General features: G+C 32.5%; 6 protein-coding genes across 8 annotated transcripts; 3 read left to right on the forward strand and 3 right to left on the reverse strand.

Annotated features, from left to right (window-relative positions):
- Positions 1-2,722: 2,722 nt before the first annotated feature.
- LOC126739340 (DNA polymerase alpha subunit B) lies at positions 2,723-42,859 on the reverse strand. The gene is made up of 10 exons (XM_050444983.1): positions 42,691-42,859; positions 42,434-42,635; positions 42,283-42,346; positions 30,977-31,074; positions 30,388-30,649; positions 30,042-30,318; positions 3,545-3,759; positions 3,277-3,494; positions 3,029-3,221; positions 2,723-2,969 (listed from the first exon to the last, which is right to left on the reverse strand). The coding sequence occupies exons 1-10, from the start codon at positions 42,764-42,766 to the stop codon at positions 2,829-2,831; spliced, it is 1,746 nt and encodes a 581-aa protein (XP_050300940.1). The 5' UTR covers positions 42,767-42,859; the 3' UTR covers positions 2,723-2,828.
- LOC126739346 (uncharacterized) lies at positions 8,830-18,198 on the forward strand. Its single transcript, XM_050444993.1, has 3 exons — positions 8,830-9,297; positions 15,132-15,431; positions 17,606-18,198. Exons 1-3 carry the CDS (start codon positions 9,141-9,143, stop codon positions 18,163-18,165), a joined length of 1,017 nt encoding a protein of 338 aa, XP_050300950.1. The 5' UTR covers positions 8,830-9,140; the 3' UTR covers positions 18,166-18,198.
- An 18,307-nt stretch (positions 42,860-61,166) lies between the features above and the next one.
- On the forward strand, positions 61,167-75,220 carry LOC126739345 (3'-5' ssDNA/RNA exonuclease TatD). The gene is made up of 5 exons (XM_050444992.1): positions 61,167-61,434; positions 61,497-61,595; positions 68,325-68,485; positions 68,539-68,722; positions 74,646-75,220. The coding sequence occupies exons 1-5, from the start codon at positions 61,167-61,169 to the stop codon at positions 74,966-74,968; spliced, it is 1,035 nt and encodes a 344-aa protein (XP_050300949.1). The 3' UTR covers positions 74,969-75,220.
- A 4,031-nt stretch (positions 75,221-79,251) lies between these two features.
- Positions 79,252-85,782, forward strand: LOC126739339 (polyubiquitin-C). 2 transcript variants are annotated; one of them, XM_050444981.1, is made up of 2 exons: positions 79,252-79,416; positions 83,873-85,782. In XM_050444981.1, exon 2 carries the CDS (start codon positions 83,874-83,876, stop codon positions 85,701-85,703), a length of 1,830 nt encoding a protein of 609 aa, XP_050300938.1. In that variant the 5' UTR covers positions 79,252-79,416; position 83,873; the 3' UTR covers positions 85,704-85,782. The 2 variants fall into 2 exon arrangements, with proteins under 2 accessions (XP_050300938.1, XP_050300939.1); XM_050444982.1 differs by lacking the exon at positions 79,252-79,416 and adding an exon at positions 79,439-79,596.
- A 1,551-nt stretch (positions 85,783-87,333) lies between these two features.
- LOC126739338 (protein VAC14 homolog) lies at positions 87,334-109,084 on the reverse strand. 2 transcript variants are annotated; one of them, XM_050444980.1, is made up of 14 exons: positions 108,889-109,084; positions 108,685-108,835; positions 104,603-104,833; positions 104,214-104,555; positions 100,375-100,498; positions 96,421-96,522; positions 92,533-92,672; positions 92,337-92,475; positions 92,160-92,262; positions 91,935-92,109; positions 88,147-88,265; positions 87,946-88,025; positions 87,742-87,889; positions 87,334-87,581 (listed from the first exon to the last, which is right to left on the reverse strand). In XM_050444980.1, exons 1-14 carry the CDS (start codon positions 108,987-108,989, stop codon positions 87,422-87,424), a joined length of 2,115 nt encoding a protein of 704 aa, XP_050300937.1. In that variant the 5' UTR covers positions 108,990-109,084; the 3' UTR covers positions 87,334-87,421. The 2 variants fall into 2 exon arrangements, with proteins under 2 accessions (XP_050300937.1, XP_050300936.1); XM_050444979.1 differs by having other exon boundaries at positions 96,421-96,528.
- A 2,914-nt stretch (positions 109,085-111,998) lies between these two features.
- On the reverse strand, positions 111,999-121,188 carry LOC126739341 (uncharacterized). Its single transcript, XM_050444984.1, has 6 exons — positions 121,018-121,188; positions 120,027-120,297; positions 118,631-119,164; positions 118,446-118,577; positions 113,030-113,273; positions 111,999-112,944 (listed from the first exon to the last, which is right to left on the reverse strand). The coding sequence occupies exons 3-6, from the start codon at positions 118,875-118,877 to the stop codon at positions 112,137-112,139; spliced, it is 1,431 nt and encodes a 476-aa protein (XP_050300941.1). The 5' UTR covers positions 118,878-119,164; positions 120,027-120,297; positions 121,018-121,188; the 3' UTR covers positions 111,999-112,136.
- Positions 121,189-144,179: the final 22,991 nt, after the last annotated feature.

Here is a 144,179-nt window from a genome sequence, read left to right on the forward strand (position 1 = left end):
CAGAATCCGATATTGAATAGTCAGGATCTAATTGATCTTCGGCCAAGGATTCGGAATCTGTTATACCTGCTTCTATAATATCATGGTTCTTTTTCGTATTATCTTCGGCTAGGGATACGAAATCTGTTGTACTTGATTCTCGAGTATCTCGGTTCTTTTCTGTATCTTGGGTCAAGGATTCGGAATTTGGTGTACCTAATTCTAGAGTGTCTTGTTTCTTTTCTGTATAATTTACTTCCGACTTAAGCCAAGAATCTGGTTCGTCGATCAAAGAAAGTAGTGTGATATCGTCATTTTCTATAGCAAAAGGACAGTCTATTTGATGTGATGTAAGAGTCGAGTTATCGTATGAATGAACAATCCATTATATTTATTTCCACATCAGGTACAGTACTGTAGTATAACTGGCAGTGACAGATGTTTCCAAATTCAAAACATGATTCAGCGGAATATCCATATTCTCTTCACCAGCAGATAAAACACTGTCGACATCGACAGCGTTAACTAAATTATCTTCTAAGGCAACATCATCATTGAGTTCCGTAAAGATATTTTGAGCCAGTTGTACTATTAGCCTACTGCGATCGGAACAACGATCCATCTGTAATAAAAACAAAACTCCCGAACATTTATGCAACTCAATAGTGGGTACACAGTATTGGTATTCAAAAACAATAAAAACAATAACAAAAAAAAAAATATTTTAATTCTTTTTAAGAATTTATAGTTTTTTTAAACTTCAGAGTCATTCCAAAGTTGATGATTTTTTTTTAACTGGAATCACCCTGTATGAACTAACTGACTATTAAATTTATATTTAGGGAATATCATCTAAACCGGAGAACTATAGTTATAACTTTAAAAATGTAATTATAATCCAAATAATAATGCCCTTAAGGATTTACTTACAGAAAACCTGTTATGATCAAGAAAAATAAATATTATGAAAAGATTATAAGATTGGAAAAACTGCTAACTCCATAATATTCGTAATAGGCTATTTTTATAAGTTATATTAATTATAATAACAAATAAACTATATTATAACATAAATGGTACTTACCTTTGGCCAGTCAATGCTTTGGAATTACTATTATTATTTATTATTATTATTAATATTATTTGGAACTACTATTATTTTTCTATAAAATTCGTATAAACAACGGAGGCACGTGTGCGAGTGGCAACAGGTATATTTATTGTGTAGTTTAACGCATGACAGCGGGGATAGCAGATTTTCAACGGCGAAAAAATTAAACATTAAGGAAGCAGTTTTTGGTTTGGCCGATTACTCGGGTTTAGAGTAAAAAGTTGATGTAGCCTTTTTTCGTATAGGTGTAAAACGGAATTACGCTTTAAAATGTATAAAAATCAGTATTTGGCCTAAAAATGGAGTTAGCAGGTTAACGCACTTAGCCGACGATATGCAAAAAATAAAACCCAACTGTATGATTTTATGTCAAAATAAATATACTATTTAATCACATGGAAAATAAAAATACAATATTTAAAGTATGTATGTATCTGTTTGTATCCTAAAGACTACATTAAATAAGTCATTAGTTTAGTAATTATTTATTGCCTGTCCTCTCTTGTCAGAATTTCGAAGTAAAGCAAAGAGTAGGTATGATAAATTTTAAATTTACTAAAAATAATTAACATACCTATAGTAACAAGAAATAACAAAAAATTTCTATAGAATCATTCAAAAAACGAGTTAAAAAAAGCGAAAGGTCCGAATTGAAATGCATCTTTCTCTATGACAAAAACTATAATACTGTTTTTTTCATAAGTATTGTTTTTTATTAAATAAAATAATATTTGTAATAGTATTGTAGTTTTTATCCTATTATAACACTAAACTTATACAGCGACTCAAAATTACTTAAAGAAAACGACATTGCACATCTAGTAAATAATTAAAATTACAACAAATTAAGCAATCTAATATTAGCAGATTTCTACTCAGTACTAGCACCAAAGCAGAAATCTAATCTGAGATTGCTCAATTTATTTTAATTCTAATTGTTTACTAGATGTCGTGCAATGTACCATTCGAGAATTATTTGTTATTGTTTATATTTTGTGAATGTGTTAAGTATATTTCTGTAAGTTTTTTACAATTTTAATTTGTATTTTTTTAAATCATCTGTCACAAAAAATATTCGTAAATGTTTTTCAAATGTTTGTAATATATTTTGGAGCCTGATGATGGTAAAAACAGTTGCCGAAATGCATCACTCCTGAAATTTGGATTAGCATTTTATTTGTGGAGAAAAGACTTTCCCTACTAACTTTTCTAGATTATGTCCGAGTTTAATGAAAACCACAAAAAGATGCAGACTGTTATACTATAAGTTATAGACTGTAACGTGTAGTTAAACACTACCTCTACAGCAGTATTATAAAAGACGGTTAAAAAAAAGCAAATTTATTAAAAGAACATTATATGACTAGTCATAGCAAAGTATGAACAAAATACTTACATTAAAATTTGCAATACAAAAACAACAAAGTGGAGATTTTATTCTCCAGTGTGTTGCTTGAAAAATCCAAAAATTCCTGAACCAAATAAAATGCATGCCCAATCAGGAATTCTTTAGATTCAATTAAAAATTTGTTGGATTTGTACTCTTCTTTCAATATGCATTTTATTCTGTTCACACACTTTACTTCTATATATGAATGGTTAAATCAGAATTACAAAATCAAACAGTGCAAATTAACGTAGATGTTTTTATATTAGCAATATACATTTTATGCATATACAATAATAGGAAACAAAATATGAATCTAAAAAATAAATTAATAATACATAAGAAAACGACTTAAATCTTTAAAATTTGACAAGCGCTCCTCTCACAAACGCTCCGACTATTTCCTGGGGTTATTTCCAACCTTGCGAAAGTACCGCCCCCATTACCTTTTACCAACCTTTCCGGGTTTATTATCAAACATTCATCCACATCCTAAAAATATCCACAGTTACTAATAAATTCCAAATAATTGTGTCTATAAAAATTCTTACTTTAACAAAATGTCTTAGCGCAGAAGGCAACACTAGCACATGGGGTTTGTCCGACAAAAGCCCATATCTCTCCATAAGACTGTAGTCCTTATAAACGCCTTTGCCTGGTGGATCCAAAGGATAAAACGACTGTTGTTTTAAAATATGACTCGCCAAACGAGGCATACGAAGATCAGCTGAGTTTGTTTTATTCCTAAAAGTAAAACCTTTAAACAATTGAATCATTATTTTGCCTGTAATAGACTCACACATAGAGTTCAGAACAACCCATATCAAAAAGGACATCTACAGATGTGGCTCCCAGGACTAAACCGTTAATATTAACCATACATGGATCAGGCATAAAGGTAATGTTCGGATATTGTTGCCCCACGTCGTAAGGGGGCGTCGGATACACTGGAAAGTGATGAGGATCCTTTTGCGAGGAGACTATTATAATTTGAGTCTCGGTTATTTCTTTAGAGATCTGTTTAAAAATTAATCAGCATCATGAACTTTATTTGGAAATGTACCTACCGTATCGACTAGATCAATGAATAAGCTATCGACAGACTGCCTGAGTTCTCCTTGTAAAATGCCAGGGTGAGTTTTGTCGGAAAACGGTCCAATGAGCAGTAAAACGTGAGGATTCGTTTCTTTGACGTATTTAAGTAGGTCGTGTAACGGTTCGAAGTTGAGGTTACTGTTTAAAGTGAAGGGGCCACAGGCTATAACCATTTCGAGGGGAGGACCTACAATATAATTAAGAAAATATTTAAATTATTATAATGGTATTTGTGGACACAATTAAAATATATAACTAAATGACAAATATTATAATGACAAGTGCCATAGGTGAAATATAGAGCACAATAACATTTACATGCCAGAACTATCGAGGCTAAAACTGGTAATAAATAGTAGTTAATATACTGAAGAATGAAAAAAAAATATTCCTCGCAGAAGATAGGAAATATCTTCCTATCAAATATTAAGTTTTGTCTTAGTTAATCAAGATACCGTCTATGAAATTGTTTTTGCTTCTTTTTAGCTCTAGAGAGTCTACTGTTATAGTATATATTTTTAGCTCTCTTAATAAGTTTCCTGTAAATACTACGATATTTATTATATATTATATAAATAAGGGACCTGGTCCTGATGGCGTTCCTTCTATTCTTATGAAACAATGATGTGCTTTTTATATATGTCTCTTTTAATAGTGGATTTTTTCCAAAGTTTTGGAAATCAGATTTCATTACACCCACTTTAAGTCAGGGGACAGGTCGCAAGTAACCAATTAGAGACCCATAAGCATTTAAAGTTGTATCGCTAAAGTGTTTGAGAGTCTGTGATTTTCTGTCAACCAGTCTAAGTGGCTGTTTTATGGACCAACACTTTGGATTTCTTCTGTAACGTTCAACTGAACTTACTTACCTTTACTGATTTCTGCTAAAATCATACAAGGAAGAAGGTTGCCACGTACACACTCTTTATTCAGACTTCTTGAAAGCATTTGATCGAGTTAACCATGTAGTCTTAATTAACAAGTTGAAGATATATATAATAATAATAAGTCTTTTATTTGCCACTGTTTACATGATACTATTTAACGGATTTATTTAACATCTTTAATTATATCTATTTGTAAAAATGACAAAAATGAGATTAAAAAACAATTTTAAAAAGATACAGATTTAACCCCTGTGTAAAGTAAATTCCAAACTCAAAAAGAAAAAAACAAAATAATAAGTTTAAATTATCCATAAATATACACATTTACAAAATAATACGATATTATCTATATTACTCATAACACAATCCTATACTATTCCACACACACGCTATACCCATATGTATATTGACATTACTAGCATAATAAATAACTAAATAACAATACAATAACGCTCAGTGCCAAATGGATGCGATAAAAATTTAACAGGAAATCATTCATCTATTCTCAATCTATTCTCGTGAAAATTTCTTATAAAAAAACTTAAATCCGCCTAATGATAATTTTTTGAATCTTTCAGGAATTTGGTTATGGTTGGTTGGTTTGTGGTTTTAATGGCTTCTGCTTCGAGGCAATCTGCCAACACGATTTGGAGATTCGGGAAAACTGTCGGGTATGTACCCTGTTCCCCGAATCGATACTTTCACAATTTTTAATACTGAAATGCACGGTGACGCCTCTCCTACGATGCATCCGACATCATCCGGCCTGGCTACCGGCATGAATAGGTTCAGCTACCACTGGCAAAGGGCAAGGGCAGGAAAGGGTCTAGGAAGGGTTCCTAAGGATAGGAAAGGAAAGAACGACCACGTGTTGACTGGGTGCAGGATGACGCGGAAGTGGGCTTGATACTTTCACTAAATTTACCTCTTAAAGGCACGTTATATCCAACGGCAAGGGGTAGGAAAGGGTTTAGGAAAGGAGTCCGAAGCATAGGAGAGGAATAGAACGACCACGTGTTGACTGGGTGAAGGATGACGCGGAAGTGAGGAATTTGGTTATATACGATATATATGTTAAATGAAAAAGATTGTTCGTAAAAAGATGTTGTGTGCAGCGGCGGAGAGATTAATCCTCTATGCCTTAAATTTAAGGAATGAACATCCGTTCGGAATTGAATTTTGTTTCTCAGATACGACGGACAATTAGAATGAATTACCGAATAAAATAAACTTGCAGCATCTAACTTCCTTCGAAATTCCATAGAGAGCCATTTAGTTGCACGCAGTTTGTTCGCGGCGACCAATACCGTATATAAATCGTAAACAAGATTTTTGAACCCGTTGTATTCTGTCTTTATCTGTTTGATCCAAGCATGGCCCATACACTACGTCAGCAAAATTAAAATGACTCAGCACTAGTGCATCACATAAGTTTTTTTTTGTGATATTGAAAGTAAGTGCCTAGATGGAAACAACCTTTTTAAATTTGCATAGCCTAATTGAATACATTTACTTTTATGCTGTTTGTATCGAAGGTTGGTGTCAATATAAAGCTCCAAATTACGAGAACAATCAGAATGCGGATGTTGTTCCGCAGAAACCATTAAAATTAGATCTCCTTTAAGTGCTCTCCGATCCTTATCAAAAATTTAAAAGTTTGATTTTGATGCATTTATTAATAAATTGTGTTTAATAGAAATACTAATCAATCGTTCCAGATCGTTATTAATTTTGCTGGTAGCACTTTGTTTTTGCTCAGGAAAAAATGGAAAATATAGTTGTGTATCATCTGCATACAAATGAGCTTTGCAATGTTTTAGGCAACTAGTAAGGTTACAAGTATAAATGCAAAACAAAATTGGCCCCAGGATAGAGCCTTGTGGTACCCCGCACACGGTTTGTTAAATAATTTTTAATAAGAGAAAGTGCATTATTGTCAAACCCCACATAGCTCAAAATCGCATAAAGCAGTTTGTGATTAATTCGATCAAATGCCTTGCTATAGTCTAATAGCACTAGTGCAGTAGATTTTCCACGATCAGTGGCTTCAATTATATCATCTGTAATTTTCAGAAGTGCTGTTGTACAGCCAAACCCCGATCTAAACCCTGACTGATATTCTGGTAAGATTTTGTGGAAATCAAGATACTTCCTTATCTGAGCATTCATTATCTTCTCCATAACCTTGGTTGGCTTATATTGTTTTCTTCATACAAATCTTCTTATATTTGCAGATGATCTGAAGTTGTATATGAGGGTTGCGACTGATAACGCAATCATTTGTTGTGTGAACAGTCGGATTTGGACCACTTGGTTCAATGGTGTGATCCAACTATTATGGAGCTGAACGTCAAGAAGTGCCATTTTCAACGATATCAAGTTTCTACGATATATTTCATTTAAGAAAAATAGAGTTGATTGATTTGATTATAATTTTTTTTAACATTTTTAATTTATCTTCACTTGATGACGTACAGGGCTGTTCTTTATATTTAGACAGCGCCTAGCTCGTCGTTCGTTATTATACCGAATGGAATAAAATTTTAAATATAAAAGTTGTAGAGTTTACCTTAAATCGCCAGAAAATGTGCTAAAATTTTATACAAGAGGTATTGCAAAGTTATAATAAAAAATACAAAATTTGTATTTTTTAAATGAACACCTTGTATATTTGTGTATTAAATGAAAGACCTTTTTCTTCTGATTCCAAAATTATGCGATATGTTAACGTTTGGTTTAGCTTTTTTAGCTCCAAATATTTACATTTTAGAAAAAAAAGTATTGTTTTAATTAAATCCTCGTTACTATGACGTTAATCGTCAATAATAAAGTAAATAAAGTTATTTGCTAGGCTATCACTGTTAATATTTTTAATATGGGTTATATGGAAGAAGAAAAGGTTCACCACATTTATCTCGAAATGAGAATTATTGATAGGTCCACCTTTTATTACACTGAAAGGAGTATGAGAAACCGCAAAAATCTACAGAGAAAAAAACGCACCGTTTTAGCTAACACGGATGAAGAACTACAAATTTTATTATCTTTCCAAGAGAAAAAGTAGATATATATTTAAGAATCTTATCACGTCTATAATTTATGCTTTGCTTTTTTAAGAAAAATCTAATTTATCAACCGTAGATGCTAGTAGATAATTTGAATGTTCTAGAGAAAAGATTCAAGGAGTGCTACATAAATATGGATATCATCCTTACAAAATGCTGCCAGTACAAAAATTAACAGATAATCATAAATTAAGAACACTAGTTTATTGCAGTAATATTTTAGATATGAAAAACTGAGATAAATATATATTTAACAAGATATCACCAGGAAATCCTTACACTTATATCGAAATAAAAAGCCACTTCAGGATATCATCATTAAATGTATGGTGATGTGGTATCCTTAGAGACCGAATAATTGGACCCATTATATTAGGTTTGTTATAGATCAAATTTTTTTTAAATAATATACCATTAGTATATGGGATCAAGATTGGAAGTTATGGTTAGATTAACAGCCATCAAATAGCCCTGATCTAACTCCATTAAACAATTTTCTATGGGGATATCTAAAAAATTAAGTTTGTAAAGAAAGACTTGAAAATTTCAAGGATTTAAGGGCAGGAAGTCTTTAAGGGAAAGAATTCAAAGAAGTATAAACTGCAGAACATCCTGTGATTATTTTGAATGATCTGTTGAAATTATATAAGATTATAGAAACTGTATTGAGAATATTGGCGACCTCATGCAACATTTGTAAATTTTTGAAGGAAAAAAAAACGCTTTGCAGCAATTAAAACCTTTTTTCTAAAAAATTTTAATATTTCAAAAAAAGTAAACCAGATCTGTTTATTTATTTTTTTAAGCATTTAAGCAGATTTGTTGATAGCTCTGGGAGTTAAATCGGTTGAGTGATGACAGCTGGTGTTTACACGGTAGTTTAAAGCGGTTTAAAAACGGATCATCCACTTATTTAAATCGATTTAAGCTAAACCGGTTTACGATCGCCAAAGCGGTTTACGGGTGTTTATATAAATGCGAATTATATTAAACCGATTTCCATTAAACCATTTTAAGGTGCTCGTATAAATTTGGTAATAGTTAGGAAATCAGTAAAGATTTTTATCAAATTAAGTTTTATTGGCAAAAATATGTTTTTTTTTAATGTATTTAAAAAAAAATATTTGTTTATATGACATTCCATATTTTGAAAATTAGTAAATAACTATATAAATCAAATCCTATTATAGGCACTGCATATCACAAGCAATATAAAAATATAACATTTCCTTATCGGCCGTCGCCAGTTAGGTAGGTATATCCGCTTAATTACTTTATTAAACGAATAATCCAAAAGCAATTTGCCGTAATTAGCGTCGAGTACGTTCGTTTCCAATTAATTCTCTACGTAATTACCGAAGCCAAACAACTAAATAAAGAAGACGACATCACCCGGAACGTGAGCAAGAGAGATACGAACACAGCGAAGGCCATTTTCCACAAAATTCAATTAAATTTAATCAGTTCTGTTCGTCGGGACCCGCACCACGAACGTCCGAATCGATATTTAGTTCAGTTTTCAGGCGAGAGTACACTTTTGTAATGTTAATTTTTTTAGGCAGTAATTATATTTGTTCTAATTAGTGATAAAATTAATAATAACATTAAAAAAAAAAATGGAAGGCGAGGATACGAATCACACGTTTCAACGGAGATTGGTGGAGGTTGTGCGTGAAACGCCGCAAATCTGGGATCGCAGTTGCCCGCTGTTTCGGATCAAACAGGCGAAGGAGAAGGCATGGGCTGAAATCGCCGACCGAATGGCCATTTCAGGTAGAAAAGAAGATCGTGTTTTATTCTAAATTTCATGATATTATAATGTTAGGATTTACCGGGTTTTTTTATTTTATTAAAATTCATAAGCATTACAAAAGCATTAGGTATATTAAAAAAAAAACACTATAGAGAAATGAATTGAAAAACCTACATATGTAAACATTTACAGGGTGTTTCAGAATAAGAGACTAATCCTCGAATTTATTTTCAAAAAGAAAAATTCAAATTAACTTATGTCCTAAACTTTTGCGCGACAGGGTATTAATTCAGGTCAAATTTTATATTATTTTAATAAAATAATTTAAGAATAAATTTTTTTTTTCATTATAATTTCAAAACCTTCTTAAATATTTTTAGGATATTTAGTATGCGTCCTTTTATCATATCATAGTCATTTCTTGATGTAGATTTTTTTTTTTAATTTGAATTATACCCCCTATAATAACTCCCTATGCAAAAAATATGAACATTTTTTTCCGATTTTTTTTGCTATTTTTTATATATAAAAAATGCTTTTCCGCCCTAATTTTTATTAAGAGCCTTCATTTTTGTCATATTTTAAGGTTTGCAAACAAAACCCTTTTTTAAGTGAGATCATTTGTATATGAAGGGTCTTAAAAGTTTTAGGGAAAATATGGGAGGAATATGGACATTTCTCTCATTCATTTCTGGTCTATTTCAATAATTTGAATGATTTACAAGATTTACTATTTCTCTTTCTAAAGCTTTGTATTATTGTAGAAGAATTGATGAGTCACCAAATAAATCAAAAGAATCATGACATATTGTTAACGAGTTACCTAAGTCCTAGTTTATCAAGATTCCAATGTAGACACACTGAACTCTTACTACGGTAACATTGGTTCTGAACTAACCAAGAATGTTTTCAGTAGATATATAGCTTAGGATTATATGAGACATGTAAATGTGGAGGAGACATTTTTATTTAATCCTACTAATATTTTGGAGGTCAAAAATGTTATGAGAAAAATTAAAAATAAAACATCGGCAGGTTGTGATCATGTTTTTTAAGGATACTTTCGCACTCAGGTATTTGTGGATTCATTAAATGAATCTTTCACTTCAAATACATTTCCCGATTTCCTTAAACAAGCAATTATTGTTTCGGTTCATAAAAGGGGAGACTGCGGCAGTTCTTCTAATTTTTGACTAATAACTCTCCTCCCTACCATATCTAAGATTGTTATATCTTTTTTGGAGATATTTAACAGATTGGGTTTCAAGAGGCCAAGAGCACCGACGATACTATTTTTGATCTTCTTCAATTTCTTTACAGCACACTTAATTTCAGTGAAATTGCCGCAGCAGTGTTCTGTGACATATCCAAGGCTTTTCACTGTGTGGATCACAGAATACTGTTGAGGAAGATGGCGAGAATGGAAATAAAATGATGCTTTTCGAGTATGATTAGACACATTACGAAAGATAAACACTATTTCCAGTCGATCAAAACGCTATTTAGAAAATGAAACGATCATATAGAAAATAGAAGGAAATATCGAATTCCCATTTATACATCTTTATCTCGATCTGAAAAGTAAAAGAGAATGGGAATAAAATTATTAAATGAGTTTTTCGGGCATAATTAGACACATTAGAAAAAAATACACTCAGTGGCGTAGCTTCGTTTAGTGGCGCCGGGCATCAGAGCCCAGTCGCGCTCATGCCATTTCTGAAGAGGGGGAGGGGGACAAAAAAAATAAAAACTCGATAATTTTTTAACAAAATATTATATTAATATAAACCTTTCTGCCGTCTACCCATTATGAAAACTCTTTTTTTCGACATTTGCTTTCTGCAAAGAGATCTATTAAAAACTCAAGATTCAAACCTTGAGCTCTTTCATTTTCGATGCTCAAAAGAGCCAAGTTACTAAGTCTCGATTGCGACATAGTACTTAATTATAATAATTTTTTATTATTTTTAATTTCGAAAAAGATCTCTCTGCAGAAGCAGTAGTCACTGGAATTGTTAAAAATAATAAAAACGCTGCATATAAATTTTTAAAACTAGCCGTGGCAGTATGATGATCACATATGAAAAGTTTGGCGATATCTTTCACATTACTACATTTAACAATTTCAGTTCGAAAAGTAGACCTAAAGTTGTGTTTCGACCCCAATTTCATATTGTAAATCATCATTATATTGTTCAAATAACAATACCGCCCTTTTCCTAAGTTCATCATCACTTCACTCAATAAGAAATTTTGGGAATAGAAAGTTAAATTTTGAAGAAACAATGTGAAAACCTGATAATCGATTTTTTAACTGGTTGATTACAATATCTAGAGTAGCATTATATACTGAGATTTTAAACTTCTTTTCGGCATCGGACAACCTATAATCACTCAGAAGTTCATCAAAATACTTTTTAACTTTTTTTGCTCGTTTTTCTAAAAACTCAGTGTTTACGCCCCAGCTATCTGCTAAAATTATTGCTTCACTTTTAAGTTCATCAAAATTTTCTCTACAGTTTATCAATTCTGTATAGGCACTTTCTAAATAAGCTGTAGCCTCCATCATATCACAATCTTTGGATTGTAAGTATTGTGAGGCAATATTTAGACTGCAATATTTTCGAAAATAGCACAATAAGTAAAATAAAATCAAATTTTTCGATATTTTTTTAGACCTGCTGCTTCGCTTCTTTCACTCGGTTTACCTCTTAAAATTATATCTGTCAAAGCATGCAAAACTTCTTTGTAATTAGCCCTTAAGGCAACCAAAGCATCGTACCTCGAAGCCCAACGAGTAGGAGCTAGTTTTTTTAATGTGATGCTTCTAACAGGAGACTGTTTTAACAAGTCCCACCTTTTTACACTGCTTGAAAAAAATACATACAAAGCACCCACATGATCGAAGAAATTAGAAACTTCGGATACTCCGTTAACAGCATCATTGATAACCAAATTTAAATTATGGGCTGCGCAATGCACATAGTGAGCATTTTTTTCCATATCAATTATTTTCGCTTGCAAACCATTGTAGCATCCACTCATGACACTAACGCCATCATACCCCTGACCACGACATTTGAAAATCTCGATATTTTTCTTCGTAAACACATCGTTCACAAACTGTAATAATCCTGTGGCAGTATGATCAGTAACAGCAAAAAATCCTGTAAAAATCTCCTTAATCTGAATATCATTTGGCATTTGACTGTTTTCGTCCTTGATAATTTTAACAATGCGAAATATTAGAATAAGTTGGTCAATTTTGGTAATGTCTTGTGTTGTGTCCAGAATAATTGAAAAAAAGGAGCATCTCTGATTTCAATAAATAACTCAGTTTCTAGTTGTCCCGCCACTAGATTGATAAGCTCATTCTGTACCGTAGGACTTAAATATCTAATTGATCCACTTGGTTTCTCTAGTAATTGTTGTAGAAAACTTGCCCATGTTTGTTTTGTCATTCATGTTTGGTCCCTTCAGTTGAAGGGACAAAACATGAAGTTGAGTCCCTTCAACTTCATGTTTTGAAACCCGGTGTTTTCTAAATGGGAGATTGCGTATTGCCAGAGTTAATGTGACATCTATAATTCGTCGTAAAACTTGCCTCCAAAAATTGGCTTTCTTTCGGAGAATGTCTTCCATCTGAGAATCTATACATTTATTTGCCTTCCAGGCATCATAGATAACACATGATTCGATATGAAAATTGGCATTTTCATGCTTATTAATTTTTCTTAACATGCCCCAATTGGATATTCCTTGTACCCAGTTAATTTTGAAATATGGTTTTGATCTATCACCAAATAACCAACAAGGTTCACAGTAACAAACGTTTTGTTCCAAGGAATAGCACAACCACTGCCTAGGCACTTCCAACCCACTTTTTAATTTCGAGAAATAATAAGTTGCCGAAAAACACCTACCCCCGTCATTTCGAGGAAAAGATTCAGTTGGTTTACAAGATCCGTATTTAATAAGAAATTTTTTAATGAAACTTGGGGGCTGACCTATGCCATAGTTTTTTGAATAATATGCAATATCGGTAGGATATTTTTTTCCCAAAACATTTTTTAACACATTATTTACACTACTGTCTTCGGGAATAGTTTCTAGAAGTTCTAAGTAAAGGAGTTGTGCTCTGTTATTTTCTTGTGGAACATTGGTAGAGGTTGATGTAAAGCCAAATGAAGGTCCAAGTTGGTCCAAGACACTCCAAAGCAGCACAAGCCGCACAAGCGCAAAAAATATCCCTTAGTAAGCCCCTGACCTTAATATAAAATTTTTTGATTTTCTAAATTATAATCCTACAATAATAACTGACTATATTAGAATTTAGAATGCTATCAAAGTCAGTCTTGTACCGTTGTAATATAAAAAAAAACATCAATTTGACTCTTATGCATTGTTGTAAATAGCACCTTATTAACTTCCAAAGTCAAGGCGGCCGTATAATATAGATACTTGATGACGGCCGCGGCCGCTGCCTGTTCAAGTTACAGAATATTATGCCCATGCAAGGAAGCCGAAAATACAGAAAAAAAATTATGACAGTCTTATTAAAGCTGATTAAGCATTCCTCTTAGTTTAAAGCATTGGTACTACTTACCTTGAGGAAAAATGCCGCCAAAAAGTTCACCACCATACTCTTTAAACTTGAATCTCAAATAATACATCAAAATTTACGCATTAATTATGAAAATAACATATACTTAAACAATGCACGATGCACGCGATAAATGTTATTGCGGATTGCCCACAAGTTTTCGTTCCTTATTCCCTTATTTTAGCGTATTAAGTTTGGGTACACTAATTCCAGAAGATCCAGACTCTATTTATAAAATAAAATGTTGATATAGAAAATAGGTGGAAAAATCGAATTCTCATTTATATATCTTTATCACAATCTGAAAATGAGAAGGGGATAGGATTAAAATGATGTTTTTTTAATGATTTTTGTCACTATCAATAAGGAGCCGATTTGAACTCCACAGTGTTAAAGGTTTTTGGGGTGTCATCAGGTTGATATGCTCTTAAAATAAATTCTAACAATTTAGATGTTTACACTGCAAAAATGCTTATCATCCCTTTGTGGACTCACATCTTCGCTATGGGATTTGTTTCTGGGGATCATGTGCCCACTATCTCTTTAATGCAGTATTTATTCTCCAAAAAAGTAGATTAAAGCCCTTTGTGGAGTGAGGTGTCGTGTATCTTGTCGGCATCTTTTTGTGCAAAATAGAAGCTTGATCCTTTGTTGCTTATATATGCTTAAAACAATAACTATGATCTTCAAAAAGCACAAGCAGGAAATTTTAGGAGGCAGTTCGTTTGGAACTCGTTTTACCTACATACACCCTTTGGTTACCCATTCCACATTCAGAGCAAGTGAGAAGTTGCAAAACTTAACTCGAATATTAAATTTAAAAATCATTTAAAAAAATTGTTAGTTACTAAGGGATATAATACATGTTTTGACCTGATTAGCAAATATGTATGTGTGATTTGAAAAAAAAATTATTGTAATTCCATTTTGCTTTCCGATTATAATCGTCAGAAAGGTCCTAAGTTTAACTGACTTAGATTTAATAAGACTTTTCGTCTTGATTTTCGCCAACCTTCGAGATGTCCTACTATTAAGTCATTTAATAAAAAATATTATGAGACACTGCTACCATATTGATTTTGGCAAAAATAAAGGCTTATTTGGGATATTTCATTGAAAGGGGAGTGTTTCGCTCTATGGAATGGGGTAATCTTATCGTAAAATAATCGACTTGAATAACAAAAATGTTAAGTCGGATCATTAAACAATACATCAGTTAATTTAGTGCAATTAAAAAAAACTCTATTCTAGTAAATACCTGCAAAGACACGTTCAAATCCCTACGAGAAAAATACCTGCGGGAACGCGACAAAGCCCAACAGAACCAATATTGTCGGTGGGAGCTCCTGGAGGACCTTAAGTTCCTCGATCCTCACATTGTCACTAGGAGTTCCACCGGCCCCACCTCTTTTACCAACGGAGATTTTAGCGAAGACGAACAATCACTTAACTCAGAAAATGATCCTTTAGAGTTTGACCGACAATTAATTCGGATGGTGAAAAAAGCGAACGCCATTTGGGACAGGAATTCAAACATATATCCCAACAGAGGTAAGTCATTATATTTATTTATTATGTATTACGAGTTACTTTTTATAATAATTTACTTAATTCTATCAACTTTTGTGCTCACCCATGACAGTGGTTTTTTTTAAAATGGTCTGTCCAATCTACTTATTTACACATTTAAAGTACCTAATTATAATATAATTAAAATTATTAAATATAAGAAATAACCATCGTCAGTTTATTCCTAGCCTTTTACCTTGGGTGATAATAACACCCAAATAAATTAAATTAAATTAACTATTCCTAAGCCATTTATTTTTTTCAAATTTAATTTTAATACAGGATTGTGATTTAATAACAGATTAATTCAATAAAAGGGGATTTTTTTTTTGGAAAAAAAATTCAATCACGGCGATTTTACTTTTGAATCGCTCATATTTTGACATCAATTGTAAATATACAGGGTGGCACAAAAGTTGACAAAAAAATTGTTTTATTTAAATAGAAACTCCTGTATATTCCTGCATTTTCAGATTCTCCGGTAAATTCTTTACATGTTCTATGAATAATGCCTTATAATTAATTACGTTTAAATAATAATCATTACCGACGATTGCAACATTAATTAATAAATTACCTCCACATTCTTAACATTTATTTTATCAAATGCTAGAAGTGGCCGTCATTAACAGCTCTACAGCACCTCAGACGATCGATGAATTCTTGCTATACATTAGCAACTGTGCCTGGAGAAATATTCCATATTACATTACAAATGTAACCTTTAAAGGTGTCAAGCGTGTGTAGCCTACACTTGATTGTTGATAAAACCCCAAAGACCTAGGTAGCCACTCTATTGATGCACGTCTGCCTATATACCAGTTTAGAAGAACATTAGCTAGGAACGTTCTGACTATCGCAGCCTATTGGCGAGGCGCCTCATCCATCCATGTTATTATTATTATGCTTGGTTATGGTTTTAACATCCATTCATGTTAAAACCCTAACACTTGGTTTGGCCTATCTGGGTTATTTTCATTAGGATACAGTGTTTCAAATGATGAAATCAAGTCGTCTACTAAAAAGTCATGCTAACGGTGTTCCGTCAAAGTCCTTTAATAAAGTATAGTCCTATTACTCTGTTATAAATAATCCCTGCCCATACATTCACCTCTTAATCATTCTGAGAATAACTTTCCCTACTGCACTATCACCATTGCTTGAACATTATGCCTAGTTACTTGATCATTCAAACAAAAAATTTTCTCGTATGAAAAAAACGTCTGTCGTGGTCTGGCAAAACTCGATTCTGCCATCTGGATCACCTTGAAGTAATTCAATTTTATAAGGGTGCAATTTTTCCTTTTTTAGTAATTATTGTTTTTTTAACAGTTTTTTATTTGTTACAGTTGCTGTATGAAGCGTATTATCCAAAGCGAGCTAAATAATTGAAAGGTTCGGATTTCGGTGTAATGAAACCAGGAAATCCACTTTTTTCTTTTCTATTCACAATTCTACTGATTGTAGACTTACAAGTTCGCTTTTCGGATATTTATTGTTGAAGATTATTAGAATTTCCTAGTGTGTCATAATTTTCTCACCACAGCCAAGGATAATAACATTAATACTTCGATTCTCTGAGTCTGAGTTAAAGGCATTGTAAATATTTTAGTTTCATGAGCAGTGCGTGGTAGCGGAATTCAGTCATGCAGATACTCCGGTTTCCCAGTTTCGAGTATCCTATAAACAGAAACTCATGCAGCATGTGTTTTATCATTTCTGATTTTTTTATATAAACTTGTTCTAGAATCGGAGTATACTACATGTCTGGAATCAAATAATTATAAATTTAAGAAGGTAATTTATTTTTTAAGTTTAAAGGTTGACAGTTTTTTAGGTGATAGTAAACTCCTTTTAATTTATTGTTGATGTGCGTTTCGAACTTTACAGTTTCATCGATAATTATGTCTAGGTTTTTAGCTTCTGATTTTAAAAGAATTGATTCTTTATTTAAGATAATTCACATATTATTTAGCAGGTGCTCGCTTGCTTTTTTACTTTGGCTTCAAGAATTACCTCGGATTTCGTTTCATTAATGTTAAGATTATTTCATTGGCACCATTAAATAATATTCATGTACCATTTGTTTTTACTGTATCCTAGATTAATAATGGATAAATAACTAACTATAACTAATTTCGTTTTTTACTTAACAGGTTCTAAGACTCAACTTTGGGGAAACATCAGTGCTGTCTTACATAAAGACCCGAATTCGTGCATGTTAAGGTGGAAAGCGCTCAGGGAAAAATATATAAGGCAAAAAGCAAAGTTTCACGAAGGCGAAGGTAAATGGGAGCTTTTAGACGATCTCTCCTTCCTAGACAGGGTGATACAGTACCGAAGAAAACAGAGCGAGCTGTATCCCCAGCTACCAGGCAGCTCGAACAGCTACAGCTACATACATTGCAACTTAGACGAGGATAATGACCACAGTTACACGGATACTTCCAACGATTTTATAGCGATGGTTAAAGAGGAATCGACTACTGTGCAACAAATGGCTGATAGTTCTTATGGCAGCAAAAGATCGAGGGCGGTTTCTACAGAAAGTTACGGGGAGGAAAAACGAGTTAGGATGGAGGGACCGGCGAATGCACAAGGGGCGAAAACGCCCGAACAACTTTTTGGTGATTTGGTGGCCAGTTTGTTGATGAAGAAGCCGGAGAGTGAGCGAAATATGTATATGATACAAGTGATGACAGTATTGTCCAAATAGTGTTTAAAAGAAATAAATATAAGGTTATTTTAACAGTTTGTTTATTTTTAGCAAATAATCAATAAAAGTAGTAACGGAAACAATTGAAGTTACTTGCGAATAACTTACACAATAATTACGGCAATTTTATTAAAAAATAATGTACATAAATAATCATTTTATCAGTAAATACAATTATCAAAGATTAATTTTTGTCTCGTTATTAATATAATTTATCAGTTAGATATTGAGATCTACAAACCGTAAAAATAGAAGGGCGGTTGAATTGGGAGTATGTCTGCAATTTAATACTTGCATAAAATTCAACAAAAGTACCAGTGATGAGTTTTTCAGTGTTAAGTTGATTAAAGACTTGTTTTGTGTGTTGGGATATCCTTTACTCTATCTAATAAATACCTCTTTAGAAACTGGTAGAGTCCCAGATGATCTGAAGACAAGTGTTATGATTCCCATCCCTAAAGTGTCAAAACCAACCATCCCAGAAGAATTTCGACCCATTAATTTACTCCCTGTTGTAGATAAGATCATCGAAACAATTGTGTGTCAGCAACTTAGGTACTACTTTGAGGAAAACAACTTACTCTATGTTGGACAATCCGGATTTAGAAATAACCATTCATGCGAGTCGGCCCTACAGTATATTTGTGCGAAGTGGAGAAAAGAAATAAACGATGAAAATGTTGTGCTTAGTGTTTTTATTGACTTAAAACGGGCATTTGAGACTATAGATCGGGATATCCTCTTTAAGAAATTAAAGTTATATGGAGTTAAGAGTATTGTTTTAAAATGGATTAAGGATTTTCTAAGTAACAGGTGTATGAGAACTAAAGTAGGTGATAGATTTTCAAATAAGGTTCCAAGTAAACTGGGTGTGCCACAGGGCAGTGTTCTTGGGCCCTTATTATTTATAATTTACGTAAATGATATAAACACAGTTCTGCGAAATTCATTTATTAACTTGTTTGCGGATGATACTGTAGTATGCGTGGTAGGTAGGAACTTCAAAAATATTACCAGAATAATGAACTCTGAGATGCATATTTTGTATGATTGGTTGTGCAAAAATAAATTAAAATTAAATATAAGGAAAACAAAGTGTATTGTGTTGGGGTCAAAGACAAATTGTAATAAATTTTATGAATCAGGCTGTACAGTAAATATAAACGGAGATCAAGTAGATTTTGTTTCGGAAATTAAATACTTAGGAATAATTATTGATCCACAGTTGAATTTTTCATTGCACATAGATTATGTTTGTAGAAAATTAGGTAAAAAAATTTCATTCTTATCTCGTATTTCAAGTTCTCTGTCATTATGGTCTAAAAAGTTAATATTTAACACTATTATATTGCCTCATTTTAATTATTGTTCTGCTTTACTCATATCCTGTACACAAGAAAACATAAATAGGCTTCAATTACAACTAAATAAAGCTATGAGGGTTATTTTGAACTGTAGTAAATATACACCAATTGAATATATGCTTTCTACATTAAATTGGTTATCGGTAGAAAAAAATATTAAAAAGGCAAATTTAACATTAATTTTTAAAATCGAACATGGTCTTTTACCAAACTATTTATCAACGTTTTTGGAAAAAAGAGAAAATTTCTATCAATACAACATTCGGTCAAAGCAGAACTATAATATTCAACATGTTAAAACCACTGCTTTACAAAAATCACTGTTTTTTGAGGGAATTCGAATGTTTAATAACCTACCAGTAGAGATTAAAGAAGCAACATCACTGAAAATGTTTAATAGAAAGGTGTTTAATTTCTTAAAGAATCAATTATAATTTAATTTTAAGGAATTTATTATATTACACACAAGTATATTAAATGTTTGTTATAGTATTATGTACTAGCCAGGTGCTAAATAAAGGATTATTATTATTATTATTATTATTATTATAAAATAAAGTGAAAAGTGTCTTCTGTAGGGTACTTTTTGTCCATATATAGGATTGATTTATTATTGATGATTTTATTATATTTTATTTTATTTACACCACTCCACAAAAAAAAATTCAATTATTGACTAGGCAAAAAAAAACAACACTACACAAACTACATTCTAAATAAAAACAAATGAATACATTATCAATAATAATAGTTACCTACAATAACTGTCTATTAAATTACTATCTGCGCATTGGGGATAATTTCCAAATATTAGTTTTATGTCTAGATAGGTAAAAAGTATCAGAATTTCTAGATGATAAATAACTCAGGTGAATCAATTTTATCAATTAAAAGTTTACATAAAAATCAATCAGCAGAGTTTCTTCTTTTTTCAAAGCTATGAAAAAAGTCTACAAGTAAGTGCCTAATGACAAAAGACAGCATTTGGTAACTGAATTATAATGACGAAGACCAGAATTCTGACTTTTTTTGTCTCAGAATAAGATTTTAGCCACTAAATAGTTTGGATTCCAAAAACCCAAAGGTTCTTTCGGTTCTCGGATGATGTTTATGCATCTTGGAATGCTGAGATGACGACGGTTGCAGTGTTTTGTGATCATGAGATATTGTTGTCTATAAGCTTGATAGATACGGGTTTAGAGGTGTTGCTTTGCAGTTGCTCAGGTCTTATCTGATTCATCGCACTCAGAGAGTTGCATTGGGTGGATCTCTGTCTCGATGGAGAGAGAACACTTAAATCTGGTGTCCCCACAAGGATCAGTATTTTGGTCCTATTTTACATCAATGACTTAAACTCTCTGCAACTTTGGGGCCAGTTGGTTTTATTCACAGATGATACGACAGTTTCTTGGCATCATACGGAGAATCTACACGCATTAGAAATCTGAACGTTCAGGATTTTGAAATGATTAGAGAATGATGTGCCTCAAACAGATGTTTGATTTTGTGCATTGTTTTTAGTTTAATTTTTTTTAGTTTTTAAGGGTTTAGTTGGTCAAGGAAATTCTTTTTTTTTCCTTTAATTGCCAACGTTTCGGCCTATATTAGTTACTTCTTCAGGGCAAACAGAAAAATCAAAGATCTTTGTTAAATTGAGACAAATGGAACATAACAGTTTCAAATGATTGCGTTTAGTTCATTTGTTATTGAGGATATATACCTGTTGGTTGTGCTAAAAAATCTCACGTTATGGGTTTTAAGTGGGAAGTGAGGAATCATATATTTGATGAGCAGACACCTCTATGGAATAAAGAGAGTTTCAGGTTCTTGAGTATTACCATTGATGGTCAATTGAAATTTAAGGATCATATTTTGTATCTAGCATCCAAGTTTTCCTCTGGCTGCTTTGCTCTCATGGTTGTTAAACATAAGTTTAGGAAAGATGTTCTATTGAATAAAATGTTTTTATTATAAAAGAGGGCAGTTAGGTATCTCTGTTCCTCTGACTTAAGAGCTTCATGTAGACCTATGTTTATTTCAGAGACTCTTAACATCGGCGCTGGTTCATAAGTGTGTTAAGTATCCTCGAAAAATCCCACATCTTACCCGTTAGTTGAATGACTTTCTCCTCGCCATACCCACTACTTCACTTACCAGGCATTCATTGATTTATTTGAGCCGAAAAATCAAATTTATAAAATAAGCAGAGAGAGTACAAAAGGCGCCTCTTCCTCATCCCAATTCTCTTAATTTATAGGACACATCTTCGTCATATTCCAAATATCAGACATAAACAAGATTTTTGCATCCTTTGAATTCTTTCTACAGCTACAGAGTCCAGGAAGGAACTATAAACTACATCCGCAAAATTAAAATTTGACAATATAAGAGTCTCACATAAAAGAGCTTTTGTTTTTGAAGTAAGTGAATATCGCTGTGCCTAAGTTGAAGCTGAGTTGTGCCTGTGCTGAAGTTTAGAAAATGCTCTTCTGAAACACAGACTTGCATATTGTTTAAATTTCAATTAATAATCCAAAATAAGCCCTATATAAGTTTCTAACAGAATTTTTAAAAGCAATATTTTTATTTCTCAACAGTGGGTTGTTTGCGGTTATTTTCAAGGCAGAATAATATCGCAAAGCTTTTAGTGGGATTCCACTTAAGCAGATGATTATTTGACGCAGTGAGTAAGTTACTAAGATCGTTTTCTATTTCATTTTTGACATTATGAATCTGATTTATGAAAAAGGCTTTATATATCTCGGGTATCATCAGCGTAAATTTGAATCAGATCAGAATAGGAAAGGAAAATTAGACAGTAGAAATTAAAAGAAGAATTGCACTAACGTGGGCTGCATTTGGCAGGACGAGATACATACTTAAAAAAAAATAAAGATGCACCAAAAAACTCAGTATGTTAGAAAGCCATAGAAATAGCGATGGCGGGCCTCACTCTAAGAAACAAAATAACAAATAAAGAAAGAGGAAGAACGAAGGTGACAGATGTGCAAGAATGGTTAAATTTAAATGGCGTTGGACAAATAGTGACACGGGTAGATGGACATCAGGACTAACAAGATGGAAATCGAGACAAATAATAAAACTGCGGGTAGAAACTGGTTAGAGATAGCACAGGACAGAAAGACCTGGAAAGAAGTTGGAGAGGCCAATGTTCAGGAGTAGGCAATCAATTTTTGAGAATTATTCCCCTTGGTCGCATAGTAGGAAACTTCGATTTGATTAATTTGCCTCTCGGATGTAAAGCTGTACAATTAACGAGGACAAAGTTACCGGGCGAAAAAAACAACACCAAAATAATAATAAAATTATAAAAATCGTTAAATAGTTTTTCAGTGATTTTTTTGTAAATTTAAAGATACCCGATTGCGGTGAAATTGGTTTAAAATATATTTTGGCTGTATGGATTTTGTAAAATTCCAAATGCAAGATTGACTGCTATCTTAAGTAGAATACCATTCATTCTCTAGATGTTTTATTAAAATCATAGAATATATTTTTCTTTTGTAATATTTAAAAAAAAGACCTTATTTATGTGGGCACTAATTCTTTTGCATGTAATTGTGGTACAATAATATAATAGTGATATATGTTATTTATTTTCAAATATCATACTGTATATTAATTTGTTATACAATGAATTATTATTATTGTTAAATATTTATGCAATACTATTGCATACGTATGCACGACAATTATGTAGAACACTATTTTTAAAATAACTACTAATATACCAGATATTATCGAAGAGAGTAATATACAATGGTGTAAGCGCATTTGGCATTCTTATTTATAATTCCTAAATCGAACCTTCACATGGCGACCCTGCCAGTGCCAAACACCATTTTTTAGTGCATTTTTCAGTAAGAGTGGTAATTGTTCTATATGTACATAGTGCAAAAAGAAAAATGTTTATAGTACAACCGTGGTAAAAGTATGGGAGCTAGTTGCTGTAAAGTGTGCTAATGTACAGTACAATACAGTACAGTAAGTGTGCTAATATAACACACATTGTGAGTCAATATGGGTACTACTAACACCAAGCATGCTGAAGTTACGGACACAGGTGTTGTAAACTCCAATTTTATAGTGGAAGAACAAGCTATAAATGTCTCTATGGATATCCGTATTCTGCTGTATATAATCACTGTGGCTGTTGTAACCTTGGTGTTACTAAAAATTAGGAAGGCTTACTGCAGAAACATGAAAAGAGACTTGTCAAGAAGTCTTATGCTGAAAGCTCCAGTTGGTGATCTCTAAGTAAGACTATTACCGTTGATTGAATATTTGGGAAGATACGCAATCCTGTGTTAAAAAGTGTACCCGGTCGACTATCGGATTGCCGTTCAGTTTCGTGCACCGTGTGGTGCTGCCGCAAAGCGTCAAATCTAGGAACGATTTATTTTAGCTGCGTGGACCTGGCTTTTGGCTTCTTTGAGTCAGGTTTTCAACGACGATGGAATCTGCGGTTACGCGGCCGTGTTGGATATTTTTTTAAGATATGGGATGATGCTGCCAACTATGTTTTTATTATTTTTTTTTGAACATACAACACAGTGTCATTTATGTAGTGGTCAAGTGATAAGTGATATACTTAAGGGTGGAGGCATATTGAAATTTCTTAAAAGTTAAATTTTATAAACAAATAATTACTTACCAAAATATGTTTTTGAGACAAAAATTAATACAAAAATATATATAAAAAGCTATTTTTACAAAATTACCAAAAAAATTTAATACAAGTTATAATTCCAACAAACATTATGTTTCCTTCATTTTGTGTTCAAGAGGGTCAAGCTTTTAAATAAAAAGCCCGTTGCACTTAATTAACTAAAAACTAATATACAAAAAATATGTGGAACAAATTTTAAGATATAAGTAGGTTTCACGTAAATATTATAAAGAATAATTTCAATAATTCATAAGACTTAATACCGATGGTAATATAACTTGTTGATCAATAATTTTTTGTAAAAAGTAACCCATTTTGTCATGTGATTCAAAATCTGAAAAATTGTGCAGCCTAGTGAGATCTGTAAAGTAAGGGGTTGTGAGTGAGGATGTTAATAGAAATAGAAAATAGGCCACATTTTAAGTTTTAAGCGACACAGGAAAATTCTCAATTACCAGTTGTTACAACTATACTTAAAACTATAAAAAGATACCTAGTAACAAAAAAAAACATTTTGTTTAAAGACCCCGCATCACGGTTATACAGGACGTCAATAGAGGTGGTCAATTAGAGGAAAGTTGAGCAATATAGTGTCCTTTTATAATAAAATCTAAATACTTCCTAAATTTTGCAAAAAACTGAAATTTGGCAAAATCATTTTATTTTTTTTCCGGCGTTATTTCAAAATATATGACAAAAGTATTTATTAAATGAATAAATTATTGTGACCACTTTTTCTCGCCTATACGATGACACCTTTAAATTTAAAATACGACGTTCTGTCTTTAAAGAGCCATCATCAACTTTGTTTTTCTTTGTCGGCGCTATATTGACCATTTGCAGTTTAACGACGCGGGAATCTTTGGGCGCCCGGCCGTTTTGTTATTTTTTTAAGACAAGGGCGATGATGATAACAGCGCTTTTATTTATTTTGTTATTGCCGATATTTAAATGCGCTGTGATCTCGCATAAATAACTAGATAAATGTGGTGGTCAAGTAATGTATTGGAAGGTGCTATCTCTTACAACTTAAATTTTATTAACAAATAATAAATTACTTACCAAAATCCTTTTTTGAGACAAAAATAAATAAATAAAAACAAAAGAAAATTTCAATAAGCTTTTATTTATTAATTAAAAAATTATCAAAAATATTAAATAAAGGTGATGATATAGGTAGGTTTCACGTAAATATAAAGAGTAAATTAAATAATTAAAGATTTAATATCTATATACGATACTATAGTTTTTTAGAGTGAATAATTTATTGCAAAAAGTAGCCCGTAATGTGATTTTTGACAATACGGGTTTGTGAAACCAGCCAATATCTCAAAAACTGTGTAGGGTAGTGAGATCTGTGAAGTACACTTTTTTTGGACAAAAATATTGAAAAATAGATTCCTTTAACTGAAATTAATATAAAAATAAAATCGCAAAATTTAAAAGGTTTTGAATAAGGGTGTAACAACACTATAAAATATAGAAAATAGGCCACATTTTAATTTGCAATACAGGCAAACACTTAATTACTAATTCTTAAAACTAGAAAAAGTTAATAAGAAAAAAAAACAAATATTTTGTTTAACAGTATGAAGGGTCTCATCGCGATTATACAGGATGTCCAAAATAAGGATGAGCAGTAAATGGTTTAATTAGGCGAAAGTTGCGCAATATAAATGCAATGATTGAATAAATGCAATCTAAAAATTGGAAAAATGCCAAATACTTCCTAATATTCAGGAAAAAGGTGAAATTTGGCAAAATGGTTTTTTTATTTTTTTCTGGCGTTATTTGAAAATATAAAATAAAATCATTTATACATTGTTGTAAACACTTTCTCTCATTTACAAGTTAACATCTTTAACTTTTAAATACGACGTTCCTTCTTTAGAGAGTCATAATCAACTTTGTTTCTTCTTGTCGACGCCATGTTGGCCACTTGCAGTTTTGAATAACCCTTTTAATTACTTTATCAACGAGGTAATTTCTAGCTAGTAGTTGGAATCATCCCTATTAAATATTATATACCTCTCTCTCTTTTAAATACAATTTCGAATTTCAAAAAATTCAAAACATACTTTATTCATAAATACATGGTACCTACTTGTTGACATGGTACTTTTATGATATAAAATAGGCACATTAATCGACATATTACTAACACATAATTTAAAAACAATACACAATAGTGGGTTCAACATACTAGTATAAACACAAAATGTATTTTCAATTTCAAAGCAAGACGACTTAAAATTTTTTTAGAGTAACATCACAAATTCTAACCTTTACATCTTTACTAAAAACTAATTATATACTATTGGCCTATTCCTAACTATCTTCAAAAAATTCTAATGCTATAAAAATATTTGCTTTTAAGAAGTTTCGTTAAGGACTTTTTAAAGCGAGGAGACTTTTATGACATTTGGAAAATGATTAAAAATTTTTATGCTCAAGTAAATAAGAGAATTCTTAGTTCACTTTTCGGGATGGGCATTGGAATATTGTATTTTTTTCTGATATTATAATGTTTTAAGGAGCCATTATTTTGAAGATACAATTTATATTTTTTGTATATTAGTCAAGCAGACTCAACAATAAACAAGCAACATAAGGAAAGTATCTTTAAATAGGGGTCTGCATGTCCTATGGAGATTTATGACACATATATTTAATGGCTTCTTTTTTAAAAACAAACATCGAGTCAAAAAGCCGTTTACTAATGCAACTCCAAAATGTTATTCCATACTGTAGGTATTTTTGTATGAAAGTAAGTTCCAACTTTCGACAAAAAAAATATCAATCTCAGTTCATTTAAAACCATTTTAACAGCATAACATCGTCTAGCCAGTTTTTGCCTCCTGACATATCTCCATAAAACTTAGGTTTATGATCGATAACAATTCCAAGAAATCTGTTAAAATTATTCACTTCCAATTCTTTGTTGTGAATCATGAACTGCTCTGAGCATAAAAACTTAACAATTTAGTCTTATCTATGTTTAAAGACATCAAATTAGCATCAAACCACTGTTTAATCATTAATAAATCTTTAGAAATTGTTCTAGGTTAATGTGCTTTTATTATTGTCCATAAGATAGTGGTGTGATCTGCAAAAATAGTGAAGAATCCTCTTATCTGGAGCGACCCCAGGTCATTTATATACAATAGAAATAAAATAGGACCGAGAAACGAACCCTGCTTACTACACAAAGTTCAGACAAACTGCCATTTGGCCAAACAAACTTTTTTCTGTCTAACAAAACAAAATTTTAACCATTCTAGAGCAACTCCCCTAAACCCATATCTAGAAAGCTTACCGAGCAATATTCCATGGTTGACACAGTCAAAGTGTTTAGAGAAGTCGCAGAATACCGCTGCAGCAAAGTGACCTTCTTCAAGCTCAAATATAATCTCTCCAGGAATGAAAACATTACTCGACATTCATTTAATATGTTATTTTTTTTAATTAGGAAAGCTACCATTCGTACTATAACCAGTTTCTCAATAACTTTAAAGGCTTTTTAGGCTTTATTTTTATCTTTTTCATGAATGAATTTCATCATGAAAACAATTATTGAAAATACTTAAAACACTAAAGACCATAAACATAATATATTGATTTAAAATTTTCTTAAAGTAAAAAAAAGAAAAAGAGAAAATGGCTCTCATAGACATGAAGAGACAGTATTTTTAAGAGTTCGGATTGATTTTTGTAGATAAAATAAATAATTTTCTGTGAGGTTTATAATTAGATTTTTTTAAAGATTTTCTAATAAGATTTTGAGATTCTTATATTAGGTTGTTATAAATCAAAGTCTTAATTAATATACGCACACTGATTAATTTTGCCTAAAGAAGCCATCGTCTCACAAACTAAACACATTTACATATATCTATCTATTTGTGATTATGATATCCAAGAAAAATTTTTAACAACTACCAAATTGCAATACGGCAAACACGAACCTGTGCAAAAACTCTCCCACACGACTCGGATGATCGGCCGATTACTAATGAGAAGCGACGGACGAAATTATTTTCGCGCATACTGGAGAGAATCGCCATCTATTTTTCACGCATATTTGCGGTCACGTTTTAGCCCATAAGGTTGCGTATCTTCCCAAATATTCAATCAACGCTATTACATAGTGGTTTGTGTTTGTAAGTCCGTGTTAGTGAAAGAAGAAACAATGTGTTGGTGTAGAAAAACATTTTAGTAAAACCTGAAAGCAGTGACATTAAGGACGAGCGATTAAACGCCACCTGTTTATTGGAAGATGGAAGAAGGAGATGTAATGGAGATTTTGTATCCGTCGCAGGACATGAACCACACAAATGTTATATTATAGTTGGTATGTAATTTTATTTATTTGTGTATATTTAGAATAAGATTTTTTTGGCTATTTAGCAGTTTTAAAATATTTTTCGGGGTAAAACTATTTTTTTATTAGTTCATAAAGTAATCGAAAGTTATAATATTATAATATATTAAATAATATATTATAAAGTTACATATTACATATATATAGCTGAATAATAATTTTTATGTTGGATTTTTGTTTACATTTTTCATGTACTACTATTATGTTAGATTTTTTTTACCGTAATTTAGGCTAAATTTAGTTATTTTTATGTCATCAGCTTGGGAAGAACTTTATACCAAGTTATCAAATTTAAAAATATTAATTACTAACGAATCAAAAAGAGTCTTAAAGAAAAAAAAAACCTAAATCAGAGGAAATTAAAAAAGAAGTTAGTGATAATTTACTTAAATACTATAATACCTTTGTGCAACTTGTATTACATGATTACAAAAATTTAAGTCAAAAATTTTAGTATTTTGCTATTAAAAAACTTTTTTCCGTCTCAAGAGATAAAGTAGTCAGGGTATATCAAGTATTAAATGTTTCGTATAAAATACCTACATCGTGCACTGAACTAATTGATCCAAACGTGATTGAGGAGGATATTATTGACAGTGAAAACTCTTCAGAGGGTTCAGACGAAGAAAATACAAACACTGAAATTAAAATTGAAACTGGCAAAATGGCGATGACTAAAATGGATTTTTTTAATTTCACCAGCAGGGTTTTGTGCAATGATTTTGATGGCTCAGCGGATAAACTTCGATCTTTTATTGACGCACTAACTTTAATCCAAGAAAATTGCGAAGGGCACGAAGCAAATGCCGTGGCTCTTATTAAAACTAAATTAGTTGGTAAAGCAAGAGACCTTATTGGGGATAATGATACCATACCAATTATAATTCAAAAACTAACAAGCATTATTAAGGGTGAAAGTTCGCAGTTAGTTTCGGCAAAATTATTAGCTCTTAAACAAGGATCCAGCGATACATCAAAATATGCATCCGACATAGAAGCTTTAGCAACAAGCTTAAAAAGAGCGTACATAAATGAAGGTGTACCAGTAAATGTAGCAGAGGGTTATACAACTAATATTGCAGTTAAAGTCCTAAAATCGAATGCGACCTCAGAAAGATCCAGGTTGATAATGGAAGCAGGCACATTCAACACAACTCAAGACGCCTTGACAAAGTTTGTTAGCGTCGAAACTGAATCAAAAAATTCTACAGTCCTTTTTACACAAAATCGATTCAACAATAGAGGAAATCCAAATATATATATTATTTTATACGTAAATTGAAAATTTTACTAGAATTCACCTAAATATTTAAAGCTTTTTTTTGTACTTATGTTGTTCGTGCTCTGGACGCAATATAATTTAATGTAAGCGAATGTGAAAGTAATACAATAATTAATTTATCAAGTATGCATTGTTAAAGGTGATGATAAGATTACTTACCGCTAACAAGGGGCGGTTCTTCCAATAGCGCTAAATCAGTCTTTGCATGCAACTCGTTTACTTCTAGGGTGGCTAGCTCAGGGGTCGTGTTCCTTAATCTTCCGTAAGCAACCACCACCTGCCCAGGGAAAACCGAGAATTCCAACAATTTTGACAAGTCTAGAGCTACCGTTTGCCCGCGGAATTTCCACGTTTGTCCAAGAAGGACACTGTTTGCGTCCAAACGCTTGAATGATAGGGATATGATGCGGCCGTAAAGCATTATTTCGTCGGTGTTCTGGAAATATCCTGATTATTTCCATTTTATCCTAACTAAAGTAATAACAATGAGTTAAACCGGTCTTACCGAATTTTGTGTAGACCTATAAGGATGCCGTGAGTTGATAATGGCCTGCGCTAAATCTTCCACCATATTATCCATGCATCCCACACGTTTTCCAATATATTCCAGCATGAATTTCTGATCGGATTTCATGCCATCATCGTATACCGGTTTAGCAGATATTTCCAAATCGGATTCGCGTTTGAACTTTGCATTTTTGGAGCCGTAGTAGAACCGGACCGATAAGGCCTCATCACGTTTTTTGTATGTATCTAAACCAACAGATCTGAAATAAGACACTTTTTATATACTTTTGGTACTCTACATCATCACCTACATATTAAATGCCAGGTAATCTAGTTTATTAAAAATAATAATCATTTTGGAGACAAGTAAAAATGATTATAATTTCTATATAATGCATGTCTAACTCTTTTACAATTTATCCTATCACAGAGTTTGGCTGCTAGATAAGTATAGAAATCATAAGCTATCCTTGAATAAATTGAGACAAAAGAAAATAAATAAAATATAAAAGGTTGATGCAATAAATTACTTTCCTAAATTTGATAGTTTTAGTTCACAATATCTCTACGAAATATCTAGTACTTACGGACTAGATATTTGACTAGAAATATCAGTCACTTGGTCCACTTGAAGTTTTTTGGGTCGAACAGGAGTGTTAATTCTGGATAATGGTGGTGCATGAGCCTAAAAGAGATAGTAAAATTTTAGAAAAGTATTATTAACGAAAGACAACTTTAAATAAGCTTACGCTTATTCAGTTGAAAAAAATTATAGGTTTACATAGTTTTAGTTATTTTAATGCAATCTATAAGGCAAATTTAAATGCCAAAATTTGTCATAATTCCATCCCAATCCCCTGCCTTAAGTACTACTGAATATTTTATTGAGCCCTCTTAAATAAACATATTCAAATGCATTGTGTAAGAAATATGCCGAATAAGGATCACGTCTCGCATCACGTGCGTATAGCCTGGCTTGGTACCGTCGTCATCGTGGTCCAGGTCAACGGTATATTATGAAAGGGAATATCGATTGGCTTTGACTATTGAAAGTTTAAGTCGATCCCGGCGACTTTTATATTTTGTTTGCTTTTGTTCATTTTATTTTTAAATCTTAAATTGTAATTAAAATAGTTATTTTTTTTTTTATTAAAGTTGGGTTTTATTTTTCTATATTTCTGACATCAGAAGTGGGATTATACGCTTGCGCGCCGTGTTAGTTTATTTAAAAACTAAAAAAAAAAAAAACTTTGTGTGTGAAAATGCCGCGTTACGAGGAAGACTATGAGCGCCGCGAATATCGAGAACGCGAATCTCGGCGTGACGAAAGAGTCCTAGTACGCATCTTCGTCGAGGCTCAAGCCGCTCTTCTAGTAGAGCAGGCGTTGGGTCGAGGGTGGAAGACGATAAGGTGGTTCGCGGAAGGCGTTCTCGAAGAGACGGTCAGCCTCAGCAGCATGATAGACATCACCGCTCTAGGAGCAGCCCTAGAAGGTACTCCTCATCTGGAACTTCATCGAGTGCTTTGGCTGAAAGCATCTCGAAAATGGGTGAGACCGTAGTGGCTGGAATTGACAGGTTGTTGGTAAGCCGAAGAGGTGGAGTACCAAGATTTTATCAGTTGAAGAGGAATCGCTGGACAGCTATCCGAGCGGAAATGTTAAGACTCGCCGAGAATCATCAGGCTGAGCAAAAACGCCGATTTGACTCCAAGAGGATTCCTGGACATCAGTATGTGGAGGGTGATTTAGTGCTGTTGTGACTTACAGCGTCTCCAAATACTGGGACCATCAGGAAACTCTTGCCCAAGTGGCGAGGACCTTACAGGATCAGCAAAGTCCTGGAGCACGATCGATATGAAGTGACCGACATACCTGGAGCTGTACGATCACGCATTCCGGATAAGGGCGTGGCAGGGTTGGAAAATATGAAACCCTGGATAAGATTCGGTATTGAATCTTAGAGTAGGTATTGGCGCGGTTGCAGAGCTCTGTGGGGGAGCCATCTGCAGGTGTAATTATTGTAATTCCTGGTACTTTTGGCTCCCCGGTTCAGGTGGGCCAAAGGCAGGTGGTTAAAATTCCTGGTTACTTTTGGTCTTCCCTAGTGCGCCTTTAACATACTAGCGCTAGTATTCTTTTGTTATTATTAGATTTAAGTACTTAACGTTTTAATATTTGGTATTGGCCTTTGTTTTACCCCATTTATTTTTTTTTAAATACCTAACCCTGTGTATGCATACACCGTGTTTCCCAAATTTAAAGTTTTCTTAGGTATTAGGATTCACGGGATGTTCGACTCCATGACTGCTAAGCTGTTGATTTTCTCAGTTTGTTTTTATAAAATTTTGTTTTATTTTAATGCTTATACGTAATTCTTTTCCTTAGCAAAGTCGACTTGGATCGAAATGAATTTTAGGCGTGAGGACACGCTATAGTCAGAAAAGGCCGTGTAAGAAATATGCCGAATAAGGACCACGTCTCGGATCACGTGCATATAGCCTGGCTTGGTACCGTCGTCATCGTGGTCCAGGTCAACGGTATATTATGAAAGGGAATATCGATCTCAGCATAATTTGGGAAAAGGAAATACAGGCGGGCATTGAAGGGAAAGACAGATTGGCTTTGACTATTGAAAGTTTAAGTTGATCCCGGTGACTTTTATATTTTGTTTGCTTTTGTTCATTTTATTTTTAAATCTTAAATTGTAATTAAAATAGTTATTTTTTTTTTAAAGTTGGGTTTTATTTTTTTATATTTCTGACAATTGGCATATAAAAAAAACATAAAATATCGATATAAAAAATCGTCAATTTTTGATATCAATAAATCAGAGTGGTTGCAAAACAAAAATTTCTCCAAAAACTCTTTTCCTAAAAATATGGAGTATCGATATGTTGGGTTTCCTGCTACATAAGACAATCCGTTATATGAATGTTTTTCACAAAATTTTGAATGAAGTGTAAAATATAGCGATAAAATTTCGTCGACGACGCAGAAAACTTCTCCATCCTTGTTTGCCCGAGAATATTCATGCTGGTGCCTATCAGTCACGTCAATGCACCACGCCCAAGCAGATTTTTATCAACGTTTTTAATGATCATGTGTCAACTTGTGAATCAGCAAATTTTGTTTCAATTTAGTATTAAGTTACCTAAACTGGAGACGTACTGTGTTTATTTGAGAAATATTTAAAGAACGATTCAAAAATATTAAAACACAAAGATATGTTACAATTTTGCATACCATCGGAAAATGCATAGAAAATATAGCATTCCATCTAAAAAAACTTTGGTACTCTACCACTGTTGTGATGCCTCCGGGACTTTTTTAACACATGTTATAGGGTATTTATGCAAAAGAACTCACAAGACTAAAACTTTTCTTTAGAAGTAAACTTAATCAACAGAGCTAATTCTCTTATTTCAGAGAATTAGCTTATAATAAAACTAAATTTTAATTAAGTCAATTTTTTTTATTTTAGTTTATATTAAATTTATTAAAACTTTTTTATTTATATGCCATAAGACATCAAGTCTAGGGTACTAGGGAGCAGGGTGATTGTCTAACTTGTCTTGATCCCATTTTTGTCAGGTCAAAATTCACCTCCGAAGCTGTTGTTTTAAGAGGAGGGTACTCAGACCATTTCCCTACTTTGTTAAATATTCCTCTGTTAAGTAGTAATAATATTGGTTCTAGACTAATGAAACATTTGGATAAGTCTCAACTTAGTCTAAAACTTAATTCAGAAGACTGGCAGGATGTTTTGAGTGAAAAAAACCCAAATGTTTGGGCATTAAATTTTATTAGTAAAATAACTAACCATATTAAATTATGTAGTTCTGAGAAGTATGTCAAATGCAAGCACAGAATTTTAAAACCTTAGGTAACAAGGGGTATTTTGAATTCAATAAGACGGGATTATTTAAAGAAATGTTTATCATTAAATCATCTAAATATTGATTATAAAACCCAATTAATAGATTATCGAAAAATGCTTACTAAAGTGTTAAATGTTGCTACAGCTTCTTATTTTAAATGCCTCTTTTCCTCTCACTCAGGGGATCCTAAGTTGACCTGGCAGACTATCAAAAAATGTACAAATGAAGACTTTTCTGGTGGCAGCAATGACATTAAACATGTTAAAAGTAAAGCTGGCCATTCTCTTACTACTGATCCATTAATTGCTGAGGAACTTAACAAATTCTTTAGTTCTGTGGGGTCTAACTTGGCTAGCAAAATAAATAATTCTAATGACTACAAGTTTCCTAGTATAAAGGCCAACAATAACTTCTTTTTAAACCCTATTCTGCCTAGTGATCTTATAAAAATTATTAATTCATTAAAGTACAAAACATCTAGCACTGCTGATAATATTTCTAATGAAATAATTAAACTAAATTATAAAACTCTCTTAAAACCTTTGACTTATTTAATAAACCAAATTTTTTCATCTGGCATTTATTCTGATATTGTTAAAAAAACAATTATTATCCCCCTTTTCCAGGCTGGTAGTAGGGAAGAACTGTCTAATTATAGACCAATTGCTCTTACTAGTTCAGTTAGTAAATTAATTGAAAAATGCCTAAAATTACGACTTACTCAATTTATAAATAAGTATCATTTGTTATCTAATGAGCAGTATGGCTTTAGGGAAAATTGCAGTACAGAGGATGCACTTATAAAGGTAACCAACCACATTGTCTCTGGTTTAAACTCGGGTATGAAATGCATGACCATTTTTATTGATTTAGCCAAAGCCTTTGACACTGTGTCTCACCATATTTTGCTGAAACGTCTAGGTGATCTAGGTATAATTGGATTACCATATTAATTATTAAAATCGTTTTTAGAAAATAGGCAACAGCAGGTAAAAATTAATGAAACAGTGAGTTCTGGACGTGCGGTGGAGTATGGTGTGCCACAGGATACTGTGCTTGGGCCTCGTTTGTTTACACTGTACATCAATGGTCTTTTTTCAGTTATCCCAAAAGATAGTGTGGTATGTTTTGCTGATGACACCTGCTTAATAATTGAAGATAGCAGTTGGGAGGGAGTCAAAAATAAAGCTGAGTCATTAATATGAAGGGTAAAAAATTGGTTTGATTTCAGTCTGCTAACTTTGAATACCGACAAAACAAAGTTTATGTGTTATGCCAAAATTAATTCTACCAGGTTACACTACATTAAAAATTCATAACTTTGATTGCCAAAATTACAATTTTTGCCAGTGTAACACTAAAATTGATTGTGTCAATAGTGTAAAATATTTGGGAGTATTTTTTGACAACTTACTAAAATGCAATCTACATATTGATTACATAATTGGTAAAATACGTAAGTTGTTGTATAAGTTTTACATATTAAGGCATTCTTTGTTAAAAAAGACAATCTTGTCATTGTATATAACTCTAGCGGAGTCTGTACTTGGTTATGGTATAAGTGTATGGGGTTCTTCTTATAGGTCTGTTCTTGATCCTCTTGTTGTTGCTCAAAAGGCATTGCTGAAAGTTTGTTTATTTAAAAATAATTTGTACCCATCAACTGATTTGTTAAGTGAGGCAGGAGTTTTTCAGCTGCATCACATTTATGTAAATTCAGTTACAAGACTTCTTTGTATATAATAAAATAACTAAAAGTAGACCAGTATTGCCTTTGGCAATCAGGTTTCAAAGTAAAAATCCTCTATCCTTTCCTAAAATAAATTTTACTTTTACTAAAAGATCGTTAATTTATACAGCTCCAAAAATTTACAATATGATGCCTCTTGATTTGAGAAATAAACCTTATGCCAGGATCAAGTATAGAATAAAAACTTGGATCATTCATATTAATATTGAGCAAAATGTTTGGTTAATGTTAATTGTTGCTAGCTTGTAATCACTATACTATTCACATAATATTAGATTTTATTTTGTCTGAACTTGATATATCTATATATTTTGAATAGGAACACCCACAAACTTAGTAGTTAATTGTGTTTCCAACTGTATTCTTGATTACTTTGTATTATCGTTTTTTCGAAATAAACCTTATATTATTATTATTATTATTAAGCTGTTAAGAATGGTAATTCAGTGTCTTTAACCAAAGCTGGTGAACATGGGAGTGCCACAGGTTTACATTCCGAGCCCGATATTGTTTTTTAATATATCTTGAGGATTTGCTAAGATTAGATATTAATGGAAATTTGCAATTTTCGTTAATATCTAATCTGCTATTATCTGATGATAATAGCATCACTTGGAGTCACAAGGATAAAAGCATCTTAAAACATAAAAATCATGATTTAAATTGATCAAAATCTGATGTGATGCAAATTTCTTATGCTTTAATGTTGAAAAGACCAAGATTCTTAATTTTATGTTTTCGTTTGACGATTTTTACATAGGTCAGCAGTCTATTGCCCGTGGTTTGAACACAAAGTTTTTAGGAATATACATAGATAATAAACTAAAGTTTACAAGTCACATTCTAAATTTTAATTAAAAGATTGCTATGGGTCGATACGCTGTAACGCAAACCTACTGGGATTTGGATACATCTATCGCAAAAACGACTTACTATATGAACTGGTGGAATCACATCTTCGCTATGGAATAGGTTTTTGGGGCAACTGCAGTCAGTTTCTGTTTGGATCTGCATTTTTCATTCAAAAAAGATACTTGTGTGGTGCTTATTTAAGAGAAAAGAAAATTCTTACTTTGATTTGCTTATTTATTTAAGAGACAGTATCTTTAATACATAAAAAATATAAGGCACCATAACCATATTCCCTCTACCTATTCCAAGATCAAGCTTCAAAAAAGATTCAATAATTTTCAAAAGCATAAAAATATATAATAAGCTACCTGTGGAATTGAAAAACATTCCAAGAAATCAACATTTCAGAAAGTTAGTGAGTGATTGGTTGTCTAAAAAAATTATACCTTTTATACGTTTATTATACCTTATCGTATCAATATTTTAATCATTGGAGATTAAATTAAATTAGTACTTTTTAAATGTTGCTAGTTGTAGTGTATGTTTGTGTCAGCAAATTTTTTGTGTTTTTATTTGTCCAATATTATGTCATATAAAATTTTTGTATATTATATTTTAATTATGTTCTGCTCTCTATTGTTTTAATTATTACCTTATATAATATGTATAAAATGTTTGACAAAGTCAAAATCTACTTTATTTACTAAGTTTACGAACTTGTGCTAAAAGCTTCATAATCCCAGAATTAACAATACTAGTAGTTATTTGGTTAAACTTAAAACAGAATCCATTTTTATCATACATAGGAGCATATTTCATAGCATCAAAGAAAAAAAAGAAGAAAAGGCAAGAACTAACATAAGACAAGAATAAAAAATCTGATCAACCGATACATAATTAATTTTAAATATTAAAGTGAGTCGTTAAAATACTCTTCAATGCTGTAGTAAGCTTTGGTAGCATTAATTTCTTCACAACTTTTTAAGGTCTGTAACAGTCCTAATCAAAAGAGAAACATGCTTAAATGTTTTACGACTAATAAACGTAAGAGAGTTTCTTGTAAGTGAGGTGGTAGGGATTCGAAGAGATTAGTTGTTTACTTGTCAAGTATTATGACTAGTGCAGGATAGTGTACTAATGGACTTATGTATGAGTGTAGCAATATAAGGAGTGGGAAAACTGTTAACATTTTTCCAGATACAAAAAGAGGCTTACAAGAGACTCTCAGACCAACACCACACAGATACTTTAATGCTTTTTTCTGAATAGTAAAAATGATGTTAAGGAGTCTCTTGGAGCACAAACCAAAATGGCAACCCATACCAGATTCAAGAGTCTATTAAGGCAAAATAAACTGAACGAGCAAACATCCCTCCTAGCGCTCATATTTGGCAACCATGACTTCAAAAGAACCAGAAGAAAGTCTTATCAATATTGAATACAAGCTGATTGCAGATGCACCATTTTTTTATTTTATGAAGGTCTACTATAAGAGACCTAGCTACTTTTTGATCTTTGTTATGCCACAGAATTGTAGTATCATCGGCAAACTGAGCCAGTTGTCCATGCAGTGGTAGAGAGTCATTAACGTATGATAGAAATAAAATAGGATCTGACACTGACTCTTAAGGTATACCACAGTCTCTTAAGGTGTGCAAGAAAATCTAGATGCAACCACCCTCTGGGTGCGACCATTTTCCAACCATTTCAGAGCCACCCCTCTAAACCTGTAAAAATCAATCTTTGACAACAGTATTCCATGATCCACACATTCGGAAGCCTTGGACGGATCACAGATATAGATACACACCCTCCAAGAATCTGAAAATGGCATCCTGCATACTCTTGGATCACTGAAACCCAGTGGCGTATCCAGGCCAATTGCCCCCTTTGCCCCCCCCAGAAAAGCTAGGGAGAAAAAACATAAAAAACATATATTGAGTTCTGCTAATAACGCAACATATTTAAGTAGTACAATACAAAACGAAATAATAAATGCATGTAATACAAATATTTTACAAAAAATAATAGCAGAAGTAAAATCTGCAAAATATTATGCAATCTTGGCAGATGCGACAACTGATATTGCCAAAATAGAGCAGTTTGTTCTTTGTGTTCGGTACGTATGCGATAATTTATCTATTAAAGAGTCCTTTCTTCAATTTATTCCGGTAACTTCAACCACTGGGCATAATTTAACAAAAACAATTATCGAAAATTTGACAAACTGGGGTTTAGATTTAAATAATCTTAAAGGCCAGGGTTACGATGGGGCAGCGGCAATGAGTGATCAGTTTTCGTGGGGTACAGGCTATTATAAGAAAGGAATATCCTACAGCTTTATATGTTCATTGCGTTTCACACTCCCTTAACCTTGCTATATCTGATGCATGTTCTGTCCAGGCTGTACGAAATTGCATGGGTGTTATTGAAAATGCTTACAATTTTTTTAATACTCCCAAACGTCAAAATATTTTAACTAAAAAAGTAAATGAAATGCCGGATAATGAGAGATCAAGACGAGACAGATTAAAACAACTTTGTGCTACTAGATGGGTTCAAAGACAAGATTCAGTAAGCGTAATGAGAGAGCTTTTAAATTCTGTGGTATTGGCTTTAGAAGAAATAGCTGAGTGGCCGGACAAAGAAACGTCTACTTGTAGCAAGTTGTTACTAAACACCTTAAGTACATCAGAATTTCTCATTACTCTTAATAATTAAACAAGTTTTTGCATTTACCACTCCGTTATCAAAGTTGCTGCAATCAGTTAATATTGATTTAGGCAAAGCAATATTACTGGCTGAAGATTGCTTAAAAGAGCTTAAAGATTTACGTCATAAAGCAGATAATAGTTTTGCAACTATTTTTGCAGAGGCAAAAAAAAATATAAACAATTTATTTGGTTTAGAAATAACAAAACCACACAGACAAAAAAATAGGGCAAATTTTGAAACTAACACAACTGAAGAATATTTCAGAATATCAATATTTATTCAGTTTTTAGATTGCGTCTTATTACAATTAGAAGAGAGATTTGTTAAACATAAAGATATATTACAATCATTTAACTGTCTGATTCCATCAGTAAATAAGAAACTTGATAATCAACTTCAAAGTCTTAAGTATTTGGTAAATTTTTATAAAAATGATTTAGAAAATTGTTCATTTACTATGGTGTCTGCTGAACTCAAACTTTGGTATAGAAAATTTGAAGCCTGTGCACCAGAAAAATATCCGAGCTCTCGATGCCCTAGTAATGTGTAATTAGGATATATTTTCCAATATATTTATACTGTTAAAGATTTTTTGTACTTTACCTGTAAGCACAGCAACCCCTGAAAGAAAACTTTCTACACTTAAATTGTTAAAAACTTACTTACGAAATACAATAAGTGAAGACAGATTAAATGGTTTAACTCTTCTGTATGTATATCCAGAAATCTCAGTTAGTGCCGAGGAAGTACTTAACGAAATGCAGCTTAAATCGAGGAAACTTGATATTGTTATTTAGTTTTATTTAGCTTTTTTTGGTATTTTATATAGATACCTAATTGAGTTTTGATCTTGCTTAGTTTTTTTAGGAGTCAATTTGTTTTTGTTACTTTAGAATAATTTTTTGTTTGCCTTGTGTCTGTTTTACTATCCATATATTATATTAATATCTTTTATTTTTCTTTATTTTTGGAGCTTTTAAATTAATAAAAGCATTTCAAAAACATGGTAATTATTTCTCCCTTCCTGATGAATAATACCATATCTCCGATAATAGGCCAAAAAAATTAAGTAACATACACATAGATACATATGTAAGTATATTGTATATTAAATGGTGACAAACCATGTTGGCCCCCCCAGGAATGAATCCTGGATACGCCACTGCTGAAACCCATACTAATTAGAGGGCAGCACATTGTATTTTGGTCAACAATTAAAAACTAGGTTCAAATCAAATCAAATCTTTTATTTCCATCATCATCATAACAATGTATAGGAATTGTCAATAAAAAACTACAATGCTAATAAAAATAGTATAAAATTACAGAAAGATGTGAAAGGAAACAAATTTAGTCAATAAATCTACAGTTAAAGAACTCTGTCAAAGAGTAAAAAGGACATGGTCCTAAGAGCTTTCTCAAAAGTTGGAAAAGTCTTAGCTCTCTTTATTCTACATGGGAGATGATTAAAAATGTTGAGATATGTAATTTCCGGACCACCCTGTAGCAGACTAAAAGGGATGTATAGTTTAGCTGCATTTTAAGTTTTATAAAAATTAAAATCTCCAGATCTCATGTGGTTGGAAATATTTATGTACTTGAAGATTTGTTAAACCGTAGCTTTGTCCATTTTATTTTTTTGTAAATAAATCATATTTTGATTTCAATTTGATTTGACTAATGTATATAAACAACTTATTTGCTTAGAAAATAGATATTTATATTGACAAAAAATAGGTATAAAATTTTACAAAAAAATATGTTTTTTTAATGATTATTTGAGTTGTTGATATTTCAAACCCTTATAGACGAGTATGGATCTAGTCACGATAGATAAAAATAACGTGCACCAAACCCAAAATCGCCGACAGAGCGTTCGAACTGTAATTCCCTTCTTCTTGGCAACAATTTATCCTTGTCCTTGGGGGCAACTCCAATTTAATCTTCTTGAAGAGGTGCAAGGAACGGTCTTTAATGAGTGTGGATCTAGTCACGGTTACTTAAAAAGACGTGCAATAGACCCTCACCCATTCAAAAACGTCCTTTTTTTTCGTTAAAAAAAACACTAATCAATAAGGAGAGAGGAAAACAACAAAAGTGAAAACAAATAAAAGTTACATAAACAACGAGGACGCGCTCTAAATGTTTAATTAAAAATAATTAATTGAAGCATCACTTTTCAATTTTTACACATACACACACAAAGGTTGTTTACACCGCTTTGTTCAAATTTAACTGACGCGGGCGGAAAAGCGAAAGTTAAAACCGCATTACGCACTAGTCGACTAAAACGAGGAAGCAACAAGTGGAAAAATCGATTTTGGTGAAAATCTCCCGCACAACGGAAAACCGTTTATCAAAATCAAACAAGGGACAAACGCTGCCCGATTTGTCAAGAGTCCGAGATTCAACAACAATGGCCGAAGGATCGCGTGGGTAGCCTTGAAAAGTTCTCAGAAAACTTCAAAGTCGTTCGCTCGAACCGCTTGGCAACGTCGCGCATCTCTCTCGCCCAGGCATATTAGAACAAAGACAGAAATAAGAACGTATCGCGGTGCTAACTTGGGGCAATCAAGTGTGAAGATTGAGAGAAAAAAATGGTGGTAAACTTTTGGTCAAGGAAGGAGAATAAATTGGATTTTGTTCGTTTTTTTTTTTATGTTGTTTCGGGTAACTGAAGAAGATTGAAGACTTACCTTAGGCGTGTTTGGGACATTATCTTCGGATGGACGGGCAGATAACTGTGACGGAGAACTTGATCTAAAGCATAAGTGTTAGGGAATAATATTGTTTTGTTTTATAATAAATATTATTATTAGGGTTCTAGACACAATGAGCAAAGGATACAATTCCATAGGTTCATTCGCATCCATGCAAACGTCACTTTGCACATTATCATGGTTTTGATTGTTTACTAGTTCTTTTCTTTCTAACCTCTCCAAGTATTCTATTGTGGGGGCTGCTCCTTTTAAATTTGACGTGGTGAAAGCGAACCATTGTTCCACGAAAGCCTCCTCATCGATATTATATTTTTCGCATAATTCTACGCCTTTTATGACCAATTTAAACACTATTTTGTCTTATACAAATTCGCTTTTACTTACATTTCATTAGAATTGCTTCGCTAGGGTTTATGTTGAACATCTCGAACTGCTCGAGAATATTTTCTTTTGTTACCATTTTTCGAAAGACCAAGCAACAACAAAACAACCAAAAAACTACACTTTACACTTAAAAAAAAAACAATCAGCAGTTAATAAACTTTTTGACAAGACAAACTAAAAATGGCGCGAAATTATGACATTGACGGCTTTGCGAAATATTATCCAGTAGCAACAGTAGCAATCACGAACTTAATAAATATATTTGAACTGCTAATCACAGAACACAAATATATAGCCAATTCAATTCAATGAAAAGTAAATGACTACTACTAGGTGGCCGCTAGAGCTGAGACATCGCAATGAGACGCCATTAAAAAAAAGCACCCAATTCCCGTCACCATCTCCGACTGTCCCATTCGGATATTTAAATACAGGGTGTCCATTTATAAACTGACACATTTTAACTCCTTATAAGTCGAGAACGAAAAATGACAACAATGTGCGGTTATCACAGAACTTCATCAATATTTTTAAAGTTTTTTTTGACAGTGTTGCCAAGTTTCAAAATTTACCTGAAATAGAAGGAAAAAATTGATGATTTTCAAAGGCCGGTTTCTCAAAAATTTTAAATGTAACACCCTGTACTTTTTAATTTCACATGAAAGCCTGTTAAATCCCCTTTCCGATAATGAATAAATTGTCTTAAATTCATTATTTTTTTTTACAGAGCCAATTTTAGTAAATGACACCTTTTTGAAAATGTTCCTAGAATACGTCATATTCGGTGATTGATGAACATTTTCTGGTAATTGCCTATGTATCGCTTTTGTATGATCATAATTAAATAATTTGCGCTATTGCCATGTCTATAAAAAGTATTTATTCTATGTATTAAATTACAAATATTTACAACAATTTTAACAACAAATAATTGAAGAAATGAATCTTAATTTATAACTAATAAATTAGCTGATGAATATGACCCCCATTTTGCTCGGAACACAAATGTAGACGGAGAAATAAGTTGCCGAAGGCGCTTTGTAGCATTCGCGGTGTAATTTGGTTGAAAACGTTTGCTATGTTGTTGCGCAGTTCATCCAAATTCCTTGGGGTTGGATTGTAGCAACGGTCTTTTACATATCCCCATATATACAAAATTCTGGAATGGTTAGATCGGGAGAATAAGGTGCCCACTCGATTGGACCTGCTCGCCTTGCGAGCCTGGAGAAGTGTGGTGGTGCACCGTCTTGCTGGAAGTAGACCGTGTCTAAAATTGCATCCTGCTGAAGTTGAGGATAAAAAAATGTTTCCAACATATCGGTGTAATTGTTTCCATTCACTGTTGCTTCTTAAAAAAAAATGGCACATAAATTTTAAATTTCGATGCTGCACACCAAACGTTCAGCTTAGGAGAATCTCTTTCAAATTCGTTATACACTCGAGGATTTTCATTTCCCCAAATTCGGCAGTTATGCTTATTTACTCGACCACTGATGTGAAATGTTGCCTCATCAGACATTATTAAATTGGTATCCGGCTCATTTCTAAAAAGATCTAGTAGTGTTTTGCACATTAAATATCTTTTTTCAAGGGCGCGATTTTCTATTCTTTGGAAAGTTTGAATTTTGTAGGGTTTAAACTTAATTATAAAAAAAATAATGAATTTAAGACAATTTATACATTTTCGGAGAGGGGATTTAACAGGCTTTAATGTGAAATTAAAAAGTACAGGGTGTTACATTTAAAATTTTTGAGAAATCAGCCTTTGAAAATCATCATTTTTTTCCTCCTATTTCAGGTAAATTTTGAAACTTGGCAACACTGTGAAAAAAAACTTTAAAAATATTGATGAAGTTCTGTGAAAACCGCACATTGATGTCATTTTTCGTTCTCGACTTATAAGCAGTTAAAATGTGTCAGTTTATAAATGGACACCCTGTATTATGTGAATGGCGGGCAACCAACAAAAGAGTTGTTGGCTGCTAGAAGCAACGGTTTCTGGCAACAAGAATAATTAATGGAATAATAATTTAATTAAAATAAAAAATAGCGTTTCTGCAATAATAATAATTATTGATTCTTTAAATAAATTAAATATAAATAAAGGATGCAAACAAGAAAATTGAATTATTAATGTTATACATATAATTACCCTAATGTAAGTATCAAAAAAATGCAGTTTGGTTGAACGATCTAATGGAATGGAAATTTAAAAAAAAAGAAAAGTTTTTAATTCTATTTCCCTGCATAATTGAATTTTTTTATTTGACTATATCTTGCTTATTATTTTTTATAAAATAAATTTTTACATTAAATTGTGCTTATTAATAAGAATGAAAGTAGAAAATGAAGTAATGTAGGAGCAGTGTCATTTCCTCACTGTGGATGCTTTTGCTGGATCAAACTTCATCCACTTAAGGAAATTATGCACTTTGCTCCCTTTTGTTATACAAATAACTATTATTTTTTTTAAGTTCTTCATATGTGGACATATCAAAAGGAAAAGCCCAACTTAAACAATAGGGTATTGTATATTTAGAAAAAATAAATGGAAAACAAAATTTATAAAATATTGTAGTATTGTACATTAATTTTAATCTTAAATATATAAATGTTATTAATCTTTTTGAAATAAATACCTATTTTTTTAAATAACTTTTATATCTTGAGTTTAGTTGTGGGATGGGATCGAAGGAATAAAAACAAACGTCACTTTATGTACTGGCCAACGTTTCGCAATAATTTTATTGCTTCATCAGGGCCCTAAGGTAACAAAGACACAATAAAAAAGGATTATTATATATAAACAAAATTTAACTTTTTGGGGTTATGTTAATACCACCAAAAAAGAAAAAAAATAGAAAAACAAAAAAAAAAAAAAAACAACAAAATCTTAGATTTGAATTAAAAAAAAAACACACAAAAAAAAAAAAAAAAAAAATGATAAAATTGCTTACATAACAGTGTGATTATGCTTGTCATAAAAAAATCATGTTTACAGGACACACAGGTAACATAGAATATATAAAATATTGTTTTTTTAACAAAAACGGTTTAAAATGATGGGTTGTATCACAGACAGTTGCTTTAAAATTGATTCTACGGTGTACAATAATAATTTAGCATCTAGCCAGAAAAACCGGGTATGCGAGAACACAATAGACGCATTCTTTTTAGTGATAAGAACCAAAACAGTCCCAAAAGTTTACATTTTGATTTGATCTATTAGATTAAAATAAGAAGAACTTAGATTGTCTATATCCGTTCTTTTATTTACCGCATTATTATGTTTTTTTATGTTTATCATTTCGGCTAGAAGTCTCTTTTTAAAAAGCTGCTGTTGGCCCATAATTGTAGTCTTGCCAAAATTAAAATTGTGTCCTGTATTCATTTTGTGCTCAGCTAAAGCAGTAGGGTTTTTTTTAAGGGCTAAATTCCTACAATCATACTCATGTTCGTATAGGCGCTGCTTCAAATATCTACCCGTCTGACCAATGTAACACACATCACACCCAGAGCAAGGTATTTTATAAATAATGTTAGAATGTAAATCAAAGGCGTCTTTAGTTTTAAGCTTCGTAAAGAAATGTTTTCTTACCGAGTTTTCACTTCTTTCTGAGATTTTAATAACATCAGATTTTGATTGTATGGTCTTTTTAATTTTATGAGAAAGTGTGTTAATGTAAGGAATCTTGAAATAAGCCAATTGATTATTTTCATTGTTTTGTGTAATATTTTGAGTAATGTTCTCGGTGTCGTTAATTATTTTTTTAATAATTGATAGGGGGTAGTTGTTTTTCTTTAAAATTGTCTGAACATAATGAAGGTTTTTTTTATGATATTCTGGACTAGAAAGTCTCAAGCACCGATGTTTTAGGTTTTTTATTACATTTATTTTGTGTGTCATAGGATGTTCTGAAAAATAATTTAAAATGCGTTCTGAAAAAGTTGGTTTTTGATACCAATCTGTTTTTATGGTACCATCTGTGGATCTTATGACTTTAACATCCAAAAATGGAAGACTACAGTTAATTTCTTGTTCGATAGTGAATTGTAAACGTGGATGGAAACTATTGAAGACTGATAGAATTTCGTTTTCTTTTTTATTTGGAATTGCCGTGATTATGTCATCAACGTACCTACAGAAAAAAGGTACATTAAAAGATAGTTCAGAAATACACTGATCTTGTAGTTGTGCCATTACAATGTCTGAGCATATTGGGGACATGCAGTTTCCCATTCCTAGGCCAAAAATTTGGGTATAGAAATTTTCACCATGTTGGAAATAATTATTCTCAATACAAAAATTAAAAAGAAAAACAACTGTTTCAAGGTCTAGCGATGTATTAGGCCGGATAAGATGCCACTTTTGGGTGATTATATCAGTTACTAGGTCCACCGGTATATTAGTAATATTAGTAAATAAAATTTATTGAATAACTTTTATACCTAGGTAGAGAGGTAATTTTGGTAAGTGAAAACACAATGGATTTAATTAGTTATACTGTTATATAAATGTATCATATATTAAAAGTTTTATTTTATAAATGCTGCAAAGACATGTATATGACTGATTTGAAAAGAAACTTATTATTTTATGCTAAAATACTAATTTACAATTCGCAGTTTCAATTAATACTCATAAGAAGAAACTGCAAGAAACTTAATGAGATAGGTAATGTTTTTTTCAAATATTTGCCTAAAACTTACATAAAAAATTATAATACACATATACATACATATATACTTAAACCTATAAAAATATATCTACTATTATATTAAAAAAATACTGATAAATAGAAAAAAATATACAATTTATTATTTTTATTTACTGCTCCTTCTTCTTCTTTGATGGAAAATAAACTTGTTTGTCCATTTTTCATTTACTTGTATTTGTCTTATTTATCTGTTCCATCATTGATCATCTCATGCACCTAGACATTTCCAGGTATATGTTAATATATCTTATATAATTTTATAAAAAGATAACTTACTTATCATAAGTTTCATCATTTAAAGATCTTAAAAAGTTTGATACACATTCAATTTCTCTTGTTGATTGCTTATTCAATCGTTGTACTGCTACTTATTGATTTTCAGCCGTCTTCTCATTAACAAAAGTTTCAATTTCTAGACTATGGCTAGCTTCAATATTATTGGAAGAACATTCCCCAAGGAGTTCACCTAAAACAGAATCGCTTCCCTTCCTTTGCTCACACACCATAATGAACAATTGAAATTGCTACAAATTACCTCTGAAATCGCTTCGATTGCAACAATATACTTGTTTAATCTTGTCTTCAATTTTCCTTTTGCGAACAAGTGCATAGTTTGTGCTTATTTTAATATGCTCTCTTAACCATTCCTCAAATCTTTCTTCGCTGGAAAAATGGAAAGTTGGGGACTCTATTTTGATATCATGACTTACCTGTAAATGAGCTTCAAGTCTTTGATAAGTCTCACAAGAATACTTAGTCTCTTTGCATAAGGGACAAGAAATGTGTGACTTTGGGTTATCTGGGAGCTGCTGCTTATGAATAACTTTATTATGTTTGTTCTTAGCTGAAATGGAAGAAAACATTTTACTGCATAAGTGGCACAAATTTTTGTTGATAGTTTGGTCCTGATTCTGATGGTTTTGAGTAGGGCCGTTTATCTTTACAGCTAAAATCGCTGAATTGGAATTAATACAGCTTTTCAGGTATTATTTTAAAACACTATAAGCAACAATATGGTCAATATTTCACAAAGAAACAAATTCAGTATAATCGCAATAATTGATCAAATTAGTTGGAGCTTTTTTACGAAAGTAAAAAAAAAAAACTTTTATTACCATTCAAAATTATTAAACGTTATTACAGAATATACAAAACAAAATTATATACAAATAATTCAAAATTACAACAATTTGTTTGGTAATCGGAGTGCAACGCGATTTTTATAAAAAAAATTCGATACACATGCAAGTACATAGATTACTTGTACATGTGCTGTACAACCCGTGAGTTACGTGACCAGTAGCCCTTACCAAGCATGTTAACCGGACCTTAGCTAGTAACTTTTATGCTTATGTAGCCAACGCCTTTTTAAACTTATAAATATACCTTAAACTAATTTTGTAAACACTTCTCTTTCTTGTATCAACCTTTGTACATTAAAAAGTCGTCCTGTATATTAAAGTTGTTTTTTTAAAAGAAACCAGTCTTGATCAACCACAAAACTGGCGCAGTCGGTAGGATTTTTCCGAGAAACTGGCTAACCTTTTCCAAGTTTCTTTCGCGACGCGATTTACGGAAAAAACGAACAGTTTTTACAAAAAAGTACGGTCGTCTGATCTATCGTAGATCACCGGTCAATTGGGACAAGATACCTGTACAAGCTGTAGAAACTAAGCGATCGAGGCAGTTTCCTCAAGAAGAAGCAACAAATACAGTATCCTGGGAGTCAAAACCTATAGGAGCCCTAGACGTAAGCTAGATTAAGAAGAAACCTCAGAAAATGCAAATCGTCATGATAATGTGAGTAATATTGTTTATTTTCCAATTGAATTATCTATTTCTTTTGAGTGATTTATATTTGTATTTTTTTTGTCGATATATTGAGAATTTTCAAACATATATTAAAAAAAAAATATATATATTTTAATTTTTAATTTTAAGCAAAATATTTTAAGTTTAAATTGAAATTATTTAAATAAAAAAAAAATGGCACAAGCAAATAATGCAGCAGCAGCCGCTGTTGAACCAGCCATTAACTATCAATTATTTAAATTATATCTTGATGCAATTCCGAATTATGAAGGTAATCCCTACACACTTGCTATCTTTATTGGTAATTGCGAAAGCCTAATTCAAAATTTTGCCCGTAGAAATGATGATCAGTTTAATAATTTCATTCTCAGAGCAATTTTAGGAAAACTTAGTGGAAGAGCTTTAATGATGATAGGTTCTAGAGTAGAAATTAGAGATTGGCAACAAGTAAAAGATTCTTTAAACCTTTGTTTTGGAGATCAGCGCGACATAGATTGCCTAGTCCAAGATTTAATTGCTTTAAGACCAACTAAAAACGAGAGTCCATATAATTTTGGTATGAAATGCCAAGATACACGTAGTCTTGTTATTTCTAAATTAAATACTCTTACTATACCTAATGCAGAAAAAATAATTAGACAACGTAGTTACGATGATTTAGCCCTTAAAACTTTTATTAAAGGTTTACCTCCTTCTATACAAACTACTATTCGATTAAGAACACCTGACACTTTAGAGCAAGCTATGGCATTCGTCATAGAAGAAGAAAACTTTTTGTATAGCTCTAATAGATCAAATTCTCTAAATACACAAGGACAAAATACACTTACACCAAGACACACACCCATGAGAAATAATATGTATTCCCAACAAAACTTTCAAAGACCAATGTTACAACCCATAAGATATAATAATTTCCCTCCTATAAGACAACCTTATCAATCAAATTATAACCCCCATCAAAATTTTCAACCACAAAATCATTTCCATAGAGAAAACCAATCCCGACAATTCAGGTTATATCCCAACAATAATAATCAATTTTCACAACGACCACAAACTAATAATTTTGGTCCTTTCAATCATTCCAATCAACAAAACCGACAATACTTCTTGCAAAGACCTCAACAATTTCAAAATAATAATCAACCTCAAAGAGATAAACCAGAACCGATGGATACATCATCTGGCAATACACATTTAAAACCTAATCCAAATAAAAGACCTAGATACGAACTATATCACCAACATATTATTAATAACATGCAATTTGAAAACCCCTATAGAAATAATGATTATTATTCTGATAATAATTATATGTATTCCAACCCACAATTACCATATGATAACGAAGAATTTGAATCTTACTATGATTATACTGAACCCCCAAATTATTCATACCCTGTATATGATAATCCTTATCCAAATATGCCTTATGCTGTGACGGAACAAAATAAAAATTTTGATACATTCCCAACAGACACTGACTCAGCAAATGTCAATGAACCCGTTATTTTACCCAGTAACCCAAATCAAAACGATTTAGACGATAAAGAAAATTTTTGCAACAATGTCTCTCACCCGAACCTGACCTAATAATAAATTTAAATGCAATCAAAGCAAATCTCCCGTATATTTTTATACCACAGATTAATGCAAATTTTTTAATTGACACAGGCAGCACAAAATCTTTAATAGACCCAGAAATAGCTCACAAATTTTATCGAAAATTTATATATAAAGAAAACTTTCATATTCAAACAGCACATAATATAACCTACCACAATGAAGTAGCCGAAATACCCATTTTTAAAATTTTCAATTTAAAAGAATATCACAAATTCTTTTTGTTTAAATTTAGCGAAAAATTCGATGGTTTAATAGGCATTGATTTATTAAAACAATTAAATGCTAATATTAACATGAACACTAAAGAATTAGAGACACCATATTCAACAATAAAAATTATTTTTGAACCTGAAAATTCCGACCAACTAACTGAAAAAAGTGATAATAAAATAAATAGTTATTCGATAACTATTGAACCCAGAGTACAAAAGATCATAAAAATTCCTGTAACACAAAGAAATGGTATAGGAATATTAAACTATTTTTCTTTTCAACAAGGTTTAGAAATGCCAAAAGCCTTAGTCAATATAAAAGATAATTTTGCTATAACCTCTCTAATAAATTCAAATGAAATTCCAATAAAAATAAATATTCAAGAACCTTTTGAAACAGAACCATTAAATTTAATTGACGTAAATTTTATTGAAAAAATGGAAGTAGATTTTAACCCAACTCTTGAACATGATAACTATCTAAAAGAAAATTTAAAGAACCTTAGATTAGACCATTGTAATAAAGAAGAGAAAGACGCATTAAGAAAATTGTGTTTCGAATATAGAGATATTTTCTATTGTGATAAAATCCCTCTTAGTTTTACAAACGAAATAAGACATCAGATACAACTTACCGAGGAATCCCCGATATTTACAAAATCTTATAGATTACCTGAAGTCCATAGACAGGAAGTAAAAGATCAAATTAATAACATGTTAAAACAAGGTATTATCCAAGATAGTAACTCACCCTGGTCCAGCCCCATTTGGGTCGTGCCAAAAAAAATGGATGCCTCAAAAAAGAAAAAATGGAGACTTGTAATTGATTTTAGGAAACTAAATGAAAAAACAATCGACAATAAATACCCTCTACCCAACATAACTGACATTTTAGATAAGCTAGGTAAAGCTAACTATTTCACTACCCTTGATCTTGCGAGTGGATTCCACCAAATCGAAGTCGATAATTCAGATATCCCTAAGACAGCCTTTAGTACCGAAAGTGGACATTACGAGTTTAAACGCATGCCCTTTGGTTTAAAAAACGCCCCGGCAACCTTTCAACGCGTAATGGATAACATACTTCGAGGCCTTCAGCATGAAATATGTTTAGTCTATTTAGACGACATTATTATTTTTTCCACCTCTCTAGAAGAACACATTTCAAGACTAAAATCAATTTTTGATCGTTTAAGAAAAAGTAACTTTAAACTTCAATTAGATAAATCCGAATTTCTTCATACCACAGTTCAATACTTAGGCCATATTATCACACCCCAAGGAGTAAAACCAAACCCCGACAAAATCTCTGCCATTAAAAGATTTCCAATTCCCCAGTCACCGAAAGATATCAAAAGTTTTTTAGGTTTACTTGGATATTATCGTAGATTTATCCGAGATTTTGCTAAAATAGTCAAGCCAATGACTAAATGTCTTAAAAAGGATGGTAAAGTCATTCATGATAAAGAATTTATTGATTGTTTTAATACCTGCAAGCAAATTTTAACTAATGATCCCATATTAATGTACCCCGATTTTTCCAAACCGTTTATTCTGACCACTGATGCTAGCGATTATGCTTTAGGAGCTATTCTTTCACAAGGTACTATTCCACACGATAAACCTATAGCTTATGCATCCAGAACACTTAATGAAACCGAATGTCGTTATTCTACTATAGAGAAAGAACTCTTAGCCATTGTTTGGTCTTGTAAACACTTCAGACCCTATCTCTTTGGTAGAAAATTTACAATTTATACAGATCATCGTCCTTTGACCTATCTTTTCAGTCTTAAAGAACCAAATTCAAAACTTGTTCGATGGAGATTAAAACTCGAGGAATTTGACTATAATATAGTTTATAAAAAAGGAAAATTTAATACAAACGCCGATTGTCTTTCTAGGATTAATTTAAACGCCTTAGAAACAGCATCTATCGAAAATAATCCAGGTGACATAGATCAAGAAATATTAGATACTATTCGAAATGTTTCCCAAAACTTACAAACCTTACAAAACTATCAAAATCCTTTAATAGAATCGCAACAACAAACAAATCCTCCGAAACGTAATGAAAATATTAACATCCGAAAGAAAATAAACATAATATCTGACATCCAATTAAAACCACCAGACATAATAAACAAACCCGGAACTTCACACTCGTCTACTCAGCATTCTACCGCTAACTTTACGACAAATGACGGAATTAAAATATACGATGAAATTATTAATAATAAAGTGAATCAAATTATCGTTATGCCTAATATTTACCCTCAAATACACATATCTCGTGATACTTATGAAAACCATAAAATAACAACAATAAAAATTCCTCCTACGGATAATGAAAAAATAATTTTTGATTTCTTAAAAGAAAATACTGACACGAAAAATGTATATTGTATTTATTTTCATACAGACCAATTATACATAGATTTTTGTAACGTTTATCTTAAATATTTTTCTGAAAAAGGTCCCAAGATAATTAGATGTACAAAACGTGTTAATACCATTAAAAACTTAGAGGAACAAATCATGTTAATTAAAAACCATCATGAAGGTAAAACTAACCATCGCGGTATTAACGAAACCCTTGAATATCTTAAGAGGAACTATTATTGGAAAAATATGAAAACATCTGTAAGTACATATATTAATTCTTGTGAAATATGTCAACGCTCAAAATACGCCCGAAAAACACCGTACGTACCATTAATGCTGACGCAAACAGCTTCGCGACCATTTAAAATTGTACATATAGACACATTTACTTTTAATAATAAAAATTATCTAACTATTATAGATGCATTTACGAAATTTGCCCAAGCTTTATGTATAGATGGAAAATCAGCCATTCATATTGCTGATGCTTTAATAAAGTATTTTACATGCTTTGGCGTTCCACAACAAATAATATCCGATAATGGAACTGAATTTAATAATGACACAGTAAAGGAATTATTAAAATTACACAAAATAAATGTGCACTTCACAACACCAAATCATCATGAGTCTAACGGTATTGTAGAAAGACTTCACTCTACGATTATCGAACACTTAAGAATATTACTAGAACTTTTTCCTAATGAACAAAAAAATATAATGGACTATGCTATAATAGGATATAATAGTTCCATTCATAGTGCCACCAATTATACTCCATTTGAATTAACTTTTGGTCATTCCCTATCAAGAAACCCTAATGAAATATTTTTGCCCCATACTTTTTATAGTGATTACACAGAAACCCATAAAAACATAATGTCCCACGTTTATAACGAAGTTTCAGAAAAACTGCATTCCGGAAAAGAAAATATAATAGCTAAACATAATATATACGGTAATAATAACGAAATTTTTAAATTAGGACAAACAGTATTTAAAAAGAATCCCAAAGGTAGAAATAAAAAAGACAACAAATTTTTAGGTCCCTATAAAATTACTAGAATTTTAGATAAAAATTGTGTTGAAATATCTACTAATAATAAAAATGAAACGATTCATATAAAAGAACTTAAAAAGCCCCCTGTTGTTACAGATCAACCCTCTGCAGCATCGCAGCAGGAATAAAAACACCAATCATCCACAATCTAAATTCCAATCCTGGTATACTCCCTTTAAAATTGGGTAATGCTCAAAACAAAATAGACTCATGGACTTTTATACAAATATACGACATTAATAACATAACTAAACAATTTAAGTCATTACAAGTTTACTACACACTCATAAAAGAAGTAATTACGAATAATACTCACGAACATAACTTAGGAACAGAATTTTATAACACTTACCACATTGTAGAAATTCTATTAAATAAAATACAATCTCAAATTTTTCAAATAAATCCACATTTTAATAGAAAGTCAAAAAGAGGATTAATAGATGGTCTTGGATCAATTATAAAATCAATAACAGGCAATTTAGATCAAAATGACACTGAACGTTTTAATCAAGCCATTGAAGCTCTAAGAAATAATCAACAAAATATCAAAACTCTTGTAAAAGATCAAATAACTCTTTTTGAAAAATCAATACTAAACTTTCAAAATACTACAAAAACATTAGAACGAAATCAAATAATATTAGGTGATCAAATAAAAGAATTACAACGTTTTATTTTAGAAACTCATAATGAAAACCTAATAACTTATCATTTTCTACATTCTCAAACCATTATATCTCAATTAATATCTTCTCTTCAAATAATATATGATATTCTAGAAAGAATTGAAGTAGGAATAACCTTCTCCAAAATAAATACCTTTCACAATGCAATTATTGATCCAAAAACATTACTGAATGAAATTAGAAGTGTAGAACAACATCTAGTCAATAAAAAATTCCCTTTTCCGAGCATTGTAGAGAATATTTTAATTTACGAAAAAATCATAGATATCAAAAGCTACACAAAAGAAAATCAAGTTACGTTTATTTTAGAAATTCCAATTGTCGAAGAGAATAAATACAATTATTATCACTTATATTCCCTTCCTACTCCTCTATCAAATACCTTTAAAACAATTATTCCGAGTTCCAAATACCTTCTTTTAAATGAGCAAAATTACGTACTTGTCAATGACGCTTGCAAAGAGGTCTACAACCAAGAATACTTATGCCTGGACCTCCATACAACAAAAAATGACAACCTAGCTCCATGCGAAGTAAAGCTGTTACAATATGATAAAAACACCTCCAGTTGCAGCCAGATTCCCATGAAGATTCAAGATATAGACATTCGCAGAATTGAACTAAATAAATACATTGTAGTAGTGCCAAGTGCAGTTGTTGCTATCCAGAATTGTGACGGAAATAAAGACAATATACCTTTAAATGGCACCTATCTAATCGAACTAAACAGTGATTGTGAAATCAATATTAAAAATACTATTTTACACCGCTTTAAATATGCAAAACCTAGTTTTAAAAACATAGAATTACCTAATTTAAGTTTTAATATTTCTGAAAATGCTGACTCTGAAATAAACTTTCAAGATTTAAAACTAGAAAATATAAATAGTAATGAAATAAAAACAGTTTTAAATACCCTTAAAATACAAAAGCAAAAACTTAATGAATTTTCGGAAATTCCAGCTGTACGAATAAATAGTGTTAGTTTTTATACTATATTACTTTATATTATTATAATAATTTTAGCAATTTATGTATTATATAAAACATGCTGGATGAAGAGAAAATTCTTGAAGACAACCCCGGAAGAAACGGTCCAGAACATTAAACTAACCGATTTTCCAGGAGAACTCTGACTACCCCATAGTTCTCCAACTCAGAGGGGAGGAGTTACGTGACCAGTAGCCCTTACCAAGCATGTTAACCGGACCTTAGCTAGTAACTTTCATGCTTATGTAGCCAACGCCTTTTTAAACTTATAAATATACCTTAAACTAATTTTGTAAACACTTCTCTTTCTTGTATCAACCTTTGTACATTAAAAAGTCGTCCTGTATATTAAAGTTGTTTTTTTAAAAGAAACCAGTCTTGATCAACCACAAAACTCGTGTTCCTAAATAAACTATTTTCTAAAAAACGTAATATTATGTATTTACAATAAGGTCCATACCAAAATCAAAAGGGACAATATGTGCATTTTACAATGAACTAGCGAGTGGCTATGAAGCTGGGCAAAAAGAAAAACAAAAAAATCCAAAGACGAGCGAGAACGGTATAGGGGCGAGCACGGAGGGTAGATAACGAGTGAGAATTCAATTTTAATGTAAATATTTGCAATTAGCAAAATCAGGTGTGCAGAACATTAATTAAAACAAAAATACCATTTTATAAAATACGGTCACATTAGGTTACCATAATTTGCGTGTTTAAGAGATATTTTTTAAAGTTTATAATAAATTTTTTAGGCGAACATTCCTTTATATAAATAGGTAGTTCATTCCATATCCGAATGCCCATATATAAAAAAGATTTTTTAAAGGTTGCTGTTCTATGTAAAGGAATTCTAAGCAAATGGGGATTTCTTGTATTATAAGGAATATCTTGATTAAAAAATAAATTTCTTAAATTTGCAGGCTGTCCGGTTTTCATTATTTTATAAATTAAATTAAACATATGGACTTTCCTTCTATTGCTCATATTCAGAATTAAATTAGAATTTAAATATGGAGTTATGCGGTTTCTAGAGGTAATATTAAATGAATATCTCATGCAACTATTCTGAAGTTTTTGTATTTTGTTCGATAAGTATTTAGTTAAAGAAACGCCGTATACAATATCCCCATAGTCAAGTAATGAAAGAACTAGTGTATCACACAGCCAATATTTTATTTTTGAAGGCAACATTTTCTTATACTGATAAAGGCCCTTTAATCTGATGTAGGCGGCTTGAAGTTTGACTTTAATATGGGAAGTAAAGTTAAGATTTGAATCAATAACTACACCTAAATTACGTTTTTCAGTTACAACTGGAACAGACTCGCCATTAACAACAAATTTAAATCTGTTTGAAACCTCTTGCAGCTGACTCTAGAACAACCAATAAACGCAAAAAAAAGCGGGAACATTCGTGTCGTTATTCTTGTCATTCACGTCAAACGACCGAATTTTTCTCCGAACATACACGATTACCGGCGGGAATCGGGTGCTTTTTAGTGGCGTCTATCGCAATGGGACATCGTCGCGTCGTGACATCAAAAGGTAACATCGATGGTTTAAAAATATCGATGTTTTCCTAACATCATGTTTTGTACCCGAAACGGGTACAAACGGGATGTTACGGGGTGTACCCTAAAAATCTGAAATTTTGGAGGTCGATATGTCGGCTTTTATGGACACTATTGGGAAAATTCCAATTCGTCGTCAAAAAATTACTCATTCCCTTAGTTCTGCTCCGATCTTCTTATAACCCGGTGTTTTTGTGATGTACGTGATGGGAACAAGCCGCTGACTTAGTTAGTTTAATTTCGAAAAAATTCGATACAGGGGGAATACCCGAAAATTTAAAAAACCCAAACTTTGAAGGCGGATATCTCGTCTTCTATAGGCATAAAATTTTAACAGTTTTGTTTTGGTTTTGTCCTTCTGAATCCAACGCGACCATCCGCCACATCCTCGCATTGATAGTAGCCGAGATATTTTTTTTTATTTTTTTATTTTGGATGCCTATTTTTGGGCTCAAAACCGATGTCAAAAAATTATTCATTTTCTTAGTTGTGCTTGGATCCGCTTATAATCCTGTGTTTTCATGATGGGAATAAGCAACACCCACTCAAAGACAGTATGTTGTAGAGTTTGTAGAGGTGTTATTGGAATAAGCCGTTGGTACAGTTAGTTCGCTTTCGAAAAAAATCAATTTTTCTGAAAAAATTCGATACGGAGCAGTGCTACCCGAAAAATGTAAAAAACGTAAGCTTTAGAGGTCTTAGTTTTGTCCTTCTAAATCCAATGAGACAATCCGCAAACTTGTAGCTGTCATATTAGCCGAGGTATCACATAATTTTAATTTTCTGATACCTGGAATTTTTAAAGTGCTCTTATTTATTTAGTTTTACTCGAGTCCGTTAATCGTTAATCCCTATTTTTAAGATCCCATAAATTTGCGTATCCCCTATATATTTGAATTAAGCCAAGTTACTTGTCTTCAGTCCACATGACAAGAAAATTTATTTATTTATTTATTTAAGTACAAGGCTCTCCTACAGATAGACTAAGCAATCCAATAACAGGAAAGCACAAAGTGTCTTATGAATTTAAATACAAGTAAGCGCTTTGCCAAACATTACATTTTCACCAAACCTAACAAATACACCAGGCAATATAAACCTAACTAACTTATTTAATAGTATCTCTTATAAACAATAAAGAATCATATATACATATGAATAATGACAATAGGGAAAAAAAGGACAATATTTATCGTTCTTTGCGAAATTAGGTAGAATTTTTAAGTATCGCTTAAATGAAGCCATACTGGAGAAAAATATATCATTATTCAAATTAGTTTCTTGAAAATTATTAAAACTACGGGCGCATCTGAACAATGGAGAGTTAGACAAATAGTTTGAAGAATATCTTGAGATGCTAAAGGTCGATCTATTACGCAAAATATAAGGATTAACGTTGATATGTAAATTTTCCAGACAGAAAGGGCAGTCTATTAAATTATTAATAATTTAATAAATCAATATTAAATCAAAATTGTTTCTACGACTTTCTAAGGGCTTCATACCATAAAATTTTAGGTTATCATAGTAAGTAAAAAAATGTCTCTGTCTATTAAAGCGAAAATTTACTATATTTACAAACTTGAATTGAACTCTTTCAATTTGGTCAATATATTTGTGATACATCGGATTCCAAGCCACTGTCGCATATTCTATAGTAGGTTTAACGAACGCATTATATAATAATATTAATGATGATTAATTACTAAAACCCTTTGTAATTCGAGTTATAAAACCTAGATTTTTTAGAGCTTTCTGAACAACGTTTTCTATATGAACGTCGAAGAGCAGTCTGGAATCCAACGTCACACCTAAATCCTTAATAAACTCCACATACTTCAGGATAGTGCCCCCGAGATAGACATCACATTTGTTTTGTGTCTGAGATAGTTTTCTGCTAAAAAGTATAGAATGACATTTTTCTGGATTAATAAATAATTTATTTAAGATACAGTACCTTTCAAAATTTGCAAGATCAGATTGCAGGGCACGAAAATCTGATACCTTCTTAATTGATGTAAAGATTTTTAGGTCATCTGCATATGCAAGATATCTACAGGTAGAGAAATATTGACCAATGTCATTTAAAAAAATTGAGAACAAAATCGGTCCCAAATGAGAACCTTGCGGTACTCCTGAAGTTACGGTTGTACAAGAAGACTTTACTCCATTTACGACAACGTACTGAGAGCGATTTGTTAGATAACTTTTAATGAGTTTGAGCAGGGCCCCGTGCACACCGAAATTCTCCAACTTCACGAAAAGTGTAGGATGATGTACCTTATCAAAAGCCTTGGAAAAGTCGGTGTACACGGCACAAGTTTCCAGACCACTATCCATACTTTCGTTTATACTCTGAATAAATGGTATTAAGTTGGTTATAACCGATCTTTTTTGGAAAAAGCCATGTTGGTTAACATCAATAGCTTCTTTGATCTTAAAGAATAATTGTTTTAACAGCAAAGATTCAAAAAGTTTACCAAAGTGACTAAGTAGGGAAATAGGCCTGTAATTCCGTACATAAGTTTTTTCTCCAGATTTAAATACTGGCACAATTTGAGCTGTTTTCCAAATATTAGGGAAAATGCCGCTGGATAAACATTGAATATACAAAATATGCAAAGGCTCGCACAAGCTAGGACAAGACTTCAAAAAAAAATGAAGGAAAACCGTCTGGGCCAGGTCCCTTTTTAGGATGCATAGATATAAGTGCGGATTTAATGTCATTTATATCAATATTGTTAACTACAAAACATTCTTGACATTGACTAGGCTCAATTAAAGTTGGTGTATCAGAAGGTTCAAATACTCCACTAAAATTCTTAAAAAAGAGTTCACTAATGTCAACACAATTCGAAGCTTCCTGATCATTAAATTTCATTTTTATTGGTAAGCTTTTAGTGTTTTTTTTGTTGTGAAAAAATGACCAGAAGTATTTAACGTCTTTGACAATGTTTATTTCTGTTTTATAAATATAATCTTTGTAATCACTGCGTATATTAATCTTTACTGTTTTGCGTAAATTTGAAAAGTTGTCGTAATCAGATTGTCTTCGGTACAGTTTCCACATTTTATGTGCCTTTTGTTAATTTTTAATTAGATTGATTGAAAATATTAATAATACTAAAAATTGTTTATTTATATGGTTCTGATTCCTTCTCCCTCGAGCCTGCTACAGAAGTTTAGAATACTAATTTTCAATCAATAGTCTTGTTTTTTATCGACAGCAGATTTCAAATAAAGATAATATGTTGACCACAATCTCATAATCCAGGTATTTTGAACATGATCTGTGCTCATTATTATAAGATATATACCAAGCTCTAATAACGGCAACCCCGCGGGATCTTGTGTTGTCTACAAACCTATTATTTTGTTGGCAGACAGACATTGACAGCATTGACAGCATGACATTGACAAATAGAGGTTATATTTTGGGGTCAACAATTTTTCATAAAGATTTTAATAATTTAATTAAAAAAATCCACATATCACTAAATTTTAGTCACTACATGGCTTCTGAGGCTGTAAGGAACTTGTCCGAAGACATATCACAAAACGCCAGCATGGAAAAATGCTACGAAAACTACATTTTAATAGATGTGGGGGCCAACCTTACTAACAAAAAGTACGGCAGAGATTTGGATACTGTGGTGCAAAGGGCCAAAGATTCAGGTAAGTCAAAGATTCCGTTATTGAGAAACTCGTTTTCTACGTTGGAATTAAATTACTTGCAGGGGTCCAAAAGATAATGGTAACTGGAACGTCTGTCAAAGCCAGCAAAGAAGCCTTAAGGTTGACTAGAATATTTCCAGAGACCCTCTATTCCACAGCAGGTAAAAAAATAATAAAGCTAAGCTTTTTATTTACAAGTATGCAAGGGGTTCTCCACTCTATCAATTTTTTAATGAATTAAGTCCTCTAAGATAATGTATTAAAATTTATTTTACAGAATCCATTTACAAAAGTGTTACATAGCATACCCATACAAACATATATATTCAGATACAAAACTATCTATACATCAGTGAAAGGTGTAGATGAGTTAATTAATTAAAGCCCCTATGAAATAATACTCTTTAGCTGCCCCTTAAAAGATGTAATCCTAGAGTCAAAAAAGCTTATCTGTCCTAACAGACCATTAGCACTTCGAGCCATTCGTGTAATTGGCTCATTAATACCATAATTGGTATGGTGGAATGGAACTGAAAATATTTCTGATTGTCTATTCAATCTGGAAGGCACCCTAAGTTTAAAAAGAGACAATAACTCGGGACAACCTATAGTAGCATTTAAAACCTTATGCATAAAACATAAGTCGAGTAATGTTCTTCGTGACTCTAATGTGGGTAAGTTCAGGTTATCCCTGACCCACTGATAGTAATACTCCTGTCTCCTGTAACCTCATCTAAAAGCAGCCACCCATAAAAATTTATTTTGAGTTTTTTCAATCTGCTCAATGTAGCAGTTATATGACGGGGACCACACAATTGAGCCATACTCCAAGATGGGCCTAACAAGAGAGCAATAAAGTAATCTAAAAGTAAACAAAGACAAATCCTTTGTAGACCGTTGGATAAAACCCAGCATTTTCATTGCCCTACCAGTCACCTGATTGATGTGACTTTTAAAAGACAACCTGGAGTCAATAAATATTCCTAAGTCAGAAACCTCTGTTTTGACACCAATTGCTACATTATTTATTTTATAAAGAAAAGCAATAGGGTTTCCTTGCTTAGAAAAAGTAATCTTATGGCACTTATTGATATTAAGGGACCTTCTATTCAAGTGGCACCAATCAAAGAACAAATTAAGGTCTTTTTGCAGGAGCACAGCATCGGAAAGGGATGTGATAGGCCTAAATAGCTTCACAACATCAGCAAACATTAGCACACGATAATTTTCAAGTTTCCAAACTAAATCTGCCTTTTATAAATCCACATTGCTCAGGATTAAATAAAGATTTAAAACTCCAGGCAATCCTATGACTGACCAGGCAGTCAAGCAGCTTTGGCAACTCAGATTGGTTACACACAGCCCGATAATTGGAAATTTCATTTCTACTACCAGATTTAAAAATTGGTTTTAGAAAACTTCTCTTTCAGAGAGTGGGATAAGAACCAGTACCTAGAGATTTGTTAAAAATGAACAGTATTGGTTTCGTAAGAACACAAACACATTTCTTTAGGAAGAATGCCAGAATCTCATCTGGTCCAGCGCAGAGCTTATTCTTATAGGAAGTAATAATCTCATAAACATCCTGCATTGACAGAGTTAAATTGCTCAGACAAATTGATTTATCAAAATCAAAAGATGGTATGTCATTGACTTGCTCATCCAAATAGATGGATGAAAAGTATTCTGCAAACATATCTGCAGTATCCGAGATATTCATACTAATCCTGTTATTGTATGTCATTCTGGACGGAAGGCTAAAACCAGTTCTTTTATTTCGAATATATGACCAGAAGTACCTCGGATCGCTAGCGAGATTCATTTCCACCTTATTAATATATTGTTGATAGCACAACTCTCTTAAGTACTCACATTGATGTCTCAAAAATACAAATTCATCATATTCCTGCTGTTGACCACTAATTTTAAACTTTTTGTGAATTTGTTTCTTTCTTATGATCAAACTGCAAAGCTCTGAAGAAAACCAACAAGGAAAAGAAGAACTTTTGTACCTCTTTCGAGGAATAAACCTTTCCATTGAGGAGTAGATCACATTATAGAAAATGGAAACTATGACATCAATAGATGTCTCTCCCAAAAACACTTACTATTATATAATTACTACTTACTATTTTTAAATTACTAATTACTATTATATTCTTAAACTAATTTATCAATTTAATTAATTTTTTCTCCAAACTATGTTTTGACAGACTATATAATAACTTTATTACCAACAAAATGATATTACAATCACAAAACAGTGTCGAATACAGTGTACCATTTTGGTGCTTGAAAAAAACATATTAGATAGTTTTTGCGGGTAGAAAGGATGGACACGCATTTTGTGTGAGATGGAGTTTTCAGGGTAATGGAGGATAATTATTTCATGTGGCGAACAGAAAACCAACAAAATAAATTAATAATTTAAAAATTTGTGAGGTTGCAGGACATTTTGTGGTGGCACACTTTGACATTGGCTTGGTAAAAACCAGTTTTTGTGAATTATAACTATATTATTCTGGGGCTATCAGAAACATGGTTAGCATCGAATGATGATGATAATACTGGGCTACAACTTTGTCGGGGAGCAAGATAGAGCTATAGGAATATAATATAATATCTTGCTCCCCGACAAAGTTGTAGCCCAGTATTATCATCATCATTCGATGCTAACCATGTTTCTGATATATTAATTATATATTATATAAAAAATAAATTAAATTTTGAAACTATTGTAGTAGTAAATTTAAAATAAACAACCCTCAATTTTATTGATCAGTAATTTATGATCCACCATCTTATACTCTCCAAGTAATATTTGTGGGAGATTTCAATATTGTTTTTTTTTAAAGCAAAATACAGGTAAACTTAAACTTAAAAACAGTTACTTGATATTTGAAATTTAAAGCAACTCATTACTGAGCCTACACAACATAACTTGACCACAGTTCAAGTTTTGTTGATCTAATAATACCCAATTGCCCTCCATAATAAAAAAATTGGGTTCTACAAATATATCATTAAATATAACTGATCATAATATTATGGTATTTCCAGTATTAAATTTTCCTATGAATAATAATAGCATTAAATGAATTCAATATAGAAAATATAGATTTAAATCTGTTTCATTCCGAAGCAAGTTAATTAAATTGGGATCTAATTTATTACATACCTGATGTAGACATTAATTTGAATTTTCAATAAAATATATAAATGTCTAATAAATAAGCATGCACCTCTTTTAACTGGGAATGTGATCGAACCGCTTGAATGTGTCCTCAAATAGGCAGAGAGAATGTTGGTCAATTATAAATGACTTCAGGCATTCTAACAAGAAAGTTTCAGAACCAGAAGTAAGACCAAATAGTTTAAATGATTATTACTGTAATCTTCCTCATTTATTGCTCAAGGATGTGAATAATAATATTGATCCTTTGCATTATATTCAACAAGTGTCAGTTCAAAATTCTTTTTTTCTTTTATCCTGTTAGCCTTACTGATGTTAAAGATGCAATTAAAAGCTTAAAAAACAATAAATCAGCTGGAGCTGATGGAATATCAAAATTACTACTCCTTTTGCCTGACTCAGCATTGAGTGCCTTAGCTTCTGCCATAAACAGTTCCTTTCATAATGGCATCTTTCCAGCATGTTTGAAAGAGGCAGTGGTTATCCCTCTTTATAAGGGTGGAGATTTGGGTGAGCCTTGTAATTTCCGTCCAATTTCTATATTATCTACTCTCTCCAAGATAGTTGAAAAACTTGCAAAAATCAGAATTTTCTCTTTTTTGCAACATAATTGCATTTTATCTGCAAATCAGTTTGGATTTCAAACGGGAAAAGGGACTCATGACGCTGTGTTCGGCTTTTTGGAGAGTGTCTATGTGTCCTTAAATTCTGTCTGAGAGTCCGCGGCGGCAGTGTTTTGCGATTTATGCAAGGCATTTGATTGTGTAGATCATGGAATACTGCTGTCTAAGCTCAATAATTATGGCTTTAGAGGTGTGGCATTGCAATGGCTGGAATCCTATACATATGTCTAATCGTACCCAAAGAGTTACAGTATCTGGATGTTTATCCGAATCCAGATCTCTTAAAACTGGAGTACCTCAGGGTTCAGTGTTAGGACCACTATTATTTTTGCTCTATAAAATTTGGGTTCATTAAAACTGCAGGGCAAAGCGGTTCAGTTTGCTGATGATACCACCATTTTATGGAATCATAGAGATTCTGATAATGTTAGAGCCCAGGTTTTTAAGGATCTTAATATTTTATTGGAGTGGTGTGCTGTAAACAGGCTTGTATTTAATGTGGGAAAAACCTTTATTATGGGATTTAAGTGTGACGTTTAGGGCCTTATGTTTAGTGAAAACTCCCCTTGCAATACAAAGAAAGCTGTAAGTTCTTTGGTATTACCATTGATGGTCGCCTTTGCTTCGAAGATCATATCCTAAATCTTGCATCAAAATTATCCTCTGGAAGTTTTGCAGTAAGAATGGCGGGGCATGAGCTGGGAGGGGTAGTTGCACGTTCAGTGTACTTTTCTCTTATTGAGTCCCATCTTCGTTATGGCTTGCCTTTTTGGGGTTTAAGCAACAAGGAACTATTAAACATAATTTTTGTGATTAAAAAAAAGGCAGTTAGATACCTATGTTCCTCTGGGTTAAGAGATTCTTGTAAACCTCTCTTTATATCTCAAAAACTCTTTTTTCTCTTTTTATCTTAGAAACAGCTACTCTTATTCATAAATGTCCTAAACCTCCCTCGAACACTGGTCATATGACTCGCCAGGTTAACGATTTTCCATTACCAATCCCTACATCCTCCCTCATCAAGAACTCACTTATATACCTTAGCAAAAAAATTTACAACCTATAACTCTATGTATCTGACAAATTTTAGAAGTTAAGAAATTCAAAAAGAAATTAAAATTACTTTTATTATCCAGGGCATATTATTGCCTTGACGATTTTTTTAATGATACCTTTTGACCTCTGCTCTGACATCATTTTAGTGTTTTAGTTTTGTTTCCTATTAAATATTTTAATTTACTTCCTCTAAATTCTGTTTTATTGACAGCTACTTATTTTTTAATCTAATTTATCAAAAAGATGCTTTTTTTTTAATTTTTTCAATCTGTTTTGTTATAATTAATTTTGGTAATGTGTGTAAATTTTATGGTAAAATGTTTTAGATGTTATGTTTGTTTGAAATTTGAAATTTAAAGTGAATTTGGAATTTTTTACTTTTTCAGGATGCTTGTACAAGTAAAATCTTCGTAAAATCTAAACAAGATTTTGTTTTGTCTTATGTAATATAGCACATTTTCTTCCTTTCTTTCTTTCTTTCTTTCTTTCTTTCTTTCTTTCTTTGAATATAAGGGATAAACACCGTCAGGTTTGCACCTGTGCTAACCATTTCATAAGTGATGCATGGTCCTATTTATCATAATGATTTATTTATTGTTAATTATGGTTTTTATTTTAATCACAAATAAATTTATTTTGAATTTATAGGAACATTTCCTCCTATCTTAGTGTCGAAACTAGACTCTATTTTCCCATATTTTGTAAGTGCGGTTTTCAGCAAATATTGGGTTGGGTTTAGAATTCCAGGTACAATTTAAATTTCAAAATTATTTATTTTATTTAAAAGAAAAAAATTCTTGAAAAGCTCTACTTTGTCATTCGAATTTTTTAATTTATTGTTTGTGGTAAAATTACATACATTTTGAGAAATTAGCAATATTCTGAAAAGTTGCTAAACAGGACCTTTATTTAATTTTTATTTCCATTATCATTAGATTTGCAAAAAAAATCTTTTACCAAATTGAATTAAAAAAAATGTAAAAGTACCTATGCCAAATTGTTGCATAAAAATTGACAGTATGAATACTACTTTGTGGCATATCAAAATCTCAATACTCAAAACAGGCCTTACAAACCAGGCTAACTTTACCAGCCGGTTGTTGCAGCATGTTGCTTATGCCATACTTATAATTTATTAAAATATAAAAGTAAACATTTTGCTTTCATTATATAGTGTTATTTATAACATTAAAATTGCTTGGTTACTATAAAATAAAATTGGAAATTGTTAAATAGTCACAAATCACCAGCCTCCATAGACACAGATATAAATACTTGAAGTATCTATAATATCTAATTCTTTCTCTATTACCCTTAAAATATTCTGTAAAAGTTAAAACATGGTGGAAGGTGAAAGATTTTGATCCCAACCTGCTACCAATAATTTGGAGAATCTTTGTAGGGTAGTACTGAAATATGTTGATTATATTTGCAACTGGTATTACCATTTGCAGCCAAAAAAATATTTTACTAACAAAATACTTAACTCTATTGAATTTATGCTATTCATAAATCTACATGCATATTTAACTTAAATTTTTTTTGCTTTAATATAGGATAAAGTATTTAGTTATAGTTATTAAGAGCCAAAAACAGCAATACTCCATACATACTCTTGTCGAGAGTAATTATGTTGCTGCATAAGATTTTAAAATTTAAGTTACAGTGTATAGAATTTTGAAGACTGCACAGACTGCAAGTAGTTTTCAAGCAAGTGTGTTCTGTTTTCTTACAAATTATTTCCTTTCTGGGTTTCTTAACTTTAATTAATAGGACTTAATCTTAAGTACTATAGTATTGGCCATATTAAATAGTTACATTCAATAAATACAGAGTGTTTGAATTTGAATGATTTTGAGGGCTCCCTGAGACAGACTTGCTTTGAACAGCTTTTGATGTGATTTTAATGAGATTGCAGTGATGTAGATGCATATATTAGGGGACTGTGAACACTTCTATAAAAATATCCAGTTTAATTTTTTACTCTTTTCAATTTTTAAATATCCTTTTATTTTTAGGCATACATCCACATGACGCAAAATCTTATGATGACGAATCCTGGGCAGAACTGTGCCGAATAGTACAGAATCCGGAATGTGTGGCTGTGGGGGAATGTGGCTTGGATTATAATAGGAACTTTTCTGATCCTGAAGATCAAAAGGCAGTTTTTGAAAAACATGTAAGAGTATTATTGATCAAATAGATTTTGTATTATTCTAACCCATTTTTTAGATAAAACTTGCTATAGAACATAATAAACCTCTATTTGTCCACGAACGAGATGCTTTCGATGACCTTAATGAAATTCTAGATAGATATTCAAAAAATTTGCCTCCAGTTGTGATTCACTGTTTCACTGGTAGTGTGGAGAACGCCCTGGCTTATATTAATAAAGGCTATTACATAGGATTAACAGGTAATAAAAGTAGTGATCCTTGCATCTGATATGACAATTTTGTTTGTAAATGTGCATTTTAAAATACTCCATACATAATTTAAGTTATAAACTAAATAACTTTATTTAGTTTGTAATTAAAAATCAGATAATTTAAATTACAAAAACAGAAATACTTAAAGCACTTGGAATAATTGCAAACAAAAATTCACTTGGTATATTAAATGTTAAAAATAAATATAAAAACTCACTTTGATATATTTATATATGGTTCTATTTTTAACAAAAGTTTTTGCGATTAGTAACATATTTGCCATTTTGTCTCTACCAGTTGGTCGTTTTGGAACGGATATATTATTACGTCCAAGATATCTGGTGAGTGATTTAAAATGGTGCAGACTTCTTCCTATTATTAAATAATTTGACTAGTCTAAATTGAGATTGATGTTGATTCCATGAAATTTAATGCTTTTGTTTATTTACCAATTCATCAATCCAATAAACACTTGAAATACAACTTCTGAGGTGCTGAAGTTATAAAGAGGAATACTTTTATATATTTAATCCATACAAAACATACAAAATAATTTTTAAGTATTTATATTGGCCTGTAAATTGGTCACCCAATCAGAAACCTCGATATTGGACATTCTAGCACTCTTTGAATCATCTGGAATTTGCTCTGTAGACAGGCTTGTTATTTTTTAATAATTTATTGAGACAAATACATGTGTGAAGAGAAGAACCATGATACAACATACATGTAACAAAAAAGTATGCTATATTTTAAAAGTATATTTTAAAAATCACTAATATTTGTTTGTTTTTGGGCTTTGTAACTTCTACATTTTATAATTTTCTTCATTTTTCTAATCTGAAGTACATGAATGTCATCAGATTCAGGATATTCTTCAAAATATGGAATAAGTGCATTTACTGCATGGCTGAAGACGCAATCCTCGTTATCACAGTTCTCATCGGCGCATTGTAAGCACTTAATATATAAAAAATTAATTAAGTATTTCGATGATGGAAGAAACATTGAGCCTGACTAATTTAAAGCAAACTTGATTTAAGAGTTTTTTTTTGTCAATTTTTTGTTACATACGAAAGAGATCGATGTAATTTTTGTCGAAGTACCTATAACATTAAAAAAGGTTCAGTTGATAGTAGATTAAAGAAATAATATTAAACTTGTGTAAAAGAAACCATACCGGTTCTGGGATATAAGATGTTTGAACTGAGTATGTAATAAATACACATATCGAATACATCTAACGAAATTATATGGTATTGAAATAGTTTTCAACAAAATTCACCTGCCTTGAAATGTATATATAACTTACCACCTTAAATGTATATAACTTACCACCTGTTAAGTACTGAATGATTTGTTGAATAGTTTTAAACTGGCTCACTCTACAAAATTGCGAAATTAAAGGAGTAATCCCTTTTATGTATCTTATGTATAGGTAGTTGGCTTGGTTCATTTTTTTTGCTATATTTACGATTACTTTAGGTTTTTTCAAGATCTAAGTGCCTCGATTGATTGTAATAGGATTGATACACTGGTGCACCAATTGTTAAATTAAAAACAAATACAACATCAATACGCCCATGTTTACAAAGGGGCTCATGACTTCATCAAAAAATCTGCGTTCTTTCCGTATGATTTGAAAATACACCAATTGTCCAAGATTTCATCAAAATTTCAATTTATACTGCTCTGTATAGCGTCGTTTAATTATGAATAACTCTTCAAACAAACAAATGGAGAGCTGGAAAATAGTTAACGATATCAGTTTTAAGGACAATTATCAACCAGTTATTAGACCAGAAATATCCCCTGATCATCTTAATAAGTTATATCCAACGCAAAACTCCATTGCTTACATAAGAAATACCTCAATCCACCTCCTCTTTTTTTTCGATTAGTCTAAATCATTTAAAGAAAACTATATACTCTTTGAAAAACAAAATCTCTTCTGGAGATAATGGGATTTCTGCTAACACATACCTTAACTTATTTGAATCAGCTTTGTATGCACTGGTTGAGCCGGTTATAAATACATCTTAAACATTGGGTAAATTTACAGATGTCTGAAATCATCCCTATATATAAAAATGGAGACTCTCAAGACCCTGTAAACTTTCGATCTATTTCTTTATTATCCACTATAAGTCTAAATTGATAGAGAAGTATGCCTGAATATTCTTAGTTTGGATTTCGGGAGGAGACACGTACAACTTTCTTTACGATTTGTATGAGCAGGTAAATGGAGGTGTTTCAATGATAAACATCTGCTGCGGAAACTTCATCTCTATGATGCTTTTCGTCATACACGTGAAAGATCGTTCTCAGCGTGTGTTCTGCAAGCTCTAAGTACGGTGCGTCCTACAAAGGTCTGTTTTAGGTCCAGTTCTTTTTTGTCCTTTATGTCAATGATCTAGCAAATCTTGACATACGGGGAAAGCTTACATTGTTTGTCGACGACACGTCTATTTTGTAGCACAGTTCTTCCCACAAGTCTCTTCACTCTTTTGTGTCTAGCTCTAATTAAAACTCCAATCTTCTATCATTGAACTTAAACAAAACCAAGGTTTTGTTTATGAAGGGTCTTGATGGGATATCAATTGGAGGTTCTACAACTATACAGAAAACAGCATCAAGTTTCTTGGCTTAATCATAGATGAGGAACTGAATTTGAATAACACATACAAAATCTTGCCAAGAGGATTGTTTCTAGTTGTTTTGCAGTGAGGGTAATAACCCACTAACTTGCTTTATAGGTTGGTGGGTCAGTATATTTTTCCTTGATTGAGTCTCATCTTAAATATGATTTTGGGGAAATGCTAGCCACTATCTTCTACAATTGCTCTTCATATTACAAAAACTTGCCCTTCGTTCTAATTGTAATGCAAACTCTAGGAATAAAGAGAGGGAGAGAGAATTCTTAGTGTTAGATTAGATTAGATTAGATTAAAATAAGGGTGAAGTTTCACTGCGACCTAAAAGATCTATTGTCTGCCCCTTTCTAATTACTGCTTGATGTTATTCTCAAGTCAAATTACTTCGTACAATCCTATGGCTTTAATAAAGGCTAGTAGTTGTGACGGTTCCAGTAATGAGATATTTCCTTCTGGAATTTCATAATTACCGAGGTGCATGGCACGACTTTCGGCAACTGTTTCGCATGTAGTTACTAGGTGTTCTGGGGTCTCTTCCTCTTCCCCACAGAATCTGCATTCACCTGTCTGTTCTAGTTTTAGTTTCCTGCGGTGTTCTCGAAGGTGACAGTGCCCTGTTAGGAATCCTGTTACAATCCGTAGTTTAGTTTTAAATAAACTTACTAGAGCTTTAGATTTTTTTGGGTCGAGGGTTCCAAGGAACATCTTGGAGTGTCTCAACCCTGGATGATCATCCCAGAGGCTTTCTCTGAGTTGATCCTCCATTTTTGTAAGCTCATATAGGTAAGTATTCTTTCCTATGCCGCAGAAAGGTTCCGGTCCTACAAATTGAGAACCAGATCCCTTTTTTGCTAGAATATTGGCTTCTTCGTTACCTTGCACGCCTGTATGTCCAGGTACCCACAATATTGTGACTTTATTTCTCTTTCCTACCTTATTAAGTTTGCCCAAACAGTCTCTTACCATTTTAGAACTGATGACATGTGAACTCAGTGCTGCTATGGCTGCTTGACTGTCGGTGAAGATTGCGATGTCCTGCTTGAGGTAGTCTTTGTTCAGGATTAATTGAGCGCATCTTTCTATAGCGTGTATTTCCGCTTGAAAGACACTGGTGTATTTTCCCAGTGGCTCTGAGTATTTGGTGCCAGGCCCAAATACTCCAGCTCCTGTTCCTTTTTCGGTTTTAGAACCATCTGTGTACCATTTGATAGTATTCTGTTTAAGTGAGCGGGCGACAGATCCATTTTCCCAGTCACTTTTGCTGTCAATTTTTGTACTGAAATTCTTAGTGTTGCTGGCTTATACATAGTGCAAGTTCATACAAGCCTTTCATACAAATATCACCATAGGATCTTGACAGACAACCCTGAGTATGTGACTGACGTCAATTATGCAGCTTGATAAATTGGCACCAATACTAGCTCTGTGTTTAGAAAACAATTAAAGATATTTTTAGTGGAAAAGGCCTTGTAATGTGTTAATAATCTTGTTTCATGTGTTTTTGTAGTATGTTTATATTTTATATCGTTAAATATCAAGTTATTTGTGCATACATGTTTTATTATGACAACTATTCTATACACGTTTGGCGAGTTGAATCTTACGGATTGAGTTTTAATGTATTAGACCTAATAGATAGAGAGTAGGCAGAGAACGACTGCATCGGTAACCTCCCACCGATAGCGACGCCGATTCTCCGTTCCGCTCGCAATCTGGATTTAATTTCGGCTTGCTCGCAGTGATGTTTAGCAAGCGCTTGGAGATGGGTAGGATAGCCTAGAATCAAGTATTGGAATTTTACGCGCACACGAAAGATATCACAGTATCCCAACCTGTCGTAAAATTCTCTACGTACATTGGCTAACATTTCAGGTGTAATGGACCTAGAAATATTAATAATTCTAAGTCGCAATTCGTCCAAATTAACGGCTCTTTCATGTCGGTGTTGGTAAAGAATTTCCGTCAAATAGCCCCATAAGAAGTAGTCACAAGGCGTCAGATCTGGAGATCGCGGAGGCCATGGTATGGTACCTCTTGTGGAAATAAGCCGTTCAGGAAAAGTGTTTGTTAAATAGTCCTGCACTTGTCTAGCGTTGTGAGCGGGACATCGGTCTTGTTGAAACCAAATTTCCTCAAAATTAACATCCAAGTTTCGTACAGCGGGTATAATATTTTGTTGCAATAAAAGTAAATATCTCTCAGAGTCCAAACATTTACCTTTTGCGGGTACTGAGTTCGTAATGGTATACTCAAATGTAGATTTTCCCGAGACCAATATCTCACGACTGAAGAATTATGTCGACCTAGAAGAGAAAAAGATGACTCGTCTGTAAATAAAATATTACTTGTGAAGTTGTCATTTTGATCAATTTTTTCTCTTGAGGTTTCACAAAACTCCAAGCGTTTTATTTGATCTTCTGGAAAAATTTCTTGAGTGTTTTTAATTTTATAGGCTTTGTACTTATTTCTTTTCAAAATATCACGCACTGTACGACTTGGAATATCAAGTTCTTCAGAAATTTGGGAGCTAGAACAAGGTTCACTTACTTCCACAAAAGCACACACCTTGACCTTCTTTTCAATCCTAGCGTCAGGTGTTCGACGAGGTTCCTGATCGCCACTAGAACATTTTGCACACCGATTTACACATCCCGACTGCTCAAACTTATGCCAGATATTATAAATTGTTTTAGCAGTAGGGACTTGCTGATCAGGATATGCAAATATAAAACGGCCGACAACTTCTTCTGCAGTATCCGCATGACAATACTAATAATGATATTAATCTTTTGATCAACAGTGAAAACCATTTTTATTTTATTACTGTATCTGTCTTCGTACCAAAGGTTGAAATAAATTGTAAACATGATCGGCTAACACTTACATAGGTATGCGAGGAATGCAACCGAACTTTAACCGGACTGATAAGCGCAACGACGACGCGATAGCCGTCCAGGGTGGAGCCAAGTTTGTTCTCGCTCTACTCCGTCTCCTTCTTACACATTACGCAAAAATCATATTCGAAAATTTTCAACCGCCGAACGTGTATACCATATATGTTTTTTTAATCTCTATTTTAACTGTAAATTGTAGGTACTTCAAATTTATTTTCTCCATTTAACAGGTTACTTCTTTTAAATTGTATTTTATACCTACCTTGTTTCCAGCTTTGTTCTAATAAAGCGTATTTTCACCTCTGACTTTGACCAGAACACCTTACTAATATCATCTAAAGTATCGAAAATTACATTTTTAGGTTACTTATGCAAAGACAAGTCAGACACAGGCGTTCGAAAGCTGCTATTAGACAATTTGATTCCCCTGGACAAATTAGTGGTCGAAACCGACGCTCCCTTCATGTACCCGAACACAAGGGCCTCGAAGCTGCCCCAACATGTAAAAGATGGTCTAACAGAACGATCTATGACGTTCCTGCACCGGTACTGTACCTTCCAAAGGAACGAGCCCTGTTCACTTCCCGCTATAGTGGAAATGATAGCAGCCTTTATGAATAAAAAACCCGAGGAGGTGGCCCTGGCAACCTCATTCAACGCCATGAAACTTTTCGGTCTTTCGTAAGCGTGTACGACTGACTCGTTATTGTTCCTTTATTGACTCAATTCAAAATATTCATGTATTTATTATGCTTGCCCTAATTGTAGCTCTTTTAAGTCTTTGTTATATTTTACATAGAACTATTTTTATATGATAAAAATATCTATTTATTTTTCTTAAGATATGTATATTTACATTATTGTGATGTGAGTGATTCTTTTATTGAGGAAACAACTGTGCCTTAATATATCGAAATAAAATTTTACTAGTTGAAAATATTTATTTATTATTGGTTGATTATTATAGCATTGGATCAAAAAATACGTTGTTTTTTTTTAAACAGAAACGGTATGGAAATTTAAAAGATGTAGCCAAAATGTTGGGCTGTTCAGTGAATTGTTTATTCTATTCAAGAAACAACGGAAATTATTTTTATTTATAAAGAGGTTGGAAATTATGTACAAAGGACGGCATTAGTTTTCAATGAAAGAAGTCACAGATGTGCTGGATTTAGTGGCCAAAAGTTCTCCAAAACTAGTTGAAATTGTGGTTTTACAATTATATGCTGCAGAGCTTACCAGCTCCTGGAGGACAGTAGCAGAGCAAACAGGAATATTACACCGGAGAGTACGAAAGGCACTAAAAAGGCATAAACTCCATCCATACAAAATGCCGATACTTCAAAAACTCTACACAAGTCGTCAAGTTCATCATTCACGCCATCCCTAATATTCTGCCGAATATCCGTTTCAGCGATGAATGTTCCTTTTTTTTTAATGGAAATGTTAAAAAACCAAATTGTCGATATTGAAGTGACGAAAACCCGCATATTTTGCAAGGACATCCGCCAAAGGCCAAAAAGTTAATAAGGTTTGAGCTGGTATTGGAAATGCCGTTACTGGCCCCTTATTTATTGAAGAAAACTTGACAGATCATGTGTATGTAGGTACCTTAATATGCCTGAAGCGACTATTGATCCTCTTATCACCCATGAGCTAAAAACTCAAATTGGTATAGAGGGTATAACATTCTAGTTATAGTGATCCAAGTCGGATGCTGAACGGCGTGTGTCCAAAGAGTGGGAAAGTATTGGGTGTGAGAGGACGTGATCTCAATATTGTTAAAACCGGAAGCAGCAAGGAAAATTTAACGGTATTAATTACTTTTACGGCCGATGGTAGACTTTGTCCCCCACTCGTCATATTTCCATATGTAAAACCACCAAAAAGTATAGTAAACGGTATGCCTCCTCATTGGGTCCTCAGCAAATCAGATAGCGGGTGGATGAGGTCGGAGGTATTTTTCGAGTATGTGGCTAACGATCTAAATAAATGGTTAGAGAACGAATGGATTCAGAAACCGGTATTATTTTTAGTAGACGGGCATAAATCCCATATGTCTGTGGAACTTAGTAGATTTCTACCATGTTTGCCATGAAAATGGAATAATATTGTATGCTTTGCCGCCAAATGCAACGCACTTACTACAGCCTGCGGACGTCGCGGTTTTTAAGGGATTATTGGCGGGAAGAGGAAAGAAAATGACAGGCTGAAAATGAAAATCGTGTGGTTACAAAGACTGACTTTTGTCCCATATTTGAAAAAGCCCTTCAGAATCCTAATATGTCAAATAATATGAAACACCCAAGTAACATGTTCTCAAGCAGTTGGTTTTTAAACCGCACCAAGGTTCTGCAATAGTCATTGGCTTGCTTGATGGAACTATTTAGGTTAAATTTTATGCTAATAGGAACTAGGAACCTTAGGTAAATTAAAAATCTAATTAGTTCTAGTCAAGTGTCAACAATAACGTTGTTATGGCCATAAACGAGGGCTTGATGGTTTTGGGATAATAAGGTTTTGGAGAGGTTATATTTCAGCATTAATTTGGCAATCAAAATTCCAATATAGAACGATTTTAGCATTAAAATTACCTAGTCAGAACCATATGGTCTTGAATCAATTGCCTAACTATTTGGCACTTTATACGGCCTATTCCGGAAAATATAGCATTTTTTAACACCTAAAGGACTTGCTAAAAGTCATATGGATAATAAGATAACTTTATGGGATAAGGTTTAACCAACTAGTCACAATAAAACACAGTTTGCGGACGGTCGCGACTATTAAATCCTACGTCATTTATTCTTAGAATACAGAGATGTCTTGGCACAAAATTGTAAGAAGTGGTAATTTTAAAAGAAAAGTGCATCTCAGAAATAAAAATATATTAATTTTTTATTTTTTTATTGACACTGAATAGTGTTTAATTAGTAAGATGTCAGAGGCGCGCGTGTTTTACAGTTAAATTAAACCCAACTTTTTCAAGAAACTGGTGTGCGCAATGAAAATCGGTCATCTATTCCAGTATAATATATTTTTTTCTAAAATCTATTATCTATTTCTAACGTCATACTTACTGAAAATGTCGCCAGTGCTTTTTATTTTGACGTTGTCTTATTTTTACCCTGGCTGTATCATATTTAAAACTAAAAGGTCAGATTTTTATACTTTGGTATCTCTGAAATACCATATTTAAAACTAAATGGCAAAATTTTAATACTTCAATATGTATCTGAAATGCCAAAAGCCGGCGAACAGGCCAAACTATATAACCACCTAAAAGTCTAAAAGGACTTTGCTAAAGGGTTGTAAACAGGTAGGCGTAAAAGCTTTCAGGTTCTACACAGGTTACTTTTAGGCATCTTCGGGTTCGATAAAGGTTATTTCTATTAGCTATATAGTGTGATATGTGATATGCGATCTTGTTTCAAATTGGCCAGGGCCTATTGGCAACGACATCCTCTTTAGGGCTGGGCCTTTTTTTACTACAGGAGGTGGCATAATCAATAATTTTTCTTAAACAGGTTCTAGGAGTTATTTATAACCTTTTTAGAACCTAAATTGTTACTTGGGCAGTGCTTTAAGGCATGTGGTTTGTACCAGTTTAATCCAGACACAGTAAATTATAAAAAGTAAGTGCAAAATGTTCTGGAGAACTTATTAAGCGAAAGAACGCAGGTTGAGGAAACAGTATCGGAAGCAGATATCATAAGCACCGAAAAAGTTATTTTAAAGCTGAAACCGAAGCTATCTGAACTAGGATTTTGCACGGATAAAATTTTAACCCTTATAAAAACACTTATTCCTACTAACACAAGTGAAGGTAATGACGTTTCTTTTTTTACTACAGAAGAGATTCAGAAAATGAACGTTATTTTTACTGATGATGCAGCTACACCTAGCAGTAAAGTATCAAATCAAGTAGAGAGTGAAAACCTTCAAAACCCTCAAGTTGTAATAATACAAAATGTACTTCGTAAACCAGGTCAAACAAATCAAAATACTCACATAGAACCGACATTAGAACCAAATGTTTGTTCTTATGAAAATATAGAAAAGAAAAATATCTTAGAAATACTGGATGATTATGAATTTAAAGATTTAATGCCGAGTATTGTGTTTGAAGATGTTGATATTTCAGAATCAGATATATTAACTAATGGAAGAAATGACCAAGAATTAAAGGAAGCACATGAGACTTACGTTTAAATGATTAAAATGTACTTAAAAATTATAAAAACAAGCCTATATTTAGTCTATCACAAAAACAAAAACACCAATGTTTTTATCGCAACCTTGAATAGCTTATATGAAAAATTAATTTTTCAATTTCACAACCTTTTATTCCACTTATTGTGTATATATGTATATTTTTGCGTCGCAAATTTGTATAGAGATTATACCAAAAAAAGCAAGTTTATGTTTGTTCGCAGATAAATCTAAAATTTTAATATGTGCAAAAATTGTTTTGATAAACGTTTATTTTTCCTAAAATATTCCTTTAAAAAATCAGACCATTGTCTGATGCGTATTTTAAACGTAATTGGCCAAACTCCAGCTTTGATTTTCAAAACCGGAAAATCGAAAATAGATTTCTATATAAATTCACATAAAATTGAAATAATAAAATTCTATGAACAAAGAAATATCATCTCCATTTTCCAACAGCTGATCGATAATCATAATAAAAATAGAACAGAAGTTCATGCACGTCACTGGCCGCGTCAGCTGACATTCGACGCTGCCAACATTCCCCTAAAAAACATTAAAAGTCACTAGGCACTAAAACGCGAATTTCTCAAAATCTGCAAATATTTATAAAATTTAATAATTATACTTTAAATAAAGACCTAATTCCCTACAAAATCATGTATAAGATGTACCATAAAACGAATTATTAACAAATCGAAAAAATAAATTTAGTGAGGTGTGTTTTGGGTGCGAGATTATTCTGGAAAATTCAGCGGAGGGGGAAGGCTAGTCTATAAAAGCAATCTGCTTGGGCTTCCTGCGCCATATTGAATCGTTTGCGCTTGAAGAGTACGTTGAGAGAAGAATATTAACGCGAATCGTTTATAATTCGTTTAAATTTGTGTAAATCCTATTAAATATTGTGAATTAAAGAAACAGGTAAGCATTATTGTGTACATATTTACAATAGTTTCATCTAGAATCCTAAGAACGTATGCGAAAACCGTTTCTAGGGGACCGTTTCTTTGTTAAAAAAAAACAAAAAAATTAATTCTAGTGTTTAAAATAGCTTTTTCGATATTTCTAATTTAGTGGATTAGAGCCAGGGAAACGTTTAGCGTAAGTTTTTGATGCAATTTTCTAGTTTTTAAAAATTATTTTTCTGTATTGATCCGTCTATGATGCAATAATGACCACAGGGTGGGGCAAGGAACAAAGAAAAGTCGGCCCGTTTTACGTAGTTCAAGATGGCGTCACAACACGCTTTTTATTATTGCAGTTATTTGTGAAATTGAATTATGACTCATCAACACTGATTACGAAAATAATTAATTTTACAATTAAAAAAATTCTGCTCCAATAAGTGATATGACCTCAATACTGTAAAATGGGGTGAATAGGAACGACCTGCCTTTGGTAGAATTTTCATGTTTTTAACCCTGGAATGCTACACTAATTTCCGACTCTGCATCTGCTAAACCGAGTCTATAAGAACACTTAATGCACATCCATAATTAAATGTTCACGCGGCACATACTGAGCATATTTTCTTTTTGATGTTCCAAACTCTTTGCATACAGCAGCACAGCTTACTCTCGATTTTCGATCCTCTCTTCTGGGACAAAGCACACACCTACCCACTGTTGTTGTAAGCCTAGTAGGTTGTTCATCATGTGTGGTCTGACCAGTTCAAGGGCAAGCTTCTAGAGGTATTCTCTCCTGTGCTTTACAATTTCTCTACTCACTTTACCAGAGCCACGCAAAAGAACCATTGAATTATATCCCAGAATATCCAACAAATTATAGAACAGACATAATGGTCAGCGATGTGTTTTTCTACCAGTAGAATAAGTGTGGCACAACTGGTCTAAAGTATTCACTTCTCCTTTTGCAGAATTATAAAATTGAATAATTTCTGGGAACTTGGTCGTAAATGGCTCATCACCTTTTTCGTGCATTGTTGAAAGCATAATTTCTGCTTTTTTAGCACTCTTGGGTGGACAGTATAACAGTGTCAGATGTCCACTGTAGCAAAACATGGCAGAATTTTGATTCCTTTCTTTGAGTTCCAAAAACAACCCAGGAATTTTTTTTTTTATTTCTTCTCACAGTACCAACAATGGTAATTTTCCTCTCCAAAAGATGTTTTGCGGTCTTAATAGAAGTAAACCAGTTATCAAGTTCCTATTTGTTCCTTGGACAGAACTGGTTAGCTTATTGCAGTAATACTGAGCTACAGGAACATTAGTTGGTGTGGAACCTTTTCCTATATAAATTTCAGCATCAAGTGCAAAAGCTGTTTTGGCATCACAGGACAACACAATTTTGATTCTGTATTTATTGGGCTTTGAAGGGATGTACATTTTAAAGGGAGATCGCCCTCTAAAACCAACCAATTGTGCATCAATTGTAATATATTCTGAATAAGTATATATAGAGGTTTTTCATTTCAAAGATTGACCTCTCAAATATCTCTCTAAAAGCTGCAAGCTTATCAGTTTCTTTTCTTTCAGCTCTGGACTGCTTATCATCAAAGAGAAGACAGTTTATCAAAAACCTGAAATGTGCCTCGGGCATGGTAGCACAGAATATTGGATTTCCTGAGTCTTTATCAAAGAGTTCCTTGGTCAAAATTCCGGCCATTTTCATAACACCGGCATAATAAAATAGCCCAAAAAGTGCTTGGAGTTCAATGCTATTTGTATCCATAGTCCAAGGGGGTCTCTTACCTACTGGCGTAATAACAGGTGCATCAGTATCTTGGTCATTGTTCTTATTTAAATATTTCAATCCTTGAACTTGGATCTCGTTATTAGTATATTGGGTAATTTTATCGAGATTTTCTTGAGTGAAACATAATTTCCAAGCTTCAGTTCTTGATGTTATATGTTTTGCTTCATTTTTGTTTTCAGGTAAATGCAAAACCAGATTTCGTTTTGGTGTACGATGAATTGCGCCTTTTTTACCTGACCACATAAACCCATTTTTACTCCTTAATTTGGTAGGCACTGGTAAAATTTCCACCATATGTTGATCACCTGTATTTCTGCCAATGGTATATTGTCATCTTCCGAATCTGTATCAGATGGAAAGGTATCCTGAGTCTGTTCTGGTGCAATAAAAGAATGAATTAAAATTGATTTGATTGCCGCGTATTTCATCCTCTTCTGGCTCCTCTCTAAAATCAGGTATAACGGCATCTTCCTCCTCGCTGTCATCCGAAAAACTGTCTGAATCAGATTCATAGAGAATGTGATGAATTTCTCCGACATCTTCAGGCTTTGTTAGGTCGAAGAACTTTTTCTGCCCAGCCATTATTCGTGCAGCCTAACAAAGAAAATCAATAATAACTTAAAAATCAAAGAAAAATATAATAACTTAAAAAAAAACTAAAATATTTTCAAAGTATTATAGACATATTTTAGAAATATTTTTCAAAAAAAAGGTACTTACTCATATAATAATAATCACGAAAATCTACCGTGTACCTACAAATGTACCCCGAGTAGCATTCCAGGGTTAAACATATATACCTAATAAGCAAAATTCCTAGTTTAGGACTCCCAAGTTTTTTTTTTTCAAGATTATTTTTTTTTTTAAATAAAAATTACTATGCTAAAAAAAAACCTGTATGTTTCCTATTCATCTACCATTGTAATGAATCGGAACAACCACTATTTTGTCAGTTTATTCATATTTGATATGTCGCCAGGAGGAACAAACATTAAGTGGTTTAAATCAGTATTATTTGATGTTTTCTCTAAAATATACATAAGGTGCTTTATAAAACTTTGATAGATGACAGGAGATCAGTAGATGCAAGAGATTTTTTAGTTCATATTTTTATGTTCCAAAGTTAAGTGACTGTTAACTGCTAAATGTTAATCTCTGATATATTTACTTTTACTTATATAGGTAGGGTCCCTTGGTTTTTGGACTTTTGGGCATGCAAATGATAAGTTTTGTTTAGGTACCTCATTGATTAAACTGCATTTCTGAATTGTTTTCTCAAAATGACCTACGAGGCATGTCCAGAAAATAAGTGTACTAAATTTTTATAGGTTATAAATTTTTTTATTTGAACAAAAAAAATATCTGTTTACATTAGTACATATCTAAACTATTTTTCGACATAGTCACCATTCCTCTCAATGCAGGTGGTGTACCGGGGTATCAGTTTTTTGATGCCCTCCTCGAAGTAGTTTCTTGCCAATCCCTTCGTCCACTTCTCCACCTCCTCCTTCACCTCCTGGTCAGTTGAAAACTTTTTTCCACCCATGTGCAGCTTCAGGGAGGTAAAGAGGTAGTAATCTGATGGTGCTAGGTCAGGGGAATGCGCAGGATGGTCCAGGACATCCCATTTAAACGAGGCGAGCAGGTTTTTCGTGGCGTTAGCTGTGTGTGGTCTGGCATTGTCGTGCAGCAGGCAGACTCCCTTTGTCAGCATGCCTCTCCTCTTGTTCTGAATTGCCCTCCGTAATTTTCTTAGGGTCTGACAGTATCTTGCAGCGTTGATGGTCTCCCCTTGAGGCAAATATTCAATAAGAATTATGCCTTGACAGTCCCAAAACACGGATGCCATGATTTTCTTGGATGAAATTGTCGTTTTGAACTTTTTGGCAGAGGGTGAAGAGGTGTGACGCCATTGTTGAGACTGCCTTTTGCTTTCTGGTGTGTAGTATAATATCATAGCTTTATCACCATATGCAGTTTGTACCTCATTACAAACCTCAACCGGAGTTAATCCCTTCCAAACGAGATAACGCCGCGTATTTCACACTTGGCGGGAGATTGGATTGACATTTCTCACTAAACGTGTTGCTGCGTCTATAGTTCTCAACGTACTGACCTCGAAGCGGTCTTGTTGTGGAGGGGAGAAATCACGCTATGCGGCAGTGCAGCCAACATGTGGAAAAACAATTCCCTACCGCCGTGACAGGCTCAGTACACTTACTTTCTGGACATGCCTCGTACTACTTTAAGAGGAAAGGTCAGATGTTTGTGGTGAATTGGTTTAATGATTTGAGAAATATTCATTTTTTTATTAACTTAATAAACAGCACCCCCTTACTTCCAAGAATACTCAGAGAATAGTAAAGATTAATATTAGCCAGTAGAGAAAGGTAAAAATGACCCAACTAATATAACCATGATAAAAATCAATCAATTCTTCATCAACCAAAAATCTATTCTTTGGAATACAAAAAGTAAGCACCCATTTGATCTGATTGTAAGCCTGATGAAAAATATCAAATACTAAGTCTTTTGATGAAGATTATAAACCTGTAGCCTGTAATTGTACCAGAATATGAAACTGTCTATTTTAAAATTAAAAAATGTTCATATAAATTTACTTACTTACCTTGTTCTAACCTAAGATTTTTCTTTGTTTCAGAATGCAGATCTTTGTTAAGACCTTAACTGGTAAAACCATCACCTTGGAGGTTGAGCCTTCAGACACCATTGAAAATGTAAAAGCCAAGATCCAGGACAAAGAGGGAATCCCCCCAGACCAGCAGAGGTTGATCTTTGCCGGCAAACAATTAGAAGATGGAAGAACCCTTTCTGACTACAATATCCAGAAAGAATCTACTCTCCACTTGGTTCTAAGATTGAGAGGTGGTATGCAGATCTTTGTGAAGACATTAACTGGCAAGACCATTACTTTGGAAGTAGAGCCATCTGATACCATTGAAAATGTCAAGGCTAAGATCCAAGACAAGGAGGGTATTCCTCCAGATCAACAAAGGTTGATCTTTGCTGGAAAACAATTGGAAGATGGAAGGACATTGTCTGATTACAACATTCAGAAGGAATCTACTCTTCATTTGGTTCTGAGGTTAAGAGGTGGTATGCAAATCTTCGTCAAAACCTTGACTGGAAAAACTATTACTTTGGAAGTTGAGCCATCTGACACCATTGAAAATGTTAAAGCCAAAATCCAGGATAAGGAAGGCATTCCTCCAGACCAGCAAAGGTTGATCTTTGCTGGAAAGCAGTTGGAAGATGGAAGGACCTTGTCTGACTACAACATCCAAAAAGAGTCTACACTTCATTTGGTCCTCAGGTTAAGGGGAGGCATGCAAATATTTGTAAAAACTTTGACTGGTAAAACTATTACCTTAGAAGTTGAACCTTCAGATACCATTGAAAATGTTAAGGCCAAAATCCAGGATAAGGAAGGTATTCCCCCAGACCAGCAAAGATTGATTTTTGCGGGCAAACAGTTGGAAGATGGCAGAACTCTTTCTGACTATAACATCCAGAAAGAATCCACCCTTCACTTGGTGTTGAGATTAAGAGGAGGCATGCAGATCTTTGTGAAAACATTGACTGGCAAAACTATTACCTTAGAAGTTGAACCATCTGATACCATTGAAAATGTTAAAGCCAAAATTCAAGATAAAGAAGGAATTCCCCCAGACCAACAAAGGTTGATTTTTGCCGGGAAACAATTGGAAGACGGAAGGACATTGTCTGACTATAACATTCAAAAGGAATCCACTCTCCATTTGGTTTTGAGATTGAGAGGAGGTATGCAAATTTTTGTCAAGACCTTGACTGGTAAAACTATTACACTGGAGGTTGAGCCATCAGATACTATTGAAAATGTTAAAGCTAAGATTCAGGACAAAGAGGGAATTCCACCAGACCAACAGAGGTTGATTTTTGCAGGAAAACAGTTGGAAGATGGCAGAACTCTTTCTGACTACAACATTCAGAAGGAATCCACCCTTCACTTGGTGTTGAGATTGAGAGGAGGTATGCAGATTTTTGTTAAGACATTAACTGGAAAAACCATTACACTGGAGGTTGAGCCCTCTGACACCATTGAAAATGTTAAAGCTAAAATCCAGGATAAGGAAGGCATTCCTCCAGACCAGCAAAGGTTGATCTTTGCAGGAAAACAGTTGGAAGATGGAAGGACTCTTTCTGACTATAACATCCAGAAAGAATCCACCCTCCACTTGGTGTTGAGATTGAGAGGAGGTATGCAGATTTTTGTCAAAACCTTGACTGGTAAAACTATTACCCTAGAAGTTGAGCCATCAGATACTATTGAAAATGTCAAGGCTAAAATTCAAGACAAAGAAGGAATTCCTCCAGATCAGCAGAGGTTGATCTTTGCTGGAAAGCAACTAGAAGATGGAAGGACCCTTTCTGACTACAACATCCAGAAGGAGTCCACCCTTCACTTGGTCTTGAGATTGAGAGGTGGATATTGATATATAAAATGTATTTTTTTCTTTAAAGGCTGATTTTTTAAGTTTTTGCTAATAAAGGTTCCTTATTATAACATAGAAAGTTTAGTTTTATTTGCCCCCACATTTACATTTTATTTTGGAAATAAATTATATTTTGCTAAATTTTAAACTACCAAAAATATATTCAACCAAAAAAATCGAATCTTGTACTACCAAATTTGCTTAACAATACAATACAGACTGTTGTATAAATAATACAAAGATTGTCTTCGAGAGGCATGTCACTTTACTTTTTAAGAAACTTGCAAATTTCTCTAAGATTCAAAACTACTTTTTTATAAGCAATAATTGGTTGATCTGACTTGTACCCAACAGGAAATCCTCGTTCTATTTCCATGGCATAGATATATGACTAGGAATTATCAACAAATTCAGGTTATCCTACCTTGGACTTGGACCAATATTCATATCTATATCAACACACCTAAATTAATTCATTTGGCCTAAAACATTCATTCAAATATATTTAGGCCAACTCGAGAGAAAAAGATCTTCCTCTACACTTGTGATCAAAACTTCTAGACAATTCATGCAAACTTATAACCCTAATCATAACCAAAGTAGTTACAAAATCTATTTTTGTATAGTCAGGCCCTCGTAATTATAATTATAATATTGAGACTAAAAAATATAATGATAATTATTGTGATTCTAACGACTGGACAAAATTTAAACAATATAATATCAGCAAAAAAATATGTGACCCAAACGATCAACCGGATTCTGGAACTAACTTTAGAAAGCTAATCTTTAGTCGCTTCTGTAATAAGTTTTGTCAGTAATTTTACGTAACATTTTTTAAATGCGTTTTAAAACTCGATCATTCATTAACCCCAATTGAGCAAAAGATAACAGAAGAAATTTTTGTCGATCTACTGGAAGTTAATGGCAAAATTAGATTTTGAAAATGGTTATACTATAAATATATGAATAAGTAATAAAAGTTAAAATTACTAGGAAATTGCGAAAGTCTTTATGGAAAAAAAGGGCATAGCCATCACTACCATACTAAATATCTCTACGGACAAAATTCTGTCTAGATTTTTACGAAACTATTAAGGATCCGATTCCTTTTTAGAGAAAAGAATCAGAATCGATATTTTTACTAAGAAATCTCATTTTGACCTAGTAAAACTAATAAAAGCAGACCATATTAAACAAAAAATTGCAATTTTAAAATTATATAAAGAACACTCCTAATATTTTTATGAAAATACACCTCTTACCGTCAGGTAAAACGCGAAATTAAAACCACAAATGAAACAATTATTTATTCGAAAACGTATACATCCTTCATTCATAAACAAAAAGTTAAGCGTCCAATAAAAAAAGTTAGACCAGAATATTATATTTCAAATTAGAGAATTATTGACAAATACAGAAGGAAATTGTATTAGAGATATGAAATAGGCCTCAGAAAACTTGAAATGAAGTTCATCGACATGCACTATTCTTTAAAAATGTATATAGTTATAATAGTTTAAGGCATGGTTAATTATGTAATATAAGATTTTCTTATAATCTTACCAATATCACAAAACCAGCGAACGTAAGGGTTTGCAGAACGTAATCAACATAAGAAATCGAAAAATACAATACAATTATCCATATATTATTCAGTAAAGGAATGTACATATAGAAACTATATAAAAAATTACAAACTTAAATATACTTTAACATTAAATATCGTCACTAACATTCACATCCCTATCGAAAGACATAATATCTTTGGTCCTGGTGCTCTTTTTGTACTCCTTGTGTCTCTGTTGAACCTCGCAGAAATGCTCCAACAACCCTTTGAAGTCGATATTTTTGTCTTTGGACGATTTTCGATTCATCCTAAAAAATAGGAAAATTATTGTATAATACATAAAGTGCAGAGAATGAGGATTTCAACCAGGTGTGACATTTTCTCGCTTGATAGCAAAGTTTACAGTATAAAATTAATTAAAATTACATTAGGAATTAAATTAGTAAGCTAGTTTCTTATGAAACTTACTTTTCCTCTAAATGCAAGCTCGGGATACAACTTAACCTATTTTTCAATGTAAAAAAAGCTTCAGTTTGGGGTAGGAGCATCAGTATACCGTAAAGGCTGCTTACTAAATCTTTATCACAGGGCACTTCTAGTAACTCAAGTCTTAGATCTGCAACAGAAATAAGCTGAACCAAACAATAAAAAAAAGAAAAGGATTCTTCGTACAGGCCAAAATTGGGGACTCAATCAACTGCACCAATTTATCGATTTCCATTAGGAAGTCCACAGTTACCTCTATACTGCCACTGTAATAAATCGTTAAGGCAAATTGTTCGACATCTTCTATTATAAAACCAGTACATTTAACTTTAAAAAGAATTCGGGTAGCTAACATATTTAAAAAATATAAGATTTTGTAAAGGATACAATAATTTAATGAGATCACAGACATGGGAGTAGCTCTGGGTTAGGAGGCATAGTGCCACTGTAGCGACTGGGTTGTGGCACCATGTTTTGTATAAGCATAAAAATAATTGTTTATTTGCCTAAAAAATAAAAATAAAATAATAGAACTAACATGTAACATATTCATTTGAAACACATAAATAGTGGAAAAACAATATGGATTCCAAAGGGTCTTTAAAATTCGTTATAATACGGCGTTTTTTATCACTAATATTAACAAAAAAAACTAAAATGACTGGCCGAGAGTGATTTTAAGGTAAATGCTTAATTTTCAAGATAGAGCATTTTTAACCAAATACAAAAGAAAGTGTATTTGGTTAAAAATGTTGATAATTAAGATTTAATAGCACTCTTTTGATGTAGAATATCTTTAATCAATAAAGTTTTAATCGATGGAGTCTGTTAAAGATGTGTACTAAATATTTTTTGACAATGATGTAAGCCACTATCTTTCTTAAAAAACATATATTCAAAATTTTTTTTGTATTTAATTTAAAAACCGTCAAGAAACAAGATCGGTTAAATTGAGATAAAGTAACGTAAATCGATACTTAATAAAATTCCGTTTGAAAATTAAAATAAAACCCAAAAACTTCTGGAGATATTCGAATAAAAAGTGAAATTCACGAAGTACGGAAAATATGAAGTATACATATTGGAGGATTATTAACTGCGTCGACTCTGATTTTTTTTCAAAAGATAATAATTAATAAATGTCCACCTTAATCATTGGCAAAAGTTAAGTGGTATATTGTATGTACATAATTGAAATAAAGATTTAAGGATGTGATCTCACGGGCATCTCAGGACTACTTTCTTTCGTTGATATATACAGGCTTTACAATGATATTACGATGAAATTAAAAGATAAATTTATTTAGGAAAAAAATTAAATCTCTTATACAGTGTGACCCATTTGTTTTCGGATCACCCTGATAAAAAGTTTATTTTTGGTGCGATTTTGCTCGGTTTTTTTTTAAAATGTTAGGTCCAGAAAAACTGCATCATTATAACAAAAAAAAATTCTGCCATGCAAATTCCAAGGACTACTAATGTCAGTTTTTGAGGGCCAAATTTTAAGAAACCATGCTAGGCATTTTTTTAGCAAAAAATTGTGCACATCACTGGATTCGGCATCCCCCAAAACGGCCTTATACCAAATTTCACCAAAAAATATTAAATAATAACAATTTTATGATAAAAAAAAATGCGCTTTACTTCGAAATTGTCTCTAAAAATTATTGAAATATTGAACTTTATTGTGTCTAAAAATTATTGAAATATTGAATTGTCACATTTGACATCTAACTGTCAAAAGTGGCAATAGTATTTATAGTATTAGTAATCATGGAAAATTTTAATTTAAGAGAAAAAATTGAAATTGTTCGTCTTGTTGGTGGTAACACGCGTTCGATGAGAGAAGCTGCCAGAGAATTTAATATTAGGCATCCTGATAGACCAGTAAGTCTAAGTACTGTGCAACGTGTTAATAACATTTTCAATGAAACAGGATCTGTTTCGAAAAATCTACTTAAAAATAGACTTAGTGGACGGCGTGGGCTCAGAAGAACATACGTTTTGGAATATTTTAATGGCAATCCTCGAAGTAGTGTCAGAACGGCTAGTTTGGTCCTTAACATCCCCAGAGAAAGTATAAGAAGATGTTTGCAAAAAAATAACATAAAAGCATTTAAGCTAAAATTTTTGCACACCTTAGAGGATGGTGACCAGGCAAGAAGATTAGAGTTTTGCTATTGGCTTCAGGGAGAATATTTAAACAACAGAAACTTTCTAGACGAAAATCCTTTTTAGCGATGAAGCCACTTTTACCACAGATGGCGTAGTCTCCAGTCAAAATTGCCGCCACTGGTCCGTGCAGAATCCAGAATTTATAATAAATGCAAGGAGACAGTATTCGCAAAAAATTAACGTTTGGTGTGGAATACTAAGCGACAAATTATTGGCCCTTTTTTCTTTAATGGTAATTTGAATACAATTGAATTTTTGAATTTTCTTGAGAATGAATTTTCGAACGCATTAGAAGATTTACCCTTAAGATATTACCTTAATTTGAACTTTCAATTAGATAGTTGTCCTGTCCATAATGCTCGTTTAGTAAGAGACTGGTTAAATCAACATTTTGAAAACTGTTGGATAGGACGAAACAGGCCTTTCGTTGAGTGGCCACCGAGATCCCCTGACTTAACGCCACTCGATTTTTTTCTCTGGGGCTTACTTAAAGAAAAAGTGTACAAATCAAGACCTCAAAATTTAGAAGATCTACAAGTCAGAATAATCCAGGTTTGTTCAGAAATTACTCCAGAGCAAGTCCGTAAAGTTATTTTAAATGTAGGCAAAAGGAATGTAAAATGCATAGAAAACAATGGTGGATTAGTAGAAATTTCAAAAATTTAGTAGCGGTTAATTTTTAATTTTTTTGCTTGTTGTTTTTATTTTATTTGTATTTATTTTTGTTAGTTTATTGTTTGTTTTTATTTGTATTTAGTTTGGAATTGTTATTTGCTTGTATGATCTTTGTTCAATTTGTTTTTTTCATGGCTATCTACACATTTTTAAATGTAAATAAATGCATAATTTCCCTTTTTATTTTTTGTTATAAAATTGTTATTACTTAATATTTTTTGGTGAAATTTGGTATAAGGCCGTTTTGGGGGATGCCGAATCCAGTGGTGTGCACAATTTTTTGCTAAAAAAATGCCTAGCATGGTTTCTTAAAATTTGGCCCTTAAAACCGAAGCAAAAACCGAGCAAAATCGCACCAAAAATAAACTTTTTATCAGGGTGACCCGAAAACAAATGGGTCACACTGTATGTATATGTCCGTGGTTTTTGGATATAATTCATTAATTTGTTTTGTATATAGACTTTTGTTTTTTATTTTCTTGTTAATAGAAGGTAAACTCTTATTCTTCGATCTTTTTAAAAGTGTTCTTGGCTCCTTTTTTTGCCCTATTGTGGTTATATGCAAGAGGAATTTTCTAAGGAAAGAAAAATCATGTTTGTATTTTTTTTGTATAAACAGTAAAAGTTGCAATATTAAAATAAATAGTCTTTTTAACATCTAAATAATGTATTGTATTGTATAAAAGGTTTCAAGATACTTGTGTCGTAAATAAAATGACTTTTTAAAGGCATCTCTGTGCTCTCTCCATCCATTTTTGGTGTCGTAATTATTTAGATATGCAAAATACATTTCTTGAACACCCTGTATTATATGGATGAGACAAAGTTTACCTCATCCATTGGATGACATCATCTAGAAACCCACTGGACATGCTATTTCATATATCCCTTTGACTAATTCACAAATTATTCGTCACTTTTTCACGTTTCACTTTTTTTGAAAAAATAAATAGATGTCCGTTGGACCTTTATGTTTCTAAAAAGATGTATAAATAGATGCCAATACTGATTAAATTAAAAAAAAAAATTACTATCAAAAATTGCTATTGATGTTTGAAAGGTGTGTACTTATAATACAAAAAAAATGTTTTTTGGAACTTTAATACACCATACCTCAAAAATTTGCTTTGAGTTACTTCTGGTTTTTAGCAAAGCAACTGCTTACCACATGTTTAATATATTATTTATAATATAATTTTAAACCTTGATGGTTAAGATATGAGGAAAATTAATAAACCAAATTTTTTGCGAACCCTCTAACTAACACCCAGCATACAGTTTAACCAAAATCAATTTATGTTAAAAAAAACATTTTAACAAAATACCTCCTTAGATAAGTCCTTCAGTCTATTCCTCATTTCAAAAAGCTCAGAGCTAGTCAGCAATATCATATTCAAATGATCCACCATCAAGCTTGCAAACTTTAAATTATTTTCCTTTAATAGGATTTCTGCTAGAGTCCTGTAGATATCTTCAGCGTTTAGCAATACGCATAACTGCCTAAAAATATATATATAAGAATTTTAAATAAAATATGCAAATGCACAAACCTTATAATAAAAGAACCCCTTTCGTTAAGCAGCTTCTTATCGGTGCTAAATAAATGTAGCAGGCTAACGATAAACTTGTTGAAATGAATGTTATAATTTTGGCCTATAAAATAAATATATATATATAAGATAAATGTATAATTTACATACATTTCTTTAGTTATTATTTTAAATTACCTCCAGATTTGTTAATTGAGGTATTCCTTGAGGAAATTACTTCGGCTATAACGACTAAACATTGCTGGACTACTTGGTCGGCTTCGTCAGATAGTGTCCTTTGTAAGGCAGGAAAAAGTACATCAATATAGTTCACCATCTGGAAAGCATAAACCATATTACGTTATTGTTAAGTAATACAAATTTGTTTTGTTACCTTATTGGGTAATTTTGTATACAAATCATGTATCCATTTAAGTACAGCTACTTTTGTTTGGATGGAATTGTGCATTAAATATTGGATTAACACGTCTACTACGGATTGAAGGTCGATTTCGTGAGGGATGTCTTCATGTTCTAAGAAATAAAATAAATAAAAGTGTAAATGTAATTATTGGTAAAAAGCTTTCACCGCAATGTGTTCCATATGCGAAATCAAATAGAAAGAAAGAAAGAAAATGTGCTATATTACGTAAGACAAAACAAAATCTTGTGTACAAGCATCCTAAAAACTAAAAAATTCCAAATTCACTTTAAATTTCAAATTTCAAACAAACATAACATCTAAAACATTTTACCATAAAATTTACACACATTACCAAAATTAATTATAACAAAACCGATTGAAAAAATTTAAAAAAAAGCATCTTTTTGATAAATTTGATTAAAAAATAAGTAAAGCTTTCAATAAAACAGAATTTAGAGGAAGTAAATTAAAATATTTAATAGGAAACAAACTAAAACACTAAAATGATGTCAGAGCACAGGTCAAAAGGTATCATTAAAAAAATCGTCAAGGCTATAATATGCCCTGCATAATAAAAGTGATTTTAATTTATTTTTGAATTTCTTAACTTCTAAAATTTGTCTGATACATAGAGGAACATGGTTGTAAATTTTTTTTGCTAAGGTATATAAGTGAGTTCTTGGTGAGGGAGGAAGTAGGGATTGGTAAGGGAAAATCGTTAACCTGGCGAGTCATATGACCAGTGTTAGAGGGAGGTTTAGGACATTTATGAATAAGACTAGCTGTTTCTAAGAGAAAAAAGAGTTAGGATTTTTTGAGATATAAAGAGAGGTTTACAAGAATCTCTTAACCCAGCGGAACATAGGTATCTAACTGCCTTTTTTTGAATCACAAAAATTATGTTTAATAATCCCTTGCTGCTTAAACCCCAAAAAGGCAAGCCATAACGAAGATGGGACTCAATAAGAGAAAAGTACACTAAACGTGCAACTACCCCTCCCAGCTCATGCCCCGCCATTCTTACTGCAAAGCATCCAGAGGATAATTTTGATGCAAGATTTAGGATATGATCTTTGAAGCGAAGGCGACCATCAATGGTAATACCAAGGAAGTTACAGCTTTCTTTGTATTGCAATGGGGAGTTTTCACTAAACATAAGGCCCTGAACGTCACACTTAAATCCCATAATAAAGGTTTTGCCCACATTAAATACAAGCCTGTTTACAGCACACCACTCCGATTAAATCTTAAGATCCTTAAAAACCTGGGCTATAACATTATCAGAATCTCTATGACTCCATAAAATGGTGGTATCATCAGCAAACTGAACCACTTTGCCCTGCAGTTTTAAAGAACCCAAATCATTTACATATAGGGATGCCACGAGACACGAGATGTCTCGTCTCGTCTCGAAGCCATTTTATCTCGTCTCGAAAGTATTTTGTCTCGAATTTCGAGACGAGACGAGACGAGATAAAAATGTTCGAGACAAGGCGAGACGAGACGAGACGAGACGTCTCGATATATGTAAAATGCTTCTATAATTATATATTATATAGTAATAATTGGTAAAATTGTCATTAAAATCACGGAATAGGTTTTAATTATTTTTTTATTTCCCCATTATTATACTAACGGGCTTACGATTTGTGTAACAAATGTTGGTGGTGTGTAGATTGGAAAAAATATCCTTAGAATTTAGGGGTATGTTTATTTAAATCTCTTGGACCAGTCACGTCTGTTTTTATTTTAGCTGCGCATTTTTTTTTCAACTTAACGTTTTTATACAAGGTGTGTCATAAAACGGTGGGCTTTCTTATTTTAAACAAACACCATATTTTATTATATTTTTTGAATTTACCAAAAATTTAAGAATATTACCTGCATTCACCGGACGGAACAGTTGCGTCACTGTTACAAAACTATATCGAAACCCTCCGAAAAATGGTAAAGTCCAGTGCAACGATATATTAGAATGGTCACCCGTCAAAACACCAGCATTCCACCTGCCAAACAATGTCAACCAGCTTCTATTTACATTGTTTGAAAAGTAAAATGCTGGTGTTTTGACGGGTGACTATTCTAATATATCGTTGCACTGTACTTTAACTGCATTCATAACGTGTCGATTTGTCCCTAGAGTTTTGGTTTTGCCACATTTTGCAATTTGCTTGATAATTATTATTTAAAGAGGCTCCTATTTAATAATATATTCACATACATGTTATGTTTTTTAATACCTATCTTTCGTCTCGAACAAACAAAATCGAATGATACTTTGTCATCTGTTAAAAAAGTCTATGAAAAATGTTGACGTCTACAGGTAATATGTTCAATACGATTATTGGCATTTTTGTCCTAAAATAAGTATTTCTATATAACCTTCTAAGCCATGCTTCAAAGACTGTGTATACCCTTTATAATAAATTACTTACTTAATTATGGAATAAAGTAAATATAATAAATTATAAATTTTAGAATAAAAAAATATAGAGCCAAACAAATACACAAATTTATGTTTAATATTTTAATAGGTACATTATAGTTATTACATTGCACTCTTCATAAAGAAATAATATAAATTCTGAAACTTAAATATTAAAAATACGAGAACAAATTAAGTTTACGTTAAATAAATATATTTTATAAATGCAACCACAAATAAATACATTTAAAAAACAATATAATATGACAAGTAAGATATAAGTATAAACTTGAATGGGGTGCTCATATAAATATTTTATTATTAAATCTTAAATTAATTAAATCTTTCCCAACATGCCTACCTACCCAATTAATTTAAAAATCGAATATGATTTTTTTTAACTTTCATACTTAACTACCTATAATATGTTTATTGTTTATGGGGGTCTATTAAATTTTTAAGTTTTATCCTGGACTTTTACATAGGTATCAGAACTTTTCGAGACAAAACGAGACGAGACGAGACGAGATAAGATCTTGTCTCGACGAGACATAAGCTTGTCTCGTCTCGTCTCGAAAAATATTTGTCTCGAACTTTCGAGACGAGACGAGACAATTCTTAATCTCGTCTCGTCTCGTCTCGTCTCGTGGCAACCCTATTTACATAGAGCAAAAATAATGGCGGTCCTAACACTGAACCCTGAGGTACTCCATATTTAAGGGATCTGGAATCGGATAAACATCCAGATACTGTAACTCTTTGGGTACGATTACACAGATAGGATTCCAGCCATTGCAATGCCACACCTCTAAAGCCATTATTATTCAGCATAGACAGCAGTATTCCATGATCTACACAATCAAATGCCTAAATAATAATCGATAAATCGCAAAACACTGCCGCCGCGGACTCTTCAGAATTTAAGGACACATAGGCACTCTCCAAAAAGCCGAAAACAGCGTCATAAGTCCCTTTTCCCGGTTGAAATCCAAACTGATTTGAAGATAAAATGCAATTATGTCGCAAAAAAGACAAAATTCTGATTTTTGAAAGTTTTTCAACTATCTTGGAGAGGGTAGATAATATAGAAATTGGACGGAAATTACAAGGCTCAGTCAAATCTCCACCCTTATAAAGAGGGATAACCAATGCCTCTTTCAAACATGCTGGAATAAAGAAACAAGTTTCTAAAACTGTTTTTAAGAAGCGAGAACTGAGACTTCTAACTAAGAAATTATTATTGGCTTACATTTATTATTATTATAATTAACTTGGATTTTATATAGCAAGTATTATTCATAGCATACTTAGATCAAACTTTTTATTCCCTATGAAAAAGTTGATCTAAAAGCACTTATCAATGTTTATGTTCGAATTATTAGGCCGACACCAATTCCATCTAGTATGATAAATCGATAATAATTGTTCCTTACCGTACTTCCTAACTTCTTCGTGATTACCCGATTCCTCGCTCCCCTGCAACGCAATCAATTTCATCAATGTAAAATTCACCGCCGTGGCCGTCTCTTTGATGTCTGTCACTAAATGTAAGGAAAAATGCATTTTATAATAGGCATGCAAAACAAAAAGTAATATATAAGCCAAGACTCACTTTCATACGACATTATATTGATAATAAAAAAAAATACAAAGCTAACGGATCCCAGGCAAACAGCGTTTAAATGGTATTTTATCTACGTAAAACTAATAAAAATTATAATGCAGGGAGGTACCCACAACGCTGATAAGTCGACAGATAAGGATTTAATTAGCATGCAAGAAGAGGAAATTGAACTAAATCCATATTTCGATGCAACACAAAATCGAGGTTTAAATGCTTATAAAGGTGTAATAATTATTGCGGTCAAGTTAAAAACTGAACAAAATGACATATCGTGATATAGATAGAAGCAGGAGAAGTGTATTAAATTCAAAATGTCAGTCAAACAATTTTATACAATAGAAATTCCTTAGTTCCTTTGTGAAAACTGTAAACATTACCCCTCATAATGTCGCCTTAATTATGTTATTATACAGGATGATTGACGACCGATGATAAGTTAGCCGCATATAGAAAACGGAACGTTTGTCAGTTTTAACTTGACGGAGCCCCGTCTCACTGTGGAAACAGTCTAACCAGATAATTGTACGACATGTTTGAGGTTAGGTGGTTTAGGCGTTAGGGGACCATGGGATTGGCCGGCGACATCGCCAGATCTGACATTCATTGATTTTTATTTGTGGGGTAATATAAAGTAAGGGTTAGCGCCAAATATATACACAAGAAAACGATTTTATAAATGTTTAGAGAATAGTCTGAGTCAACTGGAAAATTTCCTTTAATAATACTTTTTTTTGTTACTTTTAGGTAATATACTAACCATAACTAACGAATTATTTTGTAGTATAAATAATCTTTTTTTGCTCATTGGTTGTAAATCTAGATACAATGTATTACATTTTCAACATGTTCTTGCTATTATTTGAGTGCATTGTCCATGGAAAATAAATAGTCCTATCAAAACTTTGTGTAGTTAATAATAATGTTCCTTTTTATTTAAATTAAGTTTAGTATAAAACATAATGGTAATACTATAACTAAAACTGTCACTGTCATCTATTAAACCAATTTATAAAATGTTTGAAATTATCAAATTTCATGAAAATATGTATTTATTTCTAAAACGCGGCTACTTAGGTATAGGAATTTGTGATATTGGGCAGTGTGAATAAGAATTCAGTAAAAGCTAAAACTTACATTTTCCTAGCAAATGCTTAGTTTGCAATGAATAAAAGTAAGTAGTAACTTTTACTAATTAATTCAATTAGCAAAAGCTAAAGTTGTTAGCATTGTCTAAAAATGGTGGGAATAAAAGTAAGCAATTACTAAGCATATTAAGGAGAATTCAAAACAATCATCCATCATTCCCAAAGAGACTTAAGTATATGAATAAAGGGGAGGAGAAAGTAAACTCAAAGTCCAGGTCAGAAAAGAAACAAAGTCAGCCTTTGCAAATCACCTTTTATCGACTGGTTATAACTTTTCGGTGTCGGATGATGTAACTATATTACATGAGTGTGGAAAGGGTTAAAAACTAGATCTCCTCGAAAAGCTGGCGATTACAAGAGCTAAAAGAAGCCCAATATTAAATTGTGTCAATGATATCTTCAATTTCGAACCTAATCTAATTTTCAATAATCTCCAATAAAAAATTTTAATCTTGTCTCATATAACGTAATTACTCGCATGCTACATCATTACCCCGGTTTGGCGATAAGTTATATGCTTCGGACATTAGATCCAATGGTCTCTGGTTCGATCCCTGTGTTTTTTGAAAAACCTTTTTGTATATTTTTTTTTCTTTCATAATTGTATTTGTTTTCATTCTTTATAAAATAATATGTAAAGAATTTACTGGATGTGATATTTGGCGTTTTATAATTCATATTTTAGTCAATAACGATACACGATGGTATAAACTTATTTTATTTTTATGTTAGTGTGAGTCAGTGTGCAGTTTTTTGTATTTATATATTATTATAGGTATGTCTTTTCTGTTAATTAGCGTTCTGCTCCATATTATTTCATTTTGTTAATTTTACTTAGGTCTGATGATGCCCTAATGCGGCGAAACGCGTAACCTTTAAATAAACGCTTGATTATGAGACTTGGACTTTGAGTTTACTTTCTCCTCCCCTTTATTCATATTAAGGAGAAGCCTACATTTTTGCAAGCTTGTTAGACCCTGGCTTAAAAATTTAGTATTGTTAAACAGTTTGGTAGAAATGGCTGCATTTATGAATATAAGATCTGAAAATTTTTTCCCGAAAGAAAAGAAAGTCGTGCCGAAGAATATCACGGTCTGTATAGATTTGGTGAAGAAAATGTTGAGCGGATAGCTAACCATTTTTTGGAGCTAAAAGTGGAGACTAGAGGTGGTGCATCGAGTCCAAAAAAAAAATGCAAATATTTTTGCAATTTCTACGTGATCCTGGATTTCAAATAAGGATCAGAAAAGAAGGAGTTCATAGAACAACAATATGTAAAACGATATCTCACGTTTTACCAAAAATAGTTGAAAAGGCAGGAATTTGGATGAAATTTCCTACAAAAAACTCGACTGAGCAGGCAATCAACAAATGGGTACAGTTGTATAGATTTCCCTGTGCTTTTGGTGCAATTGATTGCACTCGTGTACCAATAATAACGCCATCGCTACATGGTGACAAGTATATCAATAGGAAAGGATGGTGTAGTATAAATGTGCAAGCAACTTGTGACGCAAAAGAAATTTTTACATCCGTAGATGCTCAATGGCCTGGCTCGGTGCACGACAGTCCTATTTTAAGTAGACCAAACATTTTTGGTATGATGAGAAGACGTCAACAGAACTATGGACTTTTAGGCAATAAAGGGTACGGCACAACACCATTGTATGATTTACCAAATAAAAACTTTAAGTAAATACTTAAAATATCTAGCTTTTGCTAGTAAGTAAAAGCAAAAGGTTATTCACTTCAAAAATTCTATTAGCAACAGATAAATCTACCTAGTAAAAGCTAAAGCTTATACTTCATACTAAAAGCAAAAGCTAAGTTTTTATTCACACTGCCCATTATATTAAAGGTATTTTAACTGTCTATTAGAATAAAAAATAAAATATAGGGAGTTCTATTTAAATAAATAGACTTTTCGCCATTTTAGTAAATAAAGAATGTTAATTTAATTTTCGATTAATGATATAAGGCTGATTCAATTGGGCATGGGAAGTTAATCAAGATGGTCTCTTAAAGTGATGTTTAAAATTTGAGCTTTTTAGGAACTTACATGACTGAGAAATAAACAATTAGTTATTTCCGGGTTTTCGAACAAAAAACACGCACAATTATTTTTTTTCTCGAAAACCGCTAGACATAGCGGTATAGAGAAGTATGATTAAAAAAGACTCAAAATGAAACAGGAAAGCAAAATATCTAAAAATACATAGGGTGTTCTATTGAAAAAATCAAAGGTGTTGCCATTTTTCAATGTTCAGGAAAACGATACGTTCCGTTTTCCATATACGGGTCGTCAATCACCCTGTATATACAGCTTTTTTTTATTATTAAAGTGAATATGAGAAAACTATTTTTACATTCTTTTTTAATTTATCAATTATTTCAAAAATTTTGGTACTCAATGGTTGTGTACACGAAAATGCTAATAAAATAGCAAAAACAATTATAACAACATAGGCATTCGTATTTAATTTACGGAGAACCTAAATAATATTTCATATTTTTTTACTTTAATCATACATTTCCAAACACTTTCTCCAAGCAAATCCCACAAAAGTTAGTATACACTTTAAAAGTTATACATAAAATAAAATATTAAGGAAGGATACTTCTCCGGGCATCCGCTTCATAAGCCAAACAAGGTAAAATTGCTGTAAATATCCCCGACATGTATGGTAACATCGCTGGACCTGATAACTGTACAAATTCCTTTATCCATGTTATTGCCGTGAACTGAAACGAAAAAATTAGTTAAAATTTACTTTTAAATAACGCCCATTATTAGTGCAAATTCAAAAATTTACCAGCAAATATAAATAAATAATGGTACAGAATAAAATGAATTTGCATTAGGGTGTACTAAGTACGTAATAATGTAAGACAGAGCATCTTTGAGATATATCAGATAATGATGTAAAAAGCAAGATTTCTTGTCTTGCTCGGCAACTTCTTGTCTTGTCCTGCTAAACAAAACAAGAAGTAAAACTACTTCTTGTCTTGTAAACTTCTTGCACATTAATTTCTTGTCTTACTGGCAAGACTTCTTGTTCTTGCTTTTTTCGGGAAATCACTCATTAACTTATTTTATTCGGTCATTCCCCCATATCTAAAAACATCATCCCCCCATAACTAAAAACACGATCGCTCTTAATAAGTGGTACTGAGGGTCTAGAGCAACAAAATATACACTTTATCTGTTTTGCTCATGTTTTAAATTTAGCTGTTCAAGACTTAATAAAAGTTATAAATAATTGCATAGACAATGAGTCCAATAGTGAGGACGAATTTAGCACAGATGAAGAATTAGATTTATTAAAAAGCGATAATATAAACATAAATTGCAACATTACAAATAACCTTAGAATTATGCTAAAAAAAAATAAAAAAATCTGAACAACAAAACAAATTTGAGTTATGTTGTAGCACAGTAAATTTAAAAAACTCATCACCAATAATTAATGTGAAAACGAGATGGAACTCGACTTACGAAATGCTTAACTGGGCTTTAAAATATAAGGTTCCTTTAAGTATTATGTGTGATACAAATAAAGATTTTGCTCAATATAAAATGGACGAACAAACATGGCTTTTGATAGAAAATCTTGTAAAATACTTAAAACCTTTTAAAAGTTTGTCTGATAAACTTGGGGGAGACCAATATTGCACTTTATCAATGGTTATAGTTGGTATAAACCTACTAGTTGATAAACCAGAAAAATGGTCATTTAAACTTAATGATAAAAATGATCGAAGCCCCATGGGTGAAAAATTTATTTTAGCTCTACAAAAGGCCAGGGACAAAATGTTAAAACATTATAAAAAAACCAACTGGATATATCGCGTTTCCCTTATTTTGGATCCGCGTCTAAAAAAAGAAGCTTTTTCGTTTGCAGATTGGGGCAAAGATTTAGAGGAAACTGCTGTGAAACAATTTGAAGAAATTTACAAAAATAACTATTATACTGTAATCGAGGATAAATCAAAGAGGATTAATCCAGATTTTTCAAAACCTAGTACATCTACATATATTCAAGGCAATAATTATGATGATGACGATGTCTTCCATTTGGATTTTGGAAAATTTTTTAATACATCTCAACAAGACCTATCTTTATTACCAACTATCTGGAGGCAGGAAATTGACGAATATTTATCTTCTAAGAGGGCAGAAGAAAATACAAATATTCTCGAATGGTGGCATAAACACGAATTTTCTTACCCCAACTTATCCAAAATGGCAAAGGACATTTTAAGTACTAGGCCACATCAGTTCCCGCAGAGAGACTCTTCTCAAAGGCATCAATAGTAATTAGAAAACATCGAAATAGGCTAAACTCTGAATCAGCCAGGTGTCTTTTGTGCCTTAATTCATGGAAGAATATCTAGTTATTTCATTGTGCTTTTACGATGAGAGGAACTAATTTATTTAAAATTTGGGCACATCGACTTTTTTTGCGCGTTTTTGCAGTTAAAATTTTGTATACCAATTTGGGTGTCCAAAAAAAGGTATTACAAAGTCTTAAAGTTTATTGGTGAGACGGTTATAATATCAATTTATTTTTAAATTCTACGCAAATTTTAAAAATTTTGTTGTGTTATATGATTGATGTCATATTTTTGTCAAAATTTTCAAAATATCTACAAGATGCTGAAAATTGCATATTTTTTTGGGACATCCTGTATACAAATTTTAAACTGCAAAAAAATCTTGATAAAACCCAAAAGTCAACGTGTCTCAAAATTTTTACAATGACAAAATCCTGAATTTTAAATAAATTTGTTTCTTTCATCGTGAAAGCACTGTACCTAAGTACCATTAAAATAATAAAAAATATATTTACTAGTAATCTAGTGTTGTTTATTTGAAAAAAAATTGTATTATAACTGTAGAGTTGAACATTTGTTGTTTAATTCTTAATATTGATGTTTTTTTTTTGTTGTATAAACCTTTATTTTGTTACCCATTTTGTTCATTTATATTTTTTGAACAAATCTAATGTTTATTTATTTTGTTTTTTTTTTAACTCATTTTGTTTAATAATATTAAAAAAAATTCTTACTTGACAGTATAGTCCTTTTTATCACTAACTATTGCAAGAAATCTTGTTTCTTGCTTTCTTGCTTAAGTAAATTTTGTCTTGTCTTGTTCTTGCTAGCAAGAACAAGACAAGAACAAGAATCTTGTACATCACTAATATCAGAGCAGGATAGCAATATTTTTTATTTCCCAAAACAAATTATAAACAATAATGTACACGTCCTAAGTGTGTATCTTAGGACCTGTACATTTGGCAACAATGGAATTTTTTTTATTATTATAAATGTGGACATGAGAAAATTCTGTATTTCATCACTAGAGGGCGTAACTAAAAAATAAATAATAAAAACTCCCTTCTTTCCTGAAAACTTATATACAATACTTTTAATAATACTGTTAGAAAGTCTAGGAGTTTATGTAATTTTCTTAGGACTCTTAATTAATATCAAATTTCTTTTTATATTTAAATTATGGTCCTTAAAAGTCCTTAATAATTGTATGTTTTAAATTACCAGTTCAACTTACCTCAGTGACAGTTCGGGGAGGTAGAGCCAAACCTTGATCTAATTTTATCATGACCGAACGAGTGATCAAAATTATTACATTTTATTATCAAAATTATAACGCAATAAGTTTTCAATTTTTTTTGTAGCTAAAAATATACATTTTAAAAATTTTGAAATTTAAGGAAATGAACTTACAAAAACTACGTGGAAATGTCAATACTTCAGGTCACAGGCAACATACAGTTTTCCATATTTACAGTAAGGTACACAAATAAGTAATTTTATTGTTTTTATAAATTATAATAACTCAAAAAACATTTTCTATATTTAAATCGGGCAACGGTCGCCCTAACTCCTTTATTTCTACTTTTTGTTCCAATGATAAAGTGGAAAATGGATTTGCTTTTAAAAAACTAATTTTATTCATTGTTTTTATTATTCAATAAAAATAAAAAACACCAACAAAGCCGAAAACGCCAGCCAAATAAAATAAAAGATCTCTACGGAACCGCGAACGCCCGATAAATAATCAAAACAAACAATATCACGCACGTTTTGCTAGAAGAGATTCTACTGGTTTGGAGCCCGGCCCAAAATTATTTAATTTGCTGTAGCTTTACCACATTGTTTCAAGGACATTTGCTGTGATTATTCAATGTAACACGCATCGATACGGGGCCTGGCGCGACAACTACGTCTTCGATTTCGCATTAGCGAAATTTGCGAAATCTTGCACTGGCTGCGTTCCAGTATTTTAATTTTATAATTGGTATTAAATATTAACATTCAGATATTTTTTTGGACTGAAGTAAAATTTAAAAAATAAATTATTTTTTTTATTTTCAACGTTTATTAGGTAGAGCTAGGCACTGTGGCTCTACCCCAAAAGCCGCCACTGACTTACCTGAACCAATTCATCATTCTTCTCCTGTGCATGATTTATCAGAATATTAATCATAGCTCCAAAATTGACTCTAGAAGGCTCACTTTTAATGATTCTTAAAAACTCTCCAAGTGTTGTCTCACACATTTTTTTCACTTCCAAATTAGTATCTTCTAAAATTCTAAACAATCCATCTAGGATTTCTGGTAGATAATTAATTAGATCCAGACGAGGCTCGCTATTTAGCACTGATATCCATGATATCACAAATTGCCTGGAAAATGGGCTTTTTGTGTAGATCCGTTCCCTTAATAATGGAATGAAGCCATCTAGGTCAAATGAAGTACTTTCTGCCACAATATCCTTAAAAAAAATTGTTATTATGGGTTGATGTTGTTCTAAAGGCTTACTTTTAGTAACCTATCAAGCAGCTCAGATCCATTCTTTATGTTCTGATCAGAATCAGTGGCAATTTTGCTAAGAGCATTAAATATGGGAGAAAAATGGGGAAGTACAGCTCCTCTTGATACTTTGACTACATTATATAAAGACTCACAAGCATAGTATCTTACTCGTAAATCTTGATCTGATAGGCATCCAAGAATCGGCTTGATTAGCTCATCTGTAAAATTACTGGTTTCCTAAAAATTGATTAAACCATAGTAATTTGGGGCAAGAGTAATTTATACACAATATCAGTAATACATCCTAATACTTTCTTATAAAAGTATTAGAATGTACATTTATATCTCCAAAAATGTAACGGCTCTAGTTTCCCAAAAAGCCTTTAAAAATAACATATATATTTTTTGTGAGTACAAACCTTGTTTTTTTGTTTATTACACCCTATTTATTGTAAATTTTTTGTTTGTAATTTTATTCTTAAAGAGCAGCAACATTTTAAGTGGACAATAAATTCTTATAAACTCTTGACTGTTGTCTTGATGTTATCAAAATATAATTTTGCATTCTCTTGGTACTTCCTCCTATCATAGCACTGGCGCTATGTTCAGATAAAAAAAGCGACTTAGTTTCTAAAAAACCTAAGTATGTCAAAACTACAATTTTATATAATTAAATCTTTTTTTATGTAGTGTTCCTTTTTGTATTGATAATTTTTAAGTTGTATCATTAATAATTTTTATTGTCTTTTTTCTTCACAGTCAATAATTGGAAGTAAATAAATAAGGTAAACATGTATACACCATATTTTCCAATAACTTGAAGGTTACATATCGTCGGTGAAACCAGAAAATAGTGTATGTCCAAAAATGTAAATTTTACAGGCGAGCTTAAAAACTTTCGTGTTGGTAAGTTTTGAAGTCAAATTTGTCAAAACATTTTTTAGACTAATAAAAATTGAAAAAGGTTAAGTTTATAGATATTTTCTTTTATAAAAGCTCTTACATATTTTTTAATAGGACATACACTTATTTCCACAAAATGTTGCTGTACATACACTTTTTTCTTTATACTTTGGCTTACTAAAAAGTTAATTCAAAATAATACAGCATTATTACAACAAATATTTTTATTATTGCAAAAACATTAACTTAACAAAACTTAAAGTAGATGGCACTACAATAGCGTAACTTTGGTTTAAAACTAATAATAATTTAATATTGTATGCCATTCACAAATAACTTTAGTACAGTACAGCCTTAGTAAAAAACAGAACCAAAAAATTCTTTGAATAGGGATATAGCGAAGACATCTTATAAATCAAATTATGTATGGGGAATGTTATCATAATACTCATGATAGTCTGGTAACAAACTTTTTTTTAGAACTTGTAAGTCATTAAATTTATCTCATTTAAGTTTTTGCCTTTCATTGTACAAACACGGAAGAGATTAGTATGGAACAAATAATTGAGTAATTTGCTTTTTTTTTCTAACTATGAAGTTTTCCCAGGCAGCATCTGAGTGTTTTAGTTTGTACTGAATAATGCCGTCGTCAGTGCATTTTAATTGCTTAAGGTCATTAACCGTGGGATCGCCAACTTTTCGACCAGGTCTTATTGATGCATAATAATCTAAGCTAGAAAAGTCTTTAAAAAATGTATGATTTAAGTACGACACGTTATAAAGAAATGGAGTAATTCTTGCACTTTTACAATGAGACACGTAGTCTGCTGGCACATTAATATCCTTACCTCTAAGTCGTCTTTCTATTGTAGAATGCATAGAATCAGCTTGCATTTGCGTATGCCCTTTAAATAAATATTTTTGTATTATGATCAAGTTGTACTAGTATATAAGTTGTACTGCATAGCAATGTTTAGCAAAGCATTTGCCAACACCGAATTCCGATTTTGTGCATTGCACCCATCACTCCAAAAAATTATTTTTTTTTGGTCCAATCCTCAATTGGTCTTGACAACTTCCTTTTCTATGAAATTCACTAAAATAGAAGAAAACTCGTTCGCTGTAAGAGCGCCCTCCACCTCACTCCATAAGAAGCAGAACCCATCTTTGGTTTTTCCGTTAAATAACGTAAAATTGTGCACTGCCAATTTAGTCTTATAGTACATAGTGCTAACATTATTTTTTGGAGCCAACAAGTCCATGTTGAAAATGCCTTTCACAAACTCTTTTTTTCTGGCCATGATTTTTTCCAAAAACTTTTAAAAGTTTCGCGTCTCTTATGTTCAGCGAGCTTTTTACATGCAAAAACGTTTTTTTTATCTGATATTTTGCAATTGCAAGGATTGGATAAAAATTTACCGGGTTTACTAACATTATATTTCCATTTCCCTTCCATTTTCTTTTTCCCTAAATAAGGTAATCCCAATTCTCGCTTTTTCTTATTTTCTTGATAAGAAGAATCTATTTTCTTAATAGGAAGTTTTCTTTTCTTTCTTCGTTTACTAGACGTTTTGTTCTCCTCATCTTCATCAGTGCCTTCATTTTCCACTTCGGCTTCAACTATCTTTGTCAGTATTATTTTCTTTAAAAACTAAAAACTGATATCGTCTTCTGTCTCTGATGGTGAAAATTCGCTTTCGTCACTCTCTGTAGAAATTTCAAAATTGCCATCAGTATTTCTCTTAATCAATCCAATATCTGAAACTCCAACTTGAACCTTAGGTTTCTTGTTCTGCACGGGAGAGCTCGTAAAACAGTTTTCTTTATTTCCTCCAAAATTTGCGCATCAGTTGTAACCAAAGTATTAGTAGAATTTTCTTCAAATGGTACATTATAATCCATACTTTCATCAAGTTGCAAGTTATCATTGTTAATAAAACTGACTATTTCTTTAACATTATTATTTGAAGCATTTATGTCTATTTGGATTTCTATATTATCCTCAAATAATACATCATTTTGGAGTGCTTCATGTAATAGTCGATTTGGATCTTGTGTTTCAATTTTTAGGAGTTCCAATATTTTACGTCCGCGTGACATTATGGTAAGAACTAAAAAGAAAAGTGTGGTATACGTCAAATATGGTATACGTAAATAAAATTGAAAATTTAACAAAAATTAAAGTAAAATTGGAAAAATTGAAAATACAGGCTTCTCTACTCATATTGAATTGGTATTAATCAAAAAAATTATTTTTGCCGACATGGTTCGAACACAGAGGTGTTCATCTTCAGGGCTATAATAAAGAATCAAAATTTTATAAATAAAATGGAACAAAATAATATAGCCCTGAAGATGAACACCTCTGTGTGCGAAACATGTAGGCAAAAATAATTTTATTGATTAATATCAATTTAATATAAGTAGAGAAGACTAGAGAGAGTATTTTCAATAAAACGCTACTGAAAGTATAGGCTACTTCTTTATTCTAAGAATTAAAGATTAGAGTATTTTTGTCCTAATAAACCTTTTCCAACCATAACAACGACGATTAAAATGACCTATGAGAAAATCGTGTATATCCATTAAACCAGTTTTTAGAATAAAGTGTATCTCCACACCCTGACAAAATTTTTAATCTACAAGTTGGCACTAAAATGTAATTTTCGACACAAAGTGGGGTTACACGGTTTTCTGGTTTCACTGATGATATATTAATGACCAACAGTAAGATTTTACTAATTTTTTACTTACTTCATCATTGACTTAGGTGCTACAACATGCTCATTAGATTAATAACTAATGTTTTTTTGAGAAATACATCTCTGGAAATAAGCTTAGATTACAATAATAATTGTTAGATTTCAAGCAAGATGAATGATGAGGAATCAACTTATTCAGCAAACCAATGTAATATTTAGTCCATATTATTCTTACTCTGTAGTACTATTGCTTTGTTGTTCATTTTCCTTTTGAGAAGTGCAAACTGTAATGTTCTGAGCACAATAAATTATTTGTATTTGTAACTAGATTTTTTAGTCTGTAACTTAAGTTAAATTCAAATTACCAACTAGATGTTAGTTAACTTCAATGTACTTAATTTCAGTTACTGATTTATTTTAATTGTAATGAGTAATGCTCCTAAATAACTAGATTACTGCTTTTTATTACTCCTTAGGACTTACTTTTCCCAGAGCAATGGCAATTGCCGCTAATCCAATCAGCCCACCTTTTCTTGAATGGGGGTTCTGTGATGATGCAAAATCCTGAGCTAGTATTTTTAAAATACGCTTAATTTGTCCCGTATTGTTTACGGCAGAGAATTCTTTCACCATTCTACCAAAAGAACAAATTACTGTATAAAATTTAGGCCATAAAATCATACTCACTTTTCAATCTCCAGAGCAGCTGCCTTACGTTTATCATAGAGTTTGTCATTGAGAGCCCTCACGCATGCAGCGCTCAGGGGCGCGTAGTCTTTATCGGACATTGCCGGAGGTGCTCTATATATTTATTAATAAAAATACTAAACAAATATAAAAAATAAATTCGCCCCCTTAAATCCTAACCTAACTAATTTTGACATTTAGAATAAACTTAAGCCGGCTACAGACGTTCACGCAGCTTGCGCCTTTCGACTTCACACCACACGATACAAGCCAACTTGCATAGTTTTAGTACAGATTAGTATAAGTTATATTTAATCTGTGGTTTGAGTAGTAAAAATGGATAAAGATGTCCTCCCTAACTCTCGCGCTGTTATTTATTTATTAATCAGAGTATCAACAGCCAAAACCTACTTACAGATACCAACCTAAATACTAAGTAATATAAAGTATACTATGCTCATAGGGAAAAAATAACTAAAAACTAAACTATACCCTTAGAACATTGAAAGGCCTTTCAATGTTCTAAGACTATACCAACTAAGTCATATCTGATATCTACATAACACATATTAAAATAATAAGGTTGTTATAATATGACTTTTATTATGTGCTCTGTTAGTACTCAAAAAAAAGACACTTTGATTATGATGTAAAAACTGGCACTTAAATCGCAAATCGCATACTATTATTCCAAATGAATTAAAGTTTTTCCCTGCTGATTGGCATAAAATTATTTACGAATGGCAACTTATTTTAAACTGCTCACTGGTAAACTGGTAAGCTATTGAAGAAAAAGATGCTACAATGAGAAGACAAAAGCCCACATAAAACATTAATAGCAACCTTACGATTTCTTGCGATTGGGAATATCTTATAAAAAAATGAAACTTTCGAATATTATTTTCGCCAGTCATTATGTAAAATTATTCCTGGAACATGCCATGCAATGATTGAATGTGACAGTGGGAAGCCAAAGGGATTGTTATACACATAGTTCTCATATTCGACCCATCGTACCCCACCGGAGGTTACCAGAGGCCAATAGGCCATTAAGGCACTCTGGTTTAAAATACTTAATGTCGCTGGATAAACTGTAGGTTTTACCCAGATGTTTGAACCTAGTGCTCGTGAGTGCTATGTGTGCCTTAGCCTGTCTCATGTCAGGTGCTTCCGCTTATCTCCCGAGGGTCCACTTGTCCAGCAAGACTCTTGATACAAAAGCTAAACATTTAGCTATACCAATTATAGGGCCTACCGTTTCTCAGATCCCAATCTAGCAAGGGAGTCTGTTTTCTCGTTTTCAGCATAGCCTGAATAGCGAAGCATCCAGACAATCTTGTAGCCCACACTCATCAGTTTCCCGAGGTCTTTTATACACTTCAGTACGAGCTTAGGAGCTCTCCTTTTCGGTCGTAATAGCCTTAATGTTCAGCCCTGATTGGTTCGACAGTATTACGGTGTGGGCAATTTAGGATTTTCTCTCTGCATTTCAATTCAGCGAAGACTTCAGCCTGGATGACGATAGCGTCCTTTCCCAGCGAGTATGCTTTGCTGGTATGTGGGGCCTCACCACAAAAGTCTACAACAGCTATGTTGTTCATTCTAGAGCCATCTCTATACCAGATGTACCTCTGTTAGGAACCTAGGTGTGTGTAACCTCTGCGCGCATTCCTCATTGCCTCGAATTGCACCACAAGATCAAAATAGGGGGAAGGCTCAACAGAGCCTCAAGGAACCCGTTATGCTTAGAAATGTAAGGCCTTGGACTCTATCCAGTTAAGCCCGAATTTTCGCTTACTCCGTGTAGGGCTACCGTATGTAAGAAGAGGTTTGAAAATACATGAGTAGATCCAGTGAAGGATTTTAGGTGACAGACCCCAAGTGTTGGCGAAAGTCCTCCAGAAGGTAGTATAGCGCGCACCGCGCAGGTACGCTATGCTACCCTCTTAGTTCTGATGTCTGCGTGATTATACCAAAGTTTGGAATCTAATGTGATTCCCAAAAATTGAACTGTCTTGGAGTATTTCAACTGTACTAAGTGTGTATAGGCCGGCCCTGTTTAAATATTTGATCAGGCTTTCGACCACTAAGTACCACAAGGTTGGAGATAATATTCCTCCCCGACCACCGTTTGACAACCTCGCTGTTGAGATACATACCCTGCGAGAGCATGGCCTCATTCACTCACCACCTCACCAAACAGAGTTCTGAACCGTGGTATTCGAATGCTTGGAAAATTACTGTGAAAAGAGTGTTATCAAACGCCCCTTCAATATCTAGGAACGCATCACCCAGGCAGGCCTTACCACTGACTGCACATGCAGTGGTCTTTTGACCAAGATGCCCTCTTAAAGACAATGGAGAGACTGATATTGGTCAATCAGTCTCTCCATTGTCTTCAGCAGAAAACTGGTAAGGCTGATTGGTGGATACGATTTGGAGTCTTTGCAGTCGCTTTTTTCTGATTTTGGGATAAAGACAATGTTCTCAATAAGGCAGATTTATGTTAAGAATATTATCCGCTATTTGTCCAGTAATAAGATTCAAAACGTATATTTAGATTATCAGATTTACATAAATTGAAACATATCGCTTATAATATAGCCAAAGTTAACCACAGTACAGTCCAGCAAAGATTAGTGACAGCGATCCAAAAATCTATAATAATCTACCTAATGATCCTGGTTGCTAACATTTGATACAAGTTTTTTAAGGGTTAAAAGTTAAAGGTAAAAATCAGTATAGGAGAAATAATTATCTTTATAAAAAACTTTATATTGGAGCTAAGGAATAGAGGTAATTGGTGTTGCTCTTAAATCCGCACAAACTATAAGTTTATTGTACTTTCTAGAACTACCTGCAAGTCTCTGTTCTTTTTTAAGTTTTTGCTGTAAGTTTGTTATATTACACTAACTGAAATGTTGATCTTTTAATTATTAAGTGACTTGTTAAACTGAGTTTTAATTTTCAATAAATAATTTAGGGTAATGATGACTGTAAATACACTCTTTAAAAAAAATACATGCTTCTTTCAAAAAACTTAAAGGCACCATCTTTATAAACTCCTGCTTGACTACTAGAATTGGGAAATGTCATTTGAAAATATAACATTTTGTAACAGTAGATTTATTGTTTATAAAAAAGCAAATGATGCTTAGGTGAAATAACATCATTAATTAATTAAGCATTATGAGTTTATGACACTGATGTATCTAAAAGTTTCTATAAAACCTAATAACTAACTTATTTTAATCAATATAGTCATGATCATGTTGCATTTCAGGTGAAGTTTGCCATGCCTGGTTTGATAAAGCTTTTATGGTTTTAGTTTCTGTCTCCTCATCAGAAGATTCTTCCATAAGGCCAAAGTCGTTGCTTTTTTCTGAACTTGGAGAATCACATATTCTGGTTGCAATACTGTTAACTGGTTTCATTGTTGATAAAATTCTTAAATTTCTTAAAATAAAACATTGTTGGTCATAAGAAAAATTATATTTTTTAACATTGCTAATAATTTGTAGTGCAGATGTTTTGATTGCCATACGTAAATCAGGCTCTTCATCTCTATCTATTGAAGAAGACGGGTCTAAATCTGTTGTAACTATTTTTTCATCATCACTTTGTTGTTCAGAGATCTCAATTTCAGTACAATTCAAACAAAAAAAATGAATATGCTTGCAAATGACTGCTCTAATACTAAAATCGTCGCATGAACACTCATACATATGAATGCAAATATGACAGTATTTACAACACAATTGGCAACAGCTACTTGATTTTTTCCTTATTATAGTGTAGTATTCGTTATGTTCCAAATCGCTAAGATTTATTACATCTTCATTTTGATATTGGATAGTATAGTTTGTCATGGTTAGCGCGGCCCTATGCCTCACATGAATCAAATTTATGTGTCTTGTTAATTTCCCTTTTTTATGTTCAATTGCATCCTGCTTAGAAATGTGGAATGAAGTATTGATATTGTAAATATCTTGCCTACTGACCATGTAGTCTCTGGATAGTTTAGAAGGGAAATCTTGTTTCACTTCGTCCAATATGCTAAAAATTACGATGTTTTTAATTAATAATTATATAGATCTTTTATAGAAGAATTGAATTATAAAAATATATCTCCATTATATACCTGGAAGCTGGTACACCTGACATTAATTTAGATGCAATTTCTTTTCGGCATCTGTCTGACAAACGCACATGTTCAATTTGATTATCATGGTAATAGTGATCAGAATAATATTTAACATTGCACTCCATTGTCGTCATATTTTGTTTAACAATAATTTGGCTTAAGCAGCCTTGATTAATCTTTGCGGAACCTTGTCTTTTTAAATTACGTTTTCTGTCAGATTCTGTCTTTATTTTTATAATTCCTTAAAAAAAAATAGAAAATTAAGATGTAGCACATAACAAATATGATGCAATTTTATTGGTGAAATCATAATATATGAGTAGTAAGAAAAATAAATAATTCAAAAAGTAGCTAAAAAGATTGCTGGCTGCTAAGACCTATTACTCTGTTGAAGAATTTTTTAATGATGCCCCTTCAGTGATGGTACAACAATTTTTTAAAAATCATTGTCACATTTGTTTATGCAATTATGTAAATCTAGTTTGTAGGTTTTTATTTTTAATATTTTAGATTTGTAAAAAGGATGTTTATGTTAGATAATAGTAAAGTGAGTTGACACCATTTTTTTTTCTATAAGTAAATTAATTTAAAGGTGCTAGTTACAAAAAGGTTACAAATAAATTAAAATGAGTTTTTTAGTTGTAATATAATAAGAAATAAGGCACTACTTTTTTTTTAATGTAAATGTCAAGCTAATTATGACAAGGGTTTAATTAGAACCATAGAATTATACCTTGTAGTCAACATCCATTACCTAGAGACTGATCATATTTAACTTTTACAAAATTAACCCTTAAATACAATATTGTTTCTCTAATTATTTTGCCATCTAATAGTAGCTGTTCTCAATATTCAACTTGTTCTTAAGCCTAATTTACACGAGATACTAAATTGCGATAGTACTTGTGAGAGTAACTTGTGGAATATATGTACATACTTATAATTTTTTTTTCCTCAACAGAAGCAGCTGCGCTTAGAAATTCTGTAGTAACTTCTTCCCATGCCTGTTTTTTTTTTATTCTGTTTGAACAATTATCATCACGCATATCCCAAATCGCTGGTCTCCATTGAACCTAAGTAATTAATTTTTCTATGTTGAATTCCCTGGTTTCCATAATAAATGAACAATTTTCAACACTGCACAAAAAAAAAACGCACCAAAAAGCCCTACGTGTGGTTTGCAACACAGAAGATAAGTAAATGATGTGCCGCGGTAGTGCCGCTAAAGCAATAAAAACCAAGCGGCGTGCCGGCGGCACTTTTTATTGCTTTAGCGGCACTACCGCGGCACATCATTTACTTATCTTCTGTGTTGCAAACCACACGTAGGGTTTTTTGGCGTGTTTTTTTTTTGTGCAGTGTTGAAAATTGTTCATTTATTATGGAAACTAGGGAATTCAACATAGAAAAATTAATAACTGAGGTTCAATTGAGGCCAGCGATTTGGGATATGCGTGATGATAATTATTCAAACAGAATAAAAAAAAAACAGGCATGGGAAGAAGTTACTACAGAATTTCTAAGCGCAGCTGCTTCTGTTGAGGAAAAAAAATTATAAGTATGTACATATTATATGCTATATGCTATATATTATATGTATATTATATATTATATGCTATTATATTGATTCGTTATCAAAAGCTTTTCTTCCACTGATATGCTATCTGTCATAATGGTATTAGCTTTTGTACATGGCTCTTGGATCAATAAAAGTAACTCCTGGTATGATTCCTTTGACATTCTGGTGAAATTTAAAAAAAAATTCCGGATATTCACAAATCTCCTTATAGATGGTATTGAAATATCCCTTCTTGTTTCTTTCCATAACTATGTTTCGTTCAATTTTATTTTGGTTTTTTGCGTAATGCCAGTTCCGATGCCGCCAACAAAAATAAAAAATCATCTTCACTGTCGGAGTCCATTTTGCTCACGATAAATAAAAAACTGTGAACTGTACGCAAAGCTTGGCAACATCAAACTGATCTTGTAATTTTTCGTGCCGTTCGTAGTTACGAAAGCCGTCGCGTGTGTTTTAAGTCGAGCGGCGGTCCACCGGCCGCCGTCGCGGCGCAAACCGCTTGCAAACAGCCTCGTGTGTTTTTACCCTAACTTCCAAGACTACTAGACTCTAACCGAGACTTTTTTTCTTGCCGCCATTGCTCAGGATTTTCACACCATATGCATCACCGAGACATGGTTGAGGCCAGAGATATCTAGTGGTGAAATATTTCCAAAGACTTATGATGTTTACCGGTCGGACCGAAAATTTGAATCCGTTATTGCCACACGAGGTGGCGGAGTTCTCTGTGGAGTTTCTAAAAACATTGTGTCTGAAAAAATTAGTTTGTCTGATTTTTGCAACAGTATTGCGCCCTCTATCGATGTTGTTGGCTGTAAATTTACTGTTAGGTTACAGATATTTTACATGATTGTTTTGTACATCCCACCATCTATCACATCTGTAATTTTCGAGCAGTTTCTGGATCAGTTTACACTTTTAATATCAAAGCTAAACCATGATGTAATAATAGTGGGCGATTTTAACGTATCTGATTTCTCTATTAACTCACCTACAGGTAATCATGTTAGTCAAAAGTCTATTGCTGTGAATAATTTTGCTAACACTTTTAATCTTGTTCAGTGTAATCACATCCTAAACTATAATAACAGACTATTGGAACTTGTTTTATCTAACTTCACCTGTACTGTTTCGCGTAGTGACGTGCCTTTTGTCTTGGAGGATTTGCATCACCCTGCACTGGAAATTGATTTTACCGTCTCAGGCCAACGTGTCCATAATTTTCAGCTTAATAAAAACTTATCTCATTCTTTTAATTTTAGAAAGGCCAACTTCCATCTCCTTTATGACTCGATCCTTGAAGCTGACTGGTCTACTGTGTATTTATCCTCTAACGTTAATGATGCATGTGGAGCCCTATATGATATATTGAATGGCATATTTGCCGCACACATTCCTCTTAAGCAGCAACGTAAAAGAAGATTTCCAAATTATTATTCTCGAGAATTGATTAGGAACATTTATAGGAAAGAAAAGGCCTTTAAGGACTTTAAAATGTACAATTCTCCATTCTTTCAAAATAAATTCCATTCTCTTAGACGCCTTATCAAAGTACAAATACGCAATGAATATAAGTTGTATATATCAAACACCGAAAGGAATATTTCTTCGGACCCATCTAGCTTTTGGAATTTTATTGGTTCTAAGAAGGCTGGCACCAGGATTCCTGGTATGATGAGGCTACCCAATGACGTGGTAATTAAAGACCCACAAGACATAGTTGATGCTTTTGTACTGTTCTTTGGTGAGGCATTTATACAATCAAATTTCATTAACCATTCGTCGACGTCTGATAATGTGCCCCACTTTGACATTTCCAACGTTGATGCTTCCCAGATTATTTTGGCCAGTAAAAAACTAAAAAATAAGTTAACATCTGGTGTAGACGGCGTGCCTAGCTTCTTGGTTAAAGATTGCATTGGTGTCCTGGCTGATCCGCTGACCTACATTTTCAACTTAATACTCTCAACAGAACAAATCCCTGAAATTTGGAAGACTGCTAAAATAATACCTATTTTAAAAGCTGGGGACTCTGATCAAATCGTGAACTACAGGCCAATCTCATTACTCTGTAACTTCTCAAAAATTTTCGAAATTATCCTGAATCGGTCGCTATTTAGTCACGCAAAAGAACTCATCTCTGTAGACCAGCATGGATTTTTTAGCGGGCGATCTTGTGTTACTAACTTATCCTGTCTGTCTAGCCACATCTGTGAATCACTTGATGTTAATACTCAAGTCGATGTTATTTATACCGACTTCCAAAAAGCCTTTGATCGGATAGATCACTATATTTTGCTGCATAAATTAACTCAGTATGGTTTTTCAGGGAGATTATTTAATTTATTTCATTCCTACTTGATTGGTAGATCTCAATATGTTGAATATGAGGGCTTTAAGTCGAAACTTTTTAACGTAACGTCGGGTGTGCCACAGGGCTCAAACCTGGGTCCGCTCCTGTTTAGTTTTTTTATAAATGACTTGATTGAGTCACTCACTTGTCATAGGCTGGCTTTTGCCGATGATTTGAAGCTATATTTAAATGTATATGGTTTGGAGGATTGTGTTTTTCTTCAGAACTGTCTAAATACATTGGAGGTATGGTGCGCTGTTAACAGGTTAGGCTTGAATGCAGCTAAGTGTAGTGTGGCCAGTTACTCTAGATCAAAAACACCCTTAAATTTTAATTACTTTATTAATGATACTATTTTGAGTAGATTAGAGCAAATTACTGATCTTGGTATAACCTTTGACTCTGAATTTACATTTGTTCCACACTTCAATAACATATTCAAGTCAGCCCTGAGAAGGCTTGGGTTCATAATTAGAAGTTCTCAGAGTTTTACTTTGGAATCTACATTAAAACTGCTTTTCTGTTGCTTTGTGAGATCAAAACTGGAGTTTGGCTGCATTATATGGAACCCGCTCTATCAGAATCATGTTGGTCTCCTTGAATCTGTTCAGCGTAGATTTGCTAAGTTTTTGGCCTTCAGGCAGGATGGCATATATCCGGTAAGAGGGTTTGATCATCGGCAACTATTGGAACGCTTCAATCTACATCCATTACATCTTAGAAGAATGATCTTCTCTGTAAAATTCCTGCATGGGTTACTGAATGGATTCATTGAATGTCCTGTACTTTTTTCTGGTGTACGTTTCATGGTGCCTAGGCTTAATGCTAGACATCCCCTAACATTCTTTCTGCCAAGACCTCATACTAACATCCTGTTGAAATCGCCACTATATACAATATGCGCTATATTTAATCGGATCTGTCACATGTGCGATATAAATTTCTCTCCGGTTCATGTGATTATCGATATTTTGGTGGATCATTACTCTTGGGATTAGGGCCCATGTGTAGTTATAGTTAGTAGGTATATTGCAGTTAATTTAATTTAATTTTGTTGAATATGTGATTATCTTGTTAAACTTTTATAACTGGGTTTTTATATCATATTAATAGTTATTTGTTCTAATTTTTTGGATAACTTTTGAGAATGTGACTTTACTTTACTCTTTTTCTTTTCTTTTTATTCTTTAAGGTTTGTTTGTGTGTGTTTTTTTTAACTATATTTTTCATTGTTTTGCAACTGTTTCCTGTTATTGGGCAAGTTGCCTGTTGGAAATAAAGGCTTATTATTATTATTATTATTATTATTATTATTATTATTATGACGAAACTACTTGACCGCAAGCTTTGCTACTTGCTGGGAGAGAACTCTCGGACACTGTTTACATTATGCAAATTATTTGGAAGTGCTCTCAGATATAAACTTGCGATAGTTTTACTTGCTCGTGTAAATTAGGCTTTAGATTTATAAAAGGGCTTACCACTCCTGTTACAATCAAAGTAGGTCTTTTCGATAATATTTCCATCACAATCATGATAACGGACTGATCCTCTGGATTTTACAAAGTCTACATTTTTACTTTCCTTTTCCATATAAAGCCAAGCTTCAAAATCTAAAATCAATAAATCAGATAAATCCTAAATTAAACTAACAAAACAACTTTACCTTCATGAGAATTAAAGCTCATATTTTCACCCTTGAAACCACTGAAACTGTGATGGCTAGTTAGATGGAGACGCAATTCACTGCTAAATCTAAAGGAAACTCTACAGCCTTCACGACACTTGTAACGACCAACGGATTCCTCATACTCTATGGATTTAGGCTCAAGCTTATGTACATTCCTCATATGACGATTTAAAGCAGACCGATTGGAAAATGGTTTATCACATTCAAAACAATTTACAGGCATTTTTTAATTACCATTAATAAAAATAACTAACTTTAGTTGGACAATTAGAATCCTTAGGGGATAGTTTTATTTTGAAATTAAAATGTATATAATAATCATAAGCAAAATCTAAATAACATAACAGCAACATAACCTAAATTTAATACTATGAACCAAGAAGATTACATGGAGGAGAGATATGGGGGGAAACAGGCTGGTTTCCGTAGACGGCTCCCGCGTGATACATTGGGCAAACATTGGAGATATATCTCCACCTTCCAGTCTTCTTGCCATGAACCATAGAGAAACTAAAATTAAAGATACGTCAAATGATCAGTCTAATATTACATTTTATTCGTAACTAACTTAATTAGTCAAAATGTAATCTTTAGTTTGGTTTATGTTCTCTCTTAGATTTATGCAGGGTGTTTTTTCAATATTACGACAAAATTCAAAGGCGTGTTTCTTGGACGAAATCAAGCTAAGAAGTTTCTACGAACATATGTTTAAAACGTCTTAGATTTTACACTACAGGGTGATAAAGTGGAAAGAAAAAAATGAACTTTTTTTGATAATTTTGATATTTTTCTGAAAGTTAGGACCCAGTTTCTAAGCATTCACAGCGTTTTTCCTATAGACAATTTAAATTTTTATATTTACCATTGGCGTTCATGCGGGCTTTGAACTGACATTTTTTTTAAAAGAAAAGGGTACGCCACTGATTTTTCGTGTAAGAAAAATAATTTATTTCTTTTAGCGCATATCTAATCTCTAGGTAATTTATCGCCCGATGCACGGTTTTTGCATAAAAAATAGAAACCTATTGATTATATTGTTGATGTTCAACAAATAAAAAAAAACACAGAGCACTTCCAAAACGAAAAATGTATTTATTAATAAACCAGAAAAAAAAAACAAGTTGTGAGTTTACAAAATAAAGTTCAAACTGCTCTTGACAAAAACTATAAAACGACTAAATTTAAGGAGGAATCGCAGATACGTCCCTTGCTAAAAAAACCCTTATACCCCCAGATGTTTATGGTTCTGCAAAGGTTTTTCCTAAACGTGACAAAATACAAAAAACGGTCATGAATAAATATGTAGTACCTGCACCTTAAATTTAAATTTCCCGCCTTATACTGAATTTGACTCAATCTGTAGTGTAACTACCTGGAATATCGATTATTCATATTCATAGTTCCAATGGCTGCAAAACTCCTCTTCTTATTTTACTTTCTGTATGCTTTAGCTAGACTGTAGAATACAGAGGATACCGCCAAACGTTCTACGTATGATGTACCTAACTAGGAATTCTTGGCGATTGGCATTTTTATAACATTACACTTGGCAACGTTGGGTACTTAATAACTTTTGACAGCTGTGTTGTCAAATCTGCCATTCTGTCAATCGTTAAATGTCAAACTTGTCTTGCGCCATCCAACTGAAAACAGAACGAAAATAAAAACAAGTGAAAGTTGCAGTCAGCGCACTAGCAACTGGTAGAATTAAATTAAAAAAAAAACAGGAAAAAACAGTTCCTATGAATAATTCGTCATTGTTTCCTTTTGTGATACGATTATCGATGATCCAGGCCCATTAAGGCGGCCCCGTGGTCGCGAGTGTTTTGCCTCAAAAGCCCTGTTTACATAAAAACATATCTACCTACCTACTTTGTGATGTGATTGTTTCCTTGTTCAGCCTAAAAAAATTGATTAAAAAAAATGGGTAATTGTTTTAGTAACCCGTCCACGACGGACAGGCAAGAGAGAAACAGGGAGAAACCGGTAGTTCAGGAGGAGAGCAGTCCTCAAAACACCCCAAATACTCAATTGACCCCTCCCATTGAGACTACTAGACCCCCATTGCTTAGTCCTGAGCCAGAGCAACCGAACGCTCGTATTTTCGTTGCTTTATATGACTATGATGCACGTACAGATGAAGATTTGAGTTTTCGAAAGGGAGAGCATTTAGAAATACTTAATGATACACAGGGTGACTGGTGGCTTGCCAGGAGCAAAAAAACAAGACAGGAGGGATATATCCCATCAAATTATGTGGCTAAATTGAAGAGTATCGAGGCAGAACCGTAAGTTTTTCAATTTTTATTTTTTTTTAATATGAAACTAGGCTATATGCGATTGACAGGATGTTGGGTTAATACCATCATATTTATTTTACTAATGCACACAAGATTATTAAATGCATGGATCATATAATTTACTATGGAGTTATTAGGAACATGTGACCTTTCTCAATCCAAATAACTGTTACTTAGAAATCGCTTATCAAAGCATTTAACATTTTGCATTGTGAAAGTTGTATACAAGATAACATTATGGCAATTCTCAAGCAGTCTTTAAATACTCAAGTTTAAGTTTAATTTCTTATTTTTGTAGTTTAAGATATAGGAGAAATTCTAGTACAGTCATAAATTTTGGCAGTACATGATGTCCAATTAGTAACACTTTAAGGTACTTTGTCAAGATATTACAGGTGTGCACTTTTTAGTAATAACCAGATGATATTATATCTAATAATATAATTTTTTATTTTTCTTTTAATAGGTTTGTCCATACAATTTAATAAATCTAATTCAGGAGATATCTACAAATTATTAGACTAAATTCATAGATCCATTCTCAAACATATAATGTTCAGATGCATTTCTGCACAATAGGGTCAATGTGCTAGTTCACGACCAGTTAACTAAAATTTCAATTTCAAAACCTTATAAAAACTTAACAAATTTAAATATTTTAATAAGACTTATATTTTCTTAAAGCCTAAAAATTTGAGAATAGATATTATCACCCGTTTTATTTTCTGTTTTTGTTGTGATATGAAATATTCCTAAAAATATAGAAAAAGTGCCATTTCACTAGTTTGCGACCACCCCTCACAATTCGCGACCATTTTTAGGTTAGTTTGCGACCACCTTTTTATAGTGAATATTTCTACATGGAAAGAGGAAAAAAAACTCAAAAAAAAAATTTAATTTTTGAATAAAAAAAGGTACCTGTTTTAACAAAAATGAGGTCTACCGAGAACTAACAGTTATAATAATACAAAATAAAAAACAAACAATCAAAATAAATAAACTGAACTCTCTAACTACTGGTACCGTACCTACGTAAGTAATGAAACAAAATGTAAAATTCTTATTTAAAAACAAAAAGGAACAAAAATCATTATACCTATAATAGGTGCTTGTTTTAAAATAAAAATAGATATTAAGGTTCATAACAAAACCATACACTTTAGCACTGATCACATTTATAATCTTTGGCCGCAGCTATTACATAAGGGATATCACAAAATTCAGTGCATTTTTTATGGTACCATTTGTTGCAAAAATCACAGCCAATGTTTTTCATATCTTCGTCTTCCTTATCACTGTTAAGTTCAATTTGCACATAATGAACAGGGAATTTTGGAAGTGCGTTCTGGTATATTCTCTTTGGTTTTTCTTGTTTTTTCTTTTCGTCTGGTTGTTTTTTATTAGTTTTGCAATTTATCTTTTTATAATATTCTCTCCATTTACTTGAATGGCACTAGGGGTTTCGCCCTTATTTCTATTCGTATTTTTGCTTCTTTTTATGGGTTCTGGATATTTAAGATGTTTATCAAAAACACAATCCACATTATCAGAAATTGTACTTTTTGTTAATTTTTGATTTGATGTACTCTCGCTAGTCAGTGGTATTAAAACTTTAATGGATTTAGTTTTCACTTCTGCAGTACTGAGTAACTGCCAACATCGGTTTGGATTTCATTGAATGAATGTATCGTTAAAACAACTTGGAAGGCTTACATCAGGAATACTTAATATAGTGACGTATTTAGAGTGCTGTTTTGTTCAGACGGAGTTATAAGGTGTTTGGACATTGATGGCTGGTCAGCAGGTTTCCAATTATCTACCAATGATATATCAATTATTGAAGAATCCAAAGATTTAAAATTCTCTCTGGGTTCTTCATTATCGATGGTTTGAATTTCAATTGGCAAAAAGTCTAATGGCCAATTATTATTAGAAGTGATAGCTAAAGTAGCTAGATCCCTTGATGATAAATCATTAATTGAAGGAACCAATGGGTCAAGAGTATCTCTGGAGGGCTCTTGCTCTTTATTGTCAAGGATTTCAGGCAAAAAGTCAGCTTCTGTTGGCCAATGAGAAGTGATGGCTGAAGTAGTTGGTTCAGCATTATTTTGATATTCATTCTCATTCTCATCACATTCTCATCAGTCTCTTCCGTTTTTCTGGTAAAACGATATTATTTTCAAGCGCTGCTACTTCATTTAAAATTACTTCCACATTTACTCCATATGATTCAAGTTCCAGCCTTATTTTTTGTAATACTTTTTTTGCTGATCTTATATCTCGCTGGTTAATGTGGTCAGAAGACCTTCGGTTTACCGTTTTTTTGGTGACATTTTCTAAAATATTTTTTACGCACTTTGTGTAGTCTACTGCATCGGGGTCAAAGGCGAAAAGACCACACTTCCGAAATCCATTTTTAATAATGTCTATACATAAACTTCTGGTTTTGAAATGACTTCATTAAAAACACTGCAAAAATTGGTTTTTGTAATAACGGAATTTATATTTTCGGGCCTACTTTGCCAGTCTTGAACGGTTTTTTTCCAGTCAGTTTTCAATGGTTTAAATAAACTGACATCTGCTGGCTGTAAAATATGGGTCGTATTGGCCGGAAGGGCGTATAATATTATTTTATTCTCATCACACCAATCACTCAATGGCAAAGACATATGCGATAGGTGACCATCCACAAAAAGAAGGATGGGTCTTTGAATATTGGTTTCAATTAGCCACTTATTGAAATCATTTACTATATATTCAAAGAACATATCGGACGTCATCCATCCTTTATCGCTTTTTCCCAAAACCCAACCTGGGGGCATGCTTTCCACCACTGCTTTAGGCGGTCGTATATATGGAAATAGGAATACTGGAGGAGCAATTTTACCACAAGCATTAAATGTTATCAGCACAGTAATATTTTCTTTTTCGTTGCCTTTATTTACGATATATAAATTCTTGTATCCTTTTGGCCCTAAAATTTTTCCACTCTTGGGGCAGAGTGAAAAACCGGACTCGTCTCCGTTAAATATTCTGGTTGACTCTTTAAGAATATCTAAGTAATTCATTTCCGAAAGATATTTATGGAATTTTCTGAACCATTTTCGAATGCTCTCTTCGGTTACAACAGCTCGTGCTTTAGTAATATTTTCAGCTTGTCTAAGTGATATCTTCGGATTTCTTCTTAAAAATCCTTTGTACCATGTTTCTCCAGGCAACTTGCTTTGATTAAATGATTAAATATTGCTTTGTTTGAATCAGCTGCAATTCTCGCTACAGTATGCATCAATAATTGTTTTGAGATTGGAAATCCACATTTTGCAATGTTAATCACCCAGTCCTTAATCTTTTTTTCTCCTTCTTCGGTTAATAATGGAGGTGGTCCAGGTTTTTTAAGAGATTCGGACTTTCTTCCGGCAAGTCTATCAAGAAGTGTAGTTTTCGGAACTTTATAAAATCGGCTGTCCTCCCTTTTTTCATCGTTTTATTTCTTATAGCAGAAAGTGCTTTTAGCAAATCTTCGCTGCTGTAGTTTTTTTTCATTTTTGAAACCTTTTTGTTTATTTTATTTTTTGAACTATTCTTTGCTACTGATTGCTTTATGCTTTTTCTGGGTGCCACTGAAAAAAAAACCTAAATGTTAGTGAGGTCAAGTTGTTACCTAAATCTCTGTGGTCATAAAAATAAACATCATAACTTATTTACTTAAAAAAATATCTGAATTCGCGACCATAATTTCCCATAAGAAAAACATGGTGGTCGCGAATTAGATCTATTTAATCCATATTTTCGACCACAAAATATAACAAATATATATTTCACATTTTTACAATATTTAAATAAAAAATGGTGGTCGCAAACTAAAAAATAAGAACAATATTTTATATTTTACTAATAACTGAAAACAAAAAGTCGTTACCACCTTTTATAAATGTATTATCTAAGTTGCAAAAAGGCAACTAAAATGTCAGTTTTGCGACCACCCCGGTAGCAAACTAAAATTTAATATTTTTTATATATTAGTTCGCGACCACCAAAAATTTTGTATAAAAGCATACATTAAACGTTATTTTATGATATAATTGCATGAAAAAATAAATCTACTATAATAATCAATTATTTTCTAACAAGTTTCACAATTAGAAAAGAAATTACTTACTATTTTCTGCGTCTGCAACACTAGAAAATTTTACATACACGTGACTTAACTCGATGAACTCTCAACAGTGACTGTTTAAAGGATTTTTAAACGCTAGACGGTGGGGATGTACACCAAAAATTTTCCGGTTTATGTTCTCGAAAGGGTTATATGCAGCAACTTTGCTGTTTTGGATAAGAAATAGTGAATTATTTACTATTTATTTTAGATTAAAGCCAAAAGTGGACGCGAACTAGCACTGGTCGACGAACTGGCACATTGACCCTATTAATATTTACAAACTGAGGAAGTTTAGGGCAAGAATTACATCATTTAATAATTTATTAAGAACAAAATATATCAATAGAGTGTATTGATAATAGATTCAAATATTGATTTAGGTATAATTTGCATTTTCTTCTCCAAAGGATTAATTACCAAAACTAATATGTATTTTTCATCGGCATTATTTTTGTTATAATACATTAATACATATACAATATATAATACATTTATAAACACATTTTAAACATATTATAATAAATTGAGAAATGCTATTAAACTAAATATGTTTGGTTAGATCTTCAATAGTAGAAACAGATCAAAAATAAAATGGAAGTAAATAGAAAAATCTTCTAGTTCTTTTTGTTAGTATCTCTCTGTTACTATGAGTGTAATATTTGGCATAAAGCAAGTGCATTACTTATAGCAGCGTTACTCAAAGTGCGCTCCGCACACCTCCGGTAGGGCTCCGCCAGCAGTCATAATAAATAAATGCATGTATTAAAGTGGACCTGTATCTATCTTTTTTTGTATGGTTATTAATAAACAATTCACATATAACTGCTTTTGCTTTTAGTTTAGAGTTTAGGGTTCCATTAAAAATTTAGTTTTTTTAAAGGGTTCTGTCACGAAAAAAGTTTGAGTAACAGTGACTTATACAGTATAACCTCAATTATCCGAATCATTGATTGCAAGTGCCTGTTCATATAAGCAAAATGTTTGGATAATTAAGTTTTACATAAAAACATGTTTTTGTTGCAAATTTCTTTATTAAAATATATATACAACCTTTAAGCAAAACATTTCATGTCAGTTTACATTTTTTTATAAACATATAAATATGTAAAAACCTTGACACAAAAAGAAAACACTTATTTAAAAAAATCGGTAATTTTTTTTTGCTTTATAGCATTCATTGCCATTTGATTAGCCCTATTTCTCATTTCCTCCAATAGAAGGATATGGTGTGGAGCTTCTCCATTATTATTTGCCCACTCTATACATTTATCAAAAGAGGATACCTCTTCATTATGCATTATAGACTTGGTAGCTATGAGCCCATGTTCTTCTTCTGAATCTTGATCTTCCTCATCCAAATTTATTATAATATCTTCTTTGGTCATTTTTTCAACAGTTTCTTCTTTTCGTACAGCCCACTGTTGTATTTCCTCATCAGCTAAACTTATTTCAATTTTTTTTGATAGATCTATGATTTCATCCAGCTCTTGATGAAAAATACCTATTTTTAAGCGATTCGCTAAACTAGCAAGAGATATTAGATCTTCTTCATCCCACTCCTGTGCAATCAAATTTGGTGGTAAGAGTGATTTCCAAGATCTTCTTAACAAGCTTTGATTGACATTTTGCCAAGCTTCAGCCAGTTCGGTTACGACAATTTTTTTTAAAAGCTTTTTCCGATAATACAGTTTGACTGCTTGAATTATGTATTGATCCATTGGTTGGATCAAAGGTGTGCAGTTAGGAGGTAAAAACATTACACAAATTTGTTTATCCTCGCTGGATACATTTTCTGGATGTGCATTATCAAGGAGTAGCAGTGCTTTTTCAGGTAAACCCAAGTCATGCATTTTTTGACGTACGGCGGGGACAAAGCACGTGTGAAACCATTCTGTGAAAATTTCTCTTGTTACCCATGCTTTTTTTTGACCCATGTAAACTACAGGAATGTAATGGCTTTTAAATGAATGTGGCCTCTTTGATTTACCAAGAACCAGTAATTTTAACTTGTGGCTGAAGCATTTGAACAAGGCATAAATGTTATCCATTCTTTATTTTGTTTTCTGCCTGGAGCTGAATTTTCCTGGTTATAAACCAATGTTTTTTGAGGCAACATTTTCCAATATGCCCACTTTCATCAGCATTATAAAGTTAATGGGCATTTAAGCCTAACTCCTTAATTTTATCATGAGTTTTTAGTTTGAAAGGATCTACTGCAGAGAGGTCACTGGAAAGTTTTTTCCCAAAAATAGAAAGCTGCCGAATTCCAAATCTCTGCTTAAAATTTTGGAGCCACCCTGAGCTAGCTTTAAATATATTATTACCATGCAGTTGCTGGTAAAAATACTTTGCCTTTTCACAAATAATTTCCCCAGACACCGGTATGTACCTGTAATTTAATTTAAAAAAATCGTAAGTTTGAGAAACATTTATGCATTGATATTTTACCTCTAGACCTCTCCTGCAAGAACCAGGTGTAAACTGCATTCTCTACGTCAGGATTAGCACTTAACTTAAGACTCTTTTGATTTCCAGGGCCACTATCCAAGCTACCAAAGTAGGCCAAAAGTTTTGTGCGGTTCTTCTTTAGATCACAGATCGTAGATTTACCAACACCATACTTAGTAGCTAAATTTGACACATTGTCACCAGCATCAATACTTTTTAAAATTGTGACCTTATCACTCAACTTTAAACAAATGCGTTTTCTCTTTGACATATTTGCAGTGCATATACCTAATTGTGTTACACTCAGGAACAAAGAGTCTAGAACATGTACGTAACATGCAGCTTAACGTGTCGTGTACCCATCCGCTGATCTAATCCAACTAATGAATAAAACGACCAAAGCAAACACCCGAGAAACTGAGGAGTCGAGACCTGCAAATTGACGCCACTGTTCCGTTAATCAAGAGGGTTCGGATAATGATCAAAAATTTGTTGATTCGGCTAATCGGATATTCGGATAAACGCGTGTTCGGATAGTCGAGGTTATACTGTAGTATGTATCAGCCAGTTTGTCTATACAGGATATAAGAAGGGTCAAATTATAGTTTATGTCAGTTTTATACAAAGCTATCTTCTAGTGGTACTGATATTAGCACCTGTTTTCGGAGTCCAGATGCCTTTATGCAATTTTTTTAATATTGACTTTGCAGATTAGTAAAAAATTGTTATTTGCAGTATAAGATCATACATGCCTAAAATTCAATTTTTAAATAATAAAAATGCTACAATAAAGATAGTACAAAACATCTAAAAGGAAATCTAGATGAAGACTTCTAAAATCATTTAATTATCTTAAAATATTTTCATTCTTATTTTCTTTTAAGGAAAGTCTGAAAGTCTTGAGAATAATTAAATAGATATAGGAATTATAGACATCAATACAGTAGAAAGCCTTAAAAAAGTCATAAAAAACCACTGTACTATAACAAAATGCAACAAAACTTGTTTTCCCTATATAGTATTTACTACATATTTATTTCATTTAGTATTTATAAACGATTTCTAAAATCCCAGGTTTAGAAACTCTTTTAACAGCAATCTTTGAAACTATTCTATCATCAGCAAATAGTGTATGAAATATACCATTAATATCAATATGCCAGAAAAGTCATTGATGTATAAAAATGAGAATTACATATATGAATAGAAATTATTTCATAAATTGAACATCATTTTTATATATGCTATTTAGATACAAACTATGCTTTATGCAGTGTTACATGAACAGATAAGATCAAATGTTTTGGCCTAAATTGTAAAAGAAATAATTTATATTATTTTGCAAAATGTAATTTACTTGATTTTACTTAATATTCATTGCAAGTAAATAGCAAAACATTTAATGGTCATCATTTTATGCTTGCCTGCCTGCAATTTTCCTTTCAAACGATCCAATAAAACCATTTATTTGCCAATGTCTCATCTGAAATACAAATTAGACCTGCCTATGCTATTGAAAAAAATAGTTTTTTCAAATTACGCTGGTTTCAGAACAAGTTTAGAGTATTGTTTAAGCATATTTTGAATACCGATGAACGTGTCTTAGTCATGAAAATCCGACGTTTTTTAATTTTTGCACTTTTTTCATGTTTGACGTGCCGGGAACGTTAAACTTTGAATTAAATCCGATTTGGAAGTAGTCAGGGCAGACTGTATTTTCATATGATTTGGTAGCTGAAGGTTAAAGCCGAGGGTTAACTAGCTTTTGGAAATATTTTTGTCTAATATGCATAAACCAACCAGCTTATTAAATGTTAGGTTATAATTTTTTAGAAATAATAAGAACTTACGTAAAACGTCTATTATGAAAATAACAGAAAAAAGCCAGAAAAGTGATAAATATTTGAAAGGCTTAATAATTAATGATAAGCTAACCAAAGCTGCCCTTACAAAAATTTTTTCTGCAAAAACTCCCTAATCAAAAACAATTATTTTTATTATACAAACAACACAATAGCATCTTAATTCTTTTAAATTTATTGCATAATTATAGTGTAGTTGAGTTGCCCAGGTAATGCAGACGGTACTTATTGGCCAGTTTTATCGGAATTAAAGTGTGAAACTTATGCGATGCGTAATTTTTTTCATAATTTTTTCTTGGACCGGGATCGATGCTCCAATGGTTTATATATCAAAGATCTGAGCCCTACCAAGTTGAAATTTAAAGCTTTGAGGATGTAAGTTTGATTTAGACTAGTTATACTTTATGAAAATGAGTCCATATTATTTACGTTTACGAACTGCAACTCATATTATACAATATATAAAATTAAAAAGTAAAACAAGCTATTGCACTACAATAACTGTGCATACGCCTTATAGTTCCAGTGTATCCACTATTATTAACTTAAATGCAAATCAGAATTTCTCCGTCAAAGTGAGCTTTGATGTAGGGTAAGTCCGGGATAGTTGGCTCACTTTTTAAAAAAAATACATAAAATGAAAACCCAAAAGTTAATTAAATCAAAGAAAAGAGATTTAACATAAGCATTTATTCCAGTTAACGTTAAAAGTAACATTTAAAGAAAAACTAAAAAATCTTAAGTTGAATGGGCCAACTCTCCCAGGTGCTATGGGTTAGTTGGCTCACCCATAGTGGGTGAGACGGCCCATTAAAAAAACTTAATTTAACATCGCTTTTTTGATAAAATTTTTCCACATAGGTCACAGAGATTCAAATATTTAGAGCAGCTTTCATGGAACCACCTTGTGCAGTGAATACATTGAATCCAGTCATCAGTTTTAATTGTGAGTTTGTATATCTTGTGAGCAATCCTCAGATTCGGAAACATAGTCGTCTGATGTGTCAGTATCTGTGGATGAGTCGTCTTTATTTAATTTAAGTTTTTTCGCTCTTGGTTTTTGTGTGGTTAGGTTTAATTTATTTTTCCCTTTTATGTTTTTAGTTTGTTCCTTTATACATGAATCATTTGACCCATCATCATTATTTTTCTGTTTTTGCTTGTTTATAATCGTCGTATTTTTTTATTTCTTTTTTCTTTTCTTTGTCCTTCCTACGCGCGTTAGCCAATTTTTGTTTTTGAATATTTCCCGGAGATGTTAGGACGCAAGCTACCTGTTTTGCTATTTTTCGTGCATTTACAATATTAGCTGATGTGCTTGGAACAGGCGAAAATTTGTTTAAAAGTGTTCCGGGTGTGTCCTGATTTTGATCTTCATCACGTTCCGATGGTATGTTATTCAAGCCTGACGTTGACGTGGATGGTATTGCTTGTTCTTGTTTTGGCATTTGATTTTCATCATTATTAGCTCTATTTGCATCATTATTAACTGTTGCCGTATTATCTAAAAATGTTTTTTTTATAACTAAATAAAAATACGTTTGTTAGAGGGACTTACCCAAATTTATCATTTCCTCTTCAGATCCCAAATATGCGTACTCTGGTATGGTTGAAGGATTAAAGGGACAAACACCTGTTGACCTAAAAGTAGATACAGCGTTCTCAACTGTCGCAGCTTTTGACCACGCCTTAGATAGCAGCTGGCCAAATTGTAACCGGTTAATTTTCCTAGTTGGATTTGTTCTAATAAATGTGTTGCAAGCATTATTCGCAGGCAGGCAAAGAGGAATAACACCATGTTCATCAGCGTATTCAAGCATGGATTCTCTGATGAGCTGCAATGGCTAGGATGCCCATCCAGTAAAAGTAGAACTTTTCCTTGCGGTTTACGTGGTATAAATTGATTTTTTAGCCAAGCAAACATTATATCAGTGTTAATGTAAGCTGATTTTTCATTCATATAAACAGTGGAGCCAGGGGGCATTCCATCTTTAAACTCAGCTTTTTTATTTTTCCCCTTGAATATATAAGTAGGTGGTATGTAATAACCTTCTACATTACAACATGATATTACTGTTATGGTTTCTCCCTTCTCTGAAGCAGTAATTGCAGCAACATTTTTTGAGCTTTTTGTAGCAATAACATAACCAGGTTTATTATTGTAAGCCCGTTTCGTCCATATTAAATATGTGACCAGCTTTGTTCAGTATTTCTCCTTCGATTAATGTGGTTTCAAGTAAATTAAAATACACAGAAACATCTGTCTTATATTCATTCCTTTACAACGGGCTAGTGACACCCCTTCAGCTTTTCTTAACACTTAGGTCGGGGTTTCGTTTTAAAAAGATAGTTAACCAATCATACCCAGCCAGTTTTTTCTCTCTATTAAATGTGTGTTTAATTTTCAACTGCTCTGCCAAGTTAAATGCCATTGCTCTGACGCATTCACGAGTTGGTGCAAATCCATGTTTCTGTAATTTCTGGATATGTAGCTTAATTTTTTTCTCACCAAGAACACAAGGTGGACCAAGAGCTCGTTTCTGGAAATCATTGTTTTTAAAGCGCCTGCGAAATGTTGGTGGTGGAATGTTGTTAAAATTACGGCATGCCTCTCCCCATAGCACCATTTCTGACAGCTTCTGCAGCATTGACTAAATCTTCTTCAGTCCAGTTTCCTCTTTGCACTGAACCTTTTCTAATGTACTTAGTCAGTCGGCTTGACTCTAAAAAATACATTTATAATTAGAGGTACGGGTGCATTAACATAACCTCAAAAATGCACAAACCCAAAAGGAGTAACAAAAACTTGAAAAAAAAACAAAATTTTCAGAAAAAAACTATACATATAAGTATTTTTAATGCTTGTAAAATATTTTTTAGCAAAACTTACCTTAAAGTGTAGAAAAAAACCGCAAACCTGGATCACGATATATACAGCACGTTGAATAGGATGTGTCTAAAGCTACAGTGCCGACTGCCGTAAATCAAATATATTTAGGAAATATTAGAAAGAGCCATCTCTCCCGGAATTACCCTATTGCATATAACCATAACAACTTTTGAGGTCTAAGTTTTCCAATAACTTTAATAATGCGGCTGTTGAAACTGCCTTTTTTGAATTAAATTTGGTCACTTTTGAAAGAGATTTGTATAAATGTCAATTAGGGCTTAAAGGCTGTTTTCGATTTACACAAGGTGCAAGGAAAATTAATGTTAGATAATTTTAATTTTGATATTAAAGTTGTTGATATTCATATAGATGATGTGTCAAGGAATAATCTACCAATATTGGGTTGAACTGGTTACCATTTGGTTGGAACCTTTGGCTCAAATCACAAAACACTTTTACTACTAACCAAAACTCTTTGGGGGACGATTAAAGCTAAACTAAATGTACTTACAAGTGGCCTTATATGCTATAAATGAAATTAATAGGGTGGCAAATCGCATAAAGCATGGCTAAACAAGTTTAAACACCAACTAAACTATACAATACATACAAGACCATAAGGGAATGGACCTTTATCCTTATTAAAAATGGTTTGTTAAACTTTTCTATGCATCTAATTTCAGATTGTTACTAATACTAATTTTAAATTAATTATTCCTACAAAGTGTGTCAGTATTTAAAACGTGTTCAACCAAACTATATATTGCACATGAGCTACCTGTTCTTTGGATCTGATTTTCTTGTTTGCCCTATGTATTTCTTATGACAACCGTTACAACTCATCTCGTAGTTCCCATACTTTCATTTTATCTTTTAGTTAGATTTACATACCATGAAGGTAGAATAAATAATGCCGCCAATAATCAGAAGGAGTCATGGAAAATTGTACAGTCTTTAAGAAGTAAAACCTCCTCAAAAGTTTTGCGACTCAATATAGACGCAACTAATATTAACAGATTTTATTGCCCAGTTGCTTCTAAACTCGTCAAGGATATTCCATCCTCTGGACCTTATAACATTTTTGCAAAATAAGATTTTTTTTTCAGTAACAGTTGATTAAATTATAAATACCCTAGTGGAAATACAAAACAAAAATTCTTCTGGTTGGGATGGTATTTCCGTTAAAATATTTCAAAATTTCCCTATTTCAGCCTTATTGTTATGAGCAATCTGTATTAATGATTTCATTTTAATGGGCTGTCCAGAATTTCTAAAGAATTGTCATTATCATTGTAATAATATCATTATAATTGTCATTATCATTATAATGTCTATTTTCAAGCAGGAATGTAGCATCTAACTATAGACCTATTTCACTGTTGCCTTCTCTGACTAAGATCAGAGAGAAATTGATTAAAAAGAGAATACTAAAATTTCTGAAATCCAATAATGTCCTGAATAATTCTCTTAATAATTACTTAATAATTACGGGCAGTCCATTAACTTTTTAAAAAAACGCTCGAACCCGTCGATTTTATTTTCGAGGGGGACACTTAATAATCACAAAATCACTTTCCCACCTATAACCCCCTAAGCGGGGGTGGCACTACCCTTAAAATCTTAAATGGGAAGGGGGGTCGAGTGATACCTCATTGGAAAGGTCTTTTAATTCTCTTTACAAGGGTACTTGGTTTGACCCAATTTAAGTAAGTACTTTTTAAAATTTTCGCATTTAAACCTTAAAAGGTAATTTTCAATATTTTTACTTTATCATAGACTACTATAGGTACTTTTAAGAAAAACAATGCCAGGCAGTAGGACAAAACCATCAATTATTATGAAATTATGAGACAAAAAATGAGATAGCTCTATCATATTACAGAATATTTTGACCTTAAGTCTAGACATTTAAAAAATTATCGCAAAAATAAATTTAAAAAGAATTTGCTTTAGTTCACTATCTCATTCACAGACCACGTTGGTATTAATATTGATTTATTTACGACAGGTAATAAATATCATTAGAGTAATACGGATGAACTAGGGAACGGGTCAGCCAAAAATTTTTACAAAAATTTGTAAAATTTTCTTGTTGACCAAAACTAAAAATTGAATTATTCTAAATGTAGTACGCTGTTAAAAAAGTGATTTATAGTGCGGGACTTTGTTTTTTTTAGGTAATACCTATTTTTAAAAATAAAAATGGTGCATACAACGGCAGAAAGAGTTGAAATAATTGAATTATTTTTTGGAAATAATCAATGTGCTAATAGAACGGCGGAATTATTTAATGAGCGACATGAAAACAGCAAGGTGCAGCGAAAGTATGTATTGGAGCTTGTTTCCAATTTTCGAGAAACTGGATCAGTGGCGAATCGCAAACGCAATGGAAGTAATGAAGGTATGGAAGTGGCTGTACTAGGGCATATTAATCTAGATCCTACATTAAGTACCCGTCAATTGGAAACTGTCACAGGTATTAGTCGACGTAGTGTCCAAAGAACTCTAAAAGCTCATAAGTTTCATCCGTACAAAATACATCTTGAGCAAGAGCTGAATGAAGATGATTTCGATCGGCGATCATAATTTAGTGAAATTATGAGTGAACGAATTATTAATGACCCAAATTTTTTGTTTAATACGTGTTTCTCTGATGAAAGCTCTTTTTTCCTGAATGGCTTGGTCAATCGTCATAACTGCCGATATTGGTCCGACAATAATCCTAGAGTGTATCGTGAGGTACACACCCAATACCCACAAAAGTTAAATGTCTGGGCTGGTATCTTTGGTGATAATTTAGTTGGTCCATTTTTTTTACCTGGAAATCTGACAGGTGAAATGTACTTAGAGCTATTACAACAGGCCATTGATCCAGCATTGACAGCTATAATTGAAACTCAAAATGACAGATACGATGAGGATAGATTGATGTTTCAGCAGGATGGTGCCCCACCACATTATACGTTATTCTTGCGAGAATGTTTGGATTGAACGTTTCCAGCACGATGGATTGGAAGAAGAGGTGCTATTGAATGGCCTCCACAATCGCCGGATTTATCACCTCTAGACTTTTTCCTTTGGGGTCACTTAAAAAGCAAAGTTTATGAGACTGAACCCACTTCGTTAGAAGATTTACAAGGCAGAATTGTAAATGAGTGTCTTCAAATCACGCCTGAAGTATTGCAGAACGTGCGACAACGCTTTGAGCAAAATCTTTTTTATTGTATGGAGAATGGAGGTGGCCATTTTGAACATTTATTATAAGCTAATACTTAAGCAAATTCTTTTTAAATCTATTTTTGCGATAACTTTTTAAATGTCTAGACTTAAGGTCAAAATATTCTGTAATAAGATAGAGCTATCTCATTTTTTGTCTCATAATTTCATAATACTTGATGGTTTTGTCCTACTGCCTGGCATTGTTTTTCTTAAAAGTACCATTAGTAGTCTATGATAAAGTAAAAATATTGAAAATTACCTTTTAAGGTTTAAATGCGAAAATTTTAAAAAGTACTTACTTAAATTAAAACAAAGGTAAGGACACAAAGTCACGGTCTCATCAAATCCATATAATTTCTTAAATAAGCTCAAAAGCTACACGTGTTTTGCTCCTGTTGTAATGTGATCTGTGTAGGTCTAGGCCTGATGATGCTCCGACAGGAGCGAAACACGTGTAGCTTTTGAGCTTTTTAAGAAATTATATGGATTTGATGAGACCGTGACTTTGTGTCCTTACCTTTGTTTTGTTTGTTTTGTTTCGTTGGTCTCTTAGAGAAAAATGGATGATACGTTTCTACTTACTTAAATTGCGTCAAACCAAGTACCCTTGTAAAGAGAATTAAAAGACCTTTCCAATGAGGTATCACTCTTCCCATTTAAGATTTTAGGGGTAGTGCCACCCCTGCTTAGGGGGTTATAGGTGGGAAAGTGATTTTGTGATTATTAAGTGTCCCCCTCGAAAATAAAATCGACGGGTCCGAGCGTTTTTTTAAAAAGTTAATGGACTGCCCGTAATTGGCTCTGTTTCGTTCTCGATGCTCCACCCGGTATGTTGGAAAAACTCTATATTCTTTTTCTAATAAATACTGATTAATGATCTGCCAATATTAATAAAAAAGGCCAATGTGCCTTCTTTGCCGATGAAATTACCTTGTCAAACAAATATCATTAAGGATGTTTAGTTTGGCCAAACTTTTCTTCAAAGACCATTCTTAAAACTCAGTCTTTAAAAACCTTAGCACAGCCTTTGGTCAAGAAAGAAAAAATTAACAATATGGTTATAAACCGATGGTGGCAAATCTTCCTCGCATCTTTTAGTTCTTCTTTAAAAGCTTGAATTAAACAAAAAAAACCCTTAGTTGTAGTTCTTCTGTCGTTTTATTTTTTTATAAAAGCCTTGCTAACATTTCAAGTCTATCCAATAATTCTTAATATAGCCTAATTAAAATAAAAAATAAAGCACGTCGACAAACATACACCTTATTATATCAGCGATATTATTTAAATCTTATGCGATTTCATTTTTGCAAATTGCAAATTATAATAATAATAATTATTATTATGCATGTTATGAAAATCGTATGAACCAACACACGAGTTTACGTAATGCTATAAATGTGTTTTATAGATTTATTGATAGATCGTGTAATAAGTAAAGTTAACCTATAGGTTTATTAGCTTTATAAAGTATTTATTTTAAACGTAATATTTGTACCTAAATACTTTATTTAAATGTAAATACACATCACATTTTCATCTTAATATTTTATTCTATTAGTAAATTTATTTATATAATAACAAAATGTACAAGATGTTTAATAATTGTTCTCTAAAAATAACCTAAATATTAGATAGCCTCACTAAATGTACCTAGATGTTTTGAACATCTGGATGTGCCATATATTTAAATGTATCTATAATTATTAGATGTGATATTTTGTGGGTGTATTGGTCAAATACAGTGTATTGGGAAAACTATTTGTTTCCCGCCCAGGTTTCGAATTATGCTTAATTCATCATCGGGGCTCAAAGTCATAATTCTCTCTGGTCAAATTTAAAAAAAGTATATCTCACAGGGATAAAAACACGTAGATATAACAGTAAATTGAAGGGCGATTACGTAGAGGAGGTATTAAAATTAAAATAGAATAAAATATTTAAAGTGAAACAAATCAGCAGACTAAAGAATTTACTCCTAGCTGTGACAATTCTAGGGTTGTTAAGTAGAGTTCCATACTATTTACTAGGTTTTGCTCTTGCTTGAGGTTTAAAAGCCCCTTTTTGCTAGAAGCTACCCTAGAATTAATAAGAGGGTCAACATTAGAAGATACCCCTAATTTGGATCAGCTATACTTTATTATTGATTTTCTTGAATTGAATTGAATTCATAACAAATTGCTGTGTTCAAAACATTGTGTATCCTCAGATAGCCGTGATAAAAACATTCGTGAATATTTTTTTTATAATTAATATATTTGGGGCACGAACTTAATAAATATACCTGGACTGCCAATTTAATGAAAAAATGACCACTACTAGGTAGCCGCCATTTTCCGTGATTGTGTCCTTTCGATGTTGGTCACTCTGACAAATTTCAGGTGTGCCAGTTGTAGGGAAATAAAACAATTAAAGTTTTTGGGAGGTTATGTTTAAAAAAACAAAAGTTACATTTAGTTAAGAATATATGTGATAAGATAGTTGCGTTATTAAATCTGAGTATTTTTCGTGTCTTTATAAATCGCCAAAAACTAGGCAATCCGCTATACTCACATTTGACAATGTTATTTAGAATCAGTCATATCGAGTGATCGTGTTGAGATTTTAGTGCGTGATTTTGGAATCCCAAACGTCAGCGTCGACAACTTTATTACCGTTATTTAATATATTTTTTGTTGGCAACACTAAAAATTTTCAGACTGGCCAACATCAAAAGGACACAACCACTATAAAAATGGCGGCCACTAGGCAGTGGTCATGTTTGGGTATATCGTGGCCATATGCATTAGCAGTCCAGGTATATTTATTAAGTTCATGATGTGGTGTTATGTCAAGAAATCGATCAACAAAGATTTCAACATACGACTGCCCGCTTGGCATTGCACAACCGTGAAATTTTGGATTCGATACAAGGGGGCTGCAGCTATCCACTTGCAATTTTTTAAATGTGCGGTACCGGCAACGTTGCATCGTCGGTAGTTTTGCCGAAGTCTTTGGACGTAGAAGACTCTTTCTCCACGTTACCAAATTTTCATAAATTCCGAAAGCCTGGTTTTCGAGAAATCGATCGATGCAGTTCATCGTGGGACACGCTGTATAATATAAAAATCTAAAATATGTTGGTCAAATTTTTAATAATTAAAGCTTTGTTTTCTATTTGAGATGATTTCAATTTTCCATTTGATGATTCATCATTTTGATGGGTCGACTTTTATCGGCGCATTCACCAAGATATCAAGTACATATATTGTGAATGACTAATACAACTATTGGTGAAGGCGAAAGACAAATTGTATGATGTTGAAATAGTTTATTCCTCAAAAAAGACATGATAATCCTTCACTGTTAAACTTTCCTTCTTTTTATTGCCTACAATAGTAGTTTGTTCTTAAAGCTTTAAAAACTATCAAAAGAAACAATTTTTTATTAGATTTTTTTTAATTGTGCCTTTGTTGAAAAAAAAGTATGTTCCTAATTGAGAAAGGCCAATTTAAGAAAAAAATAGTAAAACAAGTTAGTAAGTTAATGTTTTTTTTACCCATAATTTATATTAACACAATTCTTAAATTTGAGAATTATATAAATATTAATTACATAAGTAATAAAATAATTCTTAAACTACAGTTCTTAATTTAAAACGACTACTTTGATCAGTTGGGACCAGTAGAAATTTCCCTTGATTTTGATCAGTAGAAAGTTTTTTAAATACAATTCAAGTCGAAAATTCATTTAGGATTGTTGAGCTGTTGCTCCGGCAACACTACTCACACCGTTATATGTCTTACAAGTTTTCAATTTACGGTTTTTGAGGCATCATGCGTCAGAGAACCATGCTGTGATAAGAGCTCAGCTCTAATTTAAGTAAAGTCGAAATTATACCCATTTGTAATGACGTCATTTTTGTTATTCTTTATTTAGCATATTCCAAACAGCGGCGACAATCAACTTTTGAAAAAAATTGGTGTCTGATGATTATTCATCTTTTATATACTAAGTTATGTAAAATATCCGTCACTGTCAATCAAAAATATTGGTTTGTCAACTTGTTCTTGAAAGTTATTTCGAAAAGTGTTAGATAATGCCTAAAAAAAGATTAAATAGGTATAATGAACCATCGCAGCTGATGATTTTAAATATATTGGCTTTTTTTAACTGGAAAAGGAACAAGTCCGAAACGGAATTGCACTTCAAATTGAGAATGTGATAGATGCGAGTCGCAGATGCAACAAAATTGAGCACAACAACGATCGCAAATATAAAGAAGAATGGGATAAAATCAGATCAGGATTACGCAGCCCGTATATCTTCCAAGCAAAAGACAGCAAAAACCAAAATTACAACATATTTGAAACATAGAATTCTAATTGGCCAGGCAGAAAATACGTATAATACGTTGAATTTTGTCTTTTTAGCAATCGTCAGTTGGTGATTTGCGTCCCATACATGATGTGGCAGCCCAAATACTTGTCCGATAAACAGTTAGAAGAGCTTCTTTATCAAGAAGATATCACCGAAACTATGGCTGTTGACTCAGAATGTGAGGGTGATTCAGATGCAGAAGATAATATGCCATTGTCAGTGACCAAAAACTTTAAAGTATCCTTTAGGAACTCTAAATTAGAATCAGACCAGCAACTTCCTAATGATTCTAAGCATAGCAGCTCAGATTTTACTGTGCCTTCTTCGGAAATACTAGATATGCCATCTACATCTTCGGAAAATTCCAGTTTTTCACGACCAAAACGTCTCCAAGGTAAAAAAATATTTACTGAAGATAATTTTTCAGAAGATTCGGATGATTCCGTTGCAGACCCAGATTACGAGCTGACAGACCCATCCAAGTACAAAAAACTTTTTACAGAAATTTTGGAGTCTGAGAGCAGCGAATCAGAAGAAGAAGTTATTGAAGAACAAAAGATATTGAGCAAGAAATCAGACAAAGTTTTAAAACCAAGGACACACCTGAAAAGAAATTTGAATGGACCAAAAATACCGAAATTCCAGAGATGTATAGTAAAGTTCAGTTTACCGAAAATGTAGGACTAAACGGCGATGACATTGACAGTCCAGTTTCAATCTTTTTGAAATTTCTTCCTGATACCTTTCTCACAAAAATAGCGGATGAAAGTAATCTATACGCTGTTACAGGTTTAATCTCCAACAAATATATTAATTGATTTATTAATTTTTTTTACCAAGATAAAGTAAATCGCAACCATAGTTTCATAAAATAATTTATTTAAAAATCATACATAAATATACATACTACACAGATATGATATACCGTTAAGATGGTCCCTCCTAACATACCCGATCTGAAACGCAAGGAAAACCATTATTGGATGAGGAAAGTAAATAATAATATGGGATATTGTTTCATTGTTTTGTTGATTGAATAGAATTAAGAACTGCCATTGATTTTGCATTGATTTTACCTTGCAGGTCAATTTGGCCTATTTTAGATTTTAATGAATACTGAGCACATTAACTATTTGTTTATTTTGTTCAAATCATAAGGATCAATAGTGATAAGAATGTTAATGTCAATCTGGTCTGTCAGTTTTTTTTTGTAAATTATTGTTGCTAAACCATGGCCTCAAGTTATAGATTGCTCCATAGTTGCAAATTACTTAAACCAATGTTGGTACCAGATAGTACCCAGTAGTTAAACCCAGCATGTCAACACCTAGGTACTTGACAGATAAATGCATTCCTTAAAATTTGGAGGGAACTGACAATCCTATTTTTAATAGATTCTTTCTTTATCTGGTTCTAGAGTATGACAGATAGTTTCGCTTAATGCGGATGTGAAAAGGTAGACCCTATCTTAGCCTAATTTTTTTGTAGTTACTAGTATGTGCTAGGATAGCTTAATTGCTGATTTTCTAAGTAGGCCTAAGAGTTTATAGGGCTCCTTGTTTTTGTTGTGTTAAATAAACCCCAGAAAAGGCCACATTCCATCTTCGGCCTTCCTGTACCTTTCTGCTTATCCTCTGCTTCTGCTTTTGCTGCATTTTTATTGTTACTGCTTCCACCTCACTTGCTACTCCACGTGTTACCACATCAAGTCGCTTGGATCATCACCTCCGGAACCTGCATTCCTTCCAATCGGCTACACCTAATACCGATTGCCCTCCACTACCTGCTAGACATTCTGGAAGCATCCTAACTGGTCGATCTGCTGCTGCCTCTTTTGACCCAAACGTATAGCTGCCAACAAAGGAGCCCCATTCAGATCAGGTGGGCCCTGCTACCAGTCGGAGATACTCAGAATTTCAGGTAGTCCCTTTTTCTTTTTTTGGCTTGGTTTCTTCAAGTATTGATTTATCGGTTCGTCGCAATTTATAGATTATTTTTTTTTTGAATTAATATGTAGAAATAATCACAAATTTTAAATTCAATTTAGTAAAATTGTTTATATAACCACCATCACTGATTTGATTTGAAATTGGGAACTGAGTATATACGTATATGCGAGGTATTGTCAGATGTACAATTGAATAGGTATTAAGTGCTAAATTATACTTTATTTTCTTTCTCATAATTTTAAATTTCATAATCATAACTTAAGTATTAAACTATTACTGTCTTTGTATTTATTTTTTTTAAATTGAGGTTATAGATTAAATTAGTTGTCAATTATGACATTGATTTATCTTTCAATACTAAAGCTGGGTTTAACGATATAAAGCTGCGTTTTCTTTGCGTGCCCTAATAAAGGCTAATAATCATAACCCTGGAACCCACATTTAGGCATTGTGCGAGAAACAGTGCAATAACGCTCAACAATTGCGCAAGAATGACGAGTTTACAAAAATTACACTAGCGGAGTTGAAAGCTTTTCTAGGAATTTTGGTATTTATGGGAATACATCCCCTACCTAATATAAAATTATACTGGTTAGAAGATGAAAACTTTCACGTAGATCGAATCGCAAGAGTTATGACCTTGAAAAGGTTTTTTTTTTTTTTTTAATTTATTTTGAGACACCTACATCTCAATGACAATACAAAAAAGCCTGCCAAAGGAACAGATTAGTTTGATAAACTCTACAAACTACGTCCTATGATTGACCATCTTAAAACTACGTTTCCGAAATGCTATAATCCTTCACGCATCGATGAGTCTATGATAGGGTATAAAGGAAGGTCTAGTATGAAACAGTATATGCCAATGAAGCCTACCAAAAGGGGCTTTAATTGGGCTTGTTGCTGCTCTGAAAGTGGGTATTTGTTAAATTTTGATATCTACACCGGAAAAAATTAAGATGGTACAGTAGCACAAAGCCTGGGAGAAAAGGTGGTGTTGCGGCTATCGGAACCTTATGCTGGAAAATATTACTGTTTGTATTTTGACAACTATTTTCGTAGTATTACTCTTATTGATGTTCTCCTTAGTAAAGAGTTATTTGCGTGCGGCACCTTACGAGTAGATAGAAAATATTACCCTAAAGATATTTAACCTGATAAAGAGTTACAAAAATCAGAGTTTCATTTCGCACAATCTGGCAACATCGGAGTAGTAAAATGGAAGGATCGAGGCACAAAATCTGTATGTGTTGCATCCACAATTCATGATTCTAGTGAAAAAAACCACAGTTTTGCGACGTAACCAAAAAGGCGAAAAAATTGCTGTGAATTGTCCAACAATGATTTCTTATTATAATAAAAATATATGGGCGGAGTAGACTATTTTGACCAATACATGTCATTCTATAAATCTATGAATCATAAATCTAGACGATGGTGGTCAAAATATTTTTATACTTACTAGAAGCATGTACTGTGAATTCTTACATACTTTATAGGTTGTCAGCAAAAATGCAAAAGAAAAATCCCATAAGTCACTTGAAATTTAGGTCCTTGCTTGTAAACCAACTCATAAACAATTTTTGCAGCAAAAAAAGACCAGGATTTTACCCCGCAAAAGGAAGCGCAAAAAAAAGAAACAACCCTGATGGTAGGAAGACCGTACAAAATAGTGTCAGACTTACAAATGTAGGCGATCATTGCCCTCAACGATCAAAACTTACGATGCGCCCGCTGTAGTACAAAAGCCAAGGAGAAACGGAGCAATATAATTTGCTCAACTTGTAATGTCGGATTATGTAAAAATTGTTTTACCCCTTTTCATAGGTCTTAGATTTTGAGTTCGGTTCCTTATTTGAAATCCATAAGTTTTTGTAAAATTTTTCAAATATATAGCAATGGAAGTTTTAGTTTAGTATTTGCTTGTACGTACTTTGATAATTTTTTGATTACTTATTCGAATCATTTTTAGTAGATTACATTGTTTTCTAAAAATTTCATGCACCTGAGAAATTATTTTCCCAGCAAATTCATAGAGATAGTCATTCGACTAAAATTTTTTGGGATAATAATTTCCCACCTCAAAAAAAAATAATATGAAAAGAAAAAATATAAAAGAAATAAAATCTTGTCATTAGATGACCTTTCATCATAAATCATTAAGAAATTTTCAATTAAAAAGTTTCTCAGACTTCTGCAACTTAAAGGGTTAAAGAGCGTTTGTAAAAAAAAACTAGTAAACCCAAGTTAAATTGATTGACAAGGCTTAATAGATGCAAAATAATAAAAAAAAACACAATGCGAAAAAATAAGAAAAATCATCATCTATATATACTATCACG

This window comes from Anthonomus grandis, chromosome 8 (genome assembly GCF_022605725.1).
Source record: "Anthonomus grandis grandis chromosome 8, icAntGran1.3, whole genome shotgun sequence".
In the NCBI taxonomy this organism is placed as follows: Eukaryota; Metazoa; Arthropoda; class Insecta; order Coleoptera; family Curculionidae; genus Anthonomus; species Anthonomus grandis.

Bases quoted from the DNA above. Each gene is read 5' to 3' on its own strand.
- LOC126739339 (XM_050444981.1), top strand. From the start codon at position 83,874: ATGCAGATCTTTGTTAAGACCTTAACTGGTAAAACCATCACCTTGGAG.
- LOC126739338 (XM_050444979.1), bottom strand. From the start codon at position 108,989: ATGTCCGATAAAGACTACGCGCCCCTGAGCGCTGCATGCGTGAGGGCT. The intron at 104,834-108,684 runs GTAAGTCCTAAG...ATCAATTTTTAG, and splicing joins TTGCCATTGCTCTGGGAAAA to GAAACCAGTAATTTTACAGA. The intron at 88,026-88,146 runs GTATCCTTTACA...GATTTATTACAG, and splicing joins TGTGATCTCATTAAATTATT to TGGCAGTATAGAGGTAACTG.
- LOC126739341 (XM_050444984.1), bottom strand. From the start codon at position 118,877: ATGCCTGTAAATTGTTTTGAATGTGATAAACCATTTTCCAATCGGTCT. The intron at 118,578-118,630 runs GTAAAGTTGTTT...TATTGATTTTAG, and splicing joins GAGCTTTAATTCTCATGAAG to ATTTTGAAGCTTGGCTTTAT. The intron at 112,945-113,029 runs GTATATAATGGA...CGTAATTTTTAG, and splicing joins TCAGGTGTACCAGCTTCCAG to CATATTGGACGAAGTGAAAC.
- LOC126739346 (XM_050444993.1), top strand. From the start codon at position 9,141: ATGGAAGGCGAGGATACGAATCACACGTTTCAACGGAGATTGGTGGAG. The intron at 9,298-15,131 runs GTAGAAAAGAAG...ACTCTATTCTAG, and splicing joins CGACCGAATGGCCATTTCAG to TAAATACCTGCAAAGACACG. The intron at 15,432-17,605 runs GTAAGTCATTAT...TTTACTTAACAG, and splicing joins AAACATATATCCCAACAGAG to GTTCTAAGACTCAACTTTGG.
- LOC126739340 (XM_050444983.1), bottom strand. From the start codon at position 42,766: ATGGTAACAAAAGAAAATATTCTCGAGCAGTTCGAGATGTTCAACATA. The intron at 3,495-3,544 runs GTAGGTACATTT...ATTTTTAAACAG, and splicing joins TCATTGATCTAGTCGATACG to ATCTCTAAAGAAATAACCGA. The intron at 2,970-3,028 runs GTAAGAATTTTT...GGATATTTTTAG, and splicing joins CGCTAAGACATTTTGTTAAA to GATGTGGATGAATGTTTGAT.
- LOC126739345 (XM_050444992.1), top strand. From the start codon at position 61,167: ATGACATTGACAAATAGAGGTTATATTTTGGGGTCAACAATTTTTCAT. The intron at 61,596-68,324 runs GTAAAAAAATAA...TTTTATTTTTAG, and splicing joins GACCCTCTATTCCACAGCAG to GCATACATCCACATGACGCA. The intron at 68,486-68,538 runs GTAAGAGTATTA...CCCATTTTTTAG, and splicing joins AGGCAGTTTTTGAAAAACAT to ATAAAACTTGCTATAGAACA.